Here is a 144,179-nt window from a genome sequence, read left to right on the forward strand (position 1 = left end):
ATGGGTTCTGACCCATGAAGCTTCAGAGCTAAACTCCAAGGAGCTGGCATCCCTTTGGAAGCACTCATCTGTGATCTGGCCCCTTCTCCTCAAAGAAACCACAGCACCCCAAGAAAGTTGAAGCAGGAAATGATTTGTTCCATAAAACACACGGAGACACGGGCTGCATATAAAAAGAGCTTCCTAATGTTGGCCAAACCTGCCCTTGCCTTGCCCTAAGAAGAAACTTATACAACTTTGGGCAAGCTTTCTGAGTTGTGTTTGAAGGAACTGAGGAAATTCCATCATAAATTTTCTCACTTTGGAGTTCCCATGGAGGGTATTTGTAAATGGAGACTGCCTTTACTTCCTAGATAACAAGATGCAAATAATCACACAAAACTATATTAATTATAACACTGTTTGGCTAATAGCTAAGGCATATTCCTAGCTAGCTCTTACATCTTAAATCAATCCATTTCTATTAATCTGTGTATCACCATGAGACTGTGGTACTGGTAAGGTTCTCACATCATTCTCCTTCTGTAGCTACATGGCATATGACTGGCTCTGCATTCTTTCTCCCTGCATTCAGTTTAGTTTTCCTACCTAGGACTATTCTGCCCTGCCATTAGCCAAAGCAGCTTCTTTATTAACCAATGGTAATAAAACATATTTACAGCATACAGAGGGGAATCCCATATCATCTCCCCTTTTCTGTCAAAATAAAAAAGAAAGTTTTAAGATTAACATAGTGAAATTACATATACAAAACAGTTATCAAGCAAGAATTATAGTTACAACATTTAGTCTATTTACATTTGGCAAATTAAGGTAAATACTTTATCATCTATCCTATCTATGAGGGTCCAAAATTTTAAATCTAATTTATAATTTTTAAAATCTGTTTTCAACTCCATCAAAGACCCCAGAAGGATGTAATATCATCTAAGTAAACAGAAGTACATTGTAAGCAACTTCCAAAGTTCTAGAAATAACCGAAACATCTCCCTGCCTGGATAATCATCCAAAGTTCTTTTGTGTTGCTGGGGCATCCATATTTAGCCTATAGGCCAATAATATCTGGCAGACTTTTCAGTAAAGTAGGAAATTTTAAGACCTTTTCTGCCTACATTGGCAGTTTATCAGTCACTTTCTTCTATATCCTGCCGAATGTCTGGCAGTTTCTGTGGTGGAGCAGGAACCCTGAAGGAGTGCCTCACCTTCTTTTGGCAAGTTCAGCAGTCATTTTTCTGTGGATCCTGCATGTCCAGTTTATATAGCATATTGTCAAGCAGTCCAGACAAGAATGGTTTCTTGCCCAAATGGCTAGCTTTGTCACATTGAAGGCAAAGTCCATGACGAGTTTCTTCAATGCCCATCTACCATTGGCAATATTACTTATTCACAGCATACAGAGTAGAATCCCACATCAAGTACTTGGGGAAAAGTCCATGCAGGAACACACCAAAAGACTCCATCAACATAGGTTCCCTGCCTTGGGAATCCCACCAACCACAGAGGGCTAACTTGGACATGGGACAGAAGACTGGAGTTGAAATCTACACAGATGGTCACCTGGAGGCTGACACCCACCTAGATCATCACATAGCATTCTGGGGACTCATTCGTCTTTCTCCAAGCTTATTTACTCTCCTCCCTATTGCTCCCCCTGCCCAGGGAAGGCAGAGAATCTTCCAGATCCATCTAGCATTAGGGATACCTGCTTTGCTTTCATGATAACCTTGTTAATCCTCCATCCATTAATATGTCTACCATTCACTTACAGGCCCCATGCTGGAACCTGTTGTGTGTTGTTCTTGCCCCTTTAGCTTTTTGAGTGGGCACACTACCCTGATTCCCCCCCAAAACACAAGTGGGGGCTTATTCTTACTTATGAACGCCCAGCCTTAGCTTGGCTTGTTTCTTGACAGCTATTCTGAAATTAACCTACTTTTTGCCTCTTGGCTTTTATTTTTCTCTATTTCTGTAAATCTATCTTTCCTTCTTTCTTTATGGCTTACTGTGTAGCCAGATGCCTGGACCCTGGTATCCTCCTCTCCTTATTCTCCTGCTCCTCGTTCTCTCTCCTCCCAGATTTCTCCTTCTATTAATACCCTCTGCCTTCCAGCCCAACTTATCCTTGTTCCTCCCTTGCTAATGGCCATTCAACTATTTATTAGGTCCATCAGGCGTTTGAGACAGGCCTAGTAACACAGTTTTACAGAGTTAAACAAATGCAGCATAAACAAAAGTAACATCTGAAAATAATATTCCTCAACAGGAACCATCACAGTAAGGAGGAGACTCCTCTGCCTCCATCAGTTTCATGTGAAAAATTTATGGCATCCCTATGTTCACAAGTTCCCTGTTGGCCTGGCCAGGGGCAGCAGCAGTATTCCTCTTTCCAAACACTCAACAAGCTGACCAGTAAGATAAAGAGTCAGCTGAGCATGGTCCCCAACCTGCAATCAACCATCGGGAACTGGAGGCAGAAGGATCACAAGTTCACATTCATCCTTGGCATCCTTGGTTACAGAGTGTTTTGAGGATAGCTTGGGCTACTTGAGACCCAGTTTGTGTAGTGTTAGGACAGAATTCAGAGCCTAGGGGGATTTGTGACAACCACTCTACAATCTGAGCTACATCCCTAGGCCTCCACTTTGAGTGTGTTTTTCTTTCCTCTCCTCCCTGGCTCTACCCAGTCCATCCAAGCAGATCTGTAGATGGTGAAGGAATATGCAGTTATTTTCTGGAAAACCTGTTGTTTCCAAAGTGCATTAACGTGACTGAATAAATTAAGGTTGATTGTTTGAAAACTTTGTGGTATTCCTCTCTAATTTTAGTGTAATACTTTGGTTGGTTAATCTTTAAATTTCTCTGTCTTGACTGAATATCCCTTAAGGCTTGCAACTTTTTAGTTAAATGGCATCATTTTTTCTAGTAAATTTTTACTACTGCCTGCATCTTGGCACTCATATCAACCAACATTTTTAGGAATAAAGCAAGAATTCTGATAATGTTTTTAATTGGAATTGTTGGACTAGATGCCCAAACATCAGGGAAGAGTTGCTCCAGACACCATTCACATAACCACAAATTGATGCAAAATCAAGAGGATTTTTATTCTGTCATGACAGGGTCCCTCAGGTTCGGGATATGAAGGACATCCACAGCTGTTACAGCCCATCTTTTAAAGCAAAAAGCCACAGAGACGGGGGGGGGGGGGAACCTGTAGGTTGTTTTCCAACTTATTGGACTGGCTTATTCAAAAAGGCTATTACCAATAATTAGCTGGAGAGTGATTGCCAGATCAGATGAGGTAAAGGGAAACTTCTGAAGGTCACTTTGCCCCTTCCCAGGGACTAAGTCAAAACATCAGTAACTGAGTCAACACCTAAGGGTTATCATGCCCCTATTCAGGGAGATGGAAAATTTCCAACATCTCAATACGTGCATACATAGCTGTTATGTCCTTGGTTTTAAGGGGAGGTGGGGAAGTACTGAGAGTCATCAGAAATGACTTTAGATTTTTCTTAACGTTTTACATTTTCTTAGGGTTGAGGGGGCTTACAAATGCATTTAGAGTCTTTCATTCCCCCCTCTTGTTTTGTCAAATCCCAATCTTGGGATTTTCTGAGGTCTCTCTTGAGAGCCTGATATTGGTGTGTCAGTACTAAAATTTGGGTAATAGGATAAGAGTCCCAGAGAGTTCGTTTGGTATTTTTTTAAGAGTCCTTTGTTTAGCTCTCGGTGTGCTGAAGCTTTTATCTGGAGGGTCCTGAGTCGTCCTGTAGAGGTGCTGGCTTTGCATGAGATGCATGGATCCAGGCTGCAATGTTGTCTACTTTGAGAGCGGTGGGTGTCATAAGGAGCATGGTGTAGGGTCGCTTTCAGGAAGGTTTAAGGCTCTGGGACTGATGTCTCCAGACATATATGGAATCACCAACAGATGTGAAATCTCTGGGTGTCCAGGCTGATAGGCAGCAGCCAGAGGCTTTCACACCTGGGCTTGGATGATTTGGAGGGCCTTTAATGGGCAGATAACAGTCTGGGAAGAACAGCATCAGGATTATATACCTCATCCACCTTAGTGAGCAGTGGCAGCCCTCACATAGGATCTCATAAAGAGTTTAAATCACCCCGGGGTGTTTTGAACCCAAAACAGGACAGAGGGAGGGAGGTCTATCCAATCATTTTGCCGGTCTCTAGGGCCAATTTTGTTAATTTGTAAAAATTTTTTTTTAGAATTTTATTTATCCTATCTATCTGACCTGAGCTTTGGGGTTGGTAAGCACAATTTAATCTTTAATTGGCCACACACTGACTTACCTGGGCAACAAAGGCAGGTCTATTATGAGACACAATTATCTTGGGCATCCCAAACCTCAGGATGATTTCCTTTATGATCTTCTTAGCCATTACATTGGGTGTCTCAGTCCTGGTCAATGTATGATGGCTATCTTTTTTTTTTGGCAAATGTGTGGCCTCCTGGAGGCTCAAAATTTCCGCAGATGTCAACAGTCCTCTTTGTCTGTATATTGTTCTGTGTATATGGGTGGTGGCAAAAGCATACCTGCTGTCAGTATAGACGTTCCCTCTGCCATCTGTAGAGCTTGTATCAAAGCCACAAGTTCAGCTTTCTGGGCGGGCCGACGTCCCTGAAGGGAGGCTACTGGCCCAGATCATTTGTTTCCTGTCCACCAATGCTGCCCCTGCCTTCCGCTTACCTTCAGTCTTGTATACCTGCTCGGCTCGAACCCAGCCTTGTGCCCCAGGCAAACTTTACCATCATTTCCAGCTCTGCCTGGCACAGCTCAGCCTGCCGTTCTTCAAGCAGCCTGTCCTTTCTGCAGATGCTGGTAGGATCCGTAGTCCATCGACGTGAGCAGGGCACAGGAGCAGCAGCCCGGTACAGGAGGGCACCTGTGGTAGCATTGTGAGCGCTCTATCACAGTCTGACATGTGTGAGGGGAGCGAGACTGCAGGGTGAGCAGCCAGGGCTCATGCAGGCTTTAGAGAAAGCACGGCACCAAGGCAGTTGCTAGGAGGCAAGGATTTCTCTGGTGGTGATGGCAGGGGGAAGTGGTCATCCTGGTGAGGAGGGCATGGCAGAGGCGTAGGCAGACAAGCAGCCTGCGTCTCCTGCAGAACTGAGAACTGCAGGGAAAGCAAAGTCCCTCATTTGGTCAACAAACGGCTTTGATCATACATTCAGGGGTGACCAGGGAGGAACGAGTCATTTATTTGTCCTTTTCCCAAATTTATAGTTTGTAAGGTGTCCAGTTTGTTCAGTGATTGTTTTAACACAGAGTACTCAGTCCCTGTGTCCCTTAGAAAATCTATAGAGGTATCTAATGTCCTTTTTCTTGCCATAAGCACATTGGCCTTTGTCCAAGGAGTGCCTCTGTCCGCCTTCATTTGTCTTTGTCTTCTGTTGCCCAGGCTCCCTATCTGTCTGAGTCCTTCTTGTTTATGATCCCTCTGGTTTTTTCTTTCCTCTGCCTCCCGCCTTTCTCTTTATTTTGTTTCCCGCCTCTCTCTCTCTCTTTACTTTTTCTGTCTCTCATTTAACACTTTTTCTGTCTCCCCAAATTCTGCAAGCTATCATCTTGCAACCTATCTACTTGCTGTAACTTTCTCCTTATATCTGATGCTGACTGTCCTATGAAGGCCATGGCTATCGCTGCCTGCTGACCTTTAGAGGTTGTGTAAAATGCCTGTAAACCTCCATTAAACATTTAAGAAACACAGATTTTAACTGGCCCCTGGAAACCTCTTTTACCTTGGCCGAATCAGTGGGGTGCCTTGCCCCTGAAATTTGCCATGAGCCCAGCATTTTGACTGTCAGTTTCTCCCTTTCAGAATTAATTAGACATAGAAGAATGAAAATAAATCCATATTTATCTCTATGCACAAAACTGAAATCCAAACAAATCAAAGACCTTAACATAAAACCAACAATACTGAACCTCATAGAAGAAAAAAAGTTTAAAATACATTTTTAAACACAGCCTCAGTGGCATAGACATTGAGAGAAACAATCAATAATAAATAAGATCTCCAGAACTGAGAAACCTTTTTTAAAATATAGCAAAGGATATAATCAACAGAACATAAAAACATATAAGGAACTTAGAAACTTATTCCTCATAAGAACAAATAATCTAGTGAAATTATGTTACAGACCTAAACTGTAAACTCCAACAGATAAACTTAAAATGACTGAAAAATATTTAAAATTTGCTTAAATATAACATCCTTAATCATTGAGGAAATGCAAATCAAACAACTCTGAGATTTTATCTTATCCCTGTAAAAATGACCAAGATTAAAAATATTGTTTGACAATTTATGCTTAAGAGAATGTGAAATAAAAATCCTTCGTTTTTGGTAAAAATGCACACTGATACAGCTATTTTGAACATTAGTATGATGAATTTTGAGAATTAGGTAACATTTTACCTTAAAACTTAGCAATATCCCTTTTGGGCCTACTTTACATAGCAGAATTATTTTATCATAGACAGAATCTGAAAACAACCCAAAATGTACCTCTTTTATATCAATAATAAATGAGAATCTTTGCCATGCTTTTAAATAGCCATAAACATTATAAAGAGTCAAAAGGGCCATTTTAACTCAACCTCATCACTCAGTAACACCCTCTATGCCATTGTAGTGGGGTGAGAGGCTTCAGCAGATCTTTGCTATGTGGGGCAACTTGGGGCCCCCACCTCATCACAAGCATTGCGAGCAGTCAGGTATCAAATTTAGATCTAAACATGGGCTGGCTTAGAAGCTCAGCTGGGCTGTTCACATGGCCCTGGCCCGGGGTCACAGGGCTTTTACAGCAATAGTTCTTGAAGACAGTGTATTCCTGTATCCATCTAAACAGAGTTGGGAATTTAATTTTTTATGGGCACACTGCATAGTAAGAAATATAGAAACCAACAATCTGTAGGTTTTTATAAGCACATTGTTTTAAAAGTGACTCAGCTTAATTTTTCCCCAATTTTTAAACCAGAAGCTTCACCCTGGACACAGCACGTGATGACTAGAACAGGGCATCCCTAGAAGAGAGATGCTATCAGGGCTGCGAGGCCCTTCTGATGTTGACTTGCGGTACTACCTGTTGCTCCTGAATCCACATTCGCCTTTTACCAAAAGCCACAGGGATACTTACTTGCAATCTCTCTATCTGCTGTCATACCCAGTCCTGGCTGCCAAAATGAAGAGGTCCAGGCTCTTTACAGGACATGTGCTTTCTAATAGGGTATCTGAGCCCAGAGAAACAGCCTACTGCTGCTTCCCAGGCTTACTGGGTCCTGTGGGGAGGAATTAGCACCAGCTTGGACCCCACTGGCGTGTGTGCCTCCTGCACAGGAAAAGAGACAGGGGAGGGTCAGACTGCTGTTATCAAAGTCAGAGGGAAGCTGGCCTTGGTGCCTGCACTGTGCTCTGTAACAAAAATGGTTTGACCCAGAGTAGGGGGGTTCTCTGGACAAGCTCTCCCAGGTGACAATATAGGGAACTTGGTCTGGGTGGCCATAAGGGTCAGGCTGGAAGACTTTCCTTTAACCTGCAAAATAGTATCTAGATTGAACGTCCGGCCCTGTGGCCAGCCCACTTCAAAAGTGAGCCATTCCAGGAAGCAGACCACTTGCCAGCGTTTCTTTCCGATTTCCCCAGATCGGTCTGCAGCTTTTCTCTAAAGTTAGAGTTAGGGTCAGAGAGGTCGATACTTACTGCCCATGGTACCAGATTTAGATTCGAATACAAACAGATATACAAAAACAAGGACACGACATAAAACCAAAGACATGAAAAGCCAAAACCAAACTCAAAATCAGAAGCTGCGCAGCACTACAGATTCAGAGGAGGTGAGCCGTAAAAAGCCGTGCCTCCTGGGAACTAGAGGAGAGACCTGGTCACTCTTAGCCCCTTCAGATACTGGGGCGTCCCCCAGATTTACAGATTACTGGAGCGTCCCCCAGATTTACAGATTATTGGAGCATCCTCCAGTACAGATACTGGCCCTACTGGCCCTACGTAGGTACAATTTCAGAAGCTGCGCTGCACAGCACTACAGACTCAGAATACCAACAAACACAGACTACAATAATCACAGAAACAAAGCAGGCAGACAAAGACAATAAGAGCGCTTGATCTTACCTCCAACTGGGCCTGGAATGGGTCCAGAAGCAACTCAGTTCCCGGCCAACGCACCAAAATGTTGGACTAGATGCCCAAACATCAGGGAAGAGTTGCTCCAGACACCATTCACATAACCACAAATTGATGCAAAAGCAAGAGGATTTTTATTCTGTCATGACAGGGTCCTTCAGGTTCGGGATATGAAGGACATCCACAGCTGTTACAGCCCATCTTTTAAAGCAAAAAGCCACAGAGACAAGGGGGGGGGGAACCTGTAGGTTGTTTTCCAACTTATTGGACTGGCTTATTCAAAAAGGCTATTACCAATAATTAGCTGGAGAGTGATTGCCAGATCAGATGAGGTAAAGGGAAACTTCTGAAGGTCACTTTGCCCCTTCCCAGGGACTAAGTCAAAACATCAGTAACTGAGTCAACACCTAAGGGTTATCATGCCCCTATTCAGGGAGATGGAAAATTTCCAACATCTCAGTACGTGCATACATAGCTGTTATGTCCTTGGTTTTAAGGGGAGGTGGGGAAGTACTGAGAGTCATCAGAAATGGCTTTAGATTTTTCTTAACGTTTTACATTTTCTTAGGGTTGAGGGGGCTTACAAATGCATTTAGAGTCTTTCAGAATTATGCAAATTTCATCTAAGTTAATTGTTCCCTCATTTAATTGTTCCATTTTAATTCATCCCTTGTGTAATCATACAGAGACCTAACTCCTGTCATTGTAATATTGTTTCCCATTTTTTGGTTTTATTTTTTAAAAGAGTTATTCTTTATATAGTGCTCTGCCTGCATGTATGCCTTCATGCCTGAAGAGGGTACCAGATCTCAATATGGATGGTTATAAGTCACCATGTGCTTGCTGGGTTTTGAAGTTAGGACTCTGGAAAAACAGTCAGTGCTCTTAACCTCTAAGCCATCTCTCCAGTTCTTGTTACACATTTTTTTAATGTGTCGCAGAGGGCGGGGCGGGGGGGACCTCTCCTTTTTTAAAAAAGTAATTTTCCCCTTTAAGAATTCTTTGTTTTTTTCATCCAAATCTGCTGACAATGACAATGAAATGTCAGGCATGGCACATCTGAGTCACGATGCAGGCAGGGCATGTCTGAGCCGAGATGCAGGCAGGGCTCATCTGAGCAGCAATGCAGGCAGGGCATGTCTGAGCAGCAATGCAGGCAGTGAATAGCTTGGCTGAGGACAGCTGACACTGATGGCATGTCAGAAGCCTGAGAAGGGGTACAGGGAAACCCAACAACCTATGGAGGAAAGAAGCCAAAGAGTCAGCCATCTGCACAGGGGAACATGCAAGAGCCTCACTTTGGCTATGTTTGGAACCCAAGAGCCTGTAGCATTTTCTGTAGAGAGGCTGCAGCAAAAAATTCCCAGACTCATTTAGAGGGTTCAGAAAACAAAGGGAAAGGCAGCTGATGGTGCAGGGATAAGAAAATAAAATCAAAAGCACATACATTTAGAAAGGAGAAAGGAAGTTTCCTCTTTTTAAGATAACAAGTTTGTCTAGCCAGAAACTCTGTGTAGTTGTTGGTCTTGCTCTTTTTTTTGGGGGGTGGGGTGGGGAGTTCCTGCCACCAAGTTCCCAAATAAATCACACAGAGGCTTATTATTACTTCAAAATGACTGGCCTCAGCTTGTCTTGCTTCTTACCAGCTTTTTTAAAATTAAATTATCCCATCTACCTTTTGCCTCCGGACTTTTCCTGTTCTCTTACTTCTGTAAATCTTACTCTTACTCCTTGGCTTGTTGCATAGCTGGGCAACTGGTCCCTGATGCCCTCCTCCTTCTCTGGCTACTTCTTCTCTCTCAGAGTTCTCCTTCTATTATACTCCCTGCCTACCAGCCCTGCATATCCTTTCTCCTGTCTCACTATTGGCCACTTGGCACTTTATTAAACCATCAGGTGTATTAAACAGGCAAAGAACCACAGCTCCACAAAATTAAACAAATGCAGCATTGTTGTGAGGAGCGTGGGGCCCCTTTGTTCCATCCCACCCGGCTAGCTTACACCTGAAATAATCACACAGAAATTTTATTAATTAAATCACTGCTTGGCCCATATGCTCTAGCTTCTTTTTGGCTAACTCTCACATCTTGATTAATCCGTTTCTATTAAATGTGTATCACCACGTGACTGTGGCTTACCAGCAAGATTCTAACTTACATCTGTTTCAGGCAGGAGATTCATGGAGTCTTCCTGTCTGTCCTTCTTCCCAGCACTCAGTTCTGTCTACTCTGCCTACCTAATTTCTGCGCTATCAGAAGGCCAAGGGAGTTTCTTTATTCAACCAATGAGAGCAACACATAGACAAAAGGATCTCCTACACCATTTCCCTTTTTCAGTTTAAACAAAAAAGAAAGGCTTTCACTTTAACATAGTAAAATTACATATAAGAAAACAGTTATCAAGCAAGAATTACTGTTACAATATTTATATCTACTTTATCTTTTATCATAACTAAGGAAAACTATATCTATAAATTCTTCAGCTCCATCAAAGACTCCAGAAGGAGATAATATTACTTAAGTAAAAAGGAAGTGCATTATAAGCAAATTTCAAAACTCTAGAAATGACAGAGACATCTTGCTTCCTGGATAGTCACCCAAAGTTTTTCTGTACAGTTGTGGCATACATCTTCAGCCTACAGGCCCATAGTATCCAGTAGATATTTCCATGAAGCAGGAAATTTTAAAGACAGTTCAGTTACTTGTTTCTGTGTCCTGCAGAATGTCTCACAGACTTTTTCATGAAGCAGGAACCCTGAAGGACCATCTCACCTTTAGGCAAGTTCAGCAGTCCTCTCTCTGTGGGTTCTTTGTGTCCAGTTCATGCATCAGTTTAGGCAAGAGCAGTTTCTTGCCCAAATGGCTATCAAACTCCATAAGGTGCCTCTTCGATGCCCATCTTCTTTCTTCTTGAAGTAGATTGGTGCTGACAGGAGCAGACGTGTCTCATTGTCATGAAAAACCCTAAGTTATTAAAACATTAAATGTCCTATTCTGTAGTCTTTGAAAGATATGGAGAATGTCTATCTAAAATATATCTATGTACATCTAGAAAATCTAACATGACTATAAACTTGACTATTATAGATGATTATCTATTAACAACCTATATACATTACATTTTTAAGTGAACTACACAATCACAATACCTTAATCAAGATCAGAAATACATATACATATAACAAAATTGACCTTAAATCTCTATCAATTAAGCTAAATCTATACTAATGCAAATTATTCATACCTATATCATATCCCTCTTTAATGTAAAAGAACATTTATAAACAATATTTGGGAATATGGATGTAGTTATTTCTCTCCAAACTGCTTCCTGCTGAATGGGGGCGCTGTTATTCAGGTCCTTTATGGGATAACCTGTCTGCTAGGTTCATCTCAGTCGGCAGTTGAGCAAAGTAATTTTTTGAGGGTGTTCACAGCAACCTTTCAGGAGGGTGTGGTCTATAATACCATATTGGGATAGAAGTAATCCACAGGGTCTCATCCTCTGTGAAAACAAAAGAAGAAACTCTTTTCCAAAGTATCATATCCACAGATCCAATTCTGAAGTCAAGGAATTTTCAAAATATCTATGTTGGATTAGTTCAGCAGCATTTATAAACAAATATCTTTTAGCATCTGTTGCTCCTTCCTCAGCATTCAAACAATTCAAACAGAGCATAATAGCATATAGTATCAAGATTCTCATTGTATTTTCCATCTTTGTGCAGCTTTATTTTAACCTCTATTTTGTTTATTTTTACTTTTATTTTACATTCTCTGTATATCATTGTCCTGGAATAACTCTGTAGAGCAGGCTCTCCTTGAACTCTCAGAGATCCCTCTGTCTCTGCCTCCCAGGCACTGGGATTAAAGGTGTGTACTGCCACACTTTGAAGTCACAGAGGTCAATCTCCCTCTGCCTCCCAAGTGTTGGGATTAAAGGTGTGTACTACCACACCCAACTACTCTCTTTCTTATTTTTTTTTTTACTTTAAGAACTTTAACTTTTAGCCTGCATATATTTTTAACATATTGTAAACCATTTAGAAATTTTCTCTGTCTTTGAATCTCTCTTTACTGTATCTCTCTCTCTTTTTCTGACCACATGAGCCTTTAAATTACTGAGCAATATAGGTAGAATTAAAGCCATGGCTTTGCCGGCTAGATCCAGCCCATTCCTTAGCTTTCCAGCCTCATGGGAGAGGTACTGGCTGTAGTCATATTTACCGCCACAACTTTATGGGGTTTCAAGGTTCCTGCCAGCAAGCAAGCAGCAGCACTGCACTCAGAAACCACACTCAAACATTCTGTAGTCAGATCGCCTGCCTGAAAGAGTCAGAGTTTGCCCTGGCAGGACAGACCAGAATGCCAGCATTTTTAAAAAGCACAACTGTTTTCCTGCTACAGCTGAAAACAAACAAGCATTCAGTTGACTTTTATCAACACCATTTAAGTGTTTCGTGGCAGAACCTCTTAATGAGCTGCAGGGTTTTGCAGCTAAAGCTGAGTCAGGAAGCCGCTCTTAGATGAGAGTGCTTGCTTACCTCTAGCAAGCAGAGTAGACCTGAAAAATTGCTGCTACCAAGAAAACATGCTTTACTATATTCTTTCCTAAGCTTTCTCAGGCTTTATGTGGATTTAGTTATCCACGTCTGGGTACCATTCTGTTGAAGGAGCTGCGGGATGCGTATGGGGGCGCTGATAATCAGGTCTTTCATGGTGCATCCTGTATGCTAGGTTTATCTCAGTCGCCAGTTGAGCAAAGTAAGTTTTTGAGGGTGTTCCCAGGAACATTTTAGGAGGGCATAGTCTATCATACCATATTGGTCTAGAAGCAATCCACAGGGTCTCATCTTCTGTGAAAACAAAAGAAGAACCTCTTTTCCAAAGCATCATCATATCCTTAGAACCAAATGCTGAAGTCAAGATACCTTTATTATATACATGCTGGATTAGCTTAGCAGCACATACAATGGAAAGTTTCTCTGTTCTTAGCTCCTTCACAGTCAAAAAATTCAAAGAAAACACAATAAAATAGATAATCCAGACTCTCTGTCAATTTTCCATTTTTATGCGGCTTATTTTTCTTTATTTTTTAATCTATGACTATAATCTGTCTCTTTAAAGACTTTACCCCCCCTTTTTAAAAAAAAAGAATTAACTTTATTTTATGACTTTCTATACTCTTTTTCTTCTCTCCCACCCTATGTACTTTATCTAACACTATGACCTATTTAGAGGTCTTTTATGTCTGAATCTGTCATATTGCATTGTCTGTAATTCTCTACTGTATAGAAGAGCTTTTAAAATGTTAACCAGATTGGTTGCAGCTACTCTGGAGGTTGACTCCACCTGTCTCCAATTCTAAAATGGTAGAAGCACCACCAGTGCTAGCTCTGGGTCTTCAAGGCAGGAGCCATGCTCAGCAGTCCAACCCCAAGAATGAGCATGTAGCACATAAACCCTTTTTATCTGAGTTAGAGCCAAATCTGCCACACAGAGCACTACACAGCCTGGAAACATGTCTCTGTATGGCGGTAGAAATCCGCCATGCTCTCCTGCTTGTGCATGCCTAGTAGACCTGATCCTGCTGCCTGTCCAGACAGGGAGCACTGAGCCACAGGCATGGTCTCAGAGTACTTTCTTCTTGATCCCAAACATTCAGTCCCATAAAAGCCATTGAAATGTTTCATAGTCAGAGTCCACATTTTAAAACCATGTGGCTTTTTAATTATTTTTATTTATTTATTTTTTTTGGTACAGCTGCCGAGCCAGGAAAAACTTTCTGTGGCATACTCCCAGCAAACAGCAAAAAACTCTATTAAACTCTGTATTCTTTTTTTTTTTTTTTGCATCATCTTCTTTTTTTATTTTGCATTCAAAAATTTACACTTCCTCCCCTTCTCCCATTCCCTTCCCACTACCCCACTCATCCTCCCCCCCCCCCGCTTGAGAGAGGGCAGGGAACCCTGCCCTGTGGGACGTCCAAGGCCCTCCCCCGTACATCCAGGCCTAGGAAGTTGTGCATCCATATAGACTAGGGTCCCAAAAAGCCAGAACATGCTGTAAAACAAGTCCCAGTGCCTTTATCAATGGCTTCTCAGTCAGCCCCCATTGTCAGCCACAGAGAGTCTGGCTTGATCACATGCTCATTCAGACCTGGTCCAGCTGGATTTGGTGAGCTCCCATTAGAACAGGCACATTGTCTCAGTTGGCGGACCAACCCCTCATAGTCTTGACTTCCTTGCTTGTCTTCTCCCCCCTTCTGCGCATCAACTGGACCTTGGAAGTTCAGTCCATTGATTAGATGAGGGTCTCTGTCTCTATCTCCATTGGTTACCAGACAAGATACTATGTGGGGGCTTCTCTCCCCAGCTACTGCCTTTCCCTTCTTATCCCATCCCAGCTTACTCCCAGGCACCCCTTCCCATCTGTAAGGTCATAGGATCCCCCAACTAAGCCTGCTCTGGGGATGAGGGTCTGGGGACAAAGTGGTAAGTGCAACTGCTGCATGAGTTTCTTTGTTTCACTGAGCTGGTTCTTTAAGAAAGTCACAAGATTGACAAACCTTTATCCAAACTAATAAAAAGGCAGAAAGAGAACATGCAAATTAACAAGATCAGTAATGAAAAAGGGTACATAACAATAGACACTGAGAAATTCAGAGAATCATTAGGTCTTACTACAAAAGCCTATATGCCACAAAGTTGGAAAATGTAAAAGAAATGAACTTGTTTTTAGATAAATACCATAACTAAGACCAGGTGAACAATTTAAATAGACCTATAAGTTGCGAGGAAATAGAAGCTGTCATAAAAAACTTCCAAACCAAAAAATGCCCAGGACCAGATTATTTTAATGCAGAATTTTACCAGAACTTCCAAGAAGAGCCGATACCTATACTCCTTAATGTGTTTCACATAATAGAAACAGAAGAGTCATTACCAAGCTCTTTTTATGAAGCTACAGTTACCCCGATTCCAAAATCACAAGAAGACTCAACCAAAAATGAGAATTACACACCAATCTCATTCATAAATTCTGTATTCTTTTTGAAGCACTCTCAGATTTTACGTGGAGTCAATCAATCACGTTGAGATGCCAAACTGTTTTGAGGAACGTGGGGCCCCTTTGTTCTGTCCTGCCCGGCTAGCTTATAGCTGAAATAATCACACAGAAATTGTGTGATTAGCCCATAAGCTAGCCTCTTATTGGCGAACTCTCACATCTTCCTTAACCCATTTCTTTTAAATCTGTATATTACCACGTCACTGTGGCTTACATGCAAGATTCTAATGTATATTTGTCTCAGGCAGGAGATTCGTGGTGTCTGCCTGTCTGTCCTTCTTCCCAGCATTCAGTTCTGCCTACTCTGCCTACCTAATTTCTGCCCTATCAAAAGGCCAAGGCAGTTCCTTTATTCAACCAATGAAAGCAACATGTAGACAGAGGGACCTCCTACACCACAGCATAAACAAAAGTAACACATCTTAAAATAATTTCCAACAACAGCTCTGACAGAATCATCAAGAAAATATCTTGAAGGGATAAGTGGCCATACCAAAGCTACAAAGATTAAAGAAAAATAAATAAAAATTAAATAGAAAGCAGTATCTTCCTTTTATGAACACATGAAATAAACTGAAAATATGAATCCCACTAGTTCCAAGTTAAATATTCAAATAAAAATCTAAAAATGCACACAGGATCCATATGAGGAAAAGCACAACACTGTGACTGAAGAAGTCAGAGGAAACCGTTTCAAGTGCACACAGAGAAGAAGGCTCAACATTATAAAGATGCCAGCTCTTCCCTACTTGTGATGTAGACTCAGTGTAAAAAAATTCTACTGTTGTGATGGTTTGAATGAGACTGGTCCTGATAAGCTTGTGTATTAGAATGCTTGGTCCCCAGGTGGTACAGCTGTTTGGAAAGGGCTAGGAGGTGTGGCCTTGTTGGAGAAGGTGTGTTATTGGGGATGGATTTGGTAGTTTCAAAAGTTCACACCACTCCCAGTGTGCCACACCCCTCTGCCTCTTGGTTGTCGGTCAGATGCAACCTCTCAGCTACAAATTTAGCACTGTGCTTGCCTGCCTGCTGTCCTGCTTCCCAGTTTGATAGTCACCTAAAACTGAAAGCCTCAATAAACTCGTCTAGAAGTTGACTTGGTCATGATGTCTCTTCACAGCAAAAGAAAAGAAACTAAGACAGTAGTTGGTACCAGAAGTGGGGAATTGCTGCTACAGGTTTGACCATGCTGGTTTTTAGAGGAATGTGGAGGAAATTGAGACTTTGGACTACAAAAGTGGCCTAATCCTGTAAGCAAGGCTTTAAGGGAAGTCCTAGTAGGCACTTGGAAGACAGTAGTTCTGAGACCAATGTTAACTATAGAGGCCCAGATGTTTAGCTCCAGAGGAGAATGATATTAGCAACAGGCTAGAGACAGTTCTTGTGATATTTGGAAAAAGAAACGTGGGTACTTATTTCCTTGTCCAAAAAGTCTGCCTGAAGCTAAATTAGAAAGGTGTGGACTAATTTCATAGATTTTAATAGGCGGAGAATATTTCACGACAGTTTACTACTGTCTCTGCTGTGTGGTTATTAGAGATAAGTCATTGCTATGCACATCTACAATGAAAAAGATCAAGCAGGGCAGAAGGAAATACAAGTGCACAGTTGGAGAGGACAAACAGCCCAAGAAATGCAATGGTGGAGCCTTGATTGGTGCTGAAAGAGATAAAGAAGAAGGGAGTAAAGGGAGGGGTCCCCTCAGGGCAAGACCCTAGCCAGCATCCTGCAATTGGTGAGAGAAAATGGCCTTAAGGAGTGTCTTTTCCCTAAGGAGCAACAAAAAAATCAAAGCTTATGCCAATACAATTCAAGAAGAGTCCAGGGTCCACTTTCATGCTAAGTAAGTAAAAGAGATAGGCTACATTGGCCATGTGGTTCTGGCATTATAGTCATGAAGGAAACATGAGTAGGAGGTTGTGGGATCATCCTCTGTGCTTAAGGAATGCTCCTGAGACCAGGCATATGTCAGGGGTGTCCTTGCATGGAGGCCTAGAGAGGCCAATACGTGAAGCTATGAAGGTGAAGCCTAGAATCCTTGGATACCCCAAGATGTTGGAGATGCCAGAGCCATGGATCCCTGTCAAGGAAAGCTGCTGACAGGGAGTGGAAGCAGCTCAAGAGAAGGAGTGAGCTGCAGTCAACAGGCTGAGAGGACTGGAGAGCTGAAGGGCCCTTTGATATCAGACATGGAGGGGCAGAGTTTGGAGTTTGCCCTGCTGTGTTCTGGTCTTACTTTGGTCCAGTATTTTCTCACGACACCCTCTTTCCTTTCTTTAGAAATGGAAATATGTTTTCTGTGACATTGTATGTTGAAATAGGCAATATTAGTTTTACTTTTATATTAGGTTACAGTTAAGAGATTGACTTGAGTCTCAGAAGAGATTTTGGACTTTGAAATAGTGTTGAGAATATGAAAGACTTTTGAACTTTGATGAAGTGAATTCTGTTTATGATATTGCGACAAGCCTATGGAGGGCCAGAGAATGGTGGAATAAACCCCCATAGGCTCATGTATTTGAGTGCTTGGTCTCCAGTTGGTAGAACTTTTGGGAGGGAGGGAAGGGGGCCTTTCAGAGGAGTTATGTCCCCTAAGGAGGCTTGGAAGTCCCAAAGCCCACAGAACATGGACAAGCCTCTCTCTGGGGGTAGGAGAGTAAGAGAAAATGGGCAAGACTCTATTTCTGATAAAGTGTGCAGATGGAATTAGAAACAGACACAAAAGTCTGTGGAGGATGGAGCCCATGTGAAGCCTGGAGGACAGGGAGTGACTGGTCAGCTCTTCCAAACCCTCTCCCACACTCAGGAGGCCTTTGTGACAGGGAGACAGCAGCTCTGTGATGTGGAACTGGACCCAGCTGCCAACTCCCAGAGAGAACTCTCAGAGTTCAGTTGCCTGAGAGCAGCCCTGCGATTCAGATGGAGAATTTTCTCTCTCTTCTGGAAAGCGTTGATCCTTCATGGCTGACCCCCAGCTCCACCACTTGGGCAATGGACATGATCTTTGCCTTTGTGTGTGGGCTGGGGCTCTTCCTCCTAATATTACCCCTCCTCCCCCTTGACTCCCCTTCACCTCGACCAGCAGAAAACACCACCACCAAGAAGGTAAGTATGCCTTAGGCCCAAAGCAAGGAAGAACAGTTTCTTTTCTCTCCAGACTTCCCTTTCCAAATCAAATCGGGAGGTGACTGACAGGGGATCTCAGCCATGAGCTGAACCCCATCCTCTTGAGAACTGGCAGGTAGGGCAGAGGGAAGGGTGGGCTACAACGTGTCTGCTCTCAGACCATCATACCTGGGAGAGGCCTTGTGACTCAGTGGTCGGGGGCGGTGTTCCTTGGTTGGTTAGGGACCTCTGAGAAAGGAAAGGTTCTGAGCGATGATTTCTATGTCCCCCTCTAACATACATGCTTATAGAGTTGATCTAGCTGATATGAAGGAGGCAAAGACCCCTGCAGGACATCAGGAAGAGACTGTTGGTAGTAGTTCAGAGCTGAGCCTCTGGTTCCTTAGCAGAATTTTGATCAATGATATCCATGGTGGATCTCACAGCCCCCATTTGAGTTTTCCAAGAGAAAAACAACACGTTTGCCCACATTATAGATCCATAAATGGGGGGACTGGTGCTGTCTCCTCTCTCTCTGTCAGGTGGTGAAGAATGAGGCCAGCAAAGTCAGGAAGAAAATCAGGACCGTGAAAGGTAGGCTACTTCCTTCCCCTGGCCAGGCGACTTCAGCCCCTCTGCCTGTGATTACACTAATGAGTTGCAGGACCCTCTAGAGGCAGCTCCTGGGCAGGAACCCAGAATTGAAGACATTTCCCAGGTTCTGTGCTCAGAATGAAGCTATGGACATCCAGGACTGGTACTGCCTGAGGAGGGAAAGTGTGGGAGGAAGTGGGGCCATGGGATGAAGTGGCACCAGGCTCTCTGATTTGGAGGTAATCTGGTTGCTTGCCTCTGAGACATTTTCCTCTTTCAGAGCACCGGTCCTGCCCCTCACCTGCACAGGGAGATGATGACAGCTATGAAGGTCAGTAGAAGTGGATGCGCCTGGTTCGGTTCATGGCATTGTCCTACCCAACATGCACCTTGCTCTCCATGCATTTGGGCACCCAGCCTTGCTCATGGATGACTGAGTTCCTGTTTAACTTTTCATTTCTACAGAAGGACAGTTTTTTCAGTCTTTGGTAAAATACTGGGTCCCTCCTATACCCACCAATAACTCAGTCTCCATTTCCAGCTTACAGAGGCAGTAGGAAGAAAACTAAGGAGGACAAGGTTCTGGGTTTACTTCCGCACAGGTGAGCCATGTCCAGTTCTCTCTGGCTCACCCCTATTGCCTGATATGTGATCACTCCTGACCAGGGCATGAGTTATCCTGGAAATAGGGGCCCTCTGAATGGGTGGGATATGAGTACAGCCCTGAAGGTTAAGAGCTCAATGTCTTGTAAAAGAGTAGAGTGTGGAACATTGTTTGTGATGGGCTTGGAGCGTCCTTCCTTATTTGTCTTGCCCCTCATCCTGGCCCCATGAGGTCCTGGCTGCTATCACATCTCCTGTCTCTTACAGCATGCAGGAGAGGCTTGTCAATACCATCAGTATTTGCCAGGACTTAGGACAAGATGCCTCAGGTGAAGCATTCAAACCAGATGCTGCCAAAGTCCACCTGCCTCCTAGGCAGCCCACAGAGGAGTCTGTGGCTACCAGTTCATCCCTAGAGACTTCCTCTGCTCCTTGCAATGAACACCTGATGCTCCAAGATTCTAAGCCCTTTTCTCACGTCCTACTGAATTCCTCACGAATTGAGTCACAGTCCTCTGTGAGTGCCTCTTGGCCACCAGAGACCTTGACAACTGGAAGACGTCAATCACCACCACAACAACGGGCACCTTCCTACCCATCTCATCCTCTGCATTCTGTGGCTTGTCCTCCACTCATGCCAGATCCCAGTATGGCAGCTCCTGAGTTTGAGTGGAAAATCCTGGTGACCTCACAGAGCACACCTATGCAAGGTTTGTCTTCTCCCATGCCAACCACACCAGGACTTAACCTCTCAAGGAGGCCTACCTCAATCATCCCCAGTCTTAACTACTCTAGCAGGCCTACATCAACCATCCCAGGCCTTGACCATTTTAGCAGGCCTACTTTAACCACTCCAGGCCTTGACCATTTAAACAGGCCTACCTCAACCACTCCAGGCCTTAACTACTCAAGCAGGCTTACCTCTACCACTCCAGGCCTTGACCCCTTAAGCAGGCCTACCTCAACAGCTCTAGGCCTTGACTACTTAAGCACGTCTGCCTCAACAACTCTAGGCCTTGACTACTTAAGCAGGCCTACCTCAACAACTCCAGCCCTTGACCCCTTAAGCAAGCCTACCTCAACCAAACCAGGCCTTTTCCACATAAGTAGGCCTACGTCAACACGTCTAGGCCTTGACTACTTAAGCAGGCCTACCTCAACAACTCTAGGCCTTAACCATTTAAACAGGCCTACCTCAAACACCCCAGGTCTTGACCACTTAAACAGGTCTGTTTCAGGCCTTTTCAGATACCAGGTAGCTTCCACAACATCATACCACTCAAACCTAACATGGGATGAGTCCTTGCAAGAGGATCTTTCACTCACCATCCACGAGGCCTCGTTCAGGACAGGCCCCACAGACTGGAAGATAGAGGCTGGGGAGCCCTCTTTCATCAACCATGACATGCAGGAGATTCAAATTAACAAAAGAGTCCAACTAAAATTTGAGAAGGAGAAAGAAAAAGAAAGATCTGACTTAGGCTTGCTACACTCCTGGAGCAGCAAGCAGGACAACATCACCTCACGCCTCTTCTGGAGCAAAAACTGCAAATCTGAGCAGTTTTTGGCTCAACAGATGATCTTAGGCAACCATTTAAAGGAGACATATAACCAGCTTTTCTGGGGGCACCCCATTCTCCACAGTGAGTCCCTTGTGACCACTGTCAGCATGGCAGGGGCTTCACTTCATCGCCCCTCCATCTTGTTCAATGGAAGCTCTGCTTACAGCCCCTTACAGGATCAGACAAACGACCCTCCACAGCTCTGTTCTCCACAGCCCTTGCTTCATCACTCAGTCAAGTCCATACCTATGACTCCAAAGTTTTCCTGGTCCCGATCTCCACCAGAGGCTAGAATCCAAACCCAGGACTGTGACCCATTCCCTCTCTCAAAGCTACCATGCAATTCAGCTCCAATTAGTGATGATGGGGTTCCTTGCCCTACACCTTCAGGAACCCAAGTTATTGTCCCACCTGCTATTGAACACCTAGAGTGCCACTTTTTAAAGAAACACAGAGAGAGTATGAGTGATTTACCAGTCATGGTCAAAGATTCACAGGAAGCATTTCATCAACACACTTCCAACAGTTGGGTCTCACAGGGCCAGGGGTCTGCTGTCCATCTCCAGGGGGAGTTCATTAACCACGAACTCGGGCAGCAGATGGAAAAAGACTTTAAAAAGACATTCAAGCAACAACAAGGTGAATGCCCTTACAAAGTCCAGCTATCTAGGGACCTGGATCAGGCACAAGTGAATCACAGGACTTCATGCCCCTCGGCACTGGCAAATGAAAGTAGTCAGCATCCACAGAGTGTCTCATCAAATGGTCCAGAGATATTACATCCATGGAGGAATCTACAGCAGGATCTGACAAAATGTCTGCAAAGAGCTCTGAAAAAACCTCTCTCCAGGAGCCTAGAAGTTTTTGAGACCATCTGTGAGACCGAGGAGGAAACTTCCCACAATAGACACCCGAGAAGTGATGTGCCAAGTGTTTCCCCGGTGGGACCAGGAAAGGAAGAGCTAGAAGGCACCCTGAGAAATGAGTGGAGACAAACAAAAGACACTATGTTGCCCAAGGGAATCTGTCGTGTAATATACTTAGACCATGTGTCAGTCCCACCTAAAATTTCAAAGCCAACTGTGGATACTCTGAAAAAAACATCCTTCCATGATTCAAACACTACCTAGAAAACTAATAATGAGACTTTCATTGTAGATCCAGGCACTCAGAAGGTGCTAGAAGCACATATTACAAGACGCCTGGTGAGGCACAGATGGAGGCTGCCCCTCAGAGTCCTCAAGACCAAACGTGTTCTAAACTTGAAGGCAACTACAACTTTGCCCTTTCCACAGCCCTCTAATGCCTCTCTGCCCTGGGAATCTAGAGACAACTCCATTATCCATAAGGCCATTGCCCTGGGAGAACCCTTCCAGAAACAACTGGAAAAGGAAGGGACAAAAAAAGCTTCCCCTGTGAAATCTCAATCCATACAGACCTGTCCTTCTGCCCTCCAGGTAGAATTCCCGAGAGAGGCTCCACCTGGTAATAACTCTGGGCCCTGTGAGGCCCCTACAACCAAACAGGGGGACACTGTGACATCTGTTCGGGAGTTCAGTGTGCCTTCCCTGTCCTCAAATAGCAGGGGTATCAGGGAGCTGGTGGAGACAGAGGAAGAAGAGCCCTGTGACTGGATAATCCCCTTGGATGCCAGAGAGTTGGGTAATATTGAAAGCAATGAATTCCTAGAAACCAGTGGGAGTCTATCATCCCTTTCCGAAAGCTTTTCCCAGGAGTCAGAAGACTCGGGCCTGACAACACCTCACTGCTTGACTTCTGGCGCTGGCCCGCAGGACTGCCAAGACTGGGTCCCCGAGGTTCTGCTTGCTGCAGAGATCCTGGTTTCCAGGGCCTCCCAGGCCAGCTTTAAGGTTGCCTCCTTTAAAACCAAGTCACCCTTCAAGGACAGGTACCCTGTCCCCAAGAATTCCAAACCAGAGGAACAACAGCATAGGTACATCTCTGTTACAAATAAAAAAGATACAACTAGAAATCCAAGACAGGAGGACATACAAGTTAAAGGGACCAAGCCTGTCCAAAGCCACAGGTCAAATAATGAAAAGTTCGGGGACAGAATAAAAAACTTTATAAAGTCTATTTTAACTCCCAAATACAAAGTGAAAGAAACATCTAGGCAAAAATGCAAGGGTTTTCCACCAATAACCCAAAGTCAACTGTCAATCACAGGCCAACTCTTCATGCCTGTCGCTGAACAGGTCGCTGAAGAACAGAACCTCACGACCTGTGTTGGACAGATTCTAAAGAAGAAATTGGGGGGTCACAATAGCTGTGTTCCCCCAAATCCAGTGAGTAGGCATGGATCCCACCACAGGATTCTAACGACAGAATCAAAGAAAAACCAAGGAAAGAGCACAGTTTGTCAACCAAACTTCAACTTACAAAGCCAACCTGCCCAGGACAAAGGGATGCCCTGTGGAAACCTCCAGGCCCAGGTATCTAGCCCCTATCAGTGCAGAGCCCACGATACACATGTCCCTGGGATACCTGTCCACTGTCCAAGGCATTGTCTCTACAGAAATATATTACCTAGAAACCAAATGCTTTTCACAAGGTAAAATAAACTTTTACACGTTACTTCCTCTTTTTTTTCTCAAAGTTGTTTCTGCATGCTAGCCACAGAGAAATGTCTGTATCTGGTCCCCCTTAGAGTTCTGCTCCAGGAGAGGATGTGGTTCCCCGAAGAAGGGACAAAATCATCTTCTAACTCTATCACTGTAGTCAGAGTCAGTTATACTGTAATTATGGAAACAAAAGTTTTTAGGATGTGTGTGTGTGTGTGTTTGTGTGTCTTAGGGGAGATGTCTAAATAAACCTTACAAGACCCAAACAAGAAGCCTTCAGGACTGAGGTATGTGCTAAGTCAACCAAGTAAGACCCCACCCTTAGGGTCAGCTCACCATGTGTTTCTCCTTAGCTTTGTGAAGAAGCTGTGGACAGAGGCACCAGAGAGCCAGACCGGTGTTTACCCAAGGCACAAAGTAGGCACAGACATGTGTACGGTAATGGGGCATTCTTGAGTTCAAACCAGGAGAATCATGACCTCTGGATATCCTGCCAAAAAACAAAGGCCCTAGGCATCTTAGGGATCCCCTACTCACCTCATTGGAGACTGTCAACGAGCTGAGTTCTCTAGACACTCCCAGTTCATCCTAGATGGCAAAGCAGTGTCACCCTGTCCTATGTCTGCCCACAATGCCAACATGGTGTCCAGCATGCAAGAGACAACTTTTCAAAAGGTGGCTGCTTCAGAGTGGTTTCTGAGGGTCCCATGACCCCTAATCATTTGCCATTGCATCTGATCCACTGCATATACAGTACCCATCTGACTGTGGGCACGATGAGCCTAAGGAGGTAGTAGAAAATAAAAGGGTTAGAGCCAAAGTAAGAGGCCCCGTAATGTGAGAACACCCTAGAAGTTTGCCTGCATGTACTGCCCTTCCAGTACAGACTGCTGATATCGGGGTCTGAGGGAAGCAACTTAGCCTCAGTCCAGGTTCTTCACCAAGGACTGGAGGAGCCCTTTAGCTTTAAAGGACTCGAGACAAATGCTGCAAGGATGGAAGATTAGCTTCCCAACAGCACGTCTAGTAATCTGCATATTCTTACCTTCTCAATTCTAGAGAAGAACTGGAGAAAGGCCAGAAGTTAGGAATTCCGAATTTCCTCACTCCCTGATGCTTTTGCATGCACATGTTGAGCCAGCATTATTTCCCAGGGAAAGGAGGATACCTGAAAAGGGTTAAGGTGATGCACTGTGGTCACACAGCAGTCATTCTATGTTGCAGCCCTTGCTTTCCCAAGAGCCCAGCAGAGCAAGCCCACTCATAGTGCTGGTTCACACAGTAGCAGAGACTTGTCCAAAGTGCAGTTGCTCTCTAGATCTCTGGGCCACCCAAAAAGGGTCCCTTCCTGGGCATCAGTCAGCTACCTTTCCAGGTTTCTGTGCCCCAGACTCTGTTTCTTAGGAACAAGTTGAGGTAACTGCACACAAGAGCAGCCAATTCCTGGGAGGCCTGCACTGTTCCTCACAGAAGGCAGCCAGTCAACAGCTCCAGCCGCATCACTTACTCCCTGGTAGAACACCTTGTTCCAGAAGGTCCCACCAAGGTAGAGGGCATGGACATGGGGCCTGTTCCAGCACACGTGCCGAGACTCTACATGTGATACTCACTGCTAATTACTGGACATGGGAAAAACAGGCTTGTTGGTGGGGTTTCTGTCCTGCCTGGTTCCTCAGTCGTTAAGTCCCAAAGAATCTCACAGAGGTCTACATTAGGTATAAACTGATTGACCCATTAGCTCAGGCTTCTTATTAACTCTTACAATTTATATTAGTCCATTATTTCTGTCTATGTTAGCCACGTGTCTTAGTACCTTTTTCAGTGAGGCAGTCACATCTTGCTTCCTCTGCATCTGGGTCAGGACTGGAGAATAAGCTTTCCTCTTCCCAGAATTCTCCTGTTCTTGTCAGACTGCCTCTACATCCTGCCTGGTTATCCTGCCTATACTTTCTGCCTGGCTACTGTCCAATCAGCATTTATTTAAAATATAATTGACAAAATACAGACCATTGTGCTATGGGTTTAATCATCTCCATGTTGCTTTGCAAATTAAAGACTCAAGTGGTCAGAAAAAGAGAGATATACATAAAGAGAGATTCAAAGATGAAGAAAACATACAAATGTTTTAGAGTGTGTTAAAAATATATGCAGACTTGGGAGAAAAAAAGGTTAAAATCCTTAAAATAAAAGAGAGAGAGAGAGAGAGAGAGAGAGAGAGAGAGAGAGAGAGAGAGAGTAGTTGGGTGGGGTGGCACGCACCTTTAATCCAAGCACTTGGGAGGCAGAGACAGGCAGATCTCTGTGAGTTCAAAGATAAGTTGGTCTACAAAGTGAGTTCTAGGACACAGATACATAGAGAAACCCTGACTCAAAAAGGTAAAAATTAAAAATAAAAGAAACAGAGTTTAAAATAAAGCCATATAAAGATAAAATACACAGAGAGACTGGATACTGTATGTTATTATGTTCTCTTTGAATTGCTTGACAGCTGAAGAAGGAGCAACAGCTGCTAAAAGACATTTAAATATAAATGCTACTTGATTAATATAACTAATACGTTGTAAATGCCTTCACTTCAAAATTGAAGTCAAAAGTTATGTTACATTGGAGAAGAGGTTTTGCTTTTGTTTCCATAGAAAAGGAGAAACTATGGATTTATTCTGAAATAAGAAAAATCAGGTTTGATCAAGGAAGACCACATGATAAATCTCCAGTAGGAACAGATGGCTCAGACGTATGAGTTCTACATCCAAAACAGATTCAAGATACTGCCCGAATTGATCAGGCCTGACAGGATATTCCAGTCAGGACTTGACATAATTCTAAATCTTCTTTAGGACCCCATTAGATTATCAGCATCCCAATTAGCATAAAGTAGCCTGAAAAACTATGCCCACACTCCCTCCTCCCCCAAAATGGACTACGGATATTTTCCTTTGTTTAGAATGTTGGTTATAAGTTGTTATGGCTAATGGTCAGGAGAAAAGCTAAACAAAGGATATTAGATTCAGTGTTCTTCTTTCTTTCTTTTTTTTAAAGAAAGAGGGAGAAGTAGTGTGGGGCAATAGTCTGTATTCTGTCAATTATATTTTAAATAAACACTGATTGCCCAGTAGCCAGGCAGGAAGTATAGGTGGGACAACCAGACAGGAAGTAGAGGCAGGGCAACAAGAACAGGAGAATTCTGGGAAGAGGAAAGTTTGGCCCTCAATCCTTACCCAGCCATAGAAGAAGCAAGATGTGACTGCCTTACCGAAAAAAGTAACAAGATACATGGCTAACACAGACAAGAATAATGGTTTAACATAAATTATAATAGTTAACAAGAAGTCTGAGTTGCAAGCCTAATCAGTTTATAACTAATGTAGACTCCTATATGATTCTTTGGGACTTAACAACTGTGGGAACTGGGCAGGACAGAAAACTCAGTCAACACAGGCCTCTTCTGAGCCAGCTCCATATCAATGAGGGCAACCTCTCCAGTAGTCTGAGAAGCCAGAACCCTGAGGCTGGCACTTTTCTGTCCTCTCAGGAGCGGGACACAGGAGTCCGTAGGGCACACGTGCTAGAGATAGTGGTGTCAAGAGACCAGGCAGCAGCAGAAATGGGGCTACCATTGTCAGCACTGCCAACTCTAATGGATATGCTCTGGGCCTGAAGAACCTCAGAGAAACCTCTACAATATTCCCTCTGATCGCCCACAGAAGAGTTCTCTACACAATCGTGATAGAGCTTCACACTGAGAAACATCCCCAAATTTTAGAATCTAACCATAGTGAAGTTCATGGATAAGAACACAAGTTCCTCAAATCTCTCTGATGTGGGAGGTAAAGTATGCTGTGAATATGTTTTATTGCCATTGGTTAGTGAATAAAGAATCTCCTTGGCCTGTGATAAGGTGGAGTAAAGCTAGGCAGGAAAAACTAAACTAAATGCTGGGAGAAAGAAGGCAGAGACTGCATGTAACTGCTGAAGAAGACAGAATGCCCAGAATTTTACCTGGTAAGCCATAATTGTGGCGATTGGCAGATTAATAGAAATAAGTTATGATATAGGTGGTAAGTAGAAATAAGCTTGAGCCATTGCCCAAACAGTTTTGTAATTGATATAGTTTCTGTGTAATTATTTCAGATTTGGGGAACCGGGAAATGAACTAACTAGCAGTATCTAGCTACACAGTGGTGCAAACCTGGGCCAATTACATCCACATAAAACCTGAGAGAGATTGGGACAGCATCCTAGACACAAAAGGACAGAGTTAAGAAACGAAAGAGCAGTGCTGAAGACAGCTCATTGGTAGCAGCGTTTCCTCAGGTGGATTCTGGACAAGCAGAGGCACGTCTTCTTCAACAGAGGGCTTCCTGACTCAGCCTTAGCAGCAAAACCCGAGAGGCTTCTTTAAGCGTTGGCTTCCTGGTTTGTCTGGTAGCATGCAGCTGTGGCTCTTTTGGGAGGTCCTGCACTCAAATGGGGTCTGTGAGCAGTGTGCTACAAATTGCTCAAAAGTGACACAGACCTGCCATGTCTCAAGCTGAGGAGGTGAGCATGGCAAAACTGAGAGCATGGGGGTCGAGGAGAAGGGAGGGTGGAGGGGATTTTGGAGGAGAAATGAGGGAACGGGAGAGTTGAGATGAAGGAAGGATAGAGAAAAGTGCGAGGAAAGAGATATTTTGATTGAGGGAACCATTATCGGGCTAGTAAAAAACCTGACACTAAGAATTCCCAGGAATCCATAAGGATGTTCCCCCCCCCCAAGGCCCTAAGTAATAGAGGTGGCCAAACTGACCTTGGCCTGTAGTCAGATTGACGAATATCTTAAATGTCACCTTATAACCAACACTAGATGGAAACAGAAGCAGAGACCCACAGCAGAGCACTGGGCTGAGCTCCCAAAGTGTAGTTGAAGAGTGGGAGGAGAGAGAATATGAGCAAAGATGTCAAGATGATGGGGACACCCACTGAAACAGTTTACCTGAGCCGATGGAAACTCACCAACTTCAGTCGGACAGGTAAGGAACCAGTATAGGACCAAACTAGACCTTCCTAATGCGGGAGACAGTTGTATGACTGGAGCTGAAAGCAGGGCCACAGGCAGTGGAACCAGGATTCATCCCTGCTGCTTGGGAACCCGTTCTCTTTGGATGGATGCCTTGCTCAGCATAGATATAGTGGGGAAGCCCTTGGACTTTCCACAAAGCCATGTGTCTTACTCTCTGAGGAGTAGATTGGGTTGTATAGGGGGAAGTTGGAGGGAATAAGAGAGGAGGAGGAACTGGGAGCTGGGATTGGTATGTAAAATGCAAAAATATATAAAAAAATAAAACAACAAGCACCTAATTATCCTTTTCATTGAGAATTAGCATTTACAAAAGCCATATAATTAATTATGACTTGTCTAGCTTCTGGATTTCATATTATTCTACTTATTGACATAGTCAATCTTTGGAAGAAATCTCTGAAGGTTTCCGTTGGGCCCGGCATGACTTCAGTAAATGACTCAATTTTCTTTCCTATTTCTCAATTCTGTCCCAAGCTTTCAAAGTTGCTCCATGGTCTAAATCCAGGATGTGGTCTTCATATAGAGATTGCCATTGTACATCATCAAAACCTCCCTCTCTAAGAAGTTGATCTTGGGACATTTCCATACCTCTAGCCTTGTTCCATTGCTCACATGTCTAAGCCTCTTCTCAGAACCAGAAACTTCCCTGTAACTGTGGACCAGGCTCTAAAACAGCTTTAACCAAGTCAATGCTGTCTTTCGTGTGAATTCTATTACAAACTGACCATAAGCTGCTTAACACCTGTTTCGCAGATGAATTTCTCAATTGGTTCTGGGTTTCTAGGATCTGCACTGTGACTTTGTACAATGCATTTGAAATACTTTATGCTATGGAAAAGACACAGGAAATATTAATACAAAACGCAGGTACACGATATGTCTAAGAAATGAGCAGTATCCCTAACTTTGGTTTGATTACACCTCTGTAATCTCTACCATGTTTGTGTTTTTTTCACCACATAGATGCTTCTGTAAATAATGAACTATCTCATTCTGTAGAGTTCTTTTTTTTTATTCTTTTTTAATTAAAATTTCCACCTTCTCCCCGTTTCCCATTTCCCTCCCCTCCTCCCAGATATTGCCCCCTCCCCCCAGTCCCCTCCCCCTATCCCCACTTCTCTTCTCCTCCCCCCACACCATTCCCCCTCCCTCTCGATACTGAAGAGCAGTCCAAATTCTCTGCCCTGCGGGAAGACGAAGGTCTTCTATCTATTCTGTAGAGTTCTATACTTCACACAGAAGCAGGAATGGTAGAGCATCCAGGACACTTTGCTTTCTCTGGCCGTATTGATGCGGGATGTGCTTCTGTAATTGTGTTGCTTTTATTTGTTAATGAATAAAGCTGTTTTGGCCAATGGCTTAGGCATAAATTCCTAGCTATTTCTTACAACTTAAATTAACCCGCTTCTATGAATCCGTATATTGCCACGAAGCTATGGCTTCTCCAGAAGATTCTGGTGTCCTTCCTCAGCAGCTACATGTTGTCTCTTTGACTATGCCTACTCTCTCTGTTCAGATTTGCTGCCTAACTATACTTTGCTAAGCCATTGGCCAAAACAGCTTTATCCATTAGCCAATAAAAGCCACACATATACAGAAGCACATCACACATCACCCTATAGTGAGTACACTTGGCTATGCTGATTTCACCTGACTGTGTCACAGTAGGATACAGCCCACTTACTTCTTGACTTGATGAAACATTGTCTTCCATTTTTGTTAGAACTCAGTACAGAAGCCTTGTCAGGTTGTCCATCCTGCAGGGGATATCCACCAGACAGCTACACCCAAACGAGGCCAAGTCATGTGGGAGTGTTTGCCAAGCTGACACTGACCCATGGCTCTGCCATAGTTAGAGCTATAGTGGATTCACATCTACAAGATTCATTAAGATCCACCCATTGTTTAAGTTTTGGTTGGTGACTAAATTAGAAATACATCCTCATTTTGCTTTAAGTTTTTTCCAAATGAAGACATGAAGATAAGTTGAGGTAGCCAGACAGTCAACAACAAAGTCGGAAAGTGTTATTGAACTGGAAGACCCACTGCAAAGACTCATTTGAGGTCTGTGTGATGAGAGGGAGGGGAAGATGGGGAAGGAGAGAAGCCTGGCTCTACAGTCCCCCTCCCTCAGACTGTTTCTTTGAAATCTTGAAACCATATACAGATGCTCCCCAACTCAAGATGGGGTCACATGCCAAAACCCCTCCAGGTATAAATTTCCTGATTTTGAAATGGAACAAACAGACCTATCAACATCACAGCTCAGCCCTGACAAGCTTGTGTCCAGAGAACTTGCTGAAAATAGTTGCAGTTAGGCAAGGCCATGGCACCAAACCCCAATTCACGATTAATGCTCAGTGTGGGAAATGGTTGTAATGACACTGAAGGAAATACAAGTGTTGATAGTTGTGGACTCACCTGACTGTAAAGGTGCAAATAAGTGCACAGGGCCATATAGCCAACTTCTGTATTCCTCTCAAGTGAGAACAAGAGTCTGCAACAGAGCAGGTGACATGGACAGTGAAATCAGAGCTTCAACTGTTACTGGCTAGGGAGAGGGTGAGCCAGACCTGGATGTGGTGTCTATTTTACCCGCAGTGTGGAGGCCTTTACCTTTCTGGGAGCCCACAGGTGTAGAACCAGAATTTCAAGGAACCTTTTCAGCTTTCCTTGTCTGCACTCCCCTAACAACCTCCTCCCATTTCTGGTCCTCACAGCCTCCTCTACCCCTCCCTTGCCTTGAAATTGGCTGTCACCAACTCCCCCCAATGCCAGATGCTACGAGGCTCTCTGGGTGGGCTACAGTTAGCAAGGTGACACTGAGCAGGAGGTCAGAGGGCCCAGAATCTGTAGTTTCCTTATTGCCAGGCAACTCAGCTTCTCATTCAAGTTCCAGCAGCACCACTACCTTTGGATTCCCGGCAGATGCCATGGAGGACAGTCAGGTTCTCTGCTGGTGTCTGGGTGGGGATAGTTACAGGAAAACTGGCAGCAGTTAGATTAAGAAGGTCTAACCTCTCCCACATCCAGCAGCACGACACACTTGGCAGTTAAACCGCCAAACAGCCGCAAACAGTTCAGAAACAGCCCGATTGGCTGCAGGCAGCAAGTCCCACCAACGTTAGCTTGTGATTGGCTGAAGCCTCATTGCTGTGATTGGCTGAAGCGATGGCTACAGGGTTATCCTGCAATTTTAACCTACAGGATACCCAAGAAGTCGATTTATAGTTGACTCTGTGTGGTGGCCAGGCGAATACAAACTTTATTAGCCAAAAAGTGGATAAAGACACAGGCCAAAAATGTTAGCATTTAATTGCTGCAGACTGATCATCCTTTTCCAGTCTTAAGGGACTGACAAAAAACGCAGGTCTAGCCAGTGACACCTATTGCCAGGATCACCATCATCTGCTGCACTACAGATAGACTTCATGATCCCACAGTTTCAACTTAGCCTAACACTCTTGGATTTTACGCTTTTGTTATTCAGAGACACTTCAACAGACAAAACTGTGGGGTGCAGCCTTTTAAATTGGAAAAGAACTTGAACAAAAGTGTCATTCTAAAATCAATTGCTTTGCAGGAAGAATAAACAGCAGTGCATATATATTTTGATCTTTGAAGTATCCACTAGATGTAATGCAGAAGTTTTTTGTTTTTTGTTTTGTTTTGTTTTGTTTTGTTTTTTCACACGAAGCCACCTAGAGGAACTTCCAGCAAATGAGCAGGAGGGTCAGGTCTCAGAGTCAGCTCAACAGTTGGTGGATGGATGGTGGAGAAGGCTGAGAACCAGCATATTTGGCTGGAGAGTTGGCTCAGCAATTAAGAGCACTTGCGAAGAACCTGTGTTTAGTTCCCACCAACCACATGGCGGCTCATAAGCACCTGTAACTTCAGGTCTAAAAAAGCCTACAAACTACACAAACACATTCACAATGAGAGCCAGCATATGCTGCAGAGTGTCTGTCATGGTCACCCTTCTATTGCTGTGAAGGGACACCATGACTAGGGCCACACTTGTAAAATAAAGCAATTAACTGGGATCTTGGTTATCATTTGAGACGCTTAGTCCATCATCTTCATTGCAGACAACATAGCAGGAGGCAGGTAGGCAGAGATGTGTCAGAGAAACAGCTAAGAAATATCTTGAGCAGGGAGGAGAAAGAGAGAGAGAAAGAGAGGCTGGAGGGAGGGGGGGAGGGAGGGAGGGAGGGAAGGAAGGAGGGAGGGAGGAAAAGGAGAGAGATAGATTGAGTCTGGTGTGACACAATTCCTCCAAAAAGGCCACACCCCCTTATTTTTCTAATCCTATGGAAGAGTTCCACCCCCTCATGACTAAGCATTCAAATACATGAGCCTGTTGGGAGGGGGGCATTCTTATTCAAACAACCACAGTATTAAACCTTGAGGTGTTCTTATCCCTGCAGGCCACCCAGTGACATGCTCCTGGTGATCTCCAACCAAGAGAGACTTGAGATGGGGGAGTTCCTGGTACAGTCAGGCTTGCCATCTCCATGCAGGGTGCTGTAAACTGGGCAGCAGATAGCCATGCCAACCAGCACCTCACATGCAGAGAAGATGAAGGATTTATGGGACTGTGTGTCAAACAAAAGAAGAGAATACGGAAAAACAAAGCATTTGTGTCGCCTTCTGCCTGTATTTCTTCACCTCTCACACGGGGGAACAGGTAATATTTAGAGAACTGCCACGAACCACTTTCTTGTAAAGTGGGAATATAGTGGGCACAAAGGAAAATAATTTCCTGTTCCCGTAAAGTACTTAATCTAGGAAGAAAACTAAAATTGCAACCTTGGCTCAGGAACAAAACTGCCACGCCAGCACAATTCTTCTCAGAGTCTACTTCGAGAAATCACTCTGTGCCTTCTTGTCCCGCAGAATACTGTGGCCAGGTAAAGGCCTAGAGCACATCACATCACAGGAGGAGGTGACGGAAATGGCCCAGCCCCCTGCATCTGCAGTAATCATATTGGAAAATCAATACGGAGGGAGTGTGACACATCAGATGGGGAATACAAGGTTCCATCTTCATCAACAACTTCCTCATCAGCAACTCAACATCCCCCTCCAGGGCCCTCCCAAAGAAGGTCAGAGTTTGCCCCCTCCACCCCATAATGACTCTAGCTTTGCCTGAAGGGGTGTGGGCCTTGGGGACCCATTTTGGCCTCCTCTGTCCAGTTCTCCTTCAGTTGCACTCTTCCCTTAAATATTCAGGGTGCTTTCCTCCCCAGGGTCCATGTAATGCAATCCTGTCTGGAACTCCATCTCTACTGATGTCTATGGTTCCTTCACCCCCCAACATGCTCAACCCTGAGTGTCCATGTGAGTATCTTCCTGTGGTCCCCAGCTAGGCTGGCTCTGCTCCTCTTCCTGCCACAGCCCCTACTTGACCCTAATCAGCATTGGCTGGGTATTCATTGTCACAGCAGGAAGATGGCAGGAAACTGTGTCCCTATCAGGCACTTGGAGTAATGCATAAACACTTGATGAGAGGACATGAAGGACTCCATGAAAGCAGGAAGTCAAGGCAGAGCTGACCTGAACTTGTCACTAGAAAGCAGGTAGAGCCTACAGCTGATTCCAGAGTCCCTCGTCCCCACCCAGAACCCTCCTCTCCTTTGCTGGCCTGATGCTGGCCCTGCTAACAGGAGGGTCTGTCTCCAGCAGCAGATTTGGAGAGGGCAGAGGCAGGTGAATGTGGGGATTTTATGTGCCTCTCGCAGATGTACATCATCAAGGTGCACCTACCATCAAAAAAAAATTTACTTTTGAATTATTTTAAACTTTGACGATGATATAATGTGCCAATCAGTCAAAATCCCAAGCAACAAGCCCTCCTATTAAGAGAGAACCATTACTTGGTTCCATTATATTTCATGGCTGTACAGCCTGAAAATCTGCCACCATTAATGCTTGCACCATAACTAATAATGGTGCTCATATTCTGAAAACATGTATGCCCAAACATCATACATACTGATGTATAAAGCCTTGTTTTCCCAGCTCCCTTTTAATTACTGCCACGATGGCAACTGTGGTGAAACATCAGTAACATCTGCTAACCTACCGACGCATCTGCCGTCTTCTAAGTTATGGAGTAGGTAGATATTTAACCACACAGTCACACCAATTTATTAAACCTTACACATTCTGAATTGTTGGGAATATAACAAAGTTATGGTTTGCTTTCTTCTACTATTCAAATATATCTTATATTTTTGTATCTCACTTATTGTTTGTATTCTGGATTTAAATATTTAAGCATAATGTGAAATACAGATGAGTTAAAAACAAATAGCCACTGTACTCATCTCTATTTTACTCTATCTGGACTTTAAAGTGTGTTTTTGAATGACTGTGTTTATACAGTACCAACAAGTGTGAGGTTGACTAGGTACCTAAGAGTGCAATAACAAAAAAGTTAGTAAGGGAAGATGGAAAAGGAAGGATGATAAAATACATGGGGCAATAAAGTAGAAAGGGACACTGTGGAGAAGGGGGGAACCCGCTAGAGGGCAACAGGGACCATAGGAGATGGTGTATGTGTGGTGAGGGATGGACAAATTGTAACAAAGTGTAATGACATATAGGTGTGAAACTGCCACAATGAAATCCATTACTCTGTGTGCTGCGCTAAGAAGCTAACTACAAAAAGATAATGTGACCCCTACTGAAGGGGGAGGGGCCGACTATGACCTCCTAGTAGCTTGAGAGAGACCAGGCCTTACTTTTGTTCCACTAAAATGTGACAAAGCTAAACAGTCCTTAGAAAAACCACAGCCTAAGGGCAACCAACCAGCAGACACCACCCAGTCTTCTGTTGTCTCCGCATGCCCCCAAAGTACTTCTGCTGCCTCAGGAGATGCCCCCAACTTCTGCAAGCTAAAGACAGCTTTCCCTACCCTGCCACCAGAAAGTATCTAATCACTAGACCTCTCATCATTCAGCCATCACCAACCAGTCCCCAGACTAATCTTTCCTCCACCCATCAGTCCCAGATTAATCCCTCTTCACTGGACTTTCCCTAACTCCATTTAGAAAGAGCTTGTAATCTTGTTTGGGGGTCCTGTGGTGCCACCCCAATGTTGAAATTCATGAAGCACTCTTGAAATTACATACATGACTGTTGATCTTTTCTTGGGGATTTCTCTCAAACCCTAAAAATTACCTGAATATATTGATTGGAAAGAAGATATTCCAAGCAAATGGACCTAAAAGGCAAACTGGTGGAGCCATTCTGACATCTAACAAAGTAGGTTCAAATCAAAACTAATCAAAAAAGATAGGAAAGAAGACTACATTCTCATTAAAGGAAAAACTAACCAGGATGACATTTCAATTTTAATATCCTTGCCCCAAATATAAGGGAAACCAGTTTTATGAACAAAACACTACTACAGCTTAAATCACATATCGACCCTGACTCACTGATAGTGAGGGACTTCAGTACTCCACTCTAACCATAGACCTGTCATCCAGACAACAACTAAACAGAGAAATACTGCAGCTTCAGACAGCTGTAAACCAAATGGGCCTAACAAACATTTACGGAACATTTCACCCAAACACAAACCAATACACCTTCTCCACACCTCATGGAGATATCTCCAAACCTGACTACATAATTGGACACAAATCCAGTCTCAACAAACATAAGACATTTAAAATAACTCCCTGCATCCTCTCCTAGAACTACAAATTAGCTGTGTATTCATGGCAATAGAAAGCTTGCAAACTCATGGAGTTTGAACAGCTTTTTACTAAATGAAAAGCTGGACAAAATAGAAAGAAGGAAGAAATTAATGACTTTCTAGAATTCAGTAAAAAATGAATTCACAGCATACTCAAGTTTATGGGACACAATGAAAGTGGTGCTAAGAGGAAAGTTCAAAGCACTAAGACCCTACATAAGAAAATGGAGCCAGGCGGTGGTGGCGCACGCCTTTAATCCCAGCACTCGGGAAGCAGAGGCAGGTGGATCTCTGTGAGTTCGAGACCAGCCTGGTCTACAAGAGCGAGTTCCAGGACAGGAACCAAAAGCTACAGAGAAACCCTGTCTCAAAAAATCCCCCCCCCCTCCAAAAAAAAAGAAAGAAAATGGAGAGATCTCATACTATCAACATAATAGCACATCTGGAAGCTCTAGAACAAAATGAAGTAAACACATCTGAGAGGAATAGATGGCAGGGAGAGTATGTCCAAATTAAGAAAATTACATATGAAAAGGGAATATAACAACAAATACTGAGGAAATACAGAGAATCATAAAGACATACTTTAAAAACCTATACTCTACCAAGGTGGAAAAGCTAAGAGAAATGGATTGTTTCTTTGATATATACCACATATCAAAGTTAAATCAAGTTTAGATAAAGAATTTAAACCAACCTATAATCCCTAGTGAAATAGATAAAGTCTTTAAAAGTCTCCCAAGGAAAAATCCATAGGATCAGAGGGTTTCACATGGTTTCAGTGCAGACTTCTAGCATATCTTCAAAGAAGAATTAATACCAATACTCAAATTAGTTCTCGAAACAGAAGCGGAAGAAACATTGTCTGGTTCATTTTATGAATCACAGTTACCCTGATACCCAAACCACACAAAGACTCAACAAAGAAGAGAATTACACACCAATTTCCCTTATTAAAGCAGATTCAAAATTTCTCAATAAAATACTTTTGTAAACCAAATACAAGAAACATAAAAAATATCATCCACATGATCAAGTAGACTTTATCCCAGATATAAGAATGGTTCAACATGCCTACACTGATAAATGTAAACAACCATATAAACAAATCGAAAGACAAAACTGCATGATCATCTCATTAGATACAGAAAAAGATTTTGACTAAATCCAACATTCCTTTATGATAAAAATCCCTGGAGTGACTACATATATGAGGGTTATAGAGGCAATTTAAAGGAAACCTCCACAGCCAACATCAACTTACATGGAAAGAACCTGAAATCATTTACTCTAAAATCAGGAACAAAACAAGGTTGTCCACTGCTTCCATACCTATTCAACCTAGTACTTTGAGTGTTAGCTAGAGCAATAAGACAACAGAAGAAGATCAAGGGATACAAGTTAGAAAGAAAGAAGTGTCTCTATTTGCACATGATATGATTATATACATATGTCAACCTAAAAATTCCAGCAGGAAACTCCAACACCTGATAAAAAGTTACAGCATGTAACTGGATACAAAATTTACTCATAAAGTCAGTAGCCTTCCTATATACAAAAGACAAAAGGACTGAGAGAAATCAGGGAAACAGTACTTTTTGTAATAGCCTCAATTATTATGAATTATTTTTGAGCAACTCTAATCAAGCAAGTGAAAGACTTGTATGATAAAAACTTTTATTCCTTGAAGACATAAATTCAAAAAGATACCAGAAGATGTATTGATCTCACATGTTCATGAACAAAAGGATTAATACAGAAAAAAAGGGCATTCTACCCAAACAATCTACAGATTCAATGCAATTCTCATCAAAATACCAACACAATTCTTCTCAGATTTTGGAAGAACAATTTCCAGCTTCATATGGAAACAAACACACACACAAAGACAGGAGAGCTAAAACACTCTTTATGATAAAAAGAATTGCAAGAGGCCCCATCGTCAATCTCAATGATGACCTGGCTACAAGGTACACAGGCGCCTATTGTGACACAAAGCTTTTGGGGGTGAGTAACTAATATCTGGCTGGATTAAGCGATTACTGGATGTAACTCATATCTAACACTGCTTAGGTGGCCAAGAACCTGAGTCTAGATATGTCTAGGACCTAAGAGAAACCAAATACTGGTTCTGGGAAAGGAACGTAGAAATAAAAGTTTCTCAGTGACATTCTGCTATACTCGTACATAGATCAATGCCTTCCTCAGCTGTCATCAGAGAAGCTTCTTTCTGCAGTCAATGGGAACAAACACAGAGACCCACAACTGGACAAAGTGAAGCTGAAGTCCCGCATGAATGTGCACTGTTGACACTGGCGCCAACATGTGTCTCAATCACAGGATTGTCAACGTTTTCCTCTGACTGGAGTACAGATATTGACAAGTGGGTGACCTGCAGCAAACTCAGCATGTGCAGAAAAGTACTGGCTGCAGCTTCTTTCGCCAGGAAATGCAGCCCTGAGACTGCTCCAGTACAGAGACCCCCTCCTGAGATTAGCCAATCCACTTTCTAGTTCATGCTGTGTGTTACTACAACTACAATTCACGTCCAGAGTCTAAATTATATTTATCTTGGGCTGTCTTTAGTTATTAAGCTATTCCTTGTCCCACTTCCGTGTCTGATCCAATTCTTGTAACTAATAACAAAATCTTATGTAATGCACTAAGTCACCCAAACCATCCACCAGTCAAGAGGCCAGTGTTTGATCAGATGGCCACTGGGGCTTGGAATAGAGATCGTCCAGTTTTGCTTCAACTCTACCTCCCTGATGTTTCTACCAATGTATTTGGAAATTACCTTATTTAAGGATTCCTTGTTCCATTACTATAAAAACTTCACCAAACAGCTTTCCTGTTGGATTATGGAGTTTGGGAAAACCTGGATCTGTGTTCTCAGCATTGATCACTAACATTTGGCTTCAAAGTAAACTCTATTTTATCCTCCTTGAGGGAAATGTTGTAGTTTTAAGTTGAAAGCAGTAATCTTATTCATGTGTGCAAACTAAGCATAGAAACTGAACTCATGGCCAGTGAGACCTGGAATAGTGGTTACCAGAGTTTGGAGTAAAAGATCAGAGACTGGTGGCAATGGGTAAAAACTAAGTTAGAAGGAATAGGTGCTTGTGTTTGTTCCTACGGTGAGGTGATGGTGACCAACAACAACACACTCCATGTCCCAAAACAGCTACAAGAGAGGATTCTGGAAGTTCTCACTGCAAAGACAGACTCAGCTCATGAATGATGCATGTGATGTATGTGCTGATGGCCTTAGTTTGATCATTTTCATAATGCATATGCATTGTACCCATCCCACTTACTCTATTCTGAAGTGGCATTTAAGAAGTGATAAAACTTCTACAATTACTACAGACTGCAGGGATGCATGGGCATATAAAAATCACATGGGGGAAAATAGTCCCAAGAACTTATGAAACATGCCAGATTGGGGAAGGGTAACTTCTTCATTTGGATGTTCTCTGGAGGCCTGATCTCTACAGTATTAGCTCCATTCCTACTGCTTATGTGGATTCATTTTCTTAGCAGCACAGACTCTACTTGCATGTCTCTCAGCCTACTTCTTTATACATGTTTTAACTTTATCATCATCATCATCATCATCATCATCATCATCATCATCATCATCATCATCATCATCAGTATTAGATTTCCTGTGTGGGGGCCTTTCACTTATGCCTTTGTCCGAGTGAATCCCTGGTACCTGCAGAAGTCAGAACACAGCATGAAATAGCCTGGTATGGTGATGCAGACAATTGTAAGCTGTCATGTGGGTGCTGGGAATTAAACATAGTCCCTTGCAAAAGCAGTCAGGACTCTTACCTTAGAGCCATCTATCCAGACAATCAGCCTAATTCTGAAACCTCTTGAACTCTGCTGTAAGTTCTAGAATTCTAGCTTGCATTTCTTCTGGAAATGGCATATATGAGTATGTAGACAATCATCCCATGAGCTATACAATATACAATAGAGCTATCATATTAGTAATAAAGATCAGAATAAAATAATCTAAATTTGACTTGGCCTGATTACTAAAGTAGCCAAAATGCTGCCCCTGAAACTGATGAATCCTACAAGTTTTTCCAGTCTAGCAATTATGATCATGTTCATCTGTGCTGTGGCATAGTGAGCTCACAACAGCAGACCACGTGAAAGAAGCACAGAACACTCAACACCAGAATGTTGTTTCCTTTTTCTAAATTGGAAGTTGGGGTGGGTGTTCCCACAGGAAATCTCTTGATGGATCTAATTCTCTGATGGGTAAGCACCAGTCTTTCCTCTTCTATCAATGGTGTCAGCATACCCTAGATCAAATGAGAGATGGTTCACAACACACCGCCAGGCTGTGTGGGAATAGCCTGCTTGCTCAGAATGTTGCTAGCATTAAAAGTACTTTACAAAAAAGTTAAAATGTTCGGCAGATCACTAGAGGGGCCATTTACAGACCTCTGTGATGCACCGTATACACAATATACATTGTATTCTCTATGCTCATTACTGGTTCTCACTTTCTAGATGGACCCTGGATGAATAAATTTCTAGCTTTAATATTCAGTTAATTATAAAGTGATTACATTTCTAGATTAAAACGCTGCTTCTAACTCTGCTCCTGTAGTTAGAGTTATTCCCAGCAGGCAAAACATCCTGGGAAATGCAGGCAGAGCATGTCGTAGCTTCCTAAACCCTCAGCAGCTCTCACACCATCCTGAGAAAGCACAGTTCTCAGGGGACCCACAACCCCACAGAGTTGGTTCTCCACCCATCCCTCACTGCTTCCCTCGCTAACTCTCGTTCTTTCTCATCATCCACTGCCAAATCTCCTCACTTTCTTGAACAGTCAAGGAAAGCTCCAACCTTGGTCTTTTCTACCACTATCCCCTCTGCCTGCAAAGTTCATAGACACTGAGATGTGTTTGAGACGTGCACTGTGAAAATAACAAGAAGATTCAGTGCATATCTTCGAGGCTAGCTCAATCATTTCCATATATAAGTTTTCCCAAAAGGTTTTCATGATCAAATGTGCCTTACTTTTGTCTCTGCTGCTGTACTAGGTAGGGGTTTTCATGTGATAAAGTAATTGCCAGTTGCTAAGTTGGGAAAGGCATGAAGAGCCCTTAAGGAAACCCTAGCAGTGAGGTGTATGCAGTCATAGTGTGACTGTCCAGAGAGGCAGCATGGTGGTGGACTGAATTTCCTGGCGGGCTTTGAAGTGCCTACTTTCCTTCTTTGTTTTTCTCTCTCGTAGGCTCCAATGTACCATCTCATTCTGGAAGAAATTCTAATACTTTGGATAATCGGACTGGTTTTCTCTAAAACTTACAAGTTGCAGGAGCATTCTGACCTTACAGCCAAGGTAAGAAATGAAGCTTGTTTTATTGAAGGTATGTGTCATCTTTTTAAAGCAGAATGAAACTTGACTCTGCAGTGGATGTTAAAATGCTGAATAAAAGGAGAGCAGGGAGAATGAACATCAGAGTAGACAAAGTTTGAGGAAAGAGGCATAAAGCCTCCATGGAAGAATCCACAGCCCACTGGAAGATGGCCTGAGGGGTGCATGCATGCTGCTTGAGACCAGTATCTACACACATTTTGTGTGAGCTGTCCCTGAGGCCAACAGGAGAGTCCTCCATGTGGTTTTCAGAAAGGGGATTCAGAATTGGAAGTACCCACATCTTAAGTAGAATGTTGATGTGTTGTGTGTTGTAATATGGAAGAAATTATAAGTGTTGAAGGAGCTGCGGGATGCGTTCCTGTCACCCAGCTCCCAGACGCCTGGCTAGCTTATGCCCCAAAATAACAACACACAAACTGTATTCTTTTAAACACTGCATGGCCCATTAGCTCTAGCTTCTTAATGGCTAATTCTTACATCTTGATTACCCATTTCTATTAATGTGTGGAGCACCCCAAGGTGCGCTTACTGGGAAGATTCTAGCCTACATCCATCCTGGGTTGGAGCTTCATCGCGTCTGCTCTGAGAGGAGCTGCCCTGCATCTGAGCTCACTTCCTCTTCCTCCCAGTATTCTGTTCTGTTACTCCACCTATCTAAATTCTGCCCTATCAGATGGGCCAAGGGAGTTTCTTTATTGACCAATGAAATCCCACAACATTTCCCCCTTTTCTGCTAAAAAAGGAAGGCTTTAACTTTAACATAGCAAAATTACACATAACAAAACAGTTATCAAGTAAGAATTATAATATTTACATCTATTTTATCTTTATCATAACTAAGGAAAACTATAACTATAATTAACTATCCTTCAACTCCATCAAAGACTCCAGAAGGATACAATATTACCCAAGCAAACAAGAAATAAACAACTTTCAAACTCTAGAAATAACAGAGACATCTTGCTGCCTGGACAGTCACCCAAGGTTCCTCTGTACAGTCGGGGCATCCATCTTCAGCCTACAGGCCCATAGTATCCAGCGACATTTCCATGAAGCAGGAAATTTCAAAGGCAGTTCAGTTACTATCTGCTGTGTCCTGCAGAATGTCTCACAGACTCTTTCATGAATCAGGAACCCCGAAAGATCATCTCACCTTTAGGCAAGTTCAGCAGTCCTCTTTCTGCGGGTTCTTTGTGTCCAGTTTATGCAACAGTCCAGACAAGAGCAGTTTCTTGCCCAAATGGCTATCAAACTCCATAAGGTGCCTCTTCGATGCCCATCTTCTTTCTTCTTGAAGTAGATTGGTGCTGACAGAAGCAGACGTGTCTCATTGTCATGAAAAACCCTAAGTTATTAAAACATTAAATGTCTTATTCTGTAGTCTTTGAAAGATATGGAGAATGTCTATCTAAAATATATCTATGTACATCTAGAAAATCTAACTAACATGACTATAAACTTGACTATTATAGATGATTATCTATTAACAACCTATATACATTACATTTTTAAGTGAACTACACAATCACAATACCTTAATAAAGATCAGAAATACATATACATATAACAAAATTGATCTTAAATCTCTGTCAATTAAGCTAAATCTATACTAATGCAAATTATTCATACCTATATCATATCCCTCTTTAATGTAAAAGAACATTTATAAACAATATTTGGGAATATGGATGTAGTTATTTCTCTCCAAACTGCTTCCTGCTGAATGGGGGCGCTGTTATTCAGGTCCTTTATGGGATAACCTGTCTGCTAGGTTCATCTCAGTCAGCAGTTGAGCAAAGTAATTTTTTGAGGGTGTTCACAGCAACCTTTCAGGAGGGCATGGTCTATCATACCATATTGGGATAGAAGTAATCCACAGGGTCTCATCTTCTGTGAAAACAAAAGAAGAAACTCTTTTCCAAAGTATCATATCCTCAGATCCAATTCTGAAGTCAAGGTATTTTCAAAATATCTATGTTGGATTAGTTCAGCAGCATTTATAAACAAATATCTTTTAGCATCTGTTGCTCCTTCCTCAGCATTCAAACAATTCAAACAGAGCATAATAGCATATAGTATCAAGATTCTCATTGTATTTTCCATCTTTGTGCAGCTTTATTTTAACCTCTATTTTGTTTATTTTTACTTTTATTTTACATTCTCTGTATATCATTGTCCTGGAATAACTCTGTAGAGCAGGCTCTCCTTGAACTCTCAGAGATCCCTCTGTCTCTGCCTCCCAGGCACTGGGATTAAAGGTGTGTACTGCCACACTTTGAAGTCACAGAGGTCAATCTCCCTCTGCCTCCCAAGTGTTGGGATTAAAGGTGTGTACTACCACACCCAACTACTCTCTTTCTTCCTTATATTTTTTTACTTTAAGAACTTTAACTTTTAGCCTGCATATATTTTTAACACATTGTAAACCATTTAGAAATTTTCTCTGTCTTTGAATCTCTCTTTACTGTATCTCTCTCTCTTTTTCTGACCACATGAGCCTTTAAATTACTGAGCAATATAGGTAGAATTAAAGCCGTGGCTTTGCTGGCTAGATCTAGCCCATTCCTTAGCTTTCCAGCCTTGTGGCAGAGGTACTGGCTGTAGCCATGTTTACCGCCACAACTTTATGGGGTTTCAAGGTTCCTGCCAGCAAGCAAGCAGCAGCACTGCACTCAGAAACCACACTCAAACATTCTGTAGTCAGATCGCCTGCCTGAAAGAGTCAGAGTTTGCCCTGGCAGGACAGACCAGAATGCCAGCATTTTTAAAAAGCACAACTGTTTTCCTGCTACAGCTGAAAACAAACAAGCATTCAGTTGACTTTTATCAACACCATTTAAGTGTTTTGTGGCAGAATCTCTTAATGAGCTGCAGGGTTTTGCAGCTAAAGCTGAGTCAGGAAGCTGCTCTTAGATGAGAGTGCTTGCTTACCTCTAGCAAGCTTACCTCTAGCTGCTACCAAGAAAACATGCTTTACTCTATTCTTTCCTAAGCTTTCTCAGGCTTTATGTGGATTTAGTTATCCACGTCTGGGTGCCATTCTGTTGAAAGAACTGTGGGATGCGTTCCTGTCATCCAGCTCCCGGATGCTTGGCTAGCTTATTCCCCAAAATAACAACACACAAACTGTATTCTTTTAAACAGTGCCTGGACCATTAGCTCTAGCTTCTTAATGGCTAATTCTTACATCTTAATTACCCATTTCTATTAATGTGTGGAGCACCCCAAGGTGCACTTACTGGGAAGATTCTAGCCTACGTCCATCCTGGGTCGGTGCTTCATCGCGTCTGCTCTGAGAGGAGCTGCCCTGCATCTGAGCTCACTTCCTCTTCCTCCCAGCATTCTGTTCTGTTTATTCCGCCTATTTAAATTCTGCCCTATCAGATGGGCCAAGGCGGTTTCTTTATTGACCAATGAAATCCCACAACAATAAGCAGAGAAATAAGATTTTTAAGGTGTCAAGTTACCCAAAAACTGCATGAGAAAAGGGATGAGCTATAATTAGTAAAGTGGTAAGAGTGATAAGTACCGTGAAAACAAGAAGAATGGCCTTAGCTCTCCACAACAGCTAGCAGGGTTTTCTGTGGCATGCTGTTCATTGTTGCAATGTTGCAGTTTGGCATCACCAGAGACAGTGTGAGGTGCCTTATGCCGAGCCACAGTCTAATGTGGAATTGACTGAAGAGTAGCAGCCAGAACCTCTTGTCCCTTCTGTCTCTAAAAACCATCCTGTTCTCCCTACAACTTGCTGTTTCTGGGTGACTTGCTTGGCCTTGCTGCCTGGAATACATGACCTGGCTTTAGTTCTGTTGCCAAGCAATTCTGAGAGTGGTATTGCCTTGTAAAATGAAGATACTGCTTTGAGTAGTTGCTGTACTTCTCATTTGCTAGCTCTGTTATCTTAATTTAACTCATTTCTATTAGTCTCAGTATTGCTATATGGTTGTGGCCAAACTGTAAGGGTCTGTGCAGAGTCTGTCTCCTGTAGCAGCTATATATCTTCTCCCTGAATCTGCTTACTCTCTCAGTATATTTCTTCCTGCCTGACTGTATTCTGTCCTGCTATAAGCCACAGCAGATATTTTCATTAACCAATGGTTGTAAAACATATTGACAGCATATGGAGGGGAGTCCCACATCATTTCTCCTTTTCTGTTGATAGAAAATGGAAGGCATTAACTTTAGCATAGCAAGATTACATACAAGAAAACAGTTATTAAGAAAAAATTATAGAAATTGTTATAATTATAGATTATATACATTATATATAATCTTATCTATATAATATATAATATATATAATTATGATTATAATAATTATAAGAAATAAATATAAAATATTTATATTCACTTTATCTTTTATCATAATGGAGGAAAAATATAACTATCTATTCTTCTATTACATCAAAGACCCCAGAAGGATATAATATTACCAAAGTTAATGGAAGTACATTGTAAGCAACATGCAAAACTTTAGAATTCACAGAGACTTCATGCAGCCCAAAGTTCTTCTGTATCATTGAGGCATCCATCTTAAGCACACAGGCCCATAGTATCCAGGAGACTTGTCCATGAAGCAGTCAATTTCAAAGAAATTTCCAGCTGTGTTGATGGTTTCTTCTGTGTCCTGCTAAATGTCTGGCAGACTCTTTCATAATAAAGGGACCCCAAAGGACCATCTCATCTTTAGGCAAACTCAGAAGTCATTTTCTGTGGGTTCTGCATGTCCAGTTCATACAGCATAACATCAAGCATTCCAGGCAAGAGGCGTTTTTCCCAAATAGCTAATCAAATCTGTAAGGAGCCTCTAAATGCCCATTATTCTCTTGAAGTAGTTTGATGCTGGCAGGAACAGATGTGTCTCATTGTAATGAAAAGTGCTATGTTTTTAAAGCATTTTAAATGCCATATTCTGTTAAGTCTTTGAAAGGTTTGAAGAATGCCCATCCATTTGAAATAATTCTCTGTACATCTCTGTAGCAGCTGGCAGTGTCTCTCCCTCCCTTAGCTGACTGAGACTCTTCTTTATTTGCTTCTGTCTGTCTTAGACTGTCTTTTAAGTTCTCTGGAATTCTGGGTTGTGGTAGTGCATGCCTTAAACCTCAGCATTCGGGAGGCTCAGGCATGTTAACCTCTATGAGTTTGAGGTGAGCTTGGTCTACAGAACAAGTTCTAGGGCAGTCAGGACAACTCAGAGAAATCCAGTCTCAGATTCCAGAGAGAGAGAGAGAGAAAAAAGAATGTGGAGTTCACCTTTGCATATCGTTTCTCAGCTTTGTCACTAGAACATATGGGTTTATGGCCCAATTCCTGTGGTCACACATTCAGTTTGCAGTTGTCAGCATGCCAGATTCTCTCGTCCCTTTGCTGGCCTATATTTTACTGTATATAGTATATCACTCCCACAAACAGTTCCAGTAGGTTCATGAGTTTGGAGTTTATAAGTGATATGATCTAGAGCTGAGTTTGCTCTCCTGCAGCTGTGTGTGGTGTTAGGTGTACACAGCAATGAGCATACTCTCCTGCAGCTGTGTGTGTGTGTGTGTGTGTGGCCTTCAGTGTACACAGTGCTGAGCATGCTCTCCTTCAGCTGTGTATGTGGTGTTCAGTGTACACAGTGCTGAGCATGCTCTTTTGCAGCTGTGTGTGTGGTGTTCAGTGTATACAGCAATGAGCATGCTCTCCTGCAGCTGTGTGTGTGGTGTTCAGTGTACACAGTGCTGAGCATGCTCTCCTGCAGCTGTGTGTGTAGCCTTCAGTGTACACAGAGATGAGCATGCTCTCCTGCAGGTGTGTATGGTGTTCAGTGTACACAGAGATGAGCATGCTCTCCTGCAGCTGTGTGTGTGAGGCCTTCAGTGCACACTGGAATAAGGTTGCTCTCGCACACTGTTTCCAGTAGCTGAGGGGCTTCCTCTAAAGCCCTGGTAGAGCCCTGCTAAGTCCAGCTCTTCAGTCTTATCCCTCACCAGAACACGAGTCTGGAGAGCTAAGAAGCCTACATAATAATCAATAGTAATTCCTTTCAGAGTCAGTAAAATTTTGCATCTCCCTGCAAAACATAGTGGGACAGAAAGCAGTGTTCTGAAATGGAGATCAGAAATGGGTGCTGTCAACCCTGGCCTGGTGGCCTTGACTGCCCACCTACCAGCTAAACATATAACTGAAGGTTATGGTAGACTCTTAGCCAGAAGCAGGGTTGTAGTTACAGGGGTCTTTATCCTGGACTTGAAAAGCACAGGCCATGATGATGAGGACCCTAGAGAAGGAAAGGAAGAGATGTCTCAGACTCATCTGTGCTCAGCAACTTGGGGGTGACAGGCTATTAAGTCCTCATAGCTTTCCTCTTTCTGGCCATTGTTTTCCTGAAGCCTTTTTCCATTGACATTTCAGTAGAAGCTGGGCAGCCTTAGGCTCTGCATGGGGTTAATGTCCTGAGTCTATGACTTGCTGATGAACTTAAGCATAGTTCTGTGCAAGCCACATTTATTTACTGTTGATGTAAGAAATGATTTTATTGTGATTTGACTGTGGCAGTTGGGAGTTTATTCCAATTGTGACCAGAAAGTGCAGACAGATGCCAGAACTTTATCTAGAAAACCACAGCATGTGGAGATACACAGATTAATGGAAATTGGTTAATTTACGCTTTAGCTATTGATCAAATGGTATTGCAAAAATATGTTTTCTGTGTGATTTTTTCAGGTCTGAGTTGCCGGGAACAAAGCAGCCTCCCACTACAGTGGTGTGCATCTGTCACTCTAGCACTGGGGCAAGAGGGTTCAGGGTAGCAGAGATTGTGTAGATAGGTTCATCCAGGCTCTGTGGATTGCTACCACAGCAAATTAGAGGTTCAGTGAGAAATGGTTACTATGGAAGCGATACCACATGCATGCTCACCGACAGACACAGACACACAGACACACAGACACACACACACACACACACACACACACACGGTGCTCCAAGCCTACTCTTAGACATTCCTCACTCTAAAAGGACACTTAAGGTGAAGAGAGGACAACCCTAAAGGATGACCTCTGTCAACATTTGACCGGTGATTGCAAAAAGATGGTCTGACAAGGGGTGGGATGATGTCTCCTCCCCAGTAACCCTGGTAGGGCCACAACAGTCCCTCTAAAGTCCATTAGGACTGAAGACTGGAACTGGGAAAGATGTTCCCCAGTCAAACTGGGCTGGAGTGTGGGCCCAGGGCCAGCTCGGGCTTTCTGGGACTAGATCACAGAGACTCATTATCTCCCCTGCCTGAGGTTGTAAGGGCCACTTTTCAGGAGAGCAAGCTCACAGGCCTTGCTCCCTCACCCAGTTAACAGGTACTGGAGCCCCAAGAAATACTGATCAGTTTGGTGATCAGTTAAACAGCACAAACCAAACAATGGCGAGGCAGGGAACTCTTAATGCTATCTCCAAGAATAAAAAACAAAGCAAAACAAACAAAAAACAAAGACAGTTCCTCAACTCCAAACTAGAAGAACAGGCCTTCTGAATCCAGATCTGTGCATGTACTAAACAAAAAACAAGAATAATCAAGACAGCATGCAATCCAAGTTACATACAAATGTCTTTTTATAAGTGAAGTAAAATACCTTTGCAAGTTTGGGGGGTTCTGTAGAGAACAAATAGTATCGTGCTCTTAGTGTGTAAAAAGACCCAATTTGCTTTCAACAGGAAATGACAGCCCCTGGGACTTCAGACACCATCGCCCTCCTGCAGCCTCCTGATGGAGGAAGGTCATTGGCTAAAAAATAAAGAAACTGCTTGGCCCTCATAGGTTAGGACATAGGTGGGTGGAGTAAACAGAACAGAATGCTGGGAGGAAGAGGAAGTGAGCTCAGACTCGATAGCTCGATAGCTCTCCTCTCTGGGGCAGATGCAATGAAGCTCCCACCCAAGATGGACTTAGGCTAGAATCTTCCCGGTAAGCACATCTTGGGGTGCTACACACATTATTAGAAATGGGCTAGTCCAGGTGTGAGAGTTCGCTGAGAAGAGGCTAGATATAATGGGCCAAGCAGTGTTTAAAAGAATACAGTTTGTGTGTTGTTATTTCGGGGCATAAGCTAGCCAGGCGTCTAGGATCTGGGGCAGCAGAAACACAGCCCGTAGCTCCTACTACAGAATGGCTGCCCAACGTGTGGACAACTGAGTCCACAAAAAGTCTGAGAAAACTTGGGAAAGAATAGAGTAAAGCATGTTTTCTTGGTAGCAGCAATTTCTTGGGTCTGCTCTGCTTGCTAGAGGCAAGCATGCACTCTCATCTAAGAGAGGCTTCCTGACTCAGCTTTAGCTGCAAAAACTTGCAGCTCTCTTAAGAGGTCCTGCCATGAAACACTTAAACGGTGTTGATGAGAAGCTGAACGCATGCTTTTTGGTTTTCAGCTGTAGCAGGAAAAAAGCTGTGCCATTTAAAAATGCCGGCTTTGTGGGCCATCCTGCCAGGGCAAACTCTGACTCTTTGAGGCAGGAGGTCAGCTACAGAGAGAGCATTTGAGTGTTGTAGCTTGTTTGCTGGCAAGGACCTTGAAACGCCACAGAGTTGTAGTGATAAACATGGCTACAGCCAGTACCTCAGCCGTGAGGCTGGAAAGCTAAGGAATGGGCTGGATCCAGCCATCAAAGCCACAGCTTTAAACCTACCCATATTGCTCACTAATTTCAAGGCTCGTGTGGTCAGAAAAAGAGAGATATACAGTAAAAGAAAGATTCAAAGTCAAAGAAAATGTTTAAATGATTTACAGTGTGTTAAAAATATATGCAAGCTAAAAGTTAAAGTACTTAAAAGTTAAAAAAAAAGGAAGAAAGAGAGTAGTTGGGTGTGGTAGTACACACCTTTAATCCCAACACTTGGGAGGCAGAGGGAGATTGACCTCTGTGACTTCAAGGTGTGGTAGCACACGCCTTTAATCCCAATGCCTGGGAGGCAGAGACAAACAGATCTCTATGAGTTCAAGGTGTAGTAGCATACACCTTTAATTCCAATGCCTGGGAGGCAGAGACAGGTGGATCTCTGAGAGGTCAAGGACAGCCTGGTCTACAGAGTTATTCAGGTCAAAGATACAGAGAACCTGTCTCAAAAAGCCAAAAATAAAAGTAAAAATAAACAAAATCGAGGTCAAAATAAAGCACACAAAGATGGAAAATACACAGAGAATCTTGATACTATATGCTATTATGCTCTGTTTGAATTGTTTGAATGCCGAGGAAAAAGCAACAGATGCTAAAAGATATTTGTTTATAAATGCTGCTGAACTAATCCAACATAGATATTTTGAAAATACCTTGACTTCAGAATTTGGATCTAAGGATATGATACTTTGGAAAAGAGATTCTTTTTTTGTTTTCACAGACGATGACACCCTGCGGATTGCTTCTATCTAAATATGGTATGATAGACGACACCCTCCTGAAAGGTTGCTGTGAACACCTTCAAAAAATTACTTCACTCAATTGATGACTGAGATGAACCTAGCAGACAAGTTATCCCATAAAGGACCTGAATAACAGCACCCCCATTCAGCAGGAAGCAGTTTGGAGAGAAATAACTATGTCCATATTCCCAAATATTTTTTATAAATGTTCTTTTACATTTAAAGGGGGATATGATATAGGTATGAATATTTTGCATTGATATAGATTTTGCTTTAGTGATTTAAATTTAAGGTCAATTTTGTTATATGTATATGTATTTCTGATATTGATTAAGGTATTGTGATTGTGTAGCTCATGTAAAAATGTTATGTATATAAATTGTTAATGAATAGTTATCTATAATAGTCAAGTTTGTAGTCATGTTAGATTTTCTAGATGTACATAGATATATTTTAGATAGACATTCTTCATATCTTTCAAAGACTACGGAATATGCTATTTAATGTTTTAATAACTTAGGAGTTTTCATGACAATTTGACACTCTGCTCCTGGCAGCACCAATCTACTTCAAGAAGAAGATGGGCATCGAAGAGGCACCTTATGGAGTTTGATAGCATTTGGGCAAAAAACTGCTCTTGCCTGGACTATTGCATAAACTGGACACAAAGAACCCGCAGAGAGAGGACTACTGAACTTGCCTAAAGGTGAGATGATCTTTCGGGGTTCCTGATTCATGAAAGAGTCTGTGAGACATTCTGCAGGACACAGCAGATAGTGACTGAACTGCCTTTGAAATTTCCTGCTTCATGGAAATGTCTGCTGGAAACTATGGACCTGTAGGCCGAAGATGGATGACCCAATGGTACAGAGGAACTTTGGGTGACTGTTAAGGCAGCGAGATGTCTCTGTCATTTCTAGAGTTTGAAAGTTGCTTATTTCTTGTTTGCTTAGGTAATATTGTATCTTTCTGGAGTCTTTAATGGAGTTGAAGAATAGTTAGTAATAGTTATAGTTTTCCTTAGTTATGATAAAGATAAAATAGATGTAAATATTGTAATTTTTACTTGATAACTGTTTTGTTATATGTAATTTTGCTATGTCAAAGTTAAAGCCTTCTTTTTTTGTTGTTTAAACAGAAAAAGGGGAAATGATGGAGGAAGGTCATTGCTTAAAAAATAAAGAAACTGCTTGGCCCTCATAGATTAGAACATAGGTAGGTGGAGTAAACAGAACAGAATGCTGGGAGGAAGAGGAAGTGAGCTCAGACTCGATAGCTCGATAGCTCTCCTCTCTGGGGCAGATGCGATGAAGCTCCCACCCAGGATGGACTTAGGCTAGAATCTTCCTGGTAAGCAAACCTTGGGGTGCTACACACATTATTAGAAATGGGCTAGTCCAGGTGTGAGAGTTCGCTGAGAAGAGGCTAGATATAATGGGCCAAGCAGTGTTTAAAAGAATACAGTTTGTGTGTTGTTATTTCAGAGCATAAGCTAGCCAAGTGACCAGAAGCTGGGGCGGCAGGAACACAGCCCGCAGCTTCTTTTTTCAGCATTTGCAGTTTTTGATCATTTGTTGGAAGGTCCTGATTGTCACCAAGGGGCTTGTCAGGGTGTCCCTGGGGTTCCTGGCTGGTTATTTTCTAGAACATTTGTGCGAAATCCTCATTCCACTCTTGCGAGTCCCTGCCTGGTATTGTGAAGACTTAGTAACTGAGTTCCTCTCGTTGAGTTGAGGTTGACTTTCTTAAGTGTTGCCTAGTTTCTGATTTGTGACCCAGGTCCCCTGATGGTGGTGGCAAATGTTTTGGGTTCCTGGGAGAGTAGATAAACCAGAGGTTCCATCTTTGTGCCTAAAGGTCCCCAGGCCGTAGCAGGTGGACCTCAACAGGGTTGCACACTGGAGTGCACACAGGGCTCCTTCCCTTGAGTTGGGTTGTCGCCCTGGAGTCATTCCTGCAGGGAGCTTCTGTGTCCATCTAGGTAGGCTAGCCAGGATCCTGTCTCCTGCATGCCCGCCAGAGTTCTGCCTCCAGCGCTCCTACCAGCGCCCTGCTTTTAAAGGGCCTTTGTAGCTAAGTAGGGCATCAAGGCAGGGAGAAAGGGAAGGCAGAGTGATCTTCAAAGGGAACCAGCTTGAGAAAGCAGGGCAGGACAGCACAGAAATTTTGCAGGAAGAGGTAGAATTACCCCTGCCTCGAAGCCCCAAGGACACGTGCTAGCAGGTAACCAGGCACCCAGGGCCAGCAGCCTGGTTCCAGGCTGGGCACTGCATAAGTGCCCGCCCGCCTATTTGCTCCCGGGTAATCTGGACAGCGGCTGAATTCCTGCTCTGGACACCCAGGATCCTGCATGTGCTCTCCGAGCATTGCCCAATCTCATGCAGTGGTGTTCCTGGTCGAGGGGTTCCAGGCAAGAGCATGGTCCAGAGCTTGGCAACAGCTTGGCCCGGTGCCCTTAGTCGCCTGGAACTTGAATCAATGAGATGTGCTCTAGGGACCACTGAGTGTTTCTAGAGGCAGGGATGAGCAAAGGCAGGGAGCTTTTCGCAAGTGCTTCCCGGTCGGGTTGTGCACCTATACTCATGCTCTTTGTGTCCCAAGACCCAGGACTCCATCCATTCTTCCCAGGAGACCCTTCCACTCCACATGCATCCCTTGTACCTTCTCTGCCCCAGATGAGGTCCTGAGTTAGACTTTTCCCCGGGAGCAGTGGGGGATGCACGGTCTAAGGTTTTGGTTTTCCTTTTCTTGTAATTGGTGGCCAAAGTGTTTTGGTAGGACCGGCATAGTGGAGGCTTGGCCACCCAGACATGATATTGACATTACCTGGCTGAAAGGAGACTGCCCCTCTCTGCCTTTAGTGTTTCCTCCACCCGTGGGGGATTCTGCCAGTGCTTGCTTAGGATGAGGAGACCACCTCAATAAGCACAGAACTGTTTTGGAGAATACTCGGTCAGAAATGACTGTGGTGGCCAAAAGAGGTGGATATGATCCTCCCAGTGCTAATCCCAGGGTCATCAGGTTTGTGGCCTGAATCCCTGCACCCTGCTGGCCTGGGTGAGGAAAGGCCCAAGAGGAGCAGGGACTCGGGATGTTTGCCTGAAGTTTCTGAACTGCCTGAGGTGCACCATACTGGGACAACAGCATCAGTGTCCCTCAGCTACCAGCTATATTAATGTCATTACCTAATTGTCTTTGTAACAATTGCTCCTTACTCTATCATGGAGAATTTCTTTTAAAACTAGGGGGTTATTAACTGGTAGACTCCTTGGGATTACTGCCTTTGCTAATCATGCAGCTAGCTAATTATGGGGCCTCTTGATGTGTAGCTGGGGTGGGGATGGGGTCTGCCATAGAGAGAGGTCCTAGGTGATAAAAAGTCTGAAGCTTTGGTTGCTTAAAATCAAGTTTGTAACTAGAATTAAAATGTCCTCCTGCGTTTTGGAGGTAGCGGTTTGATCACTGCCTTCACCCATGTGCAGAAGAGCAGGTCTGATAAAGACAGCCATCAGACCCTCGTTCTTTCTCTCCTTTCTTTTTCCTTCCCTTTTACTTTTCATTTTCTGAGCCTCGTTTGGAAGTAATTTTTCTCTTTCTGTGTGAAACAATACTCCCTCTATAGACAGTGTAGGTGATGTGTCTCTGGATTGCTTGCTAGTTAATTTGCCACAAAGACGCTTATCAGGGTGGGTCACATCTGAATTCTGCGTGGTCATGAACTTTGAGGGAACATTTACCTTTAATACATAAATGACTAGGTGAGGTGGAGGAAGCCAGGGGACTCATATTGAACAAGATGTCACCTAGTCAGTGCAGAGATTTTGAGGACCGAGTCAGGTGGGGCCATCCCTGAACATGGAGTCTAAGTAAGGAGTGGGCTCAGTGAGGCCTGAGTCTTAGTGATGGGCTGAGCAGGAATGTGTGTGCTCCCAGTTCCATAGGTTTCCTTTTCTGCAAGGGGAAATAACTAGGCCAGCGAGAGCAACTATGACCTTCTCTGGATGTCCAGGAATGTCGCTAGCTTGGGCGATGGACAACCTAACCAAGGACAAGAATCAGGCAGTAGAGCAAGACTGGCAGGTTTGGAAGGTTCCTATTTGCAACAACTGTGCTGTATTGCCAACTGTCAATGTTGTGTGAGGTAGGGAGTTCACAGAACAATGGCTGTAAAAGGCCACTAAGTACAAAAGGAGTTTGACTTTTTCATCAAAAAAGTACAAGCCAGACTGAGTGGAGGGAGTCAGAGCAGGGCGGGGAGATGGCAGTTGATGTGCAGTTTGCCACTTTCAGAGATGATTGGCTCTGATTCACTTCCATGTCATTCTTACATTCACTATGTCCCCACCTGCACCCATTTGCTGATGTCAGCTGTCAGCTAACTCATGCAGGATTACTCTGTCCTCTTTTCTCTGGGGCAGTACTGTGCTGGGGTGGAGATAACTAAGGGGGCTTTGCATTTTATCATCAACTGGGTGATACATGTACCAAAACTCATCACCCCATTTATAGAAAACACAGCCTGTGACTCTACCCCATGGAGGTCAGCAAGGTGGCTCTCATTAGCGTGAGGCACCAGGAGCACCGCCCAGGGTACTTGGTCTCTGTGGCTCCATTTCCCTTTGGTGAAAGGAAAGGGGTCAATGTTATCCCAACTGTTGAAGCTTTAGCTCTTTTGCTGAAGCCATTCTCAGCAGTGTTTTTGACAGCAAACATGTGCATGGGTGTCAATTTTATATGTTAGTGATGTGCACATACCCATACTGCCACCTACACAAACACATACACACGTATATGGCACAGTTGTACATATGTACCTCCACAGACTATATGTAGAAATTTAAATGCTAAAAAAGTCTCCTGAAGGACTAAGGGAACCCTTTTTGATGCTGTTAGTGTGGGGGATCTTTTTATGGAATTCGTGAAGGCTTCAGTTTCCCAACTGCTGTAATTACAGGCATGTGCTACCATGTCCAGCTTCTAAGGAAATTCTTAGTGACCTTAATATACAATACAACAGTAGATGCTTCTAGAGGAGACATAAAAGCCAAGTTTAACACCCACCACCATCCCAGGTAAACAAAAATATCAGAGGAAAGACAAGGTCCCTGATTGGGCTGCCGAGATCCACCCAGACATCAAAGCCTCAGAAGCCTCTGATTTGATAAAGGTTATTTCTCATGACTTTGACAGGCTTCCTACAAGGGAGAGCTGCCCCACCCCCTAGTGAGAACTCACCCTGGTCCCATAATGCTCCCTGATTCCTTACCCATGCTTCCCAAGGACTCCAAACAAAAGGCTTTCCTCCAGAAAAATTCTTGCTTTAGATTTGTATTTTAACTTAACCTAGGTGATATATAAAACTGGACTTAATACCATCATCATTAACAGCATACAGAAGGTCTTTTGTAGAAGAAAATTAAACTTGTAAAAGTACTGATAGTGTCCCCTCAAAATCTATGAATTCTGTATTTCCGAATTTACCTATTTCTTAAAATCCATGACTCTAAAATCAATACCCACAAAACCTTCTGAAGGCTCATATGTGTGCGGTGGTGAAGAAATGAGCGAGCTACCTGCCAGCTGGTGCTCGCAGCTGAGGACGGAGGTCTCTGTCCTCTGAAGAAGCGTGCATTTCACATCACTGTGCCATCATTAGAGATTCTGCTGCTCACATTGTCCCTGCTAATCAGCTTTCAAGTATTCTCAGAGGCAGAAAGGTTGAGAAATGCATTCTGGGAAAACAGACATTGGAGAAACTTCCTTCAGCATGAGTTAGAGAGCTGTGGGCAGGAGTCCAGTGTGGATGAATCAACAGCCTGTATTAGAGAAGGTGTCTTTAAACAGAACCACACACAAACCAGCTGTGTCCTGACTGCAGCTCATAGGAGCCCAGTAGCAATGGCTCACCCTTAGGTCCCCATGCCGTTGTGTGAGCTACCTTTCCAGAATGTAAGTACACTGAAAAATGAGAACCAACTTTCCTTTCAATCTCTGAAATGAACCAGATTAGTAACAGGCAGCACAGGACCTAGTTTTCAAAGGGGAAATGTTAAGACATTTATGTGTGCAGACGTACAGCTTCTCGGTCAAATCCCTGTCTGACTACACATAAAGCTTCCTAGGAAGTATAGCATTTTTTTCTCAGTAGTTATTTTACTTTGGATTTGCAGAAATGTTGGAATGTAAAATAGTTTTATTATATTTATTATTATGGCTCATTATTCTGTTTTCCTCTTACTTTTATTTATTAATTTACGTTATAAGAGAGGGATCTCACTCAGTGAGACAGGCTAGCCTAACACTTTCCTGCTGAACCAGGTAAAAGTGCTGATCCTCCTTTTTGAGTTTACTCAGTGCTAGGACTCAGGTATTGTGGGCAGGCAGTGGCATGGATGGCTTCTTCTTTGTCACTGGCCTTGGAAGAAAAGCTTCACCGTCTAGTGTTTTAGATGTGTACTTATCTGAATTTTGTTATGAGAATATTTTTATTGAAAAAAAGGAAGAAGGAATTTGGGGTGATTAAGATTCATTGTAGACATGTATGAGAAAAAATATTATTATACTGTCATTATTTTGTTTTTCTAGTCAGGAATTCTCTGTGTAGCCCTGGCTGTCCTGGATGTTTCTCTGTGGACCATGCTGGTCTTGAACTCACAGAGATCTGTAGTAGGAGCTGTGGGCTGCGTTCCTGCCACCCGGCCTCTGGCCGCCTGGCTAGCTTATGCCCCGAAATAACAACACACAAACTGTATTCATTTAAACACTGCTTGGCCCATTAGCTCTAGCTTCTTAATGGCTAATTCTTACATCTTGATTACCCATTTCTATTAATGTGTGTAGCACCCCAAGGTGTGCTTACTGGGAAGATTCTAGCCTACGTCAATCCTGGATCGGTGCTTCATCGCGTCTGCCCTGGACAAGAGCGGCATCGTGTCTGAACTTACTTCTTCCTCCCAGCATTGTGCTCTGTTTACTCCGCCTACCTATGTTCTAACCTATCAGGGCCAAGCAGTTTCTTTATTAATTAACCAATGACCTTCCTCCATCAGAGATCGACTTGTCTCTCCCTCCTGAGTGCTGGAATTAAAGGTGTGTGTCACCACTGCTTGGCAGTAGACATGTATGAAATTATTAAAGAATAAATAAAAACATTGTTAAAGAGCTTACCAACAGTGCACTGGGAAATGATAAATGCATGTTTGCATGCAATTTTTGAACTTGTAAGGAATTTAATCACATATAATTTGCACAACCAAATGAAGGCACAGCCTTGTGAGCAATTGAACTTTTAAAATGATGAGAAACAGCTGGGCTGCTCTGTCTTCCTAATTCTTTCATATTTTGGTGGTATTAGAGTCACACTTGAACTATTAGAAGTTCAGTACCAAGCTCTCCCTTCTTCTACAACCACAAAAATGCATGGAATATGGACATGTTTGTAAGAGCCACTCTTTAACTATGACAGGTTCAGTAGCTAGGCTCTCCTCCACTACAACCACAAGCTTTATTTCTTATATCAAAAGCAAAATATCACACAACATGGTCCCTTTCTTCCCTTTTGTAATGATAATGTATGCTCTGTGCAATTGTATGTGGAAGTATGTAATTTTTCTTTGGATTTTACAGGGGTTACACTTCAGAGATTGTCTCAAGTCTTGGACTTTTGAACAGTGTTGAGACTGAGAGAGACTATGGTTACTTCTGAAACTAGAATAAATGTATTTTGCATTATGATGTGGTTACAAGTTCATGTGGAAGAGGAATGTGGTCGTTTGAATGAGAAGGGCCACATAGGCTCATATATTTGAAAGGTTAGTTGCCACAGGTGAAACATTGGTAAATTAAGAGGTGTGGACTTGTTGGAGGAGATATCACTGGGGGTGGGTTTTAAGGTTGGTTTAAAAACCAGCATTATCACCAGTTAACATTTGCATCTTCACTGTCACTGTCTGTCTGTCTGTCTATTTGTCTCTCTGTCTGCCTGCCTATCTGCTTGCTTATCTGCCTGCCTATGTATGTATGTATGTATGTATGTATGTATGTATGTATGTATGTATTTATGTGTATATATATAACTATCTATTTATCTATGTATATCTATCTATCATCTATCTATCATCTATCTATCTATCTATCTATCATCTATATCTATCTATCTTCTCTCTCCTCCCTCTCCCCTCCATCTGCCTCATGCCTGTGGATCAGGATGTAGCTCTTGACTACCATTTCAGAACTGTGTCTGACTGCTGCTGCCATGATACCCACCATGATAGCCATGGATGTACCCTCTAAAACCTTAAGCCTCAATAAACTGTGTTGTCTATAAGATGCTTTGGTCATGGAACTCTTTTTTTTCTCTTTTCTTTTAAAGAATAAGAGGTTTTACCAAACGTGAAGCTTATGGTATTGGGAGTCAAAGCATGTGTCTCTCCCTGTGTAGAGTGCACAAAATCTGACCCTGAATGAGTGATTGATTCTTCTGTGAATCCTGGAGAGATCTCAGAATTTTAAATGCATCCACCATTCTTAATGCTTTTACATTGGTGTCCAAGAGCATTATAGTCCATCTGGAATGATGATTTGTGTTCATGAGGATCAAAGGAACTCCATAGAAGAAGTTTAGCCATCAAGAAAGAATGCCAGTAACCTATTCGTGCACTCTTCCCTGGAAAAACTGTTTTACACACTCTCAGTCGTCATTAGTTACCTATAACTATTGTTTAGTGAGGATAGCTTGTGATATTTCTCCTGTTGACCTTGGCATGGCCATTGTTGTCCTTGTTCAACCCATTTTCAGCTGTCAAGTTAGTGAGACTGCATGGCTTTAGCTTCTGACATTTCTAGGAGACACAGTCTCATAGCAAACTCCCTGATCCCCTGTCTCTTACAATCTTTCCACCCACATTTTTGCAATGTTCCCTGATCCTTAGGTGTGGGAATTCTTTTCTGCATGTATCCATTGGAACTGGACCCCACACCATGCTCTTTTATTGGCTGTGGTTTTCTATAAAACCAAACGGTCAGTCCTAAAGCACGCATATATGGAACATTATGCAAACTGAGAAGACTATACATAGAGATCTGTCTGTATACGTATCTGTATATATATGTGTAGATACATATATGCAGCAACAATTATGAAAAAAGGGTCAGGAGTTTGGGAGAGCTAGGAGTAGTATATAGGAGTAATTGAGGGGAAGAAAGAAAAATAAATGATACACTACAGTACCAAGAAGAAAAAGAAATAAGAGCACAGAGGTTCACAATTTCTTAATTAATCCTAAATTTATTGCTTACCCATCTTTAGTACTTTGTATGTGTGTATGTGTGTATTTTTATTGCAGACATATGTACATATGTATAGGTGCCTATGTAGAGAGGTTGAGGACATGGGTCAACACTGAGTGTCTTCTTGGGTCATTTTACACCTTGTGGATTGAGATAGGTAGGGTGTTTCACTGAATCTGCATCTTGCTGATTGGATTGACTGGCTGGTCAATGGCCCCACGGATCTGCCTGCCTCTCTGTCCCACTAGCACTTGGATTTCAAGTATGTTCAGTCAGCCCCAGCGTTTCATGTCACTTCTGGGAAATTGAACTTAGATCCTCAAGCCTGTGTGACAAGCACTTTGGGGCCCACGTTATCATCCCTATCCCTCCAGCATTCTTCTGAGTTGGGCATATGCAGTATAAAGGACTTCCGAACAAGATGATAATATTTCCAAATTCTGGGCTTTCTCTCTCCCTATAATTTTCTGATGGAAATGTATTTTTCAGACTCACAAATTCATGAAGTCACCTCACCTGTTGATATACTTTTGTCAGAACTGCAGAACAATGAGCTTGCTGCTTAGCACCAGATATGGGGGCTGAAATATATTCTCCATCTTCCCCAGAAGACGGTGACACACTTCCATAGGTGACTGGGTCCGCTCGTCTTTGGAGTTTATGGGGTTCCTAAAGCTCATTCATTATGCTTCCAGAGTTAAGTATTTAGCTCTCATGAGTTCAGAGTTCAGATCTTGTCTACAATGAAATAAGAAAAATAAAAAACTGTCTCTGATATCAGTTGAGTAGCTCAGAACCAGAATGAGGCAACTAAGACACTTCTTCTCAATAGAATGTGGAATACCTTCTCATGTCTAAAATTTGTGACCCTATACCATGTTGTACGAGAGATTCCCCCCCACCCTTTGGAGATACAATACTTACATGCCTACTTTCTCCAGAAAGGACACCAATCAAAGACTAAAATATTTTTGCACCACAGCCCAGCTTGGGGAATGAATGAGTTTTATTACTGTTGCTAACAGTAGAGGGGCAAGGGGTCACCTTTGGGACAGGAATGACATAAAGGCAGCTGCATCTCTGAAAAGCCTACCCTAGCATGGTGACAGTTCACAGCAACTGTGACCTTGAACTTCACACACCTGCAAGCAGCTTGACCTGTGCAAGTCTTTCCTTTTCAGAGCTCTGCAGGTGGGAATTTCCTCCCCTGCAGTCCTTTACTGATCCTTCTAGAAGTCAGGGAGGGGCTTTCCAGACATGAGGGGTCTCCTGAGCTTCCTGCCCCTCCTGATAGGATTATGACAAGTCTGAGAAAAGCGCTCAATAATAAGCAGGGATCAGCAGGTAAAGTTGTTGAAAAGCCCATAGGAAACACAATGTTGATGGTATATGCACTAAACCTCTAAGTCTGAATAGAGGTCATGGATTTACGGGGGGGGGGGAATCTAAATTCCCACACTTTGCCCCAAGCACAGAACCCAGTTTGTTCATATCTAATTGTGTTGGGCTTTAGGTCAGGATTTCTCTGGTGAGGCGAGTCTCTTAGGGAAATGTCTGTGGGAACTCTGAGATGTCTGTATGCTGGGATTCTGTGCAGGGGTGGGCACAGGTCTGGAGCAGTGTCAAGTCTCCATGAGATCTCTGTACTGACTCAGAAGACTGAGACATGCCTGGGTGACTGTGAGTTAATGTAAGGCTGGGACTTGGGAAGATATCTCTCTGTCTCTCTATGTCTCTTTCTCTATCTGTCTCTCTGTCTCTCTGTCTCTCTCTCTCTCTCTCTCTCTCTCTGGCATTCTCTGTGACAGAACTCCTGAGTCAGGTGGAAGTTTCTCATCTTCTGAGTGGACAGTTCTGGACAACATGTAAAATCTGCAGAGGGTTTCTGTGATGTGAGATTCTTGCTCAGGCCACAGCAGGCACAGCAGGCACAGCAGCCCTTCCCCTCTCACAGTAGTGAGAAGCACCATATTGACACTGTCTCTGACTTTCCAGCTAACAGAGTTCATGTCCCAGGCAGGATTTCTCACACAGGAGGTGATTTTACAACATAGGGGATATTGATGGACACACATCCTGTTCCTCACCCCTTTGCCTTCCTCCTGTCTGGGAATCAGGGTGCCAGGCTACAAGCTTGAATTGTGAAACCTCCTTCATACTCAAAAAGGCATGAGGAGAACTCCTATGTCTGCAGTAGGAGCCCTCTCTTCAGTGCCCTCCCCCAACACCACTATGCTCTCTCTGCTGTGGACCCTTAACTCTCCTCAGAGCCTCCATCAGGCATTGTCTGCCTGCCCATGGCATGGATCTCTCCTTTAATAAACTCCATGCCCCAAGCAGTCCTTCTCAGTGTCCCTCTTGAGTCATGGGGCTGCATGGGGCCCAGATGACAATCTGCCTGCCTTCTCCCCTGGTGACTGTGTATGACGTTTCAACAGGTTTTTCCATGGTATCTCTCTGGGAGACCTCTCGATAATCTGTGTGGAACTCCAAAGGATGATGCCAGGTCTCTGGAAGTCTGCATGACCTTTGTGTGTTATGAGAGGTCTGGGGGTCTTATGGTCATCCATCTGAGGATTCTGTGTGATGTCTGGAAGGCTGGGTGATATCTCTGTGAGGGAGTGCTATGTGGCACCCAGATGTTGTCGAGTGACAACTATACCTTAGAAAGTTTCTGAGGTATCCCTTAGTATCTCTATCAAAAGTCTCTTGGAAAACTCTGTGCAGCTTCTGAGGTTTGTGACTTGTACATATTGTAAATTGTATCAACTTTCAGAGTTTCTTTGGGGTTTTTTATCAGGGCTTCAGTATCTTTGTAGGGTATTTCTGTGTTAGTGTTTCTGAGTCTGTGGCCGATGTATCTCTGTGAGGGTATTCATAGAGCCCTGCGTATGGATTTCTGTGGGAATGCCATTGGATGGCTGGGTGGGCTTCTGGGGATCTATACGGAGATGCCAATGACAATTTCCATGGAAGTATCTTGATGCATCTCTGTGGACTTCCCCCAGGGCCCGCACAGATCTTATTAATCACCACTGTCTCCGACTCTGCAGTGTCTGCTGACAACTCCTGAAATCTGCCTGGATGTGCGGGTGGGTCTGTGAAGATGTTTGGAACTGTAGAACGTCAGCGGGAACACAGCCAGGGACTAATGTGTGTGGTTTCTGTGTTGGGGAAGTCTGTGAAAGTGTCTGTTTGCAGCTTTAGGGTTCTCGATCTGTGAATTTCTGTCAGGGATTCTGTAGCAACCTCCTTCTGTGGAGATCTTTGTGGAAGTCTCTATGGAGATCTGTGGGATAATGCTTTTGTACTCTGTAAAGATTTTCCACTTGTATATTGGTTTAATAAAACATTGATTGTCCAGTAGCCAGGCAGAAAGTATGGGTGGAGTAACCAGAGTAAGAATTCTGGGAAGAGGAAAGGTAGAGACACAGTCATCTCCAGAAGCAGAGGAAGCAAGATGAGAATGCCTTACTGAAAAAAGTTACCAAGACACATGGCTAAACATAGATAAGAAGTATGGGTTAAGTTGTAAGACCTAGTTAGAAATAAGCTAATAGGCCAGACAGTTTATAAGCCTCTGTGTTTCTTTGGGACTGAACAGCTATACAACTGGGCAGGACAGAAAATTCTGTCTACAATGGAGATCTTTGGGGATCTTTGTGTTTTGAAGCATGAAGGTCTGGGAGTAAATTTCTGGAGTCCTGGGATGTTTCTCAGTGTGGACCTATATTAGGGATTTTGTAGAGATCTCTTTGGGATATGTCAGTCAGAATTATTGTTGAGGTCTCTGTGAGATTCTCTAAGCCCAGAGCATATCCATTATAGCTGACAGGACTGACAGTGACAGCCCCATTCTTGCTGCCTCGTTTCTTGGCATTACTATCTCTAGCTCTTGTATTGGGAGGAAACCTAAGACAAACTCCAAAGTTTTTGCTGGACCCAAATGTGATCCTGGGTTCCTGAGAGGACCCAGTAGTACCAATCTCAGGGTCCTTTCTTCACTCTGTCTTCTGATTCAACTGTAAAGGCTTCACTCATTGAAAGGGGCTATGTAAGAAAAGGCCTATGTTTCCCATATCCACTTCTAAAAAGCTGCTGAGTATAACTGTAGACTCTTGAGAAATGATAGAGATTTTCTTATATATGGTGTGGTGCCATGAATGAATAAAGAAATTGCTTTGGACCCATAGTAGGGCAAAACTTAGGTAGGCGTGGAAAACTAAACTGAATGCTGGTAGAAAGATGAGTGGAGTCAGAGATAAGACATGTAGACTGGCCAGAAATGGATGTTGGAACTTTAGCTGGTAAGCCACAGCTATGTGGTCATACACAGATTAATAGAAATGGGTTAAATTAATATATATGAGTTAGCCCATAAGTAGCTAGACCTAATGGGACAATCAATGATTTAATTAACACAGTTTCTATCTGATCATCTTGGGGCTAAGCATCCAGGAACCTACAAGTGGCTCTCTCCTCCACAGAAAAGTGTGCTGGAACAGGCCCCATGTCCATGTACTCTACCTTGGTGTGACCTTCTGGAACAAACTTTTCTACCTGGGAATGCGTGATGCTTCTGGAAATGTTGTCTGGCTGCCTTCTGTGCGGAACATTGGAGACCTCCCTGGGAATTGGCTGCTCTTGTGTTCAGGTACCTTCACTGGATTCCTATAAAAAAAAGAGCTTGCTGCACAGAAACCTGGAAAGGTAGTTGAATGATGTGCATAAATGGACCCTTTTTGGGTGGCCCAGAGATCTAAAGAGTACCTTCACTTTAGAAAAGTCTCGGATACTGTGTGAACCAGCACTATGAGGTGGCCTGTTCTGCTGGACTCATAGGAAGGCAAGGGCTGGAGCCTAAAATGACTTGCTGTGCGACCACAGTGCATCCCCTCAACCCTTTTCAGGTGTCTTCCTTTCCCTGGGGTGTAATGCTGGCACAACATGTGCATGCAAAAGCATCAGGGAGTGAGGAAAATTTGGAATTCTTAATTTCTGGCCTTTCACTAGCTCGTCTCTAGAGTTGAGATGTAAGAACATGCAGATTCCTAGACGTGCTGTTGGGAAGCTAATCTTCCATCCTTGCAGCATTTGTCTCGAGTCCTTTAAAGTTAAAGGGCTCCTCCAGTCCATGGTGAAGAGCCTGGACTGAGGCTAAGTTGCTTCCCTCAGACCCCGATGTCAGCAGTCTGTACTTTAAGGGCAGTACATGCAGGCAAACTTCTAGGGTGTTCTCACATTACGTGGTCTCTTGCCTTGGCTCTAACCTTTTCTACCACCTCCCTGGGCTCATCGTGCCCACAGTCAGATGGCTACTGTATGTACAGTGGATTAGAAGGAAAAATAAATGAACAGGGGTCATTGGAGCCTCAGAAACCACTCTGAAGCTGCCACCCTCATGAAAAGTTGTCTCTTGCATGCTGGACACCATGTTGGCATTGTGGGCAGACATAGGACAGGGTGACTCTGCTTTGCCATCTAGGATGATCTGGGAGTGTCTAGAGAACTCAACGTAAGGTTAGCAGTCTCCAATGAGGTGAGTAGGGGGTCCCTAAGATCCGTAGGTCATTTGTTTCTTGGTAGGATATCCAGAGGTCATGATTCTCCTGCTTTGAACTCAAGAGTGCCCCCTTATCGTCCACATGACTGTGCCTACTTTGTGCCTTGGGTAGACACCGGTCTGGCTCTCTGGTGCCTCTGTCCACATCTTCTTCACAAAGCTAGGGAGAAACACATGGTGAGCTGACCCTAAGGGTGGGGTCTTACTTGGTTGACTTAGCACACACACACACACACGCACACACACACACACACACACACCCTAAAAACTTTTGTTTCCATAATTACAGTATAACTGACTCTGACTCCTGTGATGGAGTTAGGAGACTGTTCTGTCCCCTCTTCCGGGAGCCACATCCTCTCCTGGAGCAGTACTCTAAGGGGGACCGGTACAGACATTTCTCTGTGGCCTAGCATGCAGATACAACTTCAAGATAAAACATACTCAGAGGAAGTAATGTGTAAAAGTTTATTTTACCTTGGGGAAAGCATTTGGTTTCTAGGTAATATATTTCGGTAGAGACAGTGCCTTGGACAGTGGACAGGCATCCTTGGGACCTGTGGAACATGGGCTCTGTGCTGACAGGGGCTGGATACCTGGGCCTGCTTGTTTCCACAGGGCATCCCTTTGTCCCGGGCAGGTTTGCTCTGTAAGTTGTGGTTTGCTTGTCGAACTGTGCTGTTTCCTTGGTTTTTCTTTGATTCTGCTATTGGAATCCTTTGGTGGGATCCAGGCCTACCCACAGGATTTGGGGATACATAGCTATTGTGAACCTCCAATTTCTTCTTTAGGCTCTGTCCAACACTAGTCATGAAGTTCTGTCCTTCAGCTTTTTCAGCGACAGGCATGAAGAGTTTGCCTGTGACTGATGGTTGACTTTGGGTCATTGGTGGTAAACCCTTGCATTTTTGCTTGGAGGTTTCTTTCTCTTTGTATTTGGGAGTAAAAATCGACTGCACAAAGCTTTTTACTCTGTCCCCGAACTTTTCATTAGTTGACCTGTGGCCTTGGCCAGACTTGGTACCTTTAACTTGTATGTCCTGCTTTGGATTTCTAGAAGTATCTTTTTTGTTATTTGTAACAGAGATGTGGCTATACTGTTGTTCCTCTGGTTTGGAATTCTTGGGGACAGGGTACTTGTCCTTGAAGGGTGAGTTGATTTCAGTGGACACAACCTTAAACTTGGCCTGGGAGGCCCTGGAAACCAGGATCTCTGCAGCAAGCAGAACCTCGGGGACCCAGTCTTGGCAGTACTCGCCAATGGCACACTCCTGCAGGCCAATGCCAGCAGTTGAACAGTATGGTGTGCTCTGGCCCGAGTCTTCTGAATCCTGGGAAAAGCTTTCAGAAGGGGATGATAGAGTCCCGCTGGTCTCCAGATATTCATTGAGTTCAATATTACTCAACTCTACAGTTTCCAAGGGGATTATCCAGTAATAGGGCTCTTCCTCCTCTGTCTCCACCAGCTCCTTGATATTCCTGCTATTTGAGGACTGGGAAGGCACACTGAACTCCCGAACAGATGTCACATTGTCCTCCTGAGTGACTGTAGGGGCCTCAAGTGGCCCAAAGTTGGTACCAGGAGGAGCCGCCTCTCTCACGTATTCTACCTGGAGAACAGAAGGACACTTCTGTGCGGATTGAGATTCCACAGTGGAAGTTTTTGTGCCTTCCTTTTCTGGGTCCTTCTGGAAGGGTTCTCCCAGGGCACCGGCCATATGGATAATGGAGTTGTCTCTAGATTCCCAGGGCAGAGAGGCATTAGAGGGCTGTGGAAAGGGCAAAGTTGTAGTTGCCTTCAAGTTTAGAACACGTTTGGCCTTGAGGACTCTGAGTGGCAGCCTCCATCTGTGCCTCACCAGGCGTCTTGTAATATGTGCTTCTAACACCTTCTGAATGCCCGGATCTACGATGAAAGTCTCTTTATTAGTTTTCTTGCAAGTGTTTGACTCATGGAAGGATGGTTTTTTCTGAGTTACCACAGTTGGCTTTGAGATTTCACAACAGGTTTGCTTGGGCAACAAAGTGTCCTTTGTTTGTCTCCACTCATCATTTCTCAGGGTGCCGTCTAGCTCTTCCTTTCCTGGTCCCACTGGGGAAACACTTGGCACATCACTTCTCGGGTGTCTATTGTGGGAAGTTTCCTCCTCGGTTTCACAGATGGTCTCAAGAACTTCTAGGCTCCTGGAGAGAGGTTTTTTCAGAGCTCTTCGCAGACATTTTGTCAGATAGTGGTGTGGGTTCCTCCATGGTTGGAATATCTCTGGACCATTTGATGAGACACTCTGTGGATGCTGACTACTTTCATTTGCCAGTGTTGAGGGGCATGAAGTCCCGTGATTCACTTGTGTCTGATCCAGGTCCAGAGATAGCTCGGCTTTGTGAGGCCATTGACCTTGTTGTTGCTTGAATGCCTTTTTAAAATCTTTTTCCATCTGCTGCAAGAGTTCAGCACTAATGAATTCCCCCTGTGAGTCCCAACTATTGGAAGTGTGTTGATGAAATGCTTCATATGATTTTTTGACCATGAATGGTAAATCACTCACACTTTCTCGGCGTTTCTTTATAAAGTGGCACTCTAGGTGTTCAACAGCAGGTGGGACAATAACATGGGTTCCTGAAGGTGTAGGACAAGGAGCCCCATCATCCCTAATTGGAGCTGAATCGCATGGTAGCTTTGAGAGAGGGGATGGGTCCCGGGCCTGGGTTTGGATTCTAGCCTCTGGTGGAGATCGGGAGCAGGAAAACTTTGGAGTCATAGGTTGGGATTTGACTGAGTGATGAAGCAAGGGCTGTGGAGAACAGAGCTTTGAAGGGTGGTTTGTCTGATCTTGTAAGGGGCTGTAAGCAGAGCTTCCATTGAACAAGATGGAGGGGCGATGGAGTGAAGCCCCTGCCATGCTGACAGTGGCGACAAGGGACTCACTGTGGAGTATGGGGTGCCCCCAGAAAAGCTGGTTATATGTCTCCTTTAAATGGTTGCCTAAGATCATCTGTTGAGCCAAAAACTGCTCAGATTTGCAGTTTTTCCTCCAGAAGAGGCGTGAGGTTATGTCGTCTTGCTTGCTTCTCCAGGAGTGCAGCAAGCATAGGTCAGATCTTTCTTTTTCTTTTTCCTTTCGAAATTTTAGTTGGACTCTTTTGCTTGTTAGAGCTTCCAGCATATCCTGCATGTCACGGTTGATGGAAGAGGGCTCCCCAGCCTCTATCATACAGTCTGTGGGGCCTGTCCTGAACGAGGGCTCGTGGATGGTGAGCAAAAGATCCTCTTGCAAGGACTCATCACGTGTTAGGTTTGAGTTGTATGATGTTGTGGAAGCTACCTGGTATCTGAAAGGTTCTGAGATATGCCTTCTTATGTGGTCAAGGACTGGAGTGGTTGAGGTAGGCCTGCTTAAGTGGTCAAGGCCTGGGTTAGTAAAGGTAGGCCTGCTTAAGTGGTCAAGGCCTGAGGTGGTTGAGGTAGGCCTGCTTACGTGGTCAAGGTCTAAGCTGGTTGAAGTAGACCTGCTAGAGTTTTTAAGACCTGGGGTGGTTGAGGTAGGCCTCCTTAGGGGGTTAAGCCCTGGTGTGGTTGGTATGGGAGAAGACAAACCTTTCAGAGGTGTGCTCTGTGAGGTCGCCAGTATTTTCCACTCAAACTCAGGAGCTGCCATGCTGGGATCTGGCATGGGTGGAAGAAAACCCACAGGATCCAGAGGATGAGATGGGTAGGGAGGTGCCCATTGTTGTGGTGGTGAATGGCGTCTTCCAGTTGTCAAAGACTTTGGTGGCCAAGAGGCACTCACAGACAACTGTGGCTCAATTGATGAAGACTTCATCAGGACAGGATACAAGGGCTTAGAATCTTGAAGCAACAGGTGTTCATTGCGAGGAGCAGAAGAAGTCTCTAGGGACGAATTGGTGGCCACAGACTCCTCTGTGGGCTGCCTAGTTGGCAGGTGGGCTTTGGCAGCATCTGGTTTGAATGCTTCACCTGAGGCATCTTGTCCTAAGTCCTGGTAAATGCTGCTGGTATTGACAAGCCTCTCCTGCATGCTGTAAGAGACAGGAGATGTGATAACAGCCAGGACCTCATGGGGCCAAGATGTGGGGCAAGATGAATAAGGAAGGACAATCCCAACCCATCACAACAAATGTTCCACACTCTGCTCTTTTACAAGTCATTGTGCTCTTAACCTCCAGGGCTGTACTCATATCCCACCCATCCAGAGGGCCCCTATTTCCAGGATAACTCATGCCATAGTCAGGAGTGATCACATATCAGTCAATAGGGGTGAGCCAGAGAGAACTGGACATGGCTCACCTGTGTGGAAGTAAACCCAGTACCTTGTCCTCCTTAGTTTTCTTCCTACTGCCTCTGTAAGCTAGAAATGGAGACTGAGTTATTGGTGGGTATAGGAGGGACCCAGTATCTTACCAGAGACTGAGTGAACTGTGCCTTCTGTAGAAATGAAAAGTTAAACAGGAACTCGGTCATCCATGAGCAGGGCCGTGTGCCCTAATGCATAGAGAGCAATGTGCATGTTGGGTAGGACAATGCCATGAACCAGGCACATCCACTTCTACTGACCTCCATAGCTGTCATCATCTCCCTGTGCAGGGGAGGGGCAGGACCAGTGCTCTGAAAGAGGAAAATGTCTCGGAGGCAAGCAACCAGATTACCTCCAAATCAGAGAGCCTGGTGCCACTTCATCCCATGGCCCCACTTCCTCCCACACCTTCCCTCCTCAGGCAGTACCAGTCCTGGCTGTCCATAGCTTCATTCTGAGCACAGAACCTGGGAAATGTCTTCAATTCTGGGTTCCTGCCCAGGAGCTGCCTCTAGAGGGTCCTGCAACTCATTAGTGTAATCACAGGCAGAGGGGCTGAAGTCGCCTGGCTAGGGGAAGGAAGTAGCCTACCTTTTACGGTCCTGATTTTCTTCCTGACTTTGCTGGTCTCATTCTTCACCACCTGACAGAGAGAGAAAGCACCTGTGGCCCCATTCATGGATCTATAATGTGGGCAAACGTGTTGTTTTTCTCTCGGAAAACTCAAATGGGAGCTGTGAGATCTACCATGGATATCATTGATCAAAATTCTGCTAAGGAACCAGAGGCTCAGCTCTGAACTACTACCTGCAGCCTCTTCCTGATGTCCTGCAGGGGTCTTTGCCCCCTTCATATCAGCTAGATCAGCCCTATAAGCATGTATGTTAGAGGGGGACATAGAAACCATTGCTTGGAACCTTTCCTTTCTCAGAGGTCCCTAACCAACCAAGGAACACCGCCCCCGACCACTGAGTCACAAGGCCTCTCCCAGGTATGATGGTCTGAGAGCAGACACGTTGTAGCCCACCCTTCCCTCTGCCCTACCCGCCAGTTCTCAAGAGGATGGGGTCCAGCTCATGGCTGAGATCCCCTGTCAGTCACCTCCCAATTTGATTTGGAAAGGGAAGTCTTGAGAGAAAAGAAACTGTTCTTCCTTTCTTTGGGCCTAAGGCATACTTACCTTCTTGGTGGTGGTGTTTTCAGCTGGTCGAGGTGAAGGGGAGTCAAGGGGGAGGAGGGGTAATATTAGGAGGAAGAGCCCCAGTCCACACAGAAAGGCAAAGATCATGTCCATTGCCCAAGTGGTGGAGCTGGGGGTCAGCCATGAAGGATCAACGCTTTCCAGAAGAGAGAGAAAATTCTCCATCTGAATCGCAGTGCTGCTCTCAGGCAACTGAACTCTGAGAGTTCTCTCTGGGAGTTGGCAGCTGGGCCAGGCATGCATCACAGAGCTGCTGTCTCCCTGTCACAAAGGGCTCCTAAGTGTGGGGGAGGGGCTTGGAGGAGCTGACCAAACAATCACTCTCTGTCCTTTAGGCTTCACATGGGCTCCATCCTCCACAGACTTTTGTGTCTGTTTCTAATTCCATCTGCTCACTTTATCAGAAATAAAGTCTTGCCCATTTTCTCTTACTCTCCTACCCCCAGAGAGAGGCTTGTCCATGTTCTGTGGGCTTTGGGACCTCCAAGCCTCCTTAGGTGACATACTTCCTCCAAAAGGCCCCACCTCTTAATCTCTTCCAAAGTTCTGCCAGCTGGAGACCAAGCACTCAAATACATGAGCCTACACCCACCACAGTCCATTCTCTGGCCCTCCATAGGCTTGTAGCGATATCATAAACAGAATTCACTTCATCAAAGTTCAAAAGTCTTTCATATTCTCAACACTATTCAAAGTCTAAAATCTCTTCTGAGACTCAAGTCAATCTCTTAACTGTAACTTAACATAATGTAAAACTCATATTGCCTTTCAACATACAATGTCACAGAAAACATATTTCCATTTCTAAGAAAGGAAAAGGGTGTTGTGAGGAAATACTGGACAAAAGTAAGACCAGAACACAGCAGGGCAAACTCCAAACTCGCCCCCCCCATGTCTGATATCAAAGGGCCCTTCAGCTCTCCAGTCCTCTCAGCCTGTTGACTGCAGCTCACTCCTTCTCTTGAGATGCTTCCACTCCCTGTCAGCAGCTTTCCTTGATAGGGATCCATGGCTCTGGCATCTCCAACATCTTGGGGTATCCAAGGTTTCTAGGCTTCACCTTCATAGCTTCACGTATAGGCCTCTCTAGGCCTCCACTGACATATGCTGGTCTCAGCAGTTTTCCTTAAGCACAAGGGATGATCCCACAACCCCTTACTTATGTTTCCTTCGTGATTCTAACTCCCGTACCACATGGCTAATAGCCAAGCTCTGCTGCCTGCTTATCATGATGCTTGGAATCAGGACTCTTCTTGAATTGTATTGGCTTAAGCTTTGGTTTGTTGTTGCTCTTAAGTACAAGACACTCCTTAAGGCCTTTTCCTCTTAACAGTTGCAGGATTAACTGGCTAGGGTCTTGCCCTGAGGGGACCCCTCCCTTTACTCCCTTATTCTTTATCTCTTTCAGCACCAATCAAGGCTCCACCATTGCATTTCTTGGGCTGTTTGTCCCCTACAACTGTGCACTTGTATTTCCTTGTGCCCTGCTTGATCTTTTTTCATTGTAGATGTGCATAACAATGACTAATCTCTAATAACCACACAGCAGAGACAGTAGTAAACTGTCGTGAAATCTTCTTTGCCTATTAAAATCTATTAAATTAGTCCACACCTTTCTAATTTAGCTTCAGGCAGACTTTTTGGACAAGGACAGAGAGTTCCCACATTTTTTTTTGCCAAAATATCACAAGAAATATCTCTAGCCTGTTGCTAATATCATTCTCCTCTGGAGCTAAACATCTGGGCCTCTATAGTTAACATTGGTCTCAGCACTACTGTCTTCCAAGCACCTACTAGGACTTCCCTTAAAGCCTTGATTTTAGGATCTGGCCACTTTCGTAGTTCAAAGTCTCAAATTCTTCCACATTCCTCTAAAAAACCAGCATGGTCAGGGCTGTAGCAGCAATTTCCCACTTCTGGGACCAACTACTGTCTTAGTGTCTTTTCTATTGCTATTAAGAGACATCATGACCAAGTCAACTTCTAGAGGAGTTTATTGAGGCTTACAGTTTTAGGTGACCATCATAGTGGGAAGCAGGGCAACAGGCAGGCAAGCATGGTGCTAAATTGGTAGCTGAGAGGTCACAGCTGATCAAAATCATGAGGCAGAGGGGTGTGGCACAGTGGGAGTGGTGTGAACTTTTGAAATTACCAAATCCATCCCCAATAACATACCTTCTCCAACAAGGCCCACCTCCTAGCCCTTTCCAAACAGGTGTACCAACTGGGGAAAAAGAATTCTAATACATGAGCTTATCAAGACAGGTCTCATTCAACCCATTACAACAGTGAAATTTTTTACACTGAGTCTACATCGCAAGTAGTGAAGAGCTGGCATCATTATAATGTTGAGCCTTCTTCTCAGTGTGAACATGAAGGAGTTTCCTCTGACATTATCAGTTTGAAAATTCTTTTTTATTCCTAAAAAAGTTGGTTGATATGAGTGCCAAGATGCAGGCCTTAGAAAAATTTACTAGAGAAAACAATGTCATTTAACTGATAAGTTGCAAGCCTTAAGGGACATTCAGACAAAGACAGAGGTGAACCAACCAAAGTATTACACTATAAAATTAAAGGGGAATACCATAAAGTTTTCAAAGAATTGAACTTAATTTATCCAGTCACCTCACAGGAACTGTCACATGGCAGATACCCCCAAGGCTATGTAAACACTGATTGAACTGTGGAAAATTAGATTTGAGGAGATTTGAAGAAGCAGTAGTCTCATATGGTATGCATTCACCATTTGTGAAGTAGGTGTTCAATTCATGGTCAACCAGTAATAGAATTGTCTGAAAACATTGGAAAGACTTAGTTACAGCAGTGTTGGAGCCTAGTCCTTAACTGCAGTGGAGGACCTGGTGGAAAGATGACGCTAGGCCCATTGAACAACAAGGTGGGACTAGAGGTTTTGAAATCTCCCAAGACCAACTTCTTGGGGAAGGTGATTATGATGATGTACAAAGACAGTCTCTATATGATGACCACACCTTGGCTTTATGCCATGCAACAGCATTGAATACTTGGGACAAAATAGAAGAAGTCAGAGAACTGAGTCATTTACTAAAGTTATGCAGTGCCCAAAAGAAACCTTCAGTGGTTTGTTTATTTATTTATTTATTTATTTATTTATTTATTTATTTATTTATTTTTTACAAAGATTGACTTCAGCTATAAATGGAATGATAACAAATTCAGAAGCTAGACAGATAATAATTGAATCTCTGGTTTTTGAAAATACTGATTCACAATCCAAAAAGATAATTAGGCCTAGAAGAAAAGATCAGCACCCATAGAGCAATGGTTCTAAAATACAGGCAGTATTGAATCTTATAACCCTGATGGTGCTTGGATAGTAGAGGTGATTTCCAGAGGCTTGGAGAAAAATCAAAATGTCAGGTGTTTTAATTGTGGCAAACAGCATAACCTAAAAAGGAATTGTAGACAGGTCATTTCTAGAAAGAATATTTCTTCTAGGAATAATCAAAACTGAAATCCCTTGCCTAATGGAGTATGCAAAATGTGTGTCAAAGGCCAACATTGGACTAATGAATGCAGATCAACAAGGCACAGACAAGGTGACTTTTGCCATTGGGAAACACCTTGTGGGGGCCTCTTGCAGGCCCTTATGCCAAATTTAATTCAGTCATTCCCTGTCACCATGGGGGAAACTCCTTCCCAGAGCAATTAAAGAACCTAAGGTTTATTGAAAAAAAAAAAAAAAAAAAACAACAACAAAAAAAACCGTAGTGCTCTGAATGATAGAATAGCTTTAGAAGATAAAACAAAAAAAGTTTCAGGAGAAACAAGAACAAGATAGGTCGTTGGATTAGGAGATGTGATAGTCCAAGAAACAGCATGACCATTCAATCTAAGCTGACTAACAAATAATTTTCATTTGATCGGATATAAGTTGCCAAAATGTAACGTCCCCAATGTTAGGGTTGGGGCAGGGTTTTGTTTTTGGTTTTTCAGGAGAATTAAGACATCCAGCTATGGAATCTGAAGACCACTGAACAAATGGGATGAATCATTCAGAGAAAATGTCCCAAGAAAAAGACTAAATTAACCTATTGGTATATCACATTTCCAACAGGATAATATTTCATAAATATTTCCAAATGTTTGTTTCTGCTAATCTCTACAGACATATAATGCAAATAGCCTTTTTGTAATTCCAGTTCAATTAAAAATTAAAGCTGGTTTCAGGGTTGGAGTATGACTCTCCCCTCTAAGCCCAAGCAGCTTGTTATAGGAAAATTCAAGATCTCTGGCTCATGGCAGAAGAGTCACCTGATATGGGATAGAAGAAAAACCAAAATTAACAGACTATTTTACTGCCACTAATCTCATTGTTATTTGGTTTTATTTTGACCCTTTAAACTTTACATATTATATATATTTAAAACTTTTTGTCATGATACTAAGAGTATAATATATATATATATATATATATTATATATAGAGAGAGTACTAAGTAATTCTTGAAAAGGGCTTCATCTTGTAAAGCCCCTGTCAGCAACAGGGCATGTGAGAAAATCTAGGAATGCAGTGATAGTTTAAGAAAAACTTTTATCTATCTAATAATTAGAACTTTTTATCTGGGGGAGGGGTATAAAGAAACACAGATGCTTTCTGATGATAGCTTCTCTTTTACTTCATCTAAAATAATGCTCTCTGAGAACCTCTCTGTCTTCACATTGTCGCAGTGTTCTCAGCTTCCTAATTAGACCTTTGTAGTTCCTAGTCCTTACAACTTCTGCCTAGTTCTTCCCCTCTCTGCCCTCTACCTTGTAGCGAGCTGCGTGAAGCCACACCTGATGGCAATGTGGAGAGCTGTGTGGAGTCACACCTGATGGTGCTGGCTCCCGCCCTCCACGATCCCGAAAGCGAGTGCTCTCTGTGATAATCAACTCCTATGGCTAAAGCCTGACTTATGCTATTATCACGCAATGACTGTCAGCTGCTTGCATATGCGTGGATCTATGGGCAGTGCCCACCTGGCAATGTGAGGTTGGCAGCCCAGGCCTACTTAAGGGCTGGGAGAGGTTTGCCCGAGAGAGAGAGAGAGAGAAGGAGAGAAAGAGAAGGGGAAAGATTGCTTTGAATAAAGTCCCGGAATAAACTGCAGTGAGAAGAGCTCCAGTGGTCGTGTCATCCTTGCTGGACAAGGAGGGCCGCGACACTACCTAGTTCTTCTTCTCTATTCTTCTTTTTCTCTATCCCCATGTGTATCCATCTTTCTCTGCTACATTGTTGCTGCTGCTCCTGCTGCTTCTGCAGCTTCCACTGCCTCCTCTGCTTTTTCTTTACTCCCTCTTAGCCAAATTCTAGGCAATTTTATGCTAACACAAGATAAGTTACATAGTTTCTCCTAGGCTAGGACTGTCACAATGACCAGCTAGTGAGCAGCCATGGCCTTGCATGTAGCTCTAAATTGATGAGAATTCCCGGACAGTAAACAATTGGCTGAACCTTGAGGTTGGGGAGTACATGCAAAATAAATCTGCTTCACAATCTGACCTTGAATCTGACCTGGGAGAATGGCCTCTTGTATCTGTTTCTAGGAGTAACCAGATATGGTCTTCAGGAGCAACCAGCCTGCTTTGAATCTGCTCTGAAGTCCAAATTAAGCTGTCTGTGTGTCTTTATGACTGAGAATCCTATGTCAGTCTGAGCAATATAAAATATCCTAGTATTATTTCTATTCAACAAAATTGCATAACAAGAAGAATAATCTTTTGACCATCCTCAGCTATATGTGTGCCCAATAGATGGAATATATTCATGAGATAAGCAAGCAGTGAGAATACAAACAAAGCTGTTATTAGGGAAGAAATGAAGTTATTAGGGAAGAGATGAAGTGACTTATGAGCAACTGGTTTCCACAGTCAGTGATCCCACTTCCTTTCCAGGTGGGGCTCCCCACCAGAGAATCAGGCATCTGATGGGTTGCTTTGCTGAACACTAATAGTCACCTGCTGTATACTTCCACAATAGCTCTTAGGGATCTTGCTTCCTGTTCATGATTTCAGGTTTGAGTCTCTATCGTGTAATTAGGAATTAAGTTTTCCTACTCTGGTTGTACATAATAAATTATGGCCCTTTAACCTCTTTGAGATGGGCTACATATGACTTTTTAAATGTCTAAGTTTTCATCAGTGAACTAAGACCATGCCTAGCAGTGGCCTTTGTAAGAGTCTTCAAAAGGAAGATGGGGGTCCCCACAACGATTATTCCACCAGAACTATGGTATTGCCACTAAGTGGACAAACACCACCCAAAGATTGGCTTTGAACTACAAACTGCTCAGACAATTTTAAGTAGGCTAGCTAAGATGTTGGCACCTCGCAGACCACTCTAGCCAAAACTTGGGATAAACTTTGCACTTTCCCATTACACAGAGATTTGACAACAAATGATACCATTAGCTCTCCCAATGCTTGCTAATTATACCAATTCTTTTTTTCAAGATCCCCTAAAAATGCCATCACTCCAGACAGCAGAAGGTAATTTTAGGAATACAATATCCTCACTCCCAAGAGGTAGTGTGGATAGTTTTTTGTCTTTCATTGAAGTATGGATATTTGTCATCATTTAGTGGATTTGGTTACAAGTTGTTATTGGTAATGGTCAGGAAAAAGCTAAACAAAAAAGATTAGATTCAGGGTTTCTGTTCTGAAAAGAAAGGGGATGAAATAGATGATGTGATATAATATATGATATAAATGTAGATTGTTAAATCTACTTTTAAACCAAAAAAGCAGCTACTATTTTTAAAGATTTTACATTGGTATGGATTTTTGTATGTTGATACAAAACTGAGGGTTTTTTTTTTTCATACTGGATATATGTTTCTACTCTTCCTTAAGGCATTTTTGTATATTGATAAATATTTAAGATTATTTTTGTTGTAACATACTGTACAGGGCTAGAGACGTGGCTTAGAGGTTAAGAGCAATGGATGTTTTTCCAGGTGTCCCAAATTTAATTCCCAGCAACCACATGGTTGCTCACAACCATTTGTGATGAGATCTAGTGCCCTCTTCTGGCCTGCAGGCATACATGCAGGCAGAACATTGCATACATAATAAATAATTAAATCTTAAAAAAAAGCCCATTCTATACATACATTTCTACTTTTGTTCAAGTTATTGTACGTATACAGCTCATTTAACAATGTAATGCAAATTTCTAGTCCTTGAATGTTACTATTACTAACTATTTAGGACAATGAAGAAATGCAGGTAAACAGTCACCAATTACAATCAAACTTTTAGTTATATATTAGGTATGTTCTCAAGGTCAAGCAGAGAAGTATTTTAGGTACAGAGGTCATCTTCAAACACTACAGAGATCTACAGAATATGGCATTTAAGATGTTTGGGTAACATTGGTCCTTAAATGATGATGAGACACGTCTACTCCTGGCAGCATCAATGCTTCAGAGAAGATGATGGGCACTGACGAGACTCAACATGTAGCTTACCTTCTCTGTGGCAAAAGTTAGCCACTGGGCAAGAAACTGCCCTTGCCTCAACTGCTGACAGTATGCTCTCCAAACTGGACTAACAGGACACAAAAGAAAATGACTGCTAATCCCAGCAAATTTCTTCACAGACCTCAAAAGAATGGTGCTCAACTTCATATGGAAAAAACCCAGGATAGCCAAAACAATCCTGTACAATAAAGAACTTCTGGAGGTATCACAGTCCCTTACTTCAAACTCTAATACAGAAATACAGTACTGAAAACAGCCTGCATTGGCATAAGAACAGAGAGGCGAACCAAGGAAACTGAATCAAAGACTTGGATATTAATCCACACTCCTGCAAACACTTGATTTTTGGGAAAGAAGCAAAACATATCAAATGGCAAAAAGAAGGCATATTTAATAAATGGTGCTGGAATAACTGGATATCAACATGTAGAAGAATAAAAATATCTATCATCATGCATGAAACTCAAGTCCAAATGGATCAAAGACCTCAACATAAAGCCAGCCACACTGAACCTTACAGAAGAGAAAGTGGGAAGTACACTTGAATGCACTGGCACAGGAGACCACTTCCTTAATATAACCCCAGTAGCACAGACTGAGAGAAACAATTAAAAAAATGGGACCTCCTGAACCTGAAAAGCTTCTGTAAAGCAAAGAACATTGGTGTAGGAGATCCATATATCTTTGCATTGCTTTCATTTGTTAATAAAGAAACTGCTTTGGGCTGGTTGATATGACAGAATTTAGGTAGGCAGGGAAGATGTAACTGAATTCTTGGAGGAAGAATTCAGATTCAGAGAGATGCCATGAATCTTCCACTTGAGACAGATGCCAGTTATGTGGCAATATACAGGTTAATAGAAATGGGTTAAACTAAGTTGTAAGAGTTAGCCAATAAGAAGTTAGAACTAATGGGCCAAACAGTGTTTTAATTAATATAGTTTCTCTGTGATTATTTCAGTTCTGGACAGCCAGGACGAACAAGCGGGCCCTCCTCCTACAGATTGGCATCCACGTAGCAAACTAAATCCACATAAAACCTGAGAAAGACTGAAAAGGGATTCTAAAAAATACAGAGTTTAATACAGCTATTTGCTGTTTGCTGGTGGCATGCACAGCTCCTTTAGGAGAGATTTTCCTGACTCAGTACCAGCCACAGCAGCAGAAAAAAAGCTATGCTTTTTGAAATGCAGACATCCTGGGCTCCGCTGCCAGTGCAACCTCTGGCTCTTTTGGGAGGGAGAGCTTTTCAATGGGGTTTGTGAGCAGACAGCTTGCTTGATGATGGCATGGACTGGCTGTGTGCCTAGAAGTGGGGCACTGCACGCGGCTCAGTGGCATATGCAGCTCTACCATGCTGGACTGGGCGGGGTAAGCAAGCACTGCCATATTACCCCTAGCAATGAAATGATAGCTTCTGTTACAGTTTTCTCAGAGTTCTGCTTCCAGAACAGCTTTAAAGCTTCAAGGCTGCTGACTGAGATGATCCAGCCTCACAGAAGACTCCAGCCAAGGCTAAACAATCATCCTGACTTTTCTTAAGATTCCCCAACGATTCCAGCATCCCAAGACAACAGGATGTAGGCTAGAGAAAACAATATCCACATTCTCCAAAAAGAGTTATTGATGTTTGTTATCATTTAAGAGGGTTGATAATAAATTGTTGTTGGTCTTAGTTTTTGAAAAAGGCTAAACAAAATGGTTAAATTCAGAGATCTCTTAAAGGAAAAAGAGGGATATGATATACAAATGATAAGGGGAAAGGGCAGGTTACTGAATCTACTTTAATCTAAAAAGTAACTATCAATCTCAAAATACTTTACATTGGTATGGATTTTCATTTATTGACACAAATTTAAAGTTATTTTTTCTATTACATGCATGTTTCTACTTGTGTTTGAGTATTGTGCTTATACAGTTCATTTAAAATATTATGTATAACTAAGAAATACTTGTTAGTAGTTAGTTGTCTATAATAATGAAACTTGTAGTCTTATTAGGTGTGTTTTCAAAGTTAAGCAGATATATATATATATATATATATATAGAGAGAGAGAGAGAGAGAGAGAGAGAGAGAGATGGTTTTCAAACTCTTCAGAGACCTACAGAATATGGCATTTACAATATTTTAATGACATAAAACATTTCTTTTTTTTTTTTTTTTTGGTTTTTCGAGACAGGGTTTCTCTGTGGTTTTGGAGCCTGTCCTGGAACTAGCTCTTGTAGACCAGGCTGGTCTCGAACTCACAGAGATCCGCCTGCCTCTGCCTCCCAAGTGCTGGGATTAAAGGCGTGCGCCACCACCGCCCGGCATAAAACATTTCTTGACAGTGAAGCACATCTGCTCCTGGCAGATCCAATGTATTTCAAAAAAGGATGATGGGCATCAAAGAAACTCCATATGGAGTTTGCTTTCTTTGTGGCAAAAGTTAGCCATGTGGGCAAAGAAACCATCCTTGCCTCAATTGCTGACAATATACTAGCCAATCTGGAACAGCATAATGCAAAAAAAAAAAAAAAAAAAAAAAAAAAAAAAAAAGGACTGCCAAACTTTGCCCAGACAAGGTATGCCCTGCTTCTTAGAAATGTCTGTCAGATCTACCAGGCCTTTAACAAAAGCTGAATACCTCAGCATTACAGATAAGCGTAGGGTGGCTGTCCAGGCAGCCAGATGCCTCTATTCTTAGGTAACATTTCACCCTTCTGGGGTCTTTGATGGAGTTAAAGACTAAATAGTTAGACTTATTAAAGTTTTCCTTAGTTATGATAAAAGATCAAATAATAGAAAACTTTAGACACAAAAGATAAGATAAATAGTAGAATATTTTCTCCAATTTTGCCAAATATGAATGGACTGGATATTGTAACTATCATTCTTACTTGGTAACTTTTTGTTTTATACAATTTTTACTGTGTTAAAGTGGAAAAACCTCCTTTTTAATTAGACAAAAAGGGGGAATTCTGTGGAACAATTTCTGTACACTGTAAATATGTATCTCTCTAATTGTTAATCAAGCTGATTGATGTCTAGGCAGGAATTTTGGGGCAGAGAGAATGCTGGGAAGAAGAAAGGCAGCATCAGAGGAGTCTCGAGCAGATGTAGAGGAAGCAGGATGTGTAGAAAATGAGATAGCAAGCCATGAGTCACGTGGTAAAACTGAGATAATATGGATTAATTTAAAACGTAGCAGTTAGCTGGTAACCAGTGTGATCCAACAAGTCATGCATTTATAATTAATAATAAGTCTCTGAATGGTTGCTTGGGAGCAGCTGCCAGAAACTCTGCCTAAAAAGCTCCTTCCCTTTGTTGCAATGATTGACTTCCAGTGCTGTGGACAGAGGCTGCCCAATGTGAGCTCTGATCAGGGTGATTACGACACACATTCCCAGATCATTATTACACCCTTAGATTGGAAACTTTTTATTTACTTCAGATGTAAATTTTCTTCAGGCTAAAGAGATGGAAAGTGATTAGCCTTAAAAGACAGCTTGTGGGTGTTTGGATTCAGCAGGGGCTCACTTTGTGCAGGTGCAGTTGCTCTGCCTCGTGTAGATCGCCCTCTAGTGGTCTTCAGAGTGAACATACAGAGGTGCCAAGTTTCCAGAGAATTGCCCCTAATTATCTCATATTGGCCTTGTTTCTAACACTGAAAATTGGTGCCCTTCAATCTATGTTGAAGGCTTTATTTTGTAATTTTTAGATGATTTTCCTTTATAAAACCCCATTTTCTCCAGAGGCAGAAGAAAATCTTGATTAAGAAATCCAGGGATGGAGCATAAAATAGGTTAATATACTTAACAATTTTATAAAGGAAAGAAGCTAATTTAGAAAAGGAATTCCATGACTGTAAACTTTCATAAATGTAATCAAGCTGATATGTAGTGCTTTCTCTTGAACCTCAAATCATGTCATAATGGGGGCATCATTAGATATATATATATATATATGTATATATATATATATCTTACAGTTTAAACTATTTAAATGTGACATTTACTTATTTATCCATGGGTGTGTGGGGACACATGACTGTGCCAATGTGGAGACCAGAGGACAACTTGGGAAGTCTGTTCTCTCCCGAGACCACATGATTCCCAGAGACTGAAGTCAGGACATCTCACCTGTCCCAGGTTTTACCACTTTAAGCATACAATTCAGTGGCAACAGGCACATTCACAATGTTACCAACACCAACAGGAGTCCTACACACCTCAACTTTCCCCCAAACTCCCTGCAGGCGCTATGGCCCTTTCTGACTCCCTGAAATCATCTATTCTAAGGCAGGTTCAGCCTTGCGGGACCAAGCCCTTGGCCACACTATGTGCTGAGAGATGCTATGCAGTGTGTATTAAGTGCAGAACTTGTAGCTGTCCACCAAGGAATGGGTGTCAGTGGAGATGATGTTTCACGATTCTGGTAAAGAAGTGTTTTGTATCCTAATGAGCATGAGGGGTTGGGGGAATGTATTTAGGACTGACATTCCTGGACTGTTTGGTAACCAAATTTAAGGAGCAACCAGACTTTGGTGCACAGTGAAGGCACCATTTCCATTTTCATCATTAGAAAGGATTCCCTCACCAATGTTTGTTATTATCTGTTGTTCATGTAATTGCTTTCCTAGTGGATATGACTTCCTTGTGGTGAGCTTATTTTCTTCTTATATTTAAAGCAAGCAACCATACATTTATAATCATATTTAGGCTTTATTTTTATTTTAGGAGTATAACTATTTGCCTGTATGTGCACTATGCGGGTGCAGTTGCTGAGACCAGAAGAGGGCATCGGATCTGCTGAAGGTGGAGTTACAGGTACTTGTGACTTGCTTAATGTGATTGCTAGGCACTGAATCTCAGTCCTCTGTAAGAGCACGTGTTGTTTGTGCGTGTGGTGTAGAGACATGGTTTCTCTGTGTAGCTCTGGCTGTCCTGGAACTCTCTCTGTAGGCCAGGCTGGCCTCAAAGTCACGGATCTCCACCTGTCTCAGCCTCCCAGGCACTGGGATTAAAGGTGTGCACCACCACTGCCTGCAGCAACATTTGTTCTTAACTATTAAGCCATCCCTCCATCTCCATTAAACTTTTTCTGTGCAACATTGGTGCATTTTTCTAAACACTCTCTTTAGTAAATAAAATCTCTCAATCTAAACTTACTTTTTTTTAAAAATTGAGATGAATAGAATCAACGTTCTTCTGACACCAAATCATTTTCAGAAGTCTTGGCTTTCAACTATGATTCCAAGAATTACTTTTGAGTTGACATTAGATTTTTAAATTTAATGAAAATGAAATTTTTTTTTTTTTTTTGGCTTTTCAAGACAGGGTTTCTCTGTGGTTTTGGAGCCTGTCCTGGAACTAGCTATTGTAGACCAGGCTGGTCTCGAACTGACAGAGATCTGCCTGCCTCTGCCTCCCAAGTGCTGGGATTAAAGGCGTGCGCCACCACCGCCCGGCTCAAAAATGAAATATTCTTAAGGACACTTATTTTGCTTATCTCTCCTTACCCATAAAGAAACACACCATTCCCTACATCTCACTCTCATCACAAGGCGCAGCTGGAGCTGCAAGGTGCTGTGGATGGGAGGGCCTGGCAGAGAAAACAAAAGCCAAGAGCTGAGCAAGTAGAGCCAGAAGGACCTCGCAGGAGCTCAGCTATGCCTGGTGGATGTGAGCGCCTGGCTGAATCCATTCTCAGGGCACTCATTCTGCGGTCTGTGTAGATCTGGGGGGCAACGATGGGGAAAAACGCTGGTAAACACAGCAGATCATGAAAACTTGGTGGGCAGCTTAGAGCTGGAAGTTATTATATCTCTACAAAGGCAACTGGGAGTGTTACTAACAATGAGACACTAGGAGAGTCACGGTGGGACAGGGTGGCTTGGTCTAAAGAACACAAAGAGTGTTTTGTCTTCCTATGAGCACAATCCCAGACTGTTTTGTACATTCATGGAAGCATTATCATTCTAAACCCTTAGCTCGACCTGGAGACCGCAGAAGGGCGGGAGTCGTCTGCGACTCTAGGGACTGCAGAACCTACAGATGGATTTTGTAAGTGTGTGAAGAAAGAAGCTAAATTGGACCTGGCCCTCAGTGCTTCTTCCTGTTTGGGTGCAAGCATTCTGCTTGCTGCCTGTGGAGCCCACCCCAGCACTGTACTGTTCACACACAGGGAGGCACAGCTTCGGAGCGGGAGATGGGGGGCGGGAGGCTAACCTAGTATCTCCGGTCTTGTTCAGGAAGGTGGACCCTCTCCTGGTCTGTGGCTCTGATGGATAGAAACCAGCCTGACATTTGGAGTCCTTTGAAAGTGTGGAGGCTGCAGTCTATGATTTGTTCTTGGGTTCGGTGAGACAACCTTCATGTTACGGTTCTGGGCTAGCAAAGGGAGATGCAGGCAACATATAAAGCCGACCTCAGGGCTTTCGGTCTCCCACAGAAAACTCTGAAGTTTCTTGTGGGCCAGAATCAACATCACAGGGCTGTTGTTTCCATGAAGGCTTTTGTAGAGTCCCGTGTCATTTTTTCATGCCTTCATCATGTTTAAAAGCTTTTAAAAGAAGGACTTGTAGGCAGGACGACAGCATAGATTGTATATGAAAATGTACATGGTCAGGTCAGAAACCGCTTTGGCTCTACAATCCAGATTTAGCTTTGGGGCAGCTCTGTGCCCTCAGAATGTTTGCTATGATGGTTATAATACTTAAGTAAACTGGCTCTTCTGCCCAGCCATCACAGCAACATGGCTGTGATAACCAAGTAACCCTGTGAGTCACTCCTAATCAAGGCCCTCCACTCTCTTTCAGTTGACACTGCCTTGTGCTTTAGACATGATTCTAACGGAGCTGGCTTCTTGGAGAGTCACCCAAGTAAGATTGGGTCATCCATCTTCAGCTTACAGGCCTAGAATATCTGACAGAATTTTTCTGTGAAGCAGCAATTTTGAAGTGCTAACCTATTTTGTCTTAGCAAAGTTTAGCAGTTCATTTTGTGTTTCTTTATTTGTTTGTTTTATGTCCTGCCTGCTCATTCAATTTGGACAGAATACTGTCAAGAGTGGAGGTAAGGTCAGTTTCTTGTCCAGTGGCTAAATTTGTCACAAAGAAAGAAAACTTTATGGAGTTTCTTTGATGCTCATCATCTTTTCTGCAATGGGTTGGTGCTGCCAGTAGCAGACACATCTCATTGTCATTTAAAAAACTCCATGTTATTAGAACATCTTAAACACCATACAAGAATCCATACCAATGTAAAATATTTAAGACTGATTGCTGCTTTTTTAGTTTAGAAGTAGATTCAATAAACTATCCTTTGATCATATCATTTCTATATCCTTTTTTTCTTTTCAGAATGAGATCACTGAATGTAATCTCCTTTTTCCATGTTTTCCTGACCCTTACCAATAACAACTAATAACCACCCCCCAAATGATGACATATATCCATAACCCAATGAAATATGAAAAGCTACCCACTCCATCTCTTGGTAATGTGGACACTGTGTTCTCTAAATTTTTTTCTATTGTCTAGGGACAATAGAAATAGACAATAGAAATAGACAATAGAAATAGAGTCTCTAGGGGACTCTGAAAAAACAGAGAAAATGATCAAGTCCTGGGAGAGCTAACTGTATCACTTTTTGACAGTCTCTGTACAAAAGGAAAGTGTAAGGCTTATCTGAAGTCCTGACTGGAGTAGTTCATAAGACTGGACCATCTTAGCCTTGAAACTGTCCTAATCAGTTTGTATTCCAAAGTTGATCTTTGGATGGTGTTTGTCAGCTTCTTGTCATTACCACAATCCAGGTCATTTAAAATATAGTTTAAAAACAATAACGTCTTTAAAGAATAAAAATAGAAAGGAAAATGCCACCAAAGATGAAAAATACACAGGGAGTCTGGATTCTGGATGTTACTGTGTTGCTTTTGAATTTTCTGATTGCTGATGTAGGAACGGCAGCTACTTACAGACCTTGGATTATGAAAACTTCTGAATTAAACCAAGCTATGTATTTTTAAAATGTCTAGGTTCAAAATGGAAGTCAATGGTATATTACTTTGGGGAAGCAGTTATGCTTTTATTTCTACAGGAAATAGGGGGTTTGGATTCACTTCAGGTTGATATGGATCAGGTATGATCAGAGAAGACTCCCTGAAATCCTGGCCACAAACATAAAGAAATAAACCCAGAAAAACTACAAAACAAGTCATGTATATTTTACTTGTTCAAACATAAAACAAAAAAACTCATCTATAACTGACTGTACACACCACATATTCCATACTTGTATGTTTCATTTGAAAATTTATGTATTTCAGACAAGGGGACTAAAAACCAATGAAAATGGATGGCCCCGGTGATCCAGAATCTCAAAATCCCTGTTACAGTTTGTGAGTTCTGCATCTAGAACAACTTCAAGGTTGCTGGATGAGATGATACAGCCTCATAGACTATTCCAGTCAAGACTTAACAATTATCCTGAATTTCCTCAAGATTCCTCCAAAGATACCAAAACTCCCAGACAACAGATTCAAATTTAAAGTTAATTTTGTTATACTGTATGTATGCTTCTACTTTTCTTCGGAGTATTGTGTTTATATATCTCATTTAAAAATTTAACATATAATTAAGAAATACAGATTAGGCTGGGCGATGGTGGTGCACGCCTTTAATCCCAGCACTCGGGAGGCAGAGGCAGGCAGATCTCTTTGAGTTTGAGACCAGCCTGGTCTACAGAGCTAGTTCCAGGACAGGCTCAAAAGCCACAGAGAAACCCTGTCTCGAAAAACCAAAAAAAAAAAAAAAAGAAATACAGATTAATAATTATTAGTTATCTATAATAGTCAAACTCATACTCATGTTATATATATGTTTTATTGTCATACACAGATATGTTTAGATAAATAGATCCTCTTCAAACACTTCAAAGACCTGGAGAATATGATACTTAATATGTTTAATAGCCTAAAACTTTTCATAATAGTGAGAAATGCCTGCTGATAGTTATATTTGCATTTTCCTTGGTTATGATAAAAGATAAATTAGGCATAAAACTTTAGACTCACAAAGATAAATAATTGAATATTTTCTCTAAATTTGCCAAGTACAAATGGACTGTATATTATAGCTATAATTCTTTTTTGATAAGTGTGTTTTTATATGTAATTTTACTTTGTTAAAGTTAAAACCTTCCATTTCATTTAGACAAAAGGGGGAATGTTGTGGAATAATACTTCTGTACACTGTGAAAGTATATTGCTCTCATTGCTAATAAAAAGCTGATTGGCCAATAGGTATGCAGGATTTGGGGGGCAGAGAGAATGCTTGAAAGAAGAAGGACAGAGTCTGAGGAATCTCAAGAGATGCAGGAAGAAGCAAGATGAATGTTCTGTGTTGGAAAAAAGAATCACCTTATGCTAGAGGGTAGACAAAAAATACAGATTAATTTAAAATGTAAAAGTTAGCTAGTAACAAGCCTGAGTTATCTGCCAAACATTTGTAATGAATATTAAATCTCTATGCATTTATTTTGGAGCCAGATGTCTTGAGAAAAATCTCTGCCTACAACTGGCTGCTTTTTAAAAGGGCCTGGATTTGATTTCTAACATCCACATTGACTGGCTCACAACTATTTATATCTCCAGCTTTGCAGGGGGGATGCGGGACTGAGGTCCTCTTCTGTTTCTGTGGTTACTGTACACATTTACATGTACCCAGAGATCAAAGAAGCAAACACCCACAAACACAGAATAAAAATAAATAAGATTTTAAAAATGAACTAGAGTATAAATGAATTTATCGCCTAGTTGCCAAATTATTTATTTTTCATGTAAATTATGTTTATAGTTGTATAAACATTGCAAATTGACTTGTTTAACATATCATCAAACACTTTCTGATGGAATCACTTAAAAACTGCACTTAACAATTTTCAAAGGCATGTTAAGTTGTTATTAATTCGTCATTATGTTATGTAATGTATATATACAAAACTTACCCTTCTAACTAGGTGAAGTTCTGTATCATTTAATTAATACCTCAATCTTCTGCACACACCCTTGGCTCTGTGTGTTCAGTTCATTAGCCTTTTACATAGAGACCATGTAGCATCTGTCTTTCTGGGCCTGACTTATGTCACCCAGAATAAAATCTTTTAAAGTAATTCAGGTTATCACAAATGTCAGGATCCTGGAATTGATTCTTTAAGACCGAACTTTGTTCAGAGAGTAACTGACCTGAAACACATCAAGTGGAGAGATCAAACCTCCTGTGATTATTTCATTTATTGATGTTGCAAAGAAAACATTGAAAACCAGAGTTCACATGTACAAGACAACAGTGTTAATAGATTTCAGAATCAAACACCTGTTACAGAGCAAAGTAATCCAATCTGAACATGGCTAAGAAAACATAATATTTGTTTTCACAGCATATGAATAGGATTCTGGCCACAATACTATACTAGTCTTTTGTCTTAGCGAATGGCAGCTATGTCTTGTCCATCTGAAAACTTTATCGTTGAGAGGTTGGCATCAGTACAAGTGGTTGGCATCACTGATTCCTATCAGGACTAGATTTTTCTTGTATCATGCAGGGTTAGTAAGGAGGAATAGGAATCCTAACCCATCCGTTAGCATATATCTCAACAGGAAAACAATACACAGATCATTGTCTGTTATCTAGGAATGCATTCTTTTTTTCCTTTCATTGATGTGGGAGTGTCATATATCAATCTGTTGATTTCATTGGTTAAGTAATAAAGAAACTGCTTGGCCCTCATAGGTTAAAACATAGGTGGGTGGAGTAAACAGAACAGAATGCTGGGAGGAAGAGGAAGTGAGCTCAGACTCGACAGCTCTGCTCTCTGGAGCAGACGCCATGCTCTCCTCTCCAGAGCAGATGCAATGAAGCTCTGACCCAGGATGGACGTAGGCTAGAATCTTCCCAGTAAGCGCACCTTGGGGTGCTACACACATGAATAGAAATGGGCCAAGCAGTGTTTAAAAGAATACAATTTGTGTGTTTTTATTTCGGGGCATAAGCTAGCTAGGCAGCCATGAGCCGGGCTGTGGGAAGAGGCCCACAGCTCCTACTACATTTCATGGCCCAGAGATTTAATACTTGAGTCTACACGCACAAGGGTGTGGTTTCATCCACAGGAACATAACAACCCACCAGGTGCCAAACCACGAAGGAAAGTGACTTCCCCTCCTCCAGCAGCCATTAATTGCCAGTAGTTCCTCAGCTGAGAGTGGAACCTCATGAGCCTCTCTGTCATCCGTGCTGGGACAGTGAACAGCTTGATGTTGTGTAGGTAGTTGTAACTGTTGTGAGTTAGAATGACAGCTATCTCCTGAACAGACAGGGACATTTTATATCATTTCTCCCCATACCCCAGATCTCACATTCTTTCTGACCCTTCTTCAGGGAAGGTTCCCTGAGCCTTGTGAGAGTTGGTTGATATATATGTTCCATTTAGAGATGAACCCTCAACAGTTTCTTTAAGGGCTGGGTGCTGAGACAGGGTTTCTCTGTTGTGCAACTTTGGCTGTTCTAGAACTCACTATGTGGACCAGCCTGGCCTCAAACTCCCAGGATGCACCTGCTTCTGCCTCCAGAGTGCTTGGACCACCTGAGTGTATCACCACACCAGGCCCTCAATAGTTTCCTATTCTCAGCAGTTTGATCAATCATGAATTTCAGCATTAACTGCTTCCCACTGTGAAAAGAAGCTTCTCTGATCAAGGCCGAAGACAGAATTAATCTGTGGGTGCACATGTAAACATTTAAAAGGCAGTTCCACAATGTGTATATTTATCAAAACAACAGCAGTAAGTACCCTAGGTCCTCTGACTTCCCCAGTCATGAGCTTTTGATGAGGTTTACAGCCTCAGGCACAAATTCCTTCTTGTGGAATAAGCCTCTAGTCTAACCCTTCCTCCTGTAACATCCCTGCCACTGTTGTTCTGGTAGGCACATATTGATTGGGCAAGTCTGTTGATAACTTTCTTCCTCCAGTAGCCTGCACAGCATCTCTGGTACTGTGGAAGCTGGCCAGCAGTGAGGAAGTTTCTAGGTCGGTTCCAGGGTGAGTTCTCTAGGTACTCTAACCAAAGCGTGTAGTGTCTTCAGGACAGGATCTTACACAGTAACTTCTGTTTTGAGTCTTTTATTTATTTTTGACAGTTGTGGCCACACACACACACACACACACACACACACACACACACACTGATCATAGCCACCCTTCATTCCACCTCTCACTGTCACAGACAATCCCCAAATCACTTCTTAAAGATCCAACTCCCAACACTCCCACTATGACACACAAGAGCTCAATATGAGCTTCAGAGAGAGCAAACCATATTCAAATTGTAATACTAAGAATCGTTCCATTATAAACTTTTTAAAGCCTCAGGGCTCTATTTTAGAAAAGAGTCATGTTCACAGTTTTAGTTAGTCAACAAACTAACTAGAAGGATCTGGAAGACTATGTGGTCTCAGCATAGATCCTGAGAGACGTCAATGCCCAGTCCAATTTGCATTCTTATTTTGTACTCCAAAACCACAACGCAGAGTGAAGAAGCAAGTGAGGTTTTACAGAAGCATATGTGGCAATCCTCCGGTTATTAAAGGTAACAACCTCTTGTCTCAGCTGTTTCTCCTGGTCATTCTCTTCCAGGCAGCAAGCGAAGTCAAGTTTTGAAAGTAGGCAGTATAAACAGTGCCATAAGTAAGTACTAAATAAGTGAACACATTAGTATCTAATAATTGGTTTTTCTTCCTCATTCTAGTTTAATTGTTCCCAGGCCATCAGCCACCAAGGGCATGAGGTCAGTTGTGTGTTTGCTTCTCTCTTGAGATTCCAGGCTTTCTCTGAACAGGGCTTAGATTCTTTTCTCCATGGTGCTCTGAGTAGATCTTCCCCAGATACACAGGGAAATTAGTGCAGTCTTGCCCCACACAATGACCCTTCAGTTAACAGCAGCCTACATATGGGGCTGTGGTTCCATAAGATTGAACTGAGTCCTATGACAGGTGACATTTTCTGTACCCTTGTGACTGGGTTCATGAAAACTCACTATGATGCGTCTGTTCCTTGCAGTGTTCAGTAGTCACATGTTTCAAGATTTGTGACATCAGAACGATGCGTGTCTTGTGTAGCCTGGGCGTGCAGTGGAGTATGCCAGCTAGGTTCGTGGAATGTTACTGAAACTTTCATACAGTTATGAAATCCCTGAGGATGACCCTTTCAGGAATGAGTGTTTCAGTGTCATGGAATGAGCTTGTGTGTTTAAGCTATATTGTGCAGAACTCTCAGATGCTGACCCACTGGCCCACAGAAAGCACCTCTCTTAAAACCCTATGAAGGACATGGAAGAATTTAGATGTTTAGGTGGTCTCAAAACGTACACAAATCCAACATTATCTTTAATCCATAAATAATATAACAACTGTCAGATTTTCAATAAAAGATTTAGATTACATATGAGTCTTTCTTCTTATCTGGGGGAGGGGCATTTTGACAATGAGAATTTAATGAAACACAATGGTTTGGTCAGTGATAAAGACCAGCCATGAACAGAATCCCCAACCCAGAACATTTGTGTTCAAGGAAGAACAGGGGTTGCTTGCTCTTGCTGAAACCTAGCTTTGGCTATGAGTCTGGTGCCCAGGGGCATTAAAGCCCCAAGTGAAGATAGCCTCTGGGACATGAAAGATATAAGTGAATTCTGCCACCTGCAGGCAGGCGGCACTCAGCTCACTAGAATACCATCTGTCCTTATTGCCCTCTGAGTTTCACAAGTCCCAAGGCTGACCCTTGGTGAGATGTAATGTCAGCTGTCTAGTAAATATTACAAGTGGGGGTGCTGGAGAACTCCAGCACCACACTGCCCTCAAGCATGCTTGCTAAAACCCATGGGGATTTACTTAGGCCAGACTGATTCTCAGGGTCGCCCTGACAGTACTAGTTTGCCAACCTCACTGGCCGGCCTTAAGACTTCACCTGCCCTGGTTGTTGGTCGTCTGTGTTTTCCCTGACTCTCTCCTTCAGGGGCTCCCCAAGTATTGATGACACGTCTCTTACAAAAGGCATGGGGGACAGACATCAATCACTGCCCACATTCATGACCAGCCAGTTCTAGAACAAATAAATTAATTCTGTCTTCAGCTCAGTTTCAGTGAGATCACTGAGATACACGAAGCATAAAAAGCTATTTGAAGCTACAACATGAGTTATTGGCCTAAGAGTCTGTCTCTGCTGTTTGCAGAGGGAACACATCTCCAGGAAAAGATGACTAAGGTCATGACTGAAAAATATTGTTCTAATTGACAGAGCATAATTATGTAATTTACAAGGGCTTGATATATTATTCAATGAGGAATGAGAAAAACAATGAAACTAATTACTAATACATAATCACACAATTAATATAATTAGTTTGACATTTACTTTGTATGTAAATGCACACACACATACACACACCCTTGACTTTCCAATATTTTAACGTAATTAATGAATGGCAGTCGCAAAATTTGAGTAATGCATATGGGCAAATACATGAATAGGGAAATTTTAAATATTACTGGACTTCTTTGGAGACTATTGTAGGAATTTGGGTACAGAAATTGAGCATTTCATGGGATTTTATAGAATAAGTGACTTTAGAATAGGAAATCTCAACAAAACCCAAGCGTACTTGGGCAGTTTTTTTAAATCCACAAATTGACCCCCAAATCTGTTTTGGATTTATCTGTAGTCGTGGCGGGTCTCTGCTAAGGAATTATAAGTAACTGAGATGTCTGGAAATCAGGCATTAGAGCAGAGTCAGTACAAACACCAGACATCAGACCACAGCTTCAACCCAAGGCCCAAGCACTGGCTTGACAGGTAGAGTGCCAGCGACTTCAAGTCGCCTCTTCTTGCCGCCAGCTCTGGTGTGGTGGAGCTCAGAGAAAAGCACACCGGGAAATCTGTTTCGGGAATGGAGGTGGAGGCTGCCCGTTTTTTAGATGTGTGGGTGCTTCGTGCTGTGGACCACTGCTTTATGCATCGGGGACCCTGGTTGGTGGAAGGGCAGGAAGTAGGAGTAAGGCAGGTTCAGCCTGCATCAGGCCAACCTCGAGTCAGAAGTTCTTAGGTTGGGAGCCAGTAGGTGCCCAGTGGAAGAGAGTCTCAGGTGCTGCTGGGTGAGTTCACTGCTCAGAACTCGACAAAGTAGAGACGTGACTCTCTCCTAGGGCAGCAATGCCGGGAGCTGTCAGTTTGTAGATCCAAAGCTGCCTGCGAGAGGTGGTAGGAGTTTGTGTCCGTCCTCGCCCCAGCGCCCGACAACAGTGCTGTCTGCAGGAGCCTTTCCAGAGAGCCAGGCTGTTGTCTCAGGCACCTCCTTCTCATCCTTCCTTAGACAGTTAGGACCACGTAGCTCTCCTCTTTCAGTGCCTCATGGAAGAAACATAACCCAGATATGAGTTTGGAGAGACCTCATGTTCCAGGCAATGCCACAGAAGTCAGGGAAATGAGGATAAGTAGTAGTTCTTTTCAGAGATGTCAAGCCAGTCTCTTTCTTCCTTGAGCTCCAAACAGGACACGGGAACACTCTACACTGAAGCCTCTGTTCCCTGGAGGTCAGCTGGGTCCCAGGACTTTGCACCGTTTTAACTACAAAACAGTAAACTTGATTGTTTTTGTATCCTGGACAAAAAGGTTCCTAGATACACCACTGGAGAAGCAGTCCGTGTCCCTGTCCCTCCAGCCTCCTCTCCAGCCCAGCTTAGGAAAGTGGATTCAATTACAGAGCTCTGCTCTGCTCTTCCCTAGAGTTTGAACTGAGGACCTCAAACACTCTAGGTATTTACTTACCACTGAGACCAGGGCTCAGCAATCTAGCCAGGCCCCTCCTCCTGAGTGCTGGGGTTACAGGCTTGGACCACCCTGCAGGCTCCTGCAGACATTTTTCAGTGCTGAGGAGAGAACCTAGGGCTTTGTGCACACTGGACAAGACCCTCTTCCCCATCATATCTATATATCTATATATCTATATATCTACATATCTACATATCTACATATCTATATATCTATATATCTATATATCTACATATCTATATATCTATATATCTATGTATCTCTCTCTCTCTCTCTCTCTCTCTCTATATATATATATATATATATATATATATATATATATATATATTTGTACACACACACACGCACAGTTTTATGTTCTTTGGTGTTCTGAATGCATACATGTGAGAGAGTGTCAGGTCCCCTGAAACTGGAGTTACAGGCAGTTGTGAGCTGCCATGTGGGTGCTGGGAACTAAACCCAGGTCCTCTGGAAAAGCAGTTATTGCTCTTACCTGCTGAGCCACCTCTCCAGCCTCGAGAAAACCCTTTTAAAGTCAGATTTTGTGAATTTATTTCAGGCTTTCAGAAAGTTCCAACACAGATGTTACACAGGTGACTCTTTCATTTTAAAAAGTGCCTGTCTAGGCCAGCGTTCTGTGCTACTTGGATCTGGGGATCTGTACAACATCCCTACAACTTGTGAGTTTCCTCTTGCACTGTGGATGACTGAATATAAACCTCTGAGTGTGTGCGCTGAATAAATCTCCAGGTGTTGAGATTAGCACACCCGTCTAGCTGTCTTTTGGCAAGGATGCAGTCATGTTCAGTGCATAGGATCAACACCTCGTTGGAACAGATAAGCTGTTCATAACTACCTAAACTTTAGCTCCAGGGAAGCTGATGGCTTCTTCTGGCCTCCATAGTCACCTCTACTCATGTGCACATAGTTCTACACAGATACATGCATACATAGACACAATTTTAAAATAAAATAAATCCTTTAAAAACATAATTTAATCTTCACTTGTCCCCCTATTGTTTGGGGGAGTTGATTTGGTTCCTGGAACCACTGTGTGTATGACATGAACTACATCACTGCTCTGCTCAACATGTTACAGCCGAATCAGCTAGGCCCTCTCTCGGGCCAGCACACTAATCACAATGCAGATAACAACCCTGCCAGAGATGGGGAAACACAAGGAAGCCTTTCTCCGCGTGTCAATGGCGTGGGGTGTTTTTCTCTGCAGTCTCTGGTGGTTGACCTCGGCCTTGAGGCAGACAGCTCATCAGGTGTTCAGTTTTCCAACAGCCTGCTTCTGTATTGGCCATTTGGTGCCAAAGAGACATCTGCTTCGGTTACTTGCTGATTTATCAAGAACCTCCTTCCCTTTTGGTTTCCTTCCCTGTAACGGAGAGAGCTGCCTGTAGGTTCCTGGATGCTTAGCCCCAAAATGATCACATAGAAACTGTTAATTAAATCATTGATTGGGCCATTAGCTCTAGCTTCTTATGGGCTAACTCTTACATATTAATTAAACTCATTTCTATATTCTGTGTATGAACACATAGCTGTGGCTTACCGGCTAAAGTTCCGGTGTCCATTTCCGTCAGGGCTGCTACGTGGCTTCTCTCTGACTGCACCCTTCTTTCTGCCAGCATTCAGTTTAGTTTTCCCTGCCTACCTAAATCTGTCCTGCTATAGGTCCAAAGCAGTTTCTTTATTCATTAATAGCAATCACACCATACAGAGAAAAATCTCACATCACTTCCCAAGTGTCAACAGTGATACACAGCAACTTTTTAGGAGTGGATTTGAGAAACACAGGCTTCTTCTGACCTAACCCCTTATCAATGAGAACAGCCTTTACAGTTGCCTCAGAAGACAGAGTGAAAACAGGATTTTGAGATTGGCACTACTGGGTCCCCTCAGGAACCCGGGAGGCACATTTGGGTCCAGTAAAAACTTGGGAGTGTGTCCCAGGTGTCCTCCCAATACAAGAGCTAGAGATGGTGATGCCAAAAGACCAGGCAGCAAGAATGGGGCTGTCACTGTCAGTCCTGTCAGCTATAATGGATATGCTCTGGGCTTAGAGAATCTCACAGAGACCTCTACAATAATTCTGACTGATAGATCCCAAGAGATTTCTACAAAATCCTTAATATAGGTCCACATTGAGAAACATCCCAGGACTCCAGAAATTTACTCCCAGACCTTAATGGTTCAAAACACAGAGATCCTCAAACATCTCCATTGTAGACAGAATTTTCTGTCCTGCCCAGTTGTATACTTGTTCAGTCCCAAAGAAACACAGAGGCTTATAAACTGCCTAAACTAGTAACTCAAGCTTATTACTAACTAGGTCTTACAACTTAAATTAACCCATAATTATTATCTATCTTTAGCTATGTGGCTTGGTACCTTTTCTCAAAAGGCATTCTCATCTTGCTTCCTCTGCTTCTGGAGATGACTGTGTCTCTACCTTTCCTCTTCCCAGAATTCTTACTCTGGTTACTCCACCCATACTTTCTGCCTGGCTACTGGACAATCAATGTTTTATTAAACCAATATACAAGTGGAAAATCTTTACAGAGTACAAAAGCTTTATCCCACAGCTCTCCATAGAGACTTCCACCAAGATCCCCACAGAAGGAGGTTGCTACAGAATCCCTGACAGAAATCCACAGATAGAGACCCCTAAAGCTGCAAACAGACACTTTCACAGACTTCCCCAACACAGAAACCACACACATTAGTCCCTGGCTGTGTTCCCGCTGACGTTCTACAGTTCCAAACATCTTCACAGACCCACCCGCACATCCAGGCAGATTTTATGAGTTGTCCGCAGACACCACAGAGTTGGAGACAGTGGTGATTAATAAGATCTGTGCGGGCCCTGAGAGAAGTCCACAAGATGCATCAAGATCCTTCCAGGGAGATTGTCATTGGAATCTCCATACAGATCCCCAGAAGCCCACCCTGCCCTTGACAGGCATGCTCACAGAAATCCACACACAGGCCTCTACAAAGACCCTCACAGAGAGACACAGGCCCCAAACTCTCAGAAACACTCACACAGATATACCCTACAAAGGTATATCCTGATAAAAAGGCCCAACGTGACTCTGATGGTTGATACAACTTACAACATGCACAAGTCACAAACCTCAGAAGCTGCCAAAGTTTTCAAAGAGACTTTTGATATAGACACTAAGGGAGACCTCAGAAACACTTTTCAGAGTCCTAAGGTATAGATGTCACTTAGTGACATTTGGGTGCCACACAGCACTCCCTCACAGAGATATCACCCAGCCTTCCAGACGTCACACAGCACCCTCAGGAAGATGACCATAAGACCCCCAAACCTCTCATGACACACATAGATCATGCAGACTTCCAGAGACCTGGCATCATTCCTTGGAGTTCCACACAGATTATTGAGAGGTCTCCCAGAGAGATACCATGGAAAAACCTGTTGAAACGTCATACACAGTCACCAGGGGAGAAGGCAGGCAGATTGTCATCTGGGCCTCATGCAGCCCCATGACTCAAGAGGGACACTGAGAAGGACTGCTTGGGGCATGGAGTTTATTAAAGGAGAGATCCATGCCATGGGCAGGCAGACAATGCCTGATGGAGGCTCTGAGGAGAGTTAAGGGTCCACACCACAGAGAGCATAATGGTGTTGGGAAAGGCAATGAAGAGAGGGCTCCTACTGCAGACATAGGGGTTCTCCTCATGCCTTTTTGAATATGAAGGAGGTTTCACAATTCAAGCTGGCAGCCCGGCACCCTGATTCCCAGGCAGGAGGAAGGCAAAGGGGAGAGAAACAGGATGTGTGTCCATCAATACCCCCTATGTTGTAAAATCACTTCTCGTGTGAGAAATACTGCCTGGCACATGAACTCTGTTAGCTGGAAAGTCAGAGCTTCTCACTACTGTGAGAGGGGAAGGGCTGCTGTGTCTGCTGTGCCTGCTGTGCCTGCTGTGCCTGCTGGGCCTGTTGTGCCTGCTGTTCCTGAGCAAGAGTCTCACATCACAGAAACTCTCTGCAGATTTTACAAGCTGTCCACCCAGAAGATGCAGAAACTTCCACCTGACTCAGGAGTTCTGTCACAGAGAATGCGAGAGAGAGAGAGAGAGAGAGAGAGAGAGAGAGAGAGAGAGAGAGTTCTTCCAGAGTCCCAGCCTTACATTAACTCAGAATCACCCAAGCATGTGTCTGTCTGCTGAGACAGTACAGAGATCTCATGGAGACCTGACACTGCTCCAGACCTGTGCCCACCCCTGCACAGAATCCCAGCATACAGACATCTCAGAGTTCCCACAGGCATTTCCCTAAGAGACTCGCCTCACCACAGGGATCCTGACCTAAAGCCCAACACAATTAGATATGGACAAACTGGGTGATCTGCTTAGGGCAAAGCATGGGAATTTAGTTTCCCACTGTAGATCCATGACCTCTATTCAGACTTACAGATTTAGTGCGTATACCATCAACATTGTGTTTCCTATGGGCTTTTCATCAACTCTCCCCGCTGATCTCTGCTTATTGTAGAGAGCTTTTCTCAGACTTGTCATAATCCTATCAGGGGGGGCAGGAAGCTCAGGAGACCCCTCATGTCTGGAAAGCTCCCCCCCGCCCTGACTTCTAGAAGGATCAGTAAAGGACTGCAGGGGAGGAAACTCCCACCTGCAGAGCTCTGAAAAGGAAAGACTTGCACAGGTCAAGCTGCTTGCAGGTGTGTGAAGTTCAAGGTCACAGTTGCTGTGAACTGTCACCATGCTAGGGTAGGCTTTTCAGAGATGCAGCTGCCTTTATGTCATTCCTGTCCCAAAGGTGACCCCTTGCCCCTCTACTGTTAGCAACAGTAATAAAACTCATTCATTCCCCAAGCTGTGCTTCGGTGCAATAATTATTTAGTCTCTAGTTATTTTTCTTTCTGGGGCAAGTAGGCATGTATGTATTGTGTTTCTAAAGGGAAAAAAAATCTCTCGTAGAACATGGTATACGGTCACAAATTTTAGACATGAGAAGGTATTCCACACTCTATTGAGAAGAAGTGTCATATTTGCCTCGTTCTGGTTCTGAGCTACTCAACTGATATCAGAGACACTTATTTTTAATGTTTTTATTTCATTGTAGACAAGATCTAAACTTTGAACTCATGAGAGCTGAATACTTTACTCTGAAAATATAACTAATGAGCTATAGGAACCCAAAAAACTCCATAAGACATGTGGATCCAGTCACCTCCAGTAGTGTGTCATTGTCTTCTGGGGGAGATGGAGAATATATTTTAGCCACCAATCTGGTGCTAAGCAGCAAGATCATTGTTCCTCAGTTCTCACAAACGTACCATGTACAGGTGAGGTGACTTCACAAATTTGTGAGTCTGCAAAAAATTTTCCATCAGGAAATGAGAGGAAGAGAGAAAGCAGCCCAGAATTTAAAATATTATTAATCCTGTTCAAAAGTCCTTGATACTGCATATGCCCATCTCAGAAGAATGCTAGATTGGCAGGGATGATAATGTGGACCCTAAAGTGCTTCTCCCATAACCTTAAGGATCTAAGCTCAATTTCCCAGGAGCCATATGAAAAGCTGGGGATGACTGAACACACTTGAAACCCAAGTGCTAGTAGAACGAAGACAGACAGATCCCTGGGGCCATTGAGCACCCAGTCAATCCAATCAGCAAGATCCAGATTCTGTGAGACACCTTCTCTCAATCCACAAGGTGTAGAATGACTGAAGGGGACATCCAGTGTTGACCCCTGTCTTCAACCTACCAACATATGCACCTACACATGTATGCACATGCTCACAATAAAAATACACATACAAACATACTAAGTACTAAAGAGGGGTTTGACCATCGAGTAAGCAGTAAATATATGATTAAAGAAAAAATCATGAATATCTATGCTCTTATTTTTCTTTTTGAGACTGTAGTATAACATTTGCCTTTCTTTCCTCCCCTCAATTACTCCCATATACTACGCCTAGCTCTCCCAAACTCATGGCCCTTTTTTCACAAATTGTTGCTGCATATGTGTGTCTACACACACACACACACACACACACACACACATAGGAGTAGTCTGCTCAGTTTGCATAATGTTTTGTGTATGTATGCTTGAGTGCTGACTGTTTTGTATGGAGACAAGTATAGAAAACCACAGCCAATGAAAGGCACATGGTGTGGTGTCCAGTTCTAATGGGATACAAGTAGAAAAGAATTACTACACCTAATGGTCAGGGGACATTGCAAAAGTGTGGGTGGAAAGACTGTAAGAGATAGAATATCATTGAGTTGCTATAAGACTGTGTCTCCCAGAAATGTTAGAAGCTACAGCATGGAATCTCGTTAACTTGACTGCCGAAAATGAGCTAAACAAGGACAACAATGGCCATGCCAACATCAACAGGGGAACTATCACGAGCCATCCTCACTAAACAAAAATTATAGGCAACCAATGAAGATTGGGAGTGGGAAAAATAGTTTTTTTCCAGGGAAGAGCTCACCGATTGGTTACTGGCATTCTTTCTTGATAGCTAAACTTCCTCTATGGAGTTCCTTTGAACCTCATGAACATAAATCATCTTTTCAGATGGACTTTAATGCTCTTGAACATCAATGTAAAAGCAGTAAGAATGGTAGATGCATTTAACGCTCAGATCTCTCCAGAATTCACACGGGTTCTCAAGAATCACTCATTCATTCAGGGTCAGATTATGTGGTTCAGTTCTATGAACAACTTCTAGAGCAGGAGTGCCTCAAAACACAGATCCTCTCAGTGGTCCATATTTGATACAGGGGTCTCCTTCATCAGTAGAGATTTGAGAGCAGGAGGATTCTGCACAGGGAGAGACATGTGTTTGACTCCCAGCAGCACCATGAGCTTCACGTTTGGTAAAAACCATTATGTCTTGATCATCAAGAAAAAAAAAACAACAAAAAAACCCCTATAGAATGCCATATCAAAGTCAAGTTAGAGACAAAACAGATTATTGGGGCTTAACGTATCAGAGAGTACATCTATGGGTATCATTTTGGGGATCATGGCTGTAGCCGGCAGACACAGTTCTGGAAAGGTAGTCAAGAGCTACATCCTGATCCACAGGAATGAGGCTGATGGAAGGGAAAGGGAGAAGAGAGAAAATAGGTAGATATAGATAGATATATAGATAGATAGATGATAGATAGATAATTAGATAAATAACTAGATAGATGATAGATAGGTAGATAATTAGATAGAGAGAAAGAGGCAGGCAGAGAGACTGACAGACAGAAAGAAAGACAGATAGACAGAGGGACAGACAGACAGACAGATGATGAGCATGCATATGTGAGCTGGGAATGATGCTGGATTTTAAAGCCACCTGCCAACCCACCCTCAGTGATATCTCCTCCGACAGTCCACACCTCTTAATTTCTACCAAAGTTTCATCTGTGGCAAGCAAGCTTTCAAATATGTGAGCCTATGTGGCCCTTCTCATTCAAATGACCACATTCCTCTCCTACATGAACTTGCAACCACATCATAATGCAAAATGCACTCCTTCCAGATTCAGAAGTCGCCATAGTCTCTCTCAGTCTCAACACTGTTCAAAAGTCCAAGACTTGAGACAAGCTCTGAAGTGTAACCCCTCTAAAATCAAAAGGAAAACTATATACTTCACATACAATTGCACAGAGCATACACTGTCATTAGAAAAAAGAGGAAAGGGAGCATGTTGTGTGATATTTAAGCTTTTGTTCAGACAAATAAAGCTTGTGGTTATAGTTGAGGACAGACTAGTTACTGAACCTGTCGTAGTTAAAGAGTGGCTCTTACAAATGTGTCCCTATTCTGTCCATTTCTGTGGTTGCAGCAGGAGGGAGAGCTTGGTACTGAACTTCTAATAGTTCAAATGTGACTCTAATACCACAAAAATATGAAAGAATCAGGAAGACAGAGCAGCCCAGTTGTTTCTCATCATTTTAAAGTTCAGATGCTCACAAGGCTGTGCCTTCATTTGGTTGTGCAGTGATAGTGTGCAAATTATATGTGATTAAATTCATTACACATTGGGGAAAATGCATGCAAACATGCATCTATCATTTTCTAATGCATTGTTGGTAAACTTTTTAACAATGTTTTTATTTATTCTTTAATGAATTCATACATGTCTACCGCCAGGCGGTGGTGGCACACATCTTTAATTCCAGCACTCAAGAGGGAGAGACAGGTGGATCTCTGTGAGTTCAAGACCAGCATGGTCCACAGAGAGACATCCATGGCTACACAGAGAAACCCTGACTAGAAAAACAAAATGATAGTATAATAATATTTTTTTCTCATACATGTCTACAATGTATCTTGATCACCCCAACTCCTCTTTCCTGTTTTCAATAAGAAGATTCTGAGAACAAAATACAGATAAGTACACATCTCAAACACTAGAAGGTAAAGATTTTCTTCTACGGCCAACGACAGAAAAGAAGAAGCCATCCATGCTACTGCCCGCCCACAATACCTGAGTCCTAGCACTGAGTAAACTCAAAAGGGAGGATCAACACTTTTACCTGGTTCAGCATGAAAGTGTTAGGCTAACCTGTCCCACTGAGATCCCTCTCTTATAACGTAAATTAATAAATAAAAGTAAGAGGAAAACAGAATAATGAGCCACAATAATAAATAAAATAAAACTGTTTTACATTCAAACATTTCTGCAAATCCAAAGTAAAATAACTACTGAGAAAAAAAAATGCTATACTTCCTAGGAAGTTTTATGTGTAGTCAGACAGGGATTTGACCGAGAAGCTGTACGTCTGCACACATAAATGTCTTAACATTGCCCTTCTGAAAACTAGGTCCTGTGCTGCCTGTTACTAATGTGGGCCATTTCAGAGATCGAAAGGACAGTTGGTTCTCATTATTCAGTGTACTTACATTCTGGAAAGGTAGCTCACACAACGGCATGGGGACCTAAGGGTGAGCCATTGCTACTGGGCTCCTGTGAGCTGTAGTCAGGACACAGCTGGTTTGTGTGTGGTTCTGTTTAAAGACACCTTCTCTAATACAGGCTGTTGATTCATCCACACTGGACTCCTGCCCACAGCTCTCTAACTCATGCTGAAGGAAGTTTCTCCAATGTCTGTTTTCCCAGAATGCATTTCTCAACCTTTCTGCCTCTGAGAATACTTGAAAGCTGATTAGCAGGGACAATGTGAGCAGCAGAATCTCTAGTGATGGCACAGTGATGTGAAATGCACCCTTCTTCAGAGGACAGTGACCTCTGTCTTCCATGGCGAGCACTCACTGGCAAGTAGCTCGCTCATTTCTTCACCACACACATGAGCCTTCTGCATGATGGATTTGTGGGTATTAATTTTCGGGTCATAGATTTTAACAAGTAGGTAAATTTGAATATTCAGTATTCGTAGATATTGATTGGCAACTATCAGTACTTTTACAAGTTTAATTTTCTTCTACAAAAGACCTGTATGCTGTTAATGTTGATGGTATCAAGAACTGTTTTATTTAATGCCTAGGTTAAGTTAAAATGCAAATCTAAAGCAAGACTCTCTCTGGAGGAAAGCCTTTTGTTTGGAATCCTTGGGGAGCACGGGTGAGGAGTCAGGGAGCATTATGGGATGAGCATATGTTATCTCTGGGGGGAGGGGGCAAAGCTCTCCCCTGTAGGAAGCCTGTCAAAGTCATGAGAAGGAACCTTTATAGAATCCGAGGCTCCTGAGGCCTTGATGTCTGGGTGGATCTGGGCAGCCCAATCAGGGACCTTGTCTTCCCTCTGGAATTTTTTTTTTTTTTTTTACCTGGGATTGGGGTGGGTGTTGAACTTGACTTTTCTTGTCTCCTCTAGAAGCAACTAGTTTTGTATTGTATTACTAAGGTCACTAAGAATTCCCTTAGGAGCTGGACATGGTGGCACATGCCTGTAATTACAGCAGTTGGGAAACTGAAGCCTTCAGGAACTCCATAAAAATATCCCCCACACTAACAGCAACAAAAATAGTTCCCTTAGTCCTTCTGAAGACTTTTTTAGCATTTAAATTTGTACTTATAATCTGTGGTGGTACATATGTACAACTGTGCCATATATGTGTGTGTGTGTTTGTGTAGGTGGCAGTATGTGTATGTGCACATCTCTAACATAAACATATAAAATTGACACCTACGCACATGTTTGCTGTCAAAAACACTGCTGAGAATGGCTTCAGCAAAACAACTAAAGCTTAAACAGTTGGGATAACATTGACCCCTTTCTTTTCACCAAAGGGAAATGGAGCCACAGAGACCTAGTGCCCTGGGCTGTGCTCCTGGTGCCTCAGCCTGGTGACAGCCACCCTGCTGACCTCCATGGGGTAGAGTTATAGGGTGTCTTTTCTATAAATGTACGTGATGAGATTTGGTACATGTATCACCCAGTTGATGATAAAATGCAAAGCCCCCTTAGTTATCTTCACCCCAGCAATGCACTGCCCCAAAGCAGAGGACAGAGTAACCCTGCATGCAGTTAGCTGACAGCTGACATCAGTAAATGGGTGTGGGTGGGGACGTAGTGAATGTAAGGATGGCATGGAAGTGAACTGAGGGAAACCTCCATCTGCAGAGGGCTTGATGGGGAATTGCTCTGTTTTTCCTGGCATATTGATGATGGGGACCTGATCAGTGCTAACATGGAGAAGGCTCTTGCATCTGTCAGGGGCTTCTGCTGCACCAGGTCTTTCGTGGTTGACCATCACGTCATGCTTCTAGAGATGAAGCAGTCACATACAATTGTCCCCGCTGTCACTGCAGAACGATGTTTCCAGTACAAGGGTTTTTTTTTGTTTGTTTGTTTGTCTGTTTGTTTTTCCTGGGTTATGCTGTAGTTTTGTATCCTGTCCTGGAACTAGCTCTTGTAGACCAGGCTGATCCGGAACTCACAGAGTTCTACCTGTCTCTGCCTCCCGAGTGCTGGCATTAATGGCAGGTACCACCACAGCCCCACTTCCAGTACAAGTTTTATAGAGACTTTAACTCATAATTTACCACACTGTTTTTACTTAAAAGCCTGTTTTTAAAGCATAGTTCAAAGTGTTTACAGACACATATGGCCCCTATCTCTAAGACAGCACCCTGGGTTTGTTACACTGTCCCTCAGCTGCCCTCCTGGTACACTCAGTGTGCCTGCCTTCAGATGCCTGTGGAGATGTGGTATCTCCCAAATGTCTTTCCAGAGAGAGAAGATCTGTTTCTTTGGTTTCTCCTTAGTGGGTCTGGCCATGTTTACTGCTTTTCAGCTTCATTGCCTCTCCTGCTAGCTTCTGCCAACATCGAGGCCCTCAACATCACGGAGGAGAATTCAGGTACATTCTTGTAATGTCGCATTCTGTTAACTGTGGTAACAACTTGTTTTCTGGAAGAATTAGCCCTAGGGAATTATTTAGCAGACAAAACTCAAAATTACTTTCTAAATCATATCCCTTAATCAAGAACCAATATCCAAACTTGTTTAGCACAGGTGCTTCCAATTCACCCAGCAGTCTCTGAAAATGCCCCAAAGTCTGAAACACCAAGATACAAACCATGCCTCAATATGACATTTAAAGAAGCTCACAATTGAAGAAACATTAGTCAGGACTGCAGTGTAACTTCCTTTTTTGCAGAGGGAACCAAAACTTAACCCTACTAGTACAACAGTCATGGTATTAAAGTCAGAATGACCCGCCTTTTAGCACGCCTAATACTGAAAACTGGGGGATGGGAGATGGATCTGTGGGTAAAGAGTTGCACACGAAATATGAGGACTTAATTTTGGACCTCCAGCATCCACACAGAACCTAGATGTTGTGGGAGTCATCAAGGCTAGCACTGGCAGAGGGCTAGGCAGAACCCAGGGTGCTTACTGTCCCCAATCCAGCTGAAAAGATCAGCTCCAGGTCAGTGAGAGAATATGCCTCAAAAATTGCAGTGTAGCCTCGACATATGCTTACATGGGCAAGCACACACATGTACACACACAAACTGGAAACGTGGGGCTATAGAAATAACCATATACCTTAGATTCCTGTTCTTCTGGCCACTTACACAAGAAAAAGAATTTCTAAAGTTCATGGAGTAATGTCCAGGACATTTTCAATTAAGCCAAGTTGTTCAGGAAAAGAGACTATCTGGGGGACTTCAGGGGACACGGTGGGCCTGAATAGGGACAACTTACACAGTGTTCCGAGGGATATGAAATATGTCTAGAGTGGAATGAGCACCAAGTGCTTTAGAAAGCTCAGAGAACAACCCCAACATCCCCTACTCCCCAAAAGCAGTGTGAAAATCCAGGGAAACAAGCTGAAATTCCTTTCTTAATCTCCACCCATCTAACTGTCCACAGGATGCCCTAAAATTCAAACTGCACCAATGATGCCCTTAAGAATTGTCAGAACTATGCATGGTGATAAATTTAGTCCCAGCACTTGGAAAGTAGAGGCAGGTGGCAGCCAGGCCTATACAGAGAATCCCTGTCTCTAAACACCCACCCCCAAAGAATTATTGGGGTTACTCACTAAACTGATTCCCACCTGCTTCTTGGCAGACTCTGGTTTTAAAAAACAAGATGGCAGGTGAGGAGGTAATGCACTCACAATGTCGGCAGCACCCCCCCCCCCCCGCTCCATCACTCTGCCCAGGGCCACCCACAGTTTATTCCCGGACCCACAGGACACCAAAATCAAAAGAGTGGTAATTCTCTCAGAGAAGAGAACTAAATATGCTGACCTGCTCTGTTCTTCCCAGGTAAGAGCAATCATCCCGACATTGCCTCCAGTAACACGGAACCCCCAGGACCTCTTCATCCAAATGGCCCACACAAGCCCGTGCCGCACAGCCCACACAACCCCTCGTCTACAGGGACCATGAGACACCTGGCACTCCCATATTACAAGCTTACATTTTGATTTGAAACTTTAGGCAATTTCCTTTCTGGACCATTTTCAATCTATAGTTGAACATGGGGTGCAGCCTCTCAGTATAAAGATAGCTGCCTTCTACACACCTTTAACCCCAGCGGTTGGGAGGCAGAGGCAGATTGATCTCTGCCAGTTTGAGGCCAGCCTGCTCTATAGATCAAGTTCCAGGCTACTAAGAGAAACTCAGGATGGAGAAACAAACAAACAACATCAACAAAAAGATAGCTGCCTACTTTCACTAGGGACCTATAGGAAGGATTAAGCATAGGGGTCCCTGGAGGTCCTGAATTCTGAACCACAGCAGAAGACAGTTCTTTATTATGATGAAGAAGAAAAAGAACAGGCTCGTTAATGTAAGACTCTCCTCTGTGCCCTAAGAATTCATTTCAGGGATAGCCTGTCAAAGCAAAATGGAAAAGGTAGGAGGAGCAAGTACACTAAGACAGTTTACAGGACCTCACATAGTGCAAACCACTGCTGCTACAATCTTACCTTGTCCAGAGATAAGGTTGGGATCCACAGAGCCCTGTGCTCATGTGTACTCACTCTATTCAGTGTGCGGCCCACACTAGAGAAAGAACACTGAGCATTTAGCTTACACGGTGAAGATTTATGGTTTCTGTATACCCAAGCCTCATGCTCATTGCTCAGCAGACCATGGAGTACGTGCTCGCAGGCATCGCCAATCAACTCTGAAAGTGGCAAACTGCAGACCAACTGCCATACCCCTGCCCTGCTCTGACTCCCGCCACTCAGTCTGGCTTGTACTGTCTTGATGAAAAAGTCAATCTCCTGTGGTACTTAGTGGCCTTTTACAGCCATTGTTCTGTGAACTCCCTACCTCACACAACATTGACAGTTGGCAATACAGCACCGTTGTTGCAAATAGGAACCTTCCAAACCTGCCAGTCTTGCTCTATTGCCTGATTCTTGTCCTTGGTTAGGTTGTCCATCGCCCAAGCTAGCGACATTCCTGGACATCCAGAGAAAGTCATAGTTGCTCTCGCTGGCCTAGTTATTTTCCCCTTACAGATAAGGAAACCTATGGAATTGGGAGCACGCACATTCCTGCTCAGCCCATCACTAAGACTCAGGCCTCACTCAGCCTACTCCTTACTTAGACTCCATGTTCAGGGATGGCCCCACCTGACTCGGTCCACAGAATCTCTGCACTGACTAGGTGACATCTTGTTCAATATGAGTGCCCTGGCTTCCTCCACCTCACCTAGTCATTTATGTATTAAAGGTAAATGTTCCCTCACAATTCATGACCACGCAGAATTTAGATGTGACCCACCCTGATAAGCATCTTTGTCGGAACTTAACTAGCAAGCAATCCAGAGAATAGAGACACATCACCTACACTGTCTATAGAGGGAGTATTGTTTCACACAGAAAGTAAAATTACTTCCACACAAGGCTCAGAAAATGAAAAGTAAAAGGGAAAGAAAAAAGAAAGGAGAGAAAGAACAAGGGTCTGATGGCTTTCTTCATCAGACCTGCTCCTCTGCACATGGGTGAAGGCAGTGATCAAACCACTACCTCCAAAACGCAGGAGGACGTTTTTATTCTAGTTACAATCTTGATTTTAAACAACCAAAGCTTCAGACTTTTTTATCACCTAGGACCTCTCTCTATGGCAGACCCCATCCCCACCCCAGCTACACCTCAAGAGGCCCCATGATTAGCTAGCAGCAGGATTAGCACAGGCAGAAATCCATGTGGAGGCTATCAGTTAAGGAACCACTAGTTTAAAGAAATTCTCCATGATAGAGTAAGGAGCAATTGTTACAAAGACAATTAGGTAATGACATTAATATAGCTGGTAGCTGAGGGACACTGATACCGTTGTCCCAGTATGGTGCACCTCAGGCAGTTCAGAAACTTCAGGCAAACATCCCGAGTCCCTGCTCCTCTTGGGCCTTCCCTTACCCAGGCCAGCAGGGTGCAGGGATTCAGGCCACAAACCTGCTGACCCTGGGATTAGCACTGAAAGGATCATATCCACCTCTTCTGGCCACCACAATCATTTTGCCCAAGTATTCTCCAAAACACTTCTCTGCTTATTGAGGTGGTCTCCTCATCCTAAGCAAGCACCTGCAGAATCCTCCACGGGAGGAGGAAACACTAAAGGCAGAGAGGCGCACTCTCCTTACAGCCAGGTAATGTTAATACCATGTCTTTGTGGCCAAGCCCCCACTATGCAGGGCCTGCCAAATACCACTTTAGCTACTGCCCAAGATCAGGCAAAGCTGGGAAGAGCACAGGCATGATCCTGACCAGGGTGTCCTGAGCATGTGTGCCCCCACAGTCCAGATGGCCTGGGAACAGAGAGGCTGGCGCCTCTGCAGTACCCAGCCTGGAACCAGGCTGCTGGCCCTGGGTGCCAGGTTACCTGCTAGCACGTGTCCTTGGGGCTTCGGTGCGGGGTGGGGGTTATTCTGCCTCTTCTCACCATGCGTCTGTGCTGTCCTGTCCTGCTTTCTCAAGCTGGTTCCCTTCAAAGGTCACTCTGCTGTCCCTTTCTCCCTGCCTTGATGCCCTGCTTAGTTGCTAAAGGCCCTGGAAAGCAGACTTGGGCATCCAGCATGGCGCTGGTATGGGCACAGGGGGCAGAACTTGGGAGGGCTTGCAAGAGGCAGGATCCTGGTTAGTCTACCTAGATGGGCACAGAGGCCTCATGCAGGAACGACTCCTGAGCGGCAACCCAAGGCAAGGGAAGGAGCCCTGTGTGCACCCTGTGTGCTCTCTGTTGAGGCCCTCCCACTAGCACCTGGGGACCTTTATGCTCAAAGATGGAGCCTCTGGTTTATCCACAATCCCAGGCAACCAAAACAGTTGCCCCCAGCATCAGGGAACCTGGTCACAAATCAGAAACTAGGCAACACTTAAAAAAGTCAACCTCAACACCATGAGGGGAACTCAAAATACCAGGCAGAGATGCTCAAATTTGAATGAGGTGGATTTCGCACACATGTTCTAGAAAATAACCAGCCCTGCTGACCTCCTTGGGGACAAACAGGACCCTCCAAGAAATGAGCAAAAACTGCAAGTGCTGAAAAGAGGAGAACGGCCCCTGCAGGGTGATGCTGTCTTAAGTCCCAGGGGCCTGTCATTTCATGCTGAAAGCAAATTGGGTCTTTTTACCCACTAAGAGCAGGATGCTATTTGTTCTTTGCAGACCTTTACTTATAAAAATCATTTGTATGCAACTTAGAATGCATGCTGTCTTGATTATTCTTGATTATTCTTTTCTTTTTTTTCCTTTTCTTTTTTTTTTTTTTTTGGTTTTTCGAGACAGGGTTTCTCTGTGGTTTTGGAGCCTGTCCTGGAACTAGCTCTTGTAGATCAGGCTGATCTCGAACTCACAGAGATCCGCCTGCCTCTGCTTCCCAAGTGCTGGGATTAAAGGCGTACGATTATTCTTGTTTTTGTTTAGCACCTGCACAGATCTGGGTTCAGAAGGCCTGTTCTTCTAGTTTGGAGTTGAGCAACTGCCTTTGTTTTCTGTTTGTTTGTTTTGCTTTGTTTTATATTCTTGCAGATAGCATTGGGAGTCCCTTGCCTCTCCATTGTTTGGTTTGTGCTGTTTAACCGATCACCAAACTATCAGTATTTCTTGGGGCTCCAGTACCTGTTAATTGGGGTGAGGGAGCAAGGCCTGTGAGCTTGCTCTCCTGAAAAGTGGCCCTCACAACCTCAGGCAGGGCAGATAATGAGTCTCTGTGATCTAGTCCCAGAAAGCCTGAGCTGGCTCTGGGCCCACACTCCAGCCCAGTTTGACTGGGAAACATCTTTCCCAGTTCCAGTCTTCAGTCCTAATGGACTTTAGAGGGACTGTTGTGGCCCTACCAGGGCTACTGGGGAGGAAACGCCATCTCACCCTTGGTCAGACCATCTTTCTGCAAATAGGCGTCAAATTTTGCCAGAGGTGAACCTTTAGGGTTGTCCTCTCTTCACCTTCAGTGTCCCTTTAGAATGAGGAAAGTCTAAGAGTAGGCTTGGAGCACTGTGTGTATCTGTCTGTCTGTCTGTGGGTTAGCATGCATGTTGTATGGCCTCCATAATAACCATCTCTCACTGAACCTGTAACTTGCTGTGGTTGCTGTCCACAGAGCCTGGATGAACCTGCCTACACATTCTCTGCTACCCCACACCCCCTTGCCCCAGTGCTGACAAGATGACAAGTGACAGATGCACACCACTGTAGTGGGAGGCCGCTCTGTTCCTGGCTGCTCAGACCCAAAATAATCACACAAAAACTATATTATTCACAATACTGTTTGGCCAATAGGTTAAGCACATTTCTGGCTAACCCATATCTTAAATTAACCAATCTCCATTAATCTGTGGATCGCCATGTACTGTGGCCTACTGGATAAAGTTCCGGCATCTGTCTCCAGTTTCTGGTCACAACATCACTGTAAGGAATTGGAATATACTGCCAACTGCCACAGTCAAATAATGATAAAATCATCTCCTTTCATCAACAATAAATAAATGTGGCATTCACAGGACTATGCTTAAGTTCATAAGCAAGTCCTAGACTCAGGACATTAACCCCATGCAGAGCCTAAAGCAGGTGGCTGCCTGGCTTCTACTGAAATGTCACTGGGGAAAGACTTCAGGAAAACAATGGCCAGAAAGAGTAAAGCTATGAGGATTTATGAGCCGGTCACCCCCAAGTTGCTGAGCACATATCACTCTGAGGCATATCTTTCTTCTCTGTGCACACACACACAGCTTCAGGAGAGCATGCTCATCTCTGTGTACACTGAACACCACACACCCAGCTGCAGGAGAGCATGCTCATCTCTGTGTATACTGAACACCACACACCCAGCTGCAGGAGAGCATGCTCATCTCTGTGTACACTGAAGGCTACACACACAGCTGCAGGAGAGCATGCTCAGCACTGTGTACACTGAACACCACACACACAGCTGCAGGAGAGCATGCTCATCTCTGTGTACACTGAACACCACACACCCAGCTGCAGGAGAGCATGCTCATCTCTGTGTACACTGAAGGCTACACACACAGCTGCAGGAGAGCATGCTCAGCACTGTGTACACTGAACACCACACACACAGCTGCAGGAGAGCATGCTCATCTCTGTGTACACTGAACACCACACACACAGCTGGAGGAGAACATGCTCAGCACTGTGTACACTGAAGGCTACAGAAACAAGCATAATCAACAGACTACAAGATATAGAAGAAAGAATCTCAGATTCTGAAGACAACATAGAGAAAATAAACACACTGATCAAAGAAAACAGCAAAACCAACAAAGTTTCATCACAAAACATTCAGGAAATATGGGACACAATAAAAAGACCAAACCTAAGAATAATAGGGATACAAGAAGGAGAAGAGTCACAACTCAAAGGTCCAGAAAATATTTTTAACAAAATTATAGAAGAAAACTTTCCCAACATAAAGAAAGATATTCCTTTGAATATTCAAGAAGCATACAGAACACCAAACAGACTGGATCAAAGAAAAACATCCCCTTGCCATATTATAATCAAAACACAAAATATACAGATTAAAGAAAGAATATTAAGAGCTGCAAAGGAAAAAGGGCAAGTTACTTATAAAGGTAAACCGATCAGACTTACACCTGACTTCTCTATGGAAACCATGAAAGCCAGAATGTCCTGGATAGAGGTACTGCAGAAACTAAGAGACCATGGATACAAACCCAAACTACTATACCCAGCCAAGCTATCGTTCACTATCAATGGAGAAAACAAGACATTCTAGGATAAGAACAAATTTAAACAATACATAGCCACAAATCCAGCCCTACAGAAAGTAATAGAAAGAAAATCACAACCCAAGGAATCCAACATAGCCAACACTGCCTACAATAACTCAGGCATCTAGCGACCCTTCACCAGCATGACTCAAAGAAGGGAGACACACAAACTCTACTACAAAAAACAATAGGAATAACCAGAGTAATCAACCAGTGGTCATTAATATCACTTAATATTAATGGTCTCAATTCACCTATAAAAAGACACAGACTAAAAGATTGGACACGAAAACAGGATCCAACATTCTGCTGTTTGCAAGAAACACATCTCAACCACAAAGACAGGCATCTACTCAGAGTAAAGGGTTGGGAAAAGGTTTTTCAGGCAAATGGTCCTAAGAAAAAAGCAGGTGTGGCCATACTAATTTCTAACAAAACAGACTTCAAACTAAAATCAATCAGAAGACATCGAGATGGACACTTTATACTCATAACAGGAACAATTCATCAGGTTGAAGTCTCAATCCTGAATATCTACGCCCATATTATAAAAGCACCCACTTATGTAAAAGAAATATTACTAAAACTCATGGCAGACATCAAACCACACACACTAGTAGTAGGAGACTTCAACACACCTCTCTCACCAATGGACAGGTCAATCAGACAGAAACCTAATAGAGACTTAAGAGAATTGTTGGAGGTAATGAAGCAAATGGACTTAACAGACATCTATAGAACACTCCACCCAAATAGGAAAGAATATACCTTCTTCTCTGCAGCTCATGGAACCTTCTCAAAAATTGACCACATACTCGGTAACAAAGGAAACCTCCACAGATACAAAAAAATATCAGTGTCCTCCTGTGTCTTATCAGGTCACCACGGATTAAAGTTAGAAGGCAACAACAATGCTACCCCCCAAAAGCCGACAAACTCATGGAAACTGAACAGTCAACTACTGAACCACACCTGGGTCAAGGAAGAAATTAAGAAAGAAATTAAAGTCTTTCTTGAATTTAATGAAAATAAAGAGACAACATACTCAAACCTATGGGACACGATGAAAACAGTGCTCAGAGGAAAGTTCATAGCACTAAGTGCCCACTTAAAGAAAACGGAGAAAACATACATTGGGGACTTAACAGCACACCTGAAAACTCTAGAAAAAAAAGAAGCAGAAGCACCCAGCAGGAGTAGAAGACTGGAAATAATCAAACTGAGGGCGGAAATCAACAAAATAGAAACACAGAAAACAATCCAAAGAATCAATGAAACAAAAAGTTGGTTCTTGGAGAAAATCAACAAGATCAACAAACCCCTATCTAAACTAATTAAACGACAGAGAGAGAACACGCAAATAAATAAGATCAGAAATGAAAAGGGGGACATAACCACAGACACAGAGGAAATTCAGAGAATCATTAGATCTTACTACAAAAGCCTGTATGCCACAAAACTGGAAAATGCAAAAGAAATGGACATTTTTTTGGATAAGTACCATATACCAAAGCTAAACCAAGAACAGGTGAACGAGCTAAATAGACCGGTTAGTCGCGAAGAATTAGAAATGGTTATCAAAAATCTCCCTTCCAAAAAAATCCCAGGACCAGATGGTTTCAATGCAGAATTCTACCAGACCTTCCAAGAAGAGCTAATACCTATACTTCTTAAAGTATTTCACAATATAGAAACAGAAGAGTCATTGCCAAATTCCTTTTATGAAGCTACAGTTACCCTGATACCAAAACCACACAAAAACCCAACCAAGAAAGAGAATTACAGGCCTATCTCATTCATGAACATTGATGCAAAAATCCTCAATAAAATACTGGCAAACCGAATCCAAGGACACATCAGAAAAATTATTCATTATGATCAAGTAGGCTTCATCCCAGAGATGCAGGGCTGGTTCAACATACGCAAATCTATCAATGTAATCCACCATATAAATAAACTGAAAGAAAAAAACCATATGATCATTTCATTAGATGCTGAAAAAGCATTCGACAAAATTCAACACCCCTTTATGATGAAGGTCTTGGAGAGATTAGGGATAAAAGGATCATACCTAAATATAATAAAATCTATATACAGCAAGCTGACAGCCAACATTAAATTAAACGGAGAAAAACTCAAAGCCATCCCACTAAAATCAGGAACATGACAAGGATGTCCACTCCTCTCCATACCTCTTCAATATAGTGCTTGAAGTTCTAGCAATAGTGATAAGACAACATAAGGGGATCAAGGGGATTCGTATTGGAAAGGAAGAAGTTAAGCTTTTGTTATTTGCAGAATATATGATAGTATACATAAGCGACCCCAAAAACTCTACCAAAGAACTCCTACAGCTGATAAACACCTTTGGGAATGTGGCAGGATACAAGATCAACTCCAAAAAATCAGTTGCCTTCCTATACACAAAGGATAAGGAAGCAGAGAGGGAAATCCAAGAAGCATCACCTTTCACGATAGCCAGAAATAGCATAAAATATCTTGGGGTAACTCTAACCAAGGAAGTGAAAGATCTATTTGACAAGTCTTTGAAGAAAGAAATTGATGAGGACACCAGAAAATGGAAGGATCTCCCTTGCTCTTGGATTGGGAGCATCAACATAGTAAAAATGGCAATTCTACCAAAAGCAATCTATAGATTCAAAGTAATCCCCATCAAAATCCCATCAAAATTCTTCACAGATCTGGAAAAGACAATAGTCAACTTTATATGGAAAAACAAAAAACCCAGGATAGCCAAAACAATCTTATACAATAAAGGATTGTCTGGGGGCATTACCATCCCTGACTTCAAACTCTATTACAGAGCTACAGTATTGAAATCAGCTTGGTATTGGCATAGAAACAGAGAAGTCGACCAATGGAATCGAATAGAAGATCCTAGCTTTAACCCACAAACCTATGAACACCTGATTTTTGATAAAGGAGCTAAAAGTATACAATGGAAAAAAGAGAGCATTTTTAACAAATGGTGCTGGCAAAACTGGATGTCAGCCTGTAGAAGAATGAAAATAGATCCATATCTATCACCATGCTCAAAACTCAAGTCCAAATGGATTAAAGACCTCAATATCAGTCCGAACACACTGAACCTGATAGAAGAGAAAGTGGGAAGTACTCTACAATACATGGGCACAGGAGAACACTTCCTACATACAACCCCAGCAGCACAGACATTAAGGGCATCATTGAATAAATGGGACCTCCTGAGACTGAGAAGCTTCTGTAAAGCAAAGGACACTGTCACTAAGACAAAAAGGCAACCCACTGACTAGGAGAAGATCTTCACCAACCCCGCAAATGACAAAGGTCTGATCTCCAAAATATATAGAGAACTCAAGAAAGTAGACCGTAAAGGGCTAATCAACCCAATTAAAAAATGGGGCACTGAGCTGAACAGAGAATTCTCAACAGAAGTTCGAATGGCCAAAAGACATTTAAGGTCATGCTCAACTTCCTTAGCGATCAGGGAAATGCAAACCAAGACAACTTTAAGATACCATCTTACACCTGTCAGAATGGCTAAAATAAAAAACCCCAATGATAGCCTTTGCTGGAGAGGTTGTGGAGAAAGGGGTTCACTCATCCATTGCTGGTGGGAATGCAAACTTGTGCAACCACTTTGGAAAACAGTGTGGCAGTTTCTCAGGAATTTCGGGATCCACTTACCCCTGGACCCAGCAATACCACTCTTGGGAATATACCCAAGAAATGCCCTATCATACAACAAAAGTATATATTCATAGCAGCATTGTTTGTAATAGCCAGAACCTGGAAACAACCTAGATGCCCTTCAATGGAAGAATGGATGAAGAAAGTATGGAATATATACATATTAGAGTACTACTCAGCAGTAAAAAACAATGACTTCCTGAATTTTGCAGGCAAATGGACAGAAATAGAAAACACTATCCTGAGTGAGGTGATCCAGACCCAAAAAGAGGAACATGGGATGTACTCACTCATATTTGGTTTCTAGCCATAAATAGGGGACATTGAGCCTATTATGCGTGATCCTAGAGAAGCTAATTAAGAAGGTGAACCCAAAGAAAAACATTTAGGCGATGAAAGGAGACAGAGACAAAGACCCACATTGGAGCACTGGACTGAAATCTCAAGGTCCAAATCAGGAGCAGAAGGAGAGAGAGCACGAGCAAGGAACTCAGGACCGCGAGGGGTGCACCCACACACTGAGACAATGGGGATGTTCTATCAGGAATTCACCAAGGCCAGCTGGCCTGGGTCTGAAAAAGCATGGGATAAAACCGGACTTGCTGAACATAAAGGACAATGAGGACTACTGAGAACTCAAGAACAATGGCAATGGGTTTTTGATCCTACTGCACGTACTGGCTTTGTGGGAGCCTAGGCAGTTTGGATGCTCACCTTGCTAGACCTGGATGAAGGTGGGTGGTCCTTGGACTTCCCACAGGGCAGGGAACCCGGATTACTCTTAGGGATGATGAGGGAGGGGGACTTGATGGTGGAGGGGGAGGGAAATGGGAGGCGGTAGCGGGGAGAAGGCAGAAATCTTTAATAAATAAATAAATAAATAACCTAAAAATGTACTGTAGTGCACTAAGCTTCCCCTCTAGAATTCCTTGATGAATTAATTCCTTTCTTAACTAACTTTCTCCATTAAGGTGTTCACTGGACATGCACTATCCACTCTCACCATTGCAGCCATGGATTTGTGTGTGTATGTGAGTAAACTCTTACCTGATTTTTATGGGGCAAGGGAAGTCCAGACCTGGAATCTTGGGGGCGGAGGAATTTCTGCTTTTAAAGGTATATGTATCAATGGAAAATATTTGTAATGGGAAGAACAAGGAAGAAGAAAGTAGAACAAAGGAAAATAAGGAAGACAATGGGGAACAAGGAATAAGAGTGGAGAGAAGAATAGAGAAAAATGTGTAGACAGAACCTGCTTTGTGTACACCACTTAACCCTCAGATTAGCCCCCATCGCTTACCGTGGTGTCTTTAATTGGACCCTGGAAAGAAGTCTTAAAAGCTGGAACCTTAGGCTCTCATTAGAAGGATGACAGCTCTGATGCCGTAGTGGCTTCTATTGCCCCCACAAGAGAGTCGAAGTGAGACTGCAAAACCTGAATTCCTGATTCTCTTACATCATCATGCTGCAGTCTGAGAAAGGAAGGGAGAGTGTAGTGATAGTCGACAATTCCCAGCTATTTGGTGGTCCTACTGGACAAACTTCAAGAACTTTGTGTGTCTTATTTATTTTGGAGCCAGCCCAAGAATGCTGAATAAATGTAGGGCAGTTTATCCATAGTATATCTGAGGATACAAAACTCATTTTTGCCACTATGGTATTTAATCTGCTTGTTGAGAGACCTAAGAACTGAGACCTCAGAAAATTTCCCCTCTGGGGCAAAGAGAGTTGCAAAAGCAGTGGAACACTATTATGGAGGCAAAGAATGACTGAACCACTTTTCAAAGAAGAGAAGGAATGCCACAAAATATTTGCTGCTACTCAGAGATTGGGTCAGTTCAAACTTTCTTTGAAAGTTAAATGCAGCAATACAATTGGACTATAGAAAAGCAAAAAAGATTCACAGCTCACCCATTATAGAAACTTTTTCTTGTTTTTTGATTAGAACGTATTTAAGAGAATTATGATTTGGCAAAGTGTGTGTTTACTGTTAATTTTCATACTAGAATAATGGTATTGGCCTGTTAGTGTTGGTAACTACTTGTGTTCACTATGAAGATGTTACTGATTAGAAAAGCGTGTTGAGCTTATCTGAGAAAAAATTGACATGATATGATAAGTACTTATATTTGATATGTTTGATAAGACAAATTTGGATTCTGTTGAAGCTAAAAACTGTTAAAGACATCCTAGACAAATTTTAAACATCTATCTCAACTTGGTTATCCCCCACTCCTCTATTAGGAGATATTGTGGCCATAGGCTCATGTATATCACAAAGCACTATCTGTTTGCATATTATTATCTAGTTTTCTGTGGGCTCGCTCAAAGGAAAGTTAGCTCAGAGGTTCACTGCACCTTGATATGCAGCCTCCCTTTACACATTATTTACAGAGGCAGATAGGCAATGTTGGAAGATCTATTTCCTCCTGGAAAATGAGGAAGGTGACAGAATGTATGACCCAGTGGAGGATAATGCCCAAGTCATGCACAGTCATCTGGACTGTAGCAGAAGCTCGGATTTATTACACAAATTTAAAAGGGGGGAATATGTTTGAGCCCACAGAAGTGGATCTGTTCCACCTTGATGAAAGTCAGAGAATTTAAGCCTACTTTGCTCCTACAAAGGTCATGACAAGAAGTCTACCTTAAGGAGTGTTTATGAACAAGATATCCTGACCTAGCGTGTGGCTATTTGGTGTTTTGGATGTTTAATGGCTAACAGAAATGCGTCCATTCCACCTTGACAAAAAGTCAGAGAGTTCAAACCTAGTCTTGCTCCTTCAAGTTACTGACAGGAGATTTAAGGTGTGGTTACTTACTAACAAGGATGTAACAAGGAAGAGAAAGAAGGCATTCACTTTAAGAGCAGAGACCATAGTTGCTCCATACTTTTTTTCTGCCTAACTTATCACAAAAGACCACACCTTGTGCACTGAGTCCAGTTATTACAAAACAGTCACACTGTCACCTGCAAGGCCCTAGATCACATCACATATGAACTCCAAACTCATGAACCTATGGGAACTGTTTGTGGGAGTGATATACTATATACAGTAAAATATAGGCAGACAGAGGGAAGGGAGAGAATCTGGCATGCTGACAACAGCAAACTGAATATGTGACCACAGGAATTAGGCCACGGACCCATATTTTCTAGTGACAAAGCTGAGAAACAATATGCAAAGGTGAACTCCAGATTCTTTTGTTTCTCTTTCTCTCTCTCTCTCCCTCTCTCCCTCTCCCCCCCCCCCCTCTCTCTCTCTCTCTCTCTCTCCATCTTTTGTTTTTGAGACTGGATTTCTAAGAGTTGTCCTGACTGCCCTAGAACTTGTTCTGTAGACCAAGCTCACCTCAAACTCATAGAGGTTAACATGCCTGAGCCTCCCGAATGCTAAGGTTTAAGGCATGCACCACCACAAGCCAGAATTCCAGAGAACTTAAAAGACAGTCTAAGACAGACAGAAGCAAATAAAGAAGAGTCTCAGTCAGCTAAGGAGGGAGAGACACTGCCAGCTGCTACAGAGATGTACAGATAATTATTTCAAATGGATGGGCATTCTTCAAACCTTTCAAAGACTTAACAGAATATGGCATTTAAAATGCTTTAAAAACATAGCACTTTTCATTACAATGAGACACATCTGTTCCTGCCAGCATCAAACTACTTCAAGAGAATAATGGGCATTTAGAGGCTCCTTACAGAATTGATTAGCCATTTGGGAAAAACGCCTGTTGCCTGGACTGTTTGATGCTGTATGAACTGGACATGCAGAACCCACAGAAAAATGATTTCCGAGTTTACCTAAAGATGAGATGGTCCTTTGGGGTCCCTTTATTATGAAAGAGTCTGCCAGACACTTAGCAGGACACAGAAGAAACTATCAATACAGCTGGAAATTTCTTTGAAATTGGTTGCTATGGACAAGTCTCCTGGATACTATGGGCCTGTGTGCTTAAGATGGATGCCTCAATGATACAGAAGAACTTGAGCTGCAAGAAGTCTCTGTGAATTCTAGAGTTTTGCATGTTGCTTACAATGTACTTCCATTAACTTTGGTAATATTATATCCTTCTGGGGTCTTTGATTTAGTAGAAGAATAGATAGTTATATTTTTCCTCCATTATGATAAAAGATAAAGTGAATATAAATATTTTATATTCATTTCTTATAATTTCTATAATCATAATTATATATAATTATATATACATTATATATAATGCATATAATCTAAATTATAATAATTTCTATAATTACTTCATAATAACTTTTTTTTGTATGTAATCTTGCTATGCCAAAGTTAATGCCTTCCATTTTCTATCAACAGAAAAGGGGAAATGATGTGGGACTCCTCTCCATATGCTGTCAATATGTTTTACAACCATTGGTTAATGAAAAGATCTACTGTGGCCTATAGCAGGACAGAATACAGTCAGGCTGGAAGAAATATACTGAGAAGGTAAGCAGATTCAAGGAGAAGACATATAGCTGCTACAGGAGACAGACTCTGCACAGACCCTTACAGTTTGGGCACAACAACGTAGACTAATAGAAATGAGTTACATTAAGATAACAGAGCTAGCAAATGAGAAGCATGAGCTAACAGGCCACACAGTGCTGTAATATACCGTTTCTGTGTGATTACTTCAGTTCTGGGTGGCTGGAAAAGGAATGGATGCTCCCATTGATCAGTACAATGCATCTTTCAGCTGGACATTTACTGTATAATACTGTGGGCTCACTACAAAGTACAGGACATATTCCAGACTCCTTGGAGTCTGTCCATACTCTAATAACATAAAGGAGAAAATTAAACAAAGGCCTGGAACAGTGTAGTGGCTATGCCCCAGAGCTATGCTGGACTCAGACAGGAAGATCTCTGGGTCAGGCAGCCTAGCCAAACACCAGTGACAGTTTTTAATGCAGGAGACACTGTCTCAAAGGAATAAGGCAAAGAACAGCAAGAGAAGACGCTTGACCATTGGCTTCCAAATATTTGTTTATGTCAACACTGGATTGTGTACCTTACCTGGTTACCCACTCTGGGAGAGAGAGAGATAGAGGGAGAGGAATGGGTGGGGGGAGAATGGGCCAATATTTTCAAATCTATACATAAGATTATAAGCCCGCTCTGAGTAGCAGGAGCAGGACAGAGAGTTCTAGAAGAAAAAAGAATAGAAACCCAATGAAGATATGACCGAACAATGGATATGTACAGTCCTGGAGGAAGATACAGATGGAATGCAGACTGCCGAGCCCAAATGTAAACCAAGGATGATATCTAACTTAGCAGGGAGGGGAAGAGACATGTGTGATAAAGTAGTCACACAGCACGGGCTTCTTTAGTGGCAATATGGCCAGAGACAGAAAGCTGAAGCAGTGCACAGCCTACAGACCTGCTATGCTGTAGCTAACAGGGAACGGAGCAACAGGACAGTGCACACAGCTGAGATGTGTACGGCTAAGCTCCAGGCTCTTCCTGCAGGTACCCCCAGTGCTGAAACGGTAGAGGAACACAGCAGGCCATGGTATTTGCTCTAAACACCTTTTCCTGTTCTATGCAAAGACCCGATAGAGAACACTGGACTCCTGGGGACATCAAGATCTGCTGTGTTTATAGTCAGTCTTTAGTATCAACACCAATCAAAAAATAAAATAAAACTCTGAAGAACAAGGGGAAATCAAAAAGTGTATGTTAGGGGGAGAAAGATTTGCTTTTTAAGGAAAAACAAAATGCCCAAATTAGATAATAAAAGATTCCCAAATCATCCCTTTTACATTCAAAATACAGCAGCTACTCTAAGAAATGTCTTCATTTTACAAGGCAATACCACTCTCAGAATCGCTTGGCAACAGAACTAAAGCCAGGCCATGTACTCCAGGTAGCAAGGCCAAGCAAGTCACCCAGAAACGATGCTGTAGGGAGAGCAGGATGGTTTTTAGAGACAGAATGGACAAGAGGTTCTGGCTGCTACTCTTCAGTCAATTCCACCTTTTCTTATGGAAAAGGGGGCATTAGAGTGTGGCTCAGATGAGGCACCTCACACTGTCTCTGGTGATGCCAAACTGCAACGTTGCAACAACAAACAGCATGCCACAGAAAACCCCTGCCGGTTGTTGTGGAGAGCGAAGGCCATCCTTCTTGTGTTCAGGGTACTAATCACCTTTACCTTTTATTTATTATAGCTCATCCCTTTTTTTATGCAGTCTTTGGGTAACTTGACACCTTAAAAATCTTATTTCTATGCTTGTAATTTCTTCCATCTTACAACACACAACACAACACATCAAAATTCTACTTAAAATGTGGGTACTTCCAACTCTGAGTCCCCTTTCTGAAGACCACATGGAGGACTCTCCTGTTGGCCTCAGGGACAGCTCACATAACCTGTGTGTAGACACTGGAGTCCAGCAGCATGCATGCACCTCCTCAGGCCACCTTCCAGCAGGCTATGGTCTCCTCCATGAAGTTTTATGCCTCTTTCCTCAAACTTTATCTACTCTGATGTTCATTCTCCCTGCTCTCCTTTTATTCAGCATTTTAACATCCACTGCAGAGTCAAGTTTCATTCTGCTTTAAAAAGATGACACATACCTTCAATAAAACAAGCTTCATTTCTTACCCTGGCTGTAAGGTCAGAATGCTCCTGCAACTTGTAGTTTTTAGAGAAAACCAGTCCGATTATCCAAAGTATTAGAATTCCTTCGAGAAATAGATGGTACGTTGGAGCCTACGAGGGAGAAAAGCAAAGAAGGAAAGTAGGCACTTCAAAGCCCGCCAGGAAATTCAGTCCACCACCATGCTGCCTCTCTGGACAGTCGCACTATGACTGCATACACCTCGCTGCTAGGGCTTCCTTAAGGGCTCTTCATGCCTTTCCCACCTTAGCAACTGGCAATTACTTTATCACATGAAAACCCCTACCTAGTACAGCAGCAGAGACAAAAGTAAGGCACATTTGACCAAGAAAACCTTTTGGGAAAACTGACATATAAATGACTGAGCTAGCCTAGAAGATATGCTATGAATCTTCTTGTCTTTTTCACACTGCACGTCTCAAACACATCTCAGTGTCTATGAACTTTGCAGGCAGAGGGGATAGTGGTAGAAAAGACCAAGGTTGGAGCTTTCCTTAAGTGTTCAAGAAAGTGAGGAGAGTTGGCAGTGCACGATGAGAGGGAACGAGAGTGAGCGAGGGAAGCAGTGAGGGGTGCGTGGAGAACCAGCTCTGTGGTGCTGTGGGTCCCTGAGAACTGTGATTTCTCAGGATGGTGTGAGAGCTGCTGCGGGTTTAGGAAGCTGGGACATGCTCTGCCTGCATTTCCCAGGATGCTTTGCCTCCTGGGAATAACTCTAACTACAGGAGCAGTGTTAGAAGCAGTTTTAATCTAGAAATGTAATCACTTTATAATTAACTGAATATTAAAGCTAGAGCCGGGCGGTGGTGGCGCACGCCTTTAATCCCAGCACTTGGGAGGCAGAGGCAGGCGGATCTCTGTGAGTTCGAGACCAGCCTGGTCTACAAGAGCTAGTTCCAGGACAGGCTCCAAAACCACAGAGAAACCCTGTCTCGAAAAACCAAAAAAAAAAAAAAAAAAAAAAAAAATAAAGCTAGAAATTTACTCATCCAGGGTCCATCTAGAAAGTGAGAACCAGTAATGAGCATAGAGAATACAATGTATATTGTGTATATTGTGCATCGTAGAGGTTTGTAAATGACCCCTCTAGTGATCTGCCCAACATTTTAACTTTTTTGTAAAGTACTTTTAATGCTAGCAACATTCTGAGCAAGCAGGCTATTCCCACACAGCCTGGTGGTGTGTTGTGAACCATCTCTTATTTGATCTAGGGTATGCTGACATCATTGATAGAAGCGGAAAGACTGGTGCTTACCCATATGAGAATTAGATCCATCAAGAGGTTTCCTGTGGGAACACTCACCCCAACTTCCAATTTAGAAAAAGGAAACAATCTTCTGGTGTGTTGAGTGTTCTGTGTTTCTTTCACGTGGTCTGCTGTTGTGAGCTCACTATACCACAAGCACAGATGAGCACGATCATAATTGCTAGGCTGGAATAACTCACAAGATTCATCAGTTTCAATGGCAGCATTTTGGCTACTTTAGAAATCAGGCCAAGTCAAATTTAGGTTATTTTATTCTGATCTTTATTACTAATATGATAGCTCTCCTATTGTATAGCTCATGGGATGATTGTCTACATAGTCATATATGACATTTCCATAAGAAATATAAGCTAGAATTTACAGTAGAGTTCAAGAGGTTTCAAAATTAGGCTGATTGTCTGGATAGATGGCTCCAAGGTAAGAGTCCTGACTGCTTTTGCAAAGGACTGGGTTTAATTCCCAGCACCCACATGGCAGCTCACAGTTGTCTGTATCACCATTCCAGGCTATTTCATGCTGTGTTCTGCCTTCTGCATGTACCAGGAATTCACTTGTACAAAGACATACAAGCAAGGCCCACACACAGAAAATCTAATACTGATGATGATGCCGATAAAGTTAAAACATATATAAAGAAGTGAGCTGAGAGACATGCTCTGTGCTGCTAAGAAAATGAATCCACATAAGCAGTAGGAATGGGGCTAATTTAGAGATCAGGCCTACAGAGAGCATCCAAATGAAGAAGTTACCTTCCCCAATCTGGCATGTTTCATAAGATCTTGGGACTATTTTCCCCCGTGTGATTTTTATATGCCCATGGAGTCTGTAGTAATTGTAGAAGTTTGATCACTTCTTAAATGCCACATCAGAATAGAGTAAGTGGGGTGGGTACAATGTGACATTTTTATTGGCGTATGCATTATGAAAATGATCAAACTAAGGCCATCAGCACATCCGTCACATGCATCATTCATGAGTTGAGTCTGTCTTTGCAGGGAGAACTTCTAGAATCCTCTCTTGTAGCTGTTTTGGGACATGGAGTGTGTTGTTGTTGGCCACCATCACCTCACCATAGGAACAAACACAAGCACCTATTCCTTCTAACTTAGTTTTTACCCATTGCCACCAGTCTCTGATCTTTTACTCCAAACTCTGGTAATCATTATTCCAGGTCTCACTGGCCATGAGTTCAGTTTCTATGCTTAGTTTGCACACATGAATAAGATTACTGCTTTCAACTTAAAACTATAACATTTCCCTCAAGGGGGATAAAATAGAGTTCACTTTGAAGGCAAATGTTAGTGGTCAATGCTGAGAACACAGATTCAGGTTTTCCCAAACTCCATAATCCAACAGGAAAGCTGTTTGGTAAAGTTTTTATAGTAATGGAACAAGGAATCCTTAAATAAGGTAATTTCCAAATACATTAGTGGAAACATCAGGGAGGTGGAGTTGAAGCAAGGCTGGGCCATCTCTACTCCAAGCCCCAGTGGCCATCTGATCAAACACTGGTCTCTTGACTGGTGGATGGTTTTGGTCTCTTAAGTCAGTGCATTACATAAGGTTTTGTTATTCGTTATACGGATTGGGTCAGATAGAGAAATGGGACCAGGAATAGCTATTAAAGAGGGCTAAAGGCAGCCCAAGGTAAGTAGTATTTAGGCTCTGGACCGGAATTGTAGTTGTACTCACATACAGCACGAACTAGAAAGTGGGTTGACTGATCTCAGGAGGGGGTCTCTGTACTGGAGCAGTCTCAGGGCTGCAAGTCCTGGCAGAAGAAGCTGCAGCCAGTACTTTTCTGCACCCACTTGTCCATATCTGTACTCCAGCCAGAGGAAGGCATTCATATTCCTGTGTATGAGACACATGTTGGCGCCAGTGTCAACAGTGCACATTCATGCGGGACTTTGGCTTCACATTGCTCAGCTGTGGTCTCTGTGTTTGTTCCCATTGGCTGCAGGGGGAAGCTTCTCTGATGACGGCTGAGGAAGGCATTGATCTATGTACGAGTATAGCAGAATATCACTGGGAAACTTTTATTTCTACGTTCCTTTCCCAGAACCAGTATTTGGTTTCTCCTAGGTCCTAGACATATCTAGACTCAGGTTCTTGGCCACCTAAGCAGTGTTAGATATGGGTTACATCCAGTAATCGCTTAATCCAGTCAGATATTAGTTACTCACCCCCACGAGCTTTGTGTCACAATAGGCGCCAGTGTACCTTGTAGCCAGGTCATCATTGAGATTGACGATGGGGCTGCCTCTTGCAATTCTTTTTATCATAAAGAGTGTTTTAGCTCTCCTGTCTTTGTGTGTGTGTTTGTTTCCATATGAAGCTGGGAATTGTTCTTCCAAGATCTGAGAAGAATTGTGTTGATATTTTGATGAGAATTGCATTGAATCTCTAGATTGTTTTGGGTAGAATGACCTTTTTTTCTGTATTAATCCTTTTTTCCATGAGCATGTGAGATCATTTCATATTTGGTATCTTTTTGAATTTATGTCTTCAAAGAATTAAAGTTTTTATCAAACAAGTCTTTCACTTGCTTGGTTAGAGTGGCTCCAAAATATTTTATATTAATTGAGTTTATTACAAGAAGTAACATTTCCCTGATTTCTCTCTCAGTCCTTTTGTCTTTTGTATATAGGAAGGCTATTAACTTTATGAGTAAATTTTGTATCCAGCTACATGCTGTAACTTTTTATCAGGTGTTGGAGTTTCCTGATGGAATTTTTAGGTTCACGTATATATAAAATCATATCATGTGCAAACAGAGACACTTTGACTTCTTTCTTTCTAACTTATATCTCTTGATCTTCTTCTGTTGTCTTATTGCTCTAGCTAACACTCAAAGTACTATGTTGAAAGGTATGGAAGCAGTGGACAACCTTGTTTTGTTCCTGATTTTAGAGTAAATGATTTCAGGTTCTTTCCATTTAAGTTGATGTTGGCTGTGGAGGTTTCCTTTAAATTGCCTCTATAATCATGAGGTTTGTCTCTCATATATGTAGTCACTCCAGGGATTTTTATCATAAAGGAATGTCGGATTTAGTCAAAATCTTTTCCTGTATCTAATAAGATGATCATGCGGTTTTGTCTTTCAGTTTGTTTATATGGTAGTTTACATTTATCAGTGTAGGCATGTTGAACCATTCTTGCATCTGGGATAAAGTCTACTTGATTATGTGGATGATATTTTTTAGGTTTCTTGTATTTGGTTTACAAAAGTATTTTATTGAGAAATTTTGAATCTGCTTTTATAAGGGAAATTGGTGTGTAATTCTCTTCTTTGTTGAGTCTTTTTGTGGTTTGGGTATCAGGGTAACTATGATTCATAAAATGAACCAGACAATGTTTCTTCTGCTTCTGTTTTGAGGACTAATTTGAATATTGGCATTAATTCTTCTTTGAAGATATGGGAGAAATCTGCATTGTAACCATGTAAAACTCTCTGATCCTGTAGATTTTTTCTTGGGAGACTTTTAAAGACTTTATCTATTTCACTAGGGATTATAGGCTGGTTTAAATTCTTTATCTGAACTTGATTTAACTTTGATATGTGGTATATATCAAAGAAACAATCCATTTCTCTTAGCTTTTCCACCTTTAGGTTTTTAAAGTATGTCCTTATAATTCTCTGTATTTCCTCAGTGTCTGTTGTTATGCCCCCTTTTCATATGTAATTTTCTTAATTTGGATATACTCTCCCTGCCTTTTAGTTAATTGAGATAAAGATTCGTCCATCTTACTGATCTTTCTCAAATAACCCAACTCTTTATTTTATCATTTTTGTATTGTTCTCTTTGTTTCTAGTTTATTGATTTCAGTCCTCAGTTTGATTATTTCTTGCCATCTATTCCTCTCAGATGTGTTTACTTCTTTTTGTTCTAGAGCTTTCAGGTGTGCTGTTACATTGATAGTATGAGATAATTCCATTTTCTTATGTAGTCACTTAGTGCTTTGAACTTTCCTCTTAGCACCGCTTTCATTGTGTCCCATAAACTTGGGTATTCCATGAATTCATTTTTTACTCAACTCTAGAAAGGCATTAATTTCTTCCTTATTTCTATTTTGTCCAGCTTTTCATTCAGTAAAGAGCCGTTCAAACTCCATGAGTTTGCAAGCTTTCTATGACCGTGAATACACAGCTAACATGTAGTGCTAGGGGAGCATGCAGGGAGTTATTTTAAATGTCTTATGTTTGTTGAGACTGGATTTGTGTCCAATTATGTTGTCAGGTTTGGAGATATCTCCATGAGGTGCAGAGAAGGTATATTGGTTTGTGTTTGGGTAAAATGTTCTATAAATGTCTGTTAGTCCCATTTGGTTTACAGCCTGTTAGCTGTCTGTTAGCTGCAGTATTTCTTTGTTTAGTTTTTGTCTGGATGACGGGTCTATGGTTAGAGTGGAATATTGAAGTCCCTCACTATCAATGTGTGAGGGTCAATATGTGATTTAAGCCGTAGTAGTGTTTCGTTCATAAAACTGTTTTCCTTTGTGTTTGGGGCAAGGATATTAAAATTTGAAATGTCATCCTGGTGGATTTTTCCTTTAATGAGAATGTAGTCTTCTTTCCTATCTCTTTGATTAGTTTTGATTTGAATCTATTTTGTTAGATGTCAGAATGACTCCACCAGTTTGCTTTTTAGGGCCATTTCCTTGTAATATCTTCTTTCTACCCAATATTCTCAGGTAATTATTAGGGTTTGAGAGAAATCCCCAAGAAAATATCAACAGTCATGTATGTAATTTCAAGAGTGTTTCATGAATTTCAGCGTTGGGGTGGCACCATGGGACCCCCAAAGAATGTTACAAGCTCTTTCTAAATGGAGTTAGGGAAAGTCCAGTGAAGAGGGATTAATCAGAGGCTGATGGGTGGAGGAAAGATTAGTCTGGGGACTGGTTGGTGATGGCTGAATGGTGAGAGGTCTAGTGATTAGATACTTTCTAGTGGCAGGGTAGGGAAAGCTGTCTTTAGCTTGCAGACGTTTTGGGGCATCTCCTGAGGCGGAAGTACTTTGGGGGCATGCGGAGACAACAGAAGACAGGGTGCTGTCTGCTGGTTGGTTGCCCTTATGTTGTGGTTTATCTGAGGACTGTTTAGCTTTGTCTCATTTTAGTGGAACAAAAGTAAGGCCTGGTCTCTGTCTGGCTACTAGGAGGTCATAGTTGGCCCCTCCCCCTTCAGTAGGGGGTCACATTATCTTTTTTTTTTTTGTTTTTTTTTTTTTTTTTTTTTTTTTTTTTTTTTTGGGTTTTTAAATTTTTTTAATTTTTATTTTTGGAGAACCTTGTTTTTTTATTTTAATAATACTTTTTAAATTCATTTAACATATAAGATCAAACATCATTACAGCTTCTAATTATTCACATACAAATATGATGTACAATCTAACTACATCTTGTTTTATCCTTGCTAACATACAATGATCTACCTTCCCCAGTTTTTCTAATTGTATTAATAATTAATTCTTTCTCCACTAATGCAAAATCCATAATCATACATAATAGATACTTGTGCATACTCACATTATTCTTATTCCCTTTTCTGTTTGGCTCCAATTATATTTCACTAGCCACAAAAACAATGTGTTTATGGAGCTATATCATTTAAGGATTCTACATCAAAGGCAACAGGCAGGTTTTATATTGTGAGACATTTGGTTACATACACACATACACACAGGAAAATACTCACACATTAAAAGTAAAGACTAATCAATCTTAAACAGTGAACGAGCACATTAATGACACATAGAAATTGTTTATATATATATATACACACACACATATATATATACATATATATGTATATGAGACATATTTTGGTCATATCAACCCTTCTATTCCTTCTCGTGTCCCTTTTCTACTCTCTAGCTGCTTTCTCATCCCAGTTACTCTCCCTCTACCTTTAAAAAGAATTTTGGCCCCATAATTTCATGTGGGGTTATTTATAGATGAAAAGTGGGGAGTTATTGATAGCAACTTGGGCTTCTTAATAGGGGTCACACCACTGAACAAAATGTCTCTCCCGATCCAGAACCATTAACTGCAGATATATTCTAAGGAGCTCTGGGGCCTCATGAGCCCCTCTCCCTCCATGAAGGGAAGGCTGACAGGCCTGCTCTTGGGCAGGGATCATGCAAGTGCTCAGAGCTGCTGAGAGTTCAGCAGTGCAGCAGCCGTGTCATGGCTGGAACACAGGGTTCCCTTACATCCTTTCTCCCCCTTTTTAATGAGATTGCTGACTCTTGGGTGGGGTGATGTAGATGTGTGGTTTGGTAAATTCTTTAATTCCCGTGTCTTGGGTTCATCTTCCTGGAACAACATTTTGGTGGCCTCGTTTGGGGACTCTGTTTGGCTCCATTGTCCTCTCTTCCCTCTTTGGCTTGTGGCGGTTGAGATGCTTCTGGACAGCTGAAGATATCTGTCTCCTTAGGGATGAGATTTCCTCTTCACGTTCTTGTAAATGTAAAGAATAACAGATAGGATGATGATGATGGTGCTGACTACTGCTATGATGGTAAATACTTTCTTATTGGAAAACTGCTTGGAAGACAGAATCTGGGTGGTGTTCATGGTATATAGAAGCTGGGTGATATCCATGGTGCTTGATGTTGGTCTTGGCCTTTCCTTCTGGTGCTTTAAGAGTTCCTTGAGCCAGTGCCTGCAGTCTGCTGTGGAGATTATCAAGAGATCTTTTATGAATTGTTCATCATCCTTCCATTTATTCATGATACTACCAACTTCACGATCAATCAGTGTCCAATTCATATTAATTGTGTTGAAGATGAAGGAGTACTTTCCACTGATGTTAAATCTCCAGGAGGCACCAACAATTTGTCCTTGTTCATACTGAGAAAGCATGGTGGCCTGTAAAGTGGGCTGATCACTGGTCTCAGTCATCTCTTGTATGGTGTTAGCCAACATCTTCCTGAGCTCTTTCCACAAGTATTCCAGCCTTTGGATCATATCTTTCCACACAGGAGTGGCATTTACTGCTTTCCCCAGGTCACCCAAAGGTGTGAATTTGCTATCCTTATATTGAAGTAAAGGCTCTCCATCCACTGAGCACTGCCCTTCACACCAGGACTGCCCAGGTGCGGTCTGAGCATTGACAATGATGTCACAACTAAGAGAGTGTGTATCTGTGAGAGAAACAAACAAGAGAGGTACAAAGAGGGAGCAGAAAGCCACAGGACTCAAGATTCTGTGACATCCAGAATCCCTCTGAAGGATAAACGGGCAGGAAGAGAAGCCTCTAGTCAAGATGTCACTCAGCTTCTGGATCCATATTTCCGTGCCATCTTTGACTGTCTTGGAGTGGGAGGACCCCTCAGATGCACAACATATCACCAGGGGGATTCATCTCACAAGTACTTTTAGTGAATTTTATCAAGTGTTGAGGAACTAAATCTGTCAGATAGTATCTGTTCCCGAAAATGAAAATCTACTGAACACACAGGGAAAGGAGGCATCATAGAACACGTGGTAAATTAACATGGAGCCTGGAGTTCAGGAAAGGCCTCCTGGACTATGCTGCAACTTGTCATGGGAGGGGAGCTATCACCTGTGAGCACAGTACTCACCGTGTTCCCACTGGGCCATTTCACACAGCAATTTTGAACATCATATCTCAAATTCTCTCCCATTAAACCACATCCCTAAGTCATTCTCAAGAAGAGATCTCTGTCTGTGACATTCTCGAAGCCCTGATCTCTCTCCTCTTCCTCAGGCAGTTGTTCCCCAGCGCACTTATGGGCCCTGGTCTCCCAGATTAACATCAAGAGAAGACACAATATCCTAAAGCTGTTCTGTTCAGCAGACTGCACAAACAAGTAGGAAAGATCTAGAGGGACATGGAATATGTTACTCTCCTTTGTGTGTGCAGACATGAAATCTAAAATTATAATTTTAAAGGAAGTTTTAGCAACTTTTCTATGTAATTATACTAAAAAATGAAGAAATGTTTTTTTTTTTTTTTTTTTTTTTTTTTTTTTTATTTTTTATTCTTTTTTAATTAAAATTTCCACCTGCTCCCCGTTTCCCATTTCCCTCCCCTCCTCCCAAATATTGCCCCCTCCCCCCACTCCCCTCCCCCTATCCCCACTCCTCTTCTCCTCCCCCCACACCATTCCCCCTCCCTCTCGATACTGAAGAGCAGTCTAAATTCTCTGCCCTGCGGGAAGACGAAGGTCTTCTATCTACGTCCAGGAAGGTGAGCTTCTAAACAGGCTAAGCTCCCACAAAGCCAGTTCATGTATTAGGATTGAAACCTAGTGCCATTGTCCTTGGCTTCTCATCAGTCTTCGTTGACCGCCATGCTCAGAGAGTCCGGAATCAACCCATGCTTATTCAGTCCCAGACCAGCTGGCCTTGGTGGGCTCCTAATAAATCAGTTCCACTGTCACAGTGGGTGGGTGCATCCCTCGTGGTCCTGATTTTTTGCTCTTGTTCTCCCTCCTTCTGCTCCTCATTTGGACCTTAAGAGCTCAGACCGTTGCTCCAAATTGAGACTCTGTCTCTACCTTGATCCATCACCAGATGAAGGTTCTAAGGTGATATGCAAGATATTCATCAGTATAGGATAGGGTCATTTCAGGTTCCCTCTCCTTAGTTGCCCAAGGTACCAGCTGGGGACATATTCCTGGACACCTGCGAACCCCTCTAGAGTCAAGTCTCTTGCCAACCCTAAGATGGCTCCCTTAGATAGGATATATACTTCGCTGCTCCCGTATCCATCCTTCCTATATCCCAACCATCCCAATCCCCCGAGCTCCTCCCATCCTCCCCTTCTCATATTTCTCATCCCATTTCCCCTTTGCCCCATGCCACCTCACCCGCAAGTTCCCATTTTTTGCCCTGCAATCTTGTCTACTTCCCCCTCTCCATGCGGATGACTATATGATTTTCTTTGGGTTCACTTTCTTATTTAACTTCTATAGGATCGCACATTATATGCTTAATGTCTTTTACTTATGGCTAGAAACCGATTATGAGTGAGTACATCCCATGTTCCTCTTTTTGGGTCTGGGATACCTCACTCAGGATAGTGTTTTCTATTTCCATCCATTTGCACGCAAAATTCGAGAAGTCATTGTTTTTTACTGCTGAGTAGTACTCTAATATGTATATATTCCACACTTTCTTCATCCATTCCTCCATTGAAGGGCATCTAGGTTGTTTCCAGGTTTTGGCTATTACAAACAATGCTGCTATGAACATAGTTGAACAGATACTTTTGTCATTTGATGTGGCATCTCTTGGGTATATTCCCAATAGTGGTATTACTGGATCTTGGGGTAGGTTGATCCCTAATTTCCTGAGAAATCGCCACACTGATTTCCAAAGTGGTTGCACAAGTTTGCATTCCCACCAGCAATGAATGAGTGTGCCTCTTTCTCCACAACCTCTCCAGCAAAGGCTATCATTGGTGTTTTTGATTTTAGCCATTCTGACAGGTGTAAGATGGTATCTCAAAGTTGTTTTAATTTGCATTTCCCTTATCGCTAAGGAGGTTGAGCATGACCTTAGGTGTCTTTTGGCCATTTGAATTTCTTCTGTTGAGAATTCTCTGTTCAGATCAGTGCCCCATTTTTTTATTGGGTTCATTAGCATTTTAAAGTTTAGTTTCTTGAGTTCTTTATATATTTTGGTGATCAGACCTTTGTCTGTTGCAGGGTTGGTGAAGATCTTCTCCCAGTCAGTGGGTTGCCTTTTTGTCTTAGTGACAGTGTCCTTTGCTTTACAGAAGCTACTCAGTTTCAGGAGGTCCCATTTATTCAATGTTGCCCTTAATGTCTGTGCTGCTGGGGATAAACGTAGGAAGTGATCTCCTGTACCCATATGTTGTAGAGTACTTCCAACTTTTTCTTCTATCAGGTTCAGTGTGTTCAGACTAATATTGAGGTCTTTAATCCATTTGGACTTGAGTTTTGTGCATGGTGATAGATATGGATCTATTTTCATTCTTCTACACGTTGACAACCAGTTCTGCCAGCACCATTTGTTGAAGATGCTCTCTTTTTTCCATTGAATACTTTTAGCTCCTTTATCAAAAATTAGGTGTTCATAAGTTTGTGGGTTAAAATCAGGGTCTTCTACTCGGTTCCATTGATCGACTTCTCTGTTTTTATGCCAATACCAAGCTGTTTTCAATACTGAGGCTCTGTAATAGAGTTTGAGGTCAGGGATGGTAATGCCTCCAGACGATCCTTTATTATATAAGATTGTTTTGGCTATCCTGGGTTTTTTGTTTCTCCATATAAAGTTGATTATTGTCCTCTCAAGATCTGTGAAGAATTTTGATGGGATTTTAATGGGGATTGCATTGAATCTATAAATTGCCCTTGGTAGAATTGCCATTTTTACTATGTTGATCCTCCCTATCCAAGAGCAAGGGAGATCCTTCCATTTTCTGGTATCCTCCTCAATTTCTTTCTTCATTGACTTAAAGTTCTTGTCAAATAGATCCTTTACTTCCTTGGTTAGGGTTACCCCAAGATATTTTATGCTATTTGTGGCTATCGTGAAGGGTGATGCTTCTCTGATTTCCATCTCTGCTTCCTTATCCTTTGTGTATAGGAGGGCAACTGATTTTTTGGAATTGATCTTGTATCCTGCAACGCTACTAAAGGTGTTTATCAGCTGAAGGAGTTCTTTGCTGGAGTTTTTGGGGTCGCTTATGTACACTATCATATCGTCTGCAAATAATGAAAGTTTAACTTCTTCCTTTCCGATTTGAATCCCTTTGATCCCCTTATGTTGTCTTATTGCTATTGCTAGAATTTCAAGCACTATATTAAAGAGGTATGGAGAGAGTGGACAACCTTGTCGTGTTCCTGATTTTAGTGGAATAGCTTTGAGTTTCTCTCCATTTAATTTGATGTTAGCTGACGGCTTGCTATAAATAGCTTTTATTATATTTAGGAACGACCCTTGTATTCCTAATCTCTCTAAGACCTTTATCATAAAGGGATGTTGAATTTTGTCAAATGCTTTTTCCGCATCTAATGAAATGATCATATGGTTTTTTTCTTTCAGATTATTTATATGATGGATTACATTGATAGATTTTCGTATGTTGAACCAGCCCTGCATCTCTGGGATGAAGCCTACTTGATCATAATGGATAATTTTTCTAATGTGTTCTTGGATTCGGTTTGCCAGTATTTTATTGAGTATTTTTGCGTCGATGTTCATGAGTGAGATTGGCCTGTAGTTCTCTTTCTTGGTTGTGTCTTTGTGTGGTTTTGGTATCAGAGTAACTTCAGCTTCATAAAAGGAATTTGGCAATGACTTCTCTGTTTCAATATTGTGAAATACATTAAGGAGTATAGGTATTAGGTCTTCTTGGAAGTTCTGGTAGAATTCTGCATTAAAGCCGTCTGGACCTGGGCTTTTTTTGGTGGGAAGGTTTTTTATAACAACTTCTAATTCTTCGCGACTAACGGGTCTATTTAGATTGTTCACCTGGTCCTGGTTTAACTTTGGTATATGGTACTTATCTAAAAAAGTGTCCATTTCTTTTACATTTTCCAATTTTGTGGCATACAGGTTTTTGTAGTAAGATCTAATGATTCTCTGAATTTCGTCTGTGTCTGTGGTTATGTCTCCCTTTTCGTTTCTGATTTTGTTAATTTGCGTATTCTCTCTCCGCCGTTTGATTAGTTTGGATAGGGGTTTATCAATCTTATTGATTTTCTCCAAGAACCAGCTTTTTGTTTCATTGATTCTTTGGATTGTTTTCTGTGTTTCTATTTTGTTGATTTCAGCCCTCAATTTGATTATTTCCAGTCTTCTACTTCTCCTAGGTGAGTCTGCTTCTTTTCTTTCTAAAGCTTTAAGGTGGGCTATTAGGTCTCCAATGTGTGCTTTCTCCGTTTTCTTTATGTGGGCACTTAATGCTATGAACTTTCCTCTTAGCACTGCTTTCATAGTGTCCCATAGGTTTGAGTATGATGAGTCTTCGTTTTCATTGAATTCAAGAAAGACTTTAATTTCTTTCTTTATTTCTTCCTTGATCCAGGTGTGGTTCAGTAGTTGAGTGTCCAATTTCCATGAGTTCATAGGCTTTCTGGGGATAGCATTGTTGTTGAATTCTAACTTTAATCCATGGTGATCTGATAAGACACAGGTGGTTACCGATATTTTTTTGTAACTGTGTAAGTTTGCTTTGTTACCGAGTATGTGGTCTATTTTCGAGAAGGTTCCATGAGCTGCAGAGAAGAAGGTATATTCTTTCTTATTTGAGTGGAATGTTCTATAGATGTCTGTTAAGTCCATTTGATTCATTACCTCCCTTAATCCTCTTATTTCTCTGTTAGGTTTCTGTCTGATTGACCTGTCCATTGGTGAGAGAGGAGTGTTGAAATCTCCTACTATTAGTGTGTGTGGTTTGATGACTGCCTTGAGTTTTAGTAACGTTTCTTTTACATAAGTGGGTGCTTTTATATTAGGGGCATAGATATTCAGGATTGAGACTTCATCCTGGTGAATTGTTCCTGTTATGAGTAAAAAATGTCCATCTCCATCTCTTTTGATTGATTTTAGTTTGAAGTCAACTTTCTTAGAAATTAGTATGGCCACACCTGCTTGTTTCTTAGGTCCGTTTGCTTGATAAACCTTTTCCCAGCCCTTTACTCTGAGTAGATGTCTGTCTTTGTGGTTGAGGTGTGTTTCTTGTAAGCAGCAGAATGTTGGATCCTGTTTTCGTATCCAATCTCTTAGCCTGTGCCTCTTTATAGGTGAGTTGAGTCCATTGATATTAAGTGATATTAATGACCAGTGGTTGTTAACTCCAGTCATTTTTCCTTTCTTTCCTTCTTTCCTTTGGTAGTAGAGTTTGTGTGTTTCCCTTCTTCAAGTTGTGCTGGTGAAGGGTCATTAGATGTCTGAGTTATTGTGGGCATTGTTGGACTCCTTGGTTTGTGATTTTCCTTCAATTACTTTCTGAAGGGCTGGATTTGTGGCTACGTATTGTTTAAATTTGTTTTTATCCTGGAAAATTTTGTTTTCTCCATTTATAGTGAATGAAAGCTTGGCTGGGTATAGAAGTCTGGGCTTGCATCCATGGTCTCGTAGTTTCTGCAGTATATCTATCCAGGACCTTCTGGCTTTCATGGTTTCCATAGAGAAATCAGGTGTAAGTCTGATAGGTTTACCTTTATAGGTAACTTGACCTTTTTCCTTTGCAGCTCTTAATATTCTTTCTTTATTCTGTATGTTTTGTGTTTTGATTATTATATGACGAGGAGATGTTTTTTTTTGATCCAGTCGATTTGGTGTTCTGTATGCTTCTTGGACCTTCAAAGGAATATCTTTCTTAAGGTTGGGAAAGTTTTCTTCTATAATTTTATTAAATATATTTTCTGGACCATTGAGCTGTAGATCTTCTCCTTCTTCTATCCCTATTATTCTTAGGTTTGGTCTTTTTATTGTGTCCCAGATTTCCTGAATGTTTTGTGATGAGAATTTGTTGGTTATGCTGTTTTCTTTGATGAGAGTGTTTATTTTCTCTATGGTATCTTCAGTGTCTGAGATTCTTTCTTCTATCTCTTGTAATCTGTTGGTGGTACTTGTCTCTGTAGTTCCTGTTCGTTTATTCAAATTTTCCATCTCCATCCTTCCCTCGGTTTGTGTTTTCTTTATTACTTCCACTTCATTCTTCAAGTCTTGAACCGTTTCCCTTACCTGTTTGATTACTTTTTCTTGTTTCTCTTGGTTTTCTTGGGTATCTTTGAGAGATTTATTCATTTCCTCTACCTTTTTGTTTGTAATCTCTAATTGGTTGTGGCAGTTTTTCACCTCCTGTTTAAGGTCCTCTATTATTTTCATAAAATTCACTTTTGAGTCGAATTCTTCTAATTCTTCTGGATTAGGGTGTACACTTCTCATTTCGGGATTCCTGGATCCTGGTGATGTCACGTTGCCTTTCAAGTTGTTGGGGGAATTCTTGCATTGGCGCCTGCCCATCTTTTCCTTCAAATGGAGCCAGGAGAGGCCTGATGTCTTGGACCAGTCTTTGCTGTGACTAACTCTCTAGGTGTATCTCCTCAGTGTAGGGGCAGGAACCGTTCTCTTCCAGGTGAACTCCTCAACACCAAAACATGGATGCGTGGTATTCCAATGACCCGCGTAAAGAAGGCCGAATGCAAGGGGTCGGGCGGGGTCAAGTAGAACACAGGCGACACTGCAGTACAAGCTGGAGGTGCCTGCGCTCCCTTTCGGGGGGTTGCTGAGGCCTGCCCGCTAGGCAGGCACTCACTGCTCTGGTTGGGTATCCTTAGTGTAGGGGCGTTTGTGCTCTCTACCGGGACCGTCCGCCCCAGGATAGTACACACTCACCCGTCCCGATGAAACTTCTGGCACCTACACAGGAACTCCTGGATGCCCCAATGAGCCAGGGACTAAGGGAAGTAGGGCGCAGGCAGAGCAGGTCCAGGAGATCACAGCAGAGACTGCAGCCCCAGCAGCAGGGGCCCGCTTTCCCTGGCGGGGACCTTGAGGCCTGCCCTCTAGTCAGGCACTCACTGGTCTGGGCTGGTAGCCTTAGTGAAAGGGCAGGAAACTGTTCCACAGCTAAGGACCTTGCAGACAAGGCAGGCTTGGGGGTGGGGGTGGGGGCGGGTGTGTAGGAGAGAAAGCCTTGCAGCAGGAGCTGGGGGAGGGGTGTTTGTGCTCTCTACCGGGACCGTCTGCCCCAGGATAGCACACACTCACCCGTCCCGATTAAACTTCTCGGCACCTACACAGGAACTCCTGGATGCCCCAATGAGCCAGGGACAAAGGGAAGTAGGGCGCAGGCAGAGCAGGTCCAGGAGATCACAGCAGAGACTGCAGCCCCAGCAGCGGGGGCCCGCTTTCCCTGGCGGGGACCTTGAGGCCTGCCCTCTAGTCAGGCCCTCACTACTCTGGGTTGGTAGCCTCAGTGAAAGGGCAGGAAACTGTTCCACAGTAAAGGACCTTGCAGACAAGGCAGGCTTGGGGGTGGGGGTGGGGGGCGGGTGTGTAGGAAAGAAAGCCTTGCAGCAGGATCTGGGGGGGGGGGGCGTTTGTGCTCTCTACCGGGACAGTGCGCCCCAGGATAGCACACACTCACCCATCCAGATGGGACTTCTCAGCACCTATGCAGGGATTCCTGGTGGCCCCAATGAGCCAGGGACCAAGGGAAATAGGGGGCAGGGAGAGCAGGTCCAGGAGATCACAAGCAGAGACTGCAACCCCAGCAGCAGGGGCCTGCTACCCCTGGCGGGGACCTTGAGGCCTGCCCTCTAGTCAGGCACTCACTGGTCTGGGCTGGTAGCCTTAGTGAAAGGGCAGGAAACTGTTTCCACATTATCTTTTTGTAGTTAGCTTCTTAGCACAGCACATAGAGTAATGAATTTCACTGTGGCAGTTTCATACCTATATGTCATTACACTTTGTTACAATTTGTCCATCCCTCACCACACATACACCATCTCCTATGGTCCCTGTTGCCCTCTAGCTGGTTCCCCCCTTCTCCACACAGTGCCCCTTTCTACTTTATTGCCCCATGTATTTTATTATCCTTCCTTTTCCATCTTCCCTTACTACCTCTTTTGTTATTGAACTCTTAGGTACCTAGTCAATACTCAGGAATTATTAAACAAATAAACGACTATGTTGCGGTATGTCAGCCTCACACTGGTTGTTACTGTATAAGCACAGTTATTCAAAAACACACTTTAAAGTCCAGATTAGAGTAAAATAGAGATGGGTACAGTGGCTATTTGTTTATAACTCATCTGTATTTCACTCTATGCTTAGCCATATTTAAATCCAGAATATAAGGTCTACTAAACAATAAGTGAGATACACAAATACAAGAAATATATGAGTAGTAGAATAAAGCAAACCATAACTTTGTTGTGTTCCCAACACTTCAGGATGTGTCAGTTTTTAATAAATTGGTGTGACTGTGCGGTTAAATATCTACCTACTCCATAACTTAGGAGACGGCAGACGTGTCGGTAGGTTAGCAGATGTTACTGATGTTTCACCACAGTTGCCATCGTGGCAGTAATTAAAAGGGAGCTGGGAAAACAAGGCTTTATACCTCAGTATGTATGATGTTTGGGCATACATGTTTTCAGAATATGAGCACCATTATTAGTTATGGTGCAAGCATTATTGGTGGCAGATTTTCAGGCTGTACAGCTGTGAAATATAATGGAACCAAGTGATGTTTCTCTATTAATAGAAGGGCTTGCTGCTTGGGATTTTGACTGATTAGCACATTATATCATCGTCAAAGTTTAAAATAATTCAAAAGTAAATTTTCCTTGATGGTAGGTGCACCTTGATGATGTTCATCTGAGAGAGGCACATAAAATCCCCACATTCACCTGCCTCTGCCCTCTCCAAATCTGCTGCTGGAGACAGACCCTCCTGTTAGCAGGGCCAGCATCAGGCCGGCAAAGGAGAGAAGGGTTCTGGGTGGGGACAAGGGACTCTAGAACCAGCTCTAGGCTCTACCTGCTTTCCAGTGACAAGTGCAGGTCGGTTCTGCCTTGACTTCCTGCTTTCATGGAGTCCTTCATGTCCTCTCATCAAGTGCTTATGCATTACTCCAAGTGCCTGATGGGGACACAGTTTCCTGCTGTCTTCCTGCTGTGACAATGAATACACAACCAATGCTGATTAGGGTCAAGTAGGGGCTGTGGCAGGAAGAGGAGCAGAGCCAGCCTAGCTGGGGACCACAGGAAGATACTCACATGGACACTCAGGGTTGAGCATGTTGGGGGGTGAAGGAGCCATAGACATCAGTATAGATGGAGTTCCAGACAGGATTGCATTACATGGACCCTGGGGAGGAAAGCACCCTGAATATTTAAGGGAAAAGTCCAACATGGATAGAGTGCACTGAGGGAGAACTGGACAGAGGAGGCCAAAATGGGTCCCCAAGGTCCACACCCCTTCAAGCAAAGCTAGAGTCATTATGGGGGGGAGGCAAACTCTGACCTTCTTTGGGAGGGCCCTGGAGGAGGATGTTGAGTTGCTGATGAGGAAGTTGTTGATGAAGATGGAACCTTGTATTCCCCATCTGATGTGTCGCACTCCCTCAGTATTGATTTTCCAATATGATTACTGCAGATGCAGGGGGCTGGGCCATTTCTGTCACCTCCTCCTGTGATGTGATGTGCTCTAGGCCTTTACCTGGCCACAGTATTCTGCAGGACGAGAAGGCACAGAGTAATTCCTCAAAGTAGACTCTGAGAACAACTTTGCTGGCATGGCAGTTTTGTTCCTGAGCCAAGGTTGCAATTTTACTTTTCTTTTTAGATTAAGTACTTCACGGGAACAGGAAATTATTTTCCTTGGTGCCCACTATATTCCCACTTTACAAGAGTCTATAGTTCGTGGCAGTTCTCTAAATATTACCTGTTCCCGTGTGAGAGGTGAAGAAATACAGGCAGAAGGCGACACAAATGCTTTGTTTTTCCGTATTCTCTTCTTTTGTTTGACACACAGTCCCATAAACCCTTCATTTTCTCTGCATGTGAGGTGCCGGTGGCATGGCTACCTGCTGCCCAGTTTACAGCACCCTGCATGGAGATGGCAAGTCTGACTGTACCAGGAACTCCCAAATCTCAAGTCTCTGTTGGTTGGAGATCACCTTGGAACATGTCACTGGATGGCCTGCAGGGATAAAACACCTCAAGGTATAACACTGTGGTTGTTTGAATAAGAATGCCCCCCCCCCCATAGGCTCATGTATTTGAATGCTTAGTCATGAGGGGGTGGAACCCTTCCATAGGATTAGAAAAATAAGGGGGTATGGCCTTTTTGGAGGAATTGTGTCACTGGGTGTAGGCTTTGAATTTTTAAAAGTCCTCACCAGGCCCAGTCTCTCTCTCTCTCTCTCTCTCTCTCTCTCTCTCTCTCTCTCTCTCTCTCCTCCCTGCTCAAGATACTTCTTAGCTGATTCTCTAACACATCCCTGCCTACCTGCCCCTTGCTATGTTGTCTGCCATAAAGATGATGGACTAAGCATCTCAAAGGATAATGAAGTCCCCAGTTAACTGCTTTATTTTACAAATGTGGCCCTAGTCATGCTGTCCCTTCACAGCAATAGAAGGGTGACAATGACAGACACTCTGTAGCATGTGCTGGCTCTCATTTCGAATGTGTTTGTGTAGTTTGTAGGATTTATTTAGACCTGAAGTTACAGGTGCCTTTGAGCCACCATGTGGTTGGTGGGAACTGAACACAGGTTCTTTGCAAGTGCATCAAGTGCTCTTAATGGCTGAGCCAACTCTCCAGACAAAAAGGCTGGTTCTCAGTCTTCGCCACCATCCATCCACCAACTGCAGAGCCTCTGAGACCTGACCCTCCTGCTCATTTGCTGACTTCTGTGAAAAAAACAAACTTCCCTTCTACATTACATCATCTAGTAGATACTTCAAAGATCAATATATATATTCACTGCTTTTTATTCTTCCTGCAAAGCAATTGATTTTAAAATGACAATTTTGTTCAAGTTCTTTTCCAATTTAAAAGGCTGACCAGACAGTCTTATCTGTTGATGAGCCTCTGAATAACAAAAGGGTAAAATCCAAGAGTGTTAGGCTAAGAAACTGTGGGATCATGAAGTCTGTCTGGAGTGCAGCAGATGATGGTGATCCTGGCAGTAGGCGTCACTGGCCAGACCCGTGTTTTTTGTCAGTCCCTTAAGACTGGAAAAGGATGATCAGTCTGCAGCAATTAAATGCTAACATTTTTGGCCTGTGTCTTTATCCACTTTTTGGCTAATAAAGTTTGTATTCGCCTGGCCACCACACAAAGTCAACTGTAAATCGACTTCTTGGGTATCCTGTAGGTTAAAATTGCAGGATAACCCTGTAGCCATCGCTTCAGCCAATCACAAGCAAACATTGGTGGGACTTGCTG

General features: G+C 42.8%; 1 protein-coding gene across 1 annotated transcript; it reads right to left on the reverse strand.

Moving 5' to 3' along the window:
- Nucleotides 1–23,274: 23,274 nt before the first annotated feature.
- On the reverse strand, nt 23,275–70,130 carry LOC130872696 (putative spermatogenesis-associated protein 31C1). Its single transcript, XM_057766873.1, has 2 exons — nt 66,690–70,130; nt 23,275–23,355 (listed from the first exon to the last, which is right to left on the reverse strand). Exons 1-2 carry the CDS (start codon nt 70,128–70,130, stop codon nt 23,275–23,277), a joined length of 3,522 nt encoding a protein of 1,173 aa, XP_057622856.1.
- Nucleotides 70,131–144,179: the final 74,049 nt, after the last annotated feature.

Source organism: Chionomys nivalis, chromosome 4 (genome assembly GCF_950005125.1).
Source record: "Chionomys nivalis chromosome 4, mChiNiv1.1, whole genome shotgun sequence".
In the NCBI taxonomy this organism is placed as follows: Eukaryota; Metazoa; Chordata; class Mammalia; order Rodentia; family Cricetidae; genus Chionomys; species Chionomys nivalis.

Coding starts and splice junctions, on each gene's coding strand:
- LOC130872696 (XM_057766873.1), bottom strand. CDS start 70,130: ATGCAGGAGAGGCTTGTCAATACCAGCAGCATTTACCAGGACTTAGGA. Junction 23,356..66,689: donor GTGGAAACAAGCAGGCCCAG/GTATCCAGCCCC, acceptor TTTCTTCTTTAG/AATCTGTCCAACACAGGTCG.